At 39.4% G+C, this 134,965-nt stretch overlaps 4 protein-coding genes and 3 pseudogenes across 13 annotated transcripts; 1 reads left to right on the top strand and 6 right to left on the bottom strand.

Annotated features, from left to right (window-relative positions):
* Nucleotides 1–2,291: 2,291 nt before the first annotated feature.
* Nucleotides 2,292–7,354, bottom strand: LOC143274187 (upstream-binding factor 1-like protein 1). The gene has a single exon (XM_076575718.1). The coding sequence runs from the start codon at nucleotides 7,206–7,208 to the stop codon at nucleotides 5,931–5,933; it is 1,278 nt and encodes a 425-aa protein (XP_076431833.1). The 5' UTR covers nucleotides 7,209–7,354; the 3' UTR covers nucleotides 2,292–5,930.
* Nucleotides 7,355–13,612: 6,258 nt separating this feature from the next.
* On the bottom strand, nucleotides 13,613–14,595 carry LOC143274169 (uncharacterized; annotated as a pseudogene).
* LOC143274168 (uncharacterized) lies at nucleotides 14,487–16,827 on the bottom strand (annotated as a pseudogene).
* Nucleotides 16,828–18,872: 2,045 nt separating this feature from the next.
* Ubtfl1 (upstream binding transcription factor like 1) lies at nucleotides 18,873–28,475 on the bottom strand. The gene is made up of 2 exons (XM_076575717.1): nucleotides 28,386–28,475; nucleotides 18,873–22,326 (listed from the first exon to the last, which is right to left on the bottom strand). Exon 2 carries the CDS (start codon nucleotides 22,188–22,190, stop codon nucleotides 20,865–20,867), a length of 1,326 nt encoding a protein of 441 aa, XP_076431832.1. The 5' UTR covers nucleotides 22,191–22,326; nucleotides 28,386–28,475; the 3' UTR covers nucleotides 18,873–20,864.
* Naalad2 (N-acetylated alpha-linked acidic dipeptidase 2) lies at nucleotides 27,971–107,679 on the top strand. 9 transcript variants are annotated; one of them, XM_076575711.1, is made up of 23 exons: nucleotides 27,971–28,313; nucleotides 28,417–28,453; nucleotides 28,612–28,739; nucleotides 29,597–29,717; nucleotides 31,914–32,044; nucleotides 32,695–32,806; nucleotides 36,853–37,039; nucleotides 38,764–38,865; nucleotides 40,284–40,409; nucleotides 41,990–42,176; nucleotides 48,847–48,940; nucleotides 49,606–49,704; nucleotides 58,182–58,267; nucleotides 58,521–58,640; nucleotides 58,743–58,825; nucleotides 61,273–61,336; nucleotides 62,326–62,393; nucleotides 66,145–66,236; nucleotides 73,587–73,677; nucleotides 75,857–76,121; nucleotides 78,518–78,599; nucleotides 79,731–79,823; nucleotides 82,189–83,964. In XM_076575711.1, exons 4-23 carry the CDS (start codon nucleotides 29,653–29,655, stop codon nucleotides 82,376–82,378), a joined length of 2,337 nt encoding a protein of 778 aa, XP_076431826.1. In that variant the 5' UTR covers nucleotides 27,971–28,313; nucleotides 28,417–28,453; nucleotides 28,612–28,739; nucleotides 29,597–29,652; the 3' UTR covers nucleotides 82,379–83,964. The 9 variants fall into 9 exon arrangements, with proteins under 9 accessions (XP_076431826.1, XP_076431825.1, XP_076431830.1 ...); XM_076575710.1 differs by lacking the exon at nucleotides 28,417–28,453 and having other exon boundaries at nucleotides 27,971–28,114; XM_076575713.1 differs by lacking the exons at nucleotides 27,971–28,313; nucleotides 28,417–28,453; nucleotides 82,189–83,964 and adding an exon at nucleotides 107,551–107,679 and having other exon boundaries at nucleotides 28,490–28,764.
* Nucleotides 74,090–74,659, bottom strand: LOC102905840 (cytochrome c, somatic pseudogene; annotated as a pseudogene).
* Chordc1 (cysteine and histidine rich domain containing 1) lies at nucleotides 91,724–115,747 on the bottom strand. Of its 2 annotated transcripts, none has more exons than XM_042280464.2 (11): nucleotides 115,363–115,747; nucleotides 111,391–111,440; nucleotides 107,779–107,835; nucleotides 106,839–106,996; nucleotides 104,890–104,993; nucleotides 104,032–104,090; nucleotides 98,979–99,049; nucleotides 97,870–97,975; nucleotides 95,585–95,704; nucleotides 95,055–95,117; nucleotides 91,724–94,836 (listed from the first exon to the last, which is right to left on the bottom strand). In XM_042280464.2, exons 1-11 carry the CDS (start codon nucleotides 115,424–115,426, stop codon nucleotides 94,690–94,692), a joined length of 999 nt encoding a protein of 332 aa, XP_042136398.1. In that variant the 5' UTR covers nucleotides 115,427–115,747; the 3' UTR covers nucleotides 91,724–94,689. The 2 variants fall into 2 exon arrangements, with proteins under 2 accessions (XP_042136398.1, XP_076431834.1); XM_076575719.1 differs by lacking the exon at nucleotides 115,363–115,747 and adding an exon at nucleotides 114,657–115,103.
* Between the last annotated feature and the right edge of the window lie 19,218 nt (nucleotides 115,748–134,965).

Below are 134,965 nucleotides of genomic sequence, written 5' to 3'. Positions count from 1 at the left end.
CTGAGCAAAGTGTCTCAGCTTCTCTATCAGCTTCCTTAAGCTAAGGCTGCCTAGGCCATAGGTACTATTGCCCATATCCGTACTAACTAAACCACCTACCTAACTAATGTGTCCTTTTAAAGAAAAGGGTGTAATAATCCACGGAGCTGAGAAATGAGGGACTTGTGTTTCAATAGGGCAATGGGGGATGGGCTCACTTTATCATGGGCTAAGTTCACTTTGAGCAGACAACAACCACATAGTTTGCTGGCATCTTGGCTGAGAACTTCATCAAGATGGAAGTAACCATATTGACTTGACTGATATCTTTGCTAATGAGATCATAAAAAAGACAAATGGCATGAAACATCACCACCATCTTGGCTAATGTTACCATATGGCACAGCCAAAAGAGAGAGACCCATGGAACTTCATGGTCCTACTGAGTCCTCTTGGAATCACCATGCCTCTTTTATATCAGACTAAGGAGGTGAGATCAAACCTCTCAGATGTTTACTTTGTCATTTTAAGGCTTCATTTGGTTTTAATTTTGATAATTTTTTTAAAAAGATTTATTTATTTATTATGTATACAGTGTTCTGCCTGCATGTATGCCTGCAGGCCAGAAGAGGGCACCAGATCTCATTACAGATGGTTGTGAGCCACTATGTGGTTGCTGGGAATTGAACTCAGGACCTTTGGAAGAATAGCCAGTGCTCTTAACCTCTGAGCCATCTCTCCAGCCCGGTTTTTGATAATTTTTAAATGATAATTCTCCTGGCTTCTAAGGAGATCCTAAAAGTTTTCCTGGTAGCATGCCTTCAACAATGGCATTCTAACAAGGGGAGCTAACACTTTGAGATTAACGGGTCCCAGTGAAGACTCAAAGGATAAATTGCCAAGTGCTAAACAAGGCGCTGCCCGGCCGGCCGAAGCCGCCAGGCCCAGTTTCAAGTAACTGAGATAAAATGTCCTTTATCCCGAGTGCTCTTTTGTTCTGCACGTGTCTGTTTTTGTTTCTTCCCAATCTAACAATACATTTGCTAAAACTCTATGTTAATTTCCCTTCTCACGATGAAAATTATAAGATATAATTCCTACAAATAACAACGCTCAAATATTTGGTTTAAAAAATACCTCTTGGGTATGTTTATGTATATAAAGACTATCTGAACATACGTAATTCTGGTTTGTTTTTTGCATTGTGTACTTAACATCATATTGACTAATAAGTAAATAATGATGCAAACTAAAATTGTTAATTTGGCCATACTTTATATTGTTTATAATAAAACTGAAATTTAAAAAAAAGATAAATAGGCATGGCTAATGGTCCCAAATCTTTCTTTGGAACAATTAACATGAATTTTTAAATTTAAAAACTTTAAATCTGCTTTTAGGACAAGAATTAATAATCATACAATTCTGGTCAATGCTATCTCCTTGATCCTTATCCCAACTTGAGTTCCACAATATGGTCTCTATCACTTAATAATATTTATTAACTTTAAGAGATGGTCATTCCTACTTTGGGATATGTTTTTCCTGTTGTACAATTTCTTTTTCTTTAGATTTGAATAACTTATGTCTGTGCCTTTAAATGTACTTTACATGTAAATGAAAGTATATACAAATGTAAACATTTAAAGAATATTTTTGATCACTATAATCTCTTTAAAAACAAACAAATGAACAAATTGATTTTTCAAGATCAAATATAGGGCTTCCACCCTATATCCTAAGATAAACAATTGCCATCTTCATACCATCAGCTGTACTGGCCTAAATTGATCTTAGTGAGACTTGTTAAATGTTAATAATTCTTCGTAAAAAGAGGAGTGATAAATGGAGATTTATTTATGTGACTATAAAATGTCCTCATATATATTGAGTTTTTTAGTGTAATTGCTTCTGTGTGACTCACATTCCTAGCAGTAACTCCTTACCAATTATCTGTAAGTAAGCTTAATAAACTCATTGGTTTCCCAGGGTGAACTTTCATGAACTTGAACTTCTGTTTGACAGGGGTCTTATGAATAGGGAATTGACATTGCTTACTACCCAGTCCCTACACACAGGGAGAAAGTTCTCAAGTAGAGGGTAAATTCAATTGTTAACGCTATTGTGTTTCATGATATTAAGAATTTTAAAAACTGGTTGGTGGTAGCTTACGCCCTTTATCCCAGCACGTGGGAGGTAGAGGCAGGCAGATCTCAGTTGGAGGCCAGCCTGGTATATAGGGAGAGTTCCAGGACAGCCAGGGCTACACAGAGAAACCCTGTCTCAAAAAACAAAAACAAACAAACAAAAAGTTATAAGGATGAAAAGAAGTAAATTTTTTAATAAAAATGGAATTATGTGTGAAGATTAAGATGTATGAATGCTTACAGAATGAAAAAATTAGAAAACTTTTGCAAGTTATGAAGATCTGAGTAAGTTATTCAAGGTACATAGAAATGATGTGTATAGAACTAACTGTTCTAATATCTAAGACCATCAATTACAAAAACAGACTAAATGTATATCCAATCATTGTTTATTTATAAATAACTGACTATTAAAATATTATAGAGTAGTTAAAAATAGCAGACTGGTGTAAGTGATCTTCTGGGCATTTGATAACCATTCTTGATGTCTATTCTAATGTAGTCAGAGGGATTAAAAGAGGGACTATTTTCCCATTGGCTTACAAGGTCAACAAGGTCCCGAGGGACTATGGATAATCTCTAGAAATGTTCTGGAACTGTAGGAATTCACCCGTTCTCTTGTTCAGAGAAGCCATGGTGACCCTACTCAATTAATTTTAATCACTGTCCTGTCTGCAAAGAAGAGAGGACATTTAGAGGAAAGATTCCCTTTGTGCTTCCAGAGAAAGCCACAGCCAGTCCTTTGACCTATCCTCACATAGATGGACATCTGGTAGAGAAATGCTTAAGGAGTCAGAGATGCCTCCAAAGCCCAAATGACCTCTGAGGACTGGATACTCAGTGGACCATAACAGCACAAAATCAAAAATTAATTTTGGTTACCCTCATGATCTTAAACATCCAGCAGGAGGGTATAACCAAGATTAAAATACTACATATATTCCCCCCTGCCTTTTTTTAAACAATTGAAGAGACTTAAGTCACCAGCTATTATACTTAACTGTATAAAATGTTATTTGGACAAATATTTCTCACTAATGACTCTCTTACACAAACGCACGCACGCACGCACGCACGCACGCACGCACATATATTGTCCGAGATATAAGACATGACTTTGGCTTATATCAGTACCACTGTTTTTATAAGTTGAGAAAAATCTATCGTCTGAAATAAAGAGGCCAAATATAAAGGCATCTATGAAAACACAAATAGTTGAATGAAAATTATTCATGAAACAAAAGTAGAATTTTACAAAGAAATAGAAACATTAAAGAAAACGTAATCTGAAATAAAAGTGGAAATGAAAAAAATTAAGAAGTAAAGCACAATTCTTGGAAGAAAGCCTCAACAACAGAGGAGAAGGTATGGAAGAGAGAGCATCTCAGATGCTGAAGACAAAGTAGAAGAAATGGACACCCCAGTGAAAGAAAATGTTAAATATAATAAAAATCTAGGCTGAAAACTACAAGACACTTAGAACACCATGAAAAGACAAAATCTATAGATAATAGGAAGAGTGGAATTAAAAACAAAGGTCAAAAGTGCAGAAAATATTTTCAACAAAAATCGTAGGAGATAAATTTCCAAGCGTAAAGAAGGAGACAACTATCAGGATAAAAGAAACATAGAGAACACTAAGTAAACAGGACTAGAAAATATATTCACTATAACACATAATAATAAAAATAACACAGAAAAACCAATGAATATTAAAAGCAGCAAGGGAAAGAAAACAACAAATTACATATACAGCAGACTTTTTAGAATAACACCTGACTTTTCAGTGGAGACTCTGAAAGCAAGAAGGAACTGTATGAATGCTTTAAAAACTATAAGAGATCACAGTACAGACTACTATACCCAGCAAAACTATCAGTTACAATACATTAAAAAAAAAGAAAAACATACCATGGTAAAACAAAATTTAAGCAATATTTACTATGAATCCAGCTTAACAAAAAATACTAATCTAAAGAGTTAACCACAACCAAGAAAACACAAGAAATGAATAATCCAAGACAAGTAAATCAAAAGGAAGAAGAAGCTCCATACCATAATAATAAAATAACAGGAATCAATAAACACTACTTTCTGATAACTCTCAATAATCAGTCTCAATTTCCTAATAAAAAGACACAGACTAACAGATTCGATCAGAAAACAAGATCCATCTTTCTGCTTATTCAAGAAACATACCTATCATCAAGGACAGAGATCATCTCAGGGAAGAAGGATAGAAATAGGTATTCCAAGCAAATGCACCCAAGACCAAGCAGAAGTAGCTATGCTAATATCTGACAAAATAGACTTCAAACAAAACTAACCAGAAGAGACAGGGAGATACTACATAGTCATGCAGAAGATGGCCACTAAGTAGGCCATTGTTTTTTGTGGCCCCAAAGTAGAAGCAATAATAGTACTTTCTGTGTATCTCTAAACTCTGAGGATTATGCTATAGAAAAATTCCATCATTACATCATTAAAGATAGGACAAAATTAATAAACATCATGCATTAAAATTGTTTAATTGTATAAGTAAATATCCACTTCTGGCAATATGTTATAATTTAATTCAAATTTATATATCAACAGTTTCATGATAGCAAATCCTGCAAGTTTTAGCTTAAGTGTTTAAAATGACACAAATTTATCATTATTATCTTTTAAAATCATTGCATCTGATCCAACACCTTTAGAAGCATAGGCAAATCGGAGAGGTACAAAAGTTTGCATCAAAACAATCTTTCATGCAAAAACAAATAAACAGTGATTCACTAAGATAAAAATGATAATGTGCTATACATTTCCAAAAGAAATTATTTTGGCAAATTTCACCTTACATAAATGACAAGCATTTGAAGAGATACATATGTTTAACCAATTTAAACATTACACATTGTCAATATTTATAAAAATATCCTAGTACTCTATTAATATGTACAAGCTTTACAATTTATGTGTAAGCTAAAAGAAATAAAATTAATATTTAGGTACAAATATAAGATCTCTAAGGTCTTAAACGATTTCTGTAATGGTAGTATTCATGAAAACAGCTTAGATTATTCAGAAGCAAAACGATAAACTAACATTAAATATATCTAAAATGCCATTAAGCAAAATAATGTCGGTAGTGTGGTGCTGATGTATGCATTACAGACATCAGATAAGTTCAGAGAATAGAGTATTTATCTGTATCTATCTGTATTTCTACTTATCCTGAATCACAAGCACTAAGAGAACTAACTGTCTTAGATTTAACTGACCACTTTGCCTAACACAAGTGCCTAACTTTGTAAAACCGGTTGTATAGTTTGTTCGAATAAAATGTAAGTAGCTTTTACAGGAGCGTCTTCCTAAGCCTATGCACCTGTTGAAGGCAGTACTGTGGCAAACTCCCTTCTCCCCAAACTGTACTCCTTTGCATTTAGTAAGCCAAGGAAGGATGTAGAAGAAAAAAGCGAGGGAGTACAAAAGCACAGAGAAGACAGTTCCCTCTCTGTCAGGGATGCCCTGGGTCTTAAACAGTGATTTAGGATATGAAAGTGAAGAAAATGGAGTCGACATCTTTCCGCTAAGAGAGATGTCCTTCATTTTTTTTTTTTTTTTTTTTTTTTTTTTGAGACACCTGCCTGCTTCTACAGCCCGAGTGCTGGGATCAGAGGCTTGCACCTCCACCGCCCGGCCATCTTCATCTTCATCTGTACTGCTAGAGTCATCCGAGGAGCTGCTAGAGTCGTCTGAGGAACAAACATAATAGATCCAGGAGCTTCTGGAGTCTTCCTACGAGCTGCCAGAGTAGATTCAGGAGCTGCTAGAGTCCTCGGAGGAGCTGCCAGAATAGATCCAAGAGCTGCTAGAGTCATCCAAGGAGCTGCTAGAGTCATCCAAGGAGCTGCTAGAGTCATCCGAGGAGCTGCTAGAGTCTTCCTCTTCTCCACCTTCCATCATATTCTGCCTGGATACCTGGGAGCCACCATCAGCGCCCTGAATAATTTCCGAGGAATCTGTTCCAGAAATCAGCAGCACTTGCATTTCCCTAGGAGCCAGCAGCCCTTGCATTTCCCGAGACCTTTTTTGCTGCTCCTCTGCTGAAGCAGACTGCTGATCTGTCTGTCCACACATGGGGCTGTTGCCTCCAGACATGGCGATATTCTTTCGCTTACCATAGTTGGCCTTTGCCTCTCTGTAGGCGGCATACTCCTCAGATGACAATCCCTTGAGCCAGAGGTCCATGTCCACCCGGTATTGTTTCTGTAGCTCCTCGGCTTGGCTGTTATAGTGCTCTTTCTGGCTCTTCGGGACTTGGTGCCATCTTCTGCTAATCTCAACCCAGCGCTCCCTTGAGGGTAGATGGCGCAGCTTCAGATTTGACCACATATCTTGGTGAAATTTGTGGTATCCATTCATAGGGGGTTTCTTGGGTTCTCTCTGAAATTTCATCACTGAGGGAGATGTTTTGGGAAGATCTGTTTTTGGAGAAGACTTCACGTTTTCCATATCTCTTTGTGATTTCTTAGGGACTTTGGTTTCCTGGCTCCTGAGCACCACAGATTTCTTATAATGCTCTACATCAGGATGGCTTCTCTTGAATTTAGTCACTTTTTCCTCAAAGTCCCGTTTCTCCTTCCGGAAGTCCTGAATGTATTTCTCCTTGATCTCCGCTGGCAGCTGATTGTATTTCTCAGCCAGGAGTTTGGCCAGCTGCGAGTTGTTGTATTTAGGATAGCGCTGAGAGTACTTAGCCCGCTGCTCCTTGTAGAAGCGCAGATAGGCAGTCAGGGGTCTTTTGGGGAAGTCAGGGTGTTTCTTCCTTTTGGACTGTTGTTTCATATGTTCACTGGCTTCTAGCACTAATTCTGACAGTGTGCGGAACTTCCTCAAAGTATGAGAAAGTTGCATCCACTTTTGTTTGCACATTTTGCCTGAAAAATGTTTAAAAGCCACTTTGGCCCAGTCTAGGTCTTCCTGGGTTTTTTTGAATGATGTGGAGTCATCTGAGGGGATATTTTTCTTGATGCATTCCAGTAACTTCAGAATGTCTTCTTGGGACCATGGATAATCTTTATCAAGTGATGCCATCACTAGCTTAGGTTCTGTGCCCACTAATAATATCTCAGTTTTGCAAACACCTCAACAGTAGCTTGAACTGCTTAGACAAACACGTACAACTTTGTAGATAGTTTCTGAATTCCACAGTTAGTGTGAATCTGTATTTCTGAAGAGAAATAAAATGAATGTTAGACTTCCTTTTTGGAATTTACAAAAAAAAATCAGGTATCACTTGTAACATGTTACTTATACCATTAATTTACTATTAACAATGTAAGGCAATGATTTCTCCTTTTGAAATAAAAGTTGTTTGTCTTATATATAACATAGTTATACCCTCTTCAGCCTCCTTTTCGAAATATTAGCCGAGCTTGCCTGATAAATGTGGTAATGAAGCTGGGCATGGTGGTGTACACCTTTATTCTCAGCACCAGGGAACAAATCTGTGTAAATTCAGGGGCAGTGTGGGGTACAGATCAAATTCTAGGACAATAAGTGTTATACAGTGATACTCAAACAAACAAACAAAAATAAATAAATAAATGTGAATGATATAAATACCAGGTTGGGGAAACTTAGATGAGAGAAGAAGAAGGAGAAGAAGGAAGAGGAGGAGGGGGAGAAGAAGAACAAGATCAAAAAGAACAAGAACAAGAAGAACATGAACAAGAAGAACAAGAAAAACAAGATGGTGGCAAGAGGACCCAGTGGGGATGGAATAAAACACCAAAACAAAAAGACTAAATGACTAAGAAGAAAGGACCTTCACACTGAATCTGACTGCTCTCTGGATACAGCCAAGCTGTTGATCACTTACAAGCAAATTAGCTGAAAACAGGAGACAAGACACTGAACTCCCTAGACATCCAACTGTGGCATTTTCACGGTTTGACTGTGACTGTGTAATAAATGATGGATTTATATAGTCTCCAGGAGTCTGTGTCCGGGAGTAAGAGCTCTATGCTGCATCATCTTGCATAGGTTTCAAACAAGCATTTCATTACCTCATTTGCAGTTTTATCTGGCTACTCTTTCTACAGACACAAGTATCTGGAACCTAGAACTCGAATATGGGGCAACAGCTTTGAGTGTTGCTAGTCTTTGACCAATATTGTCCTTTCTAGTGTAATTTCTCTGGAATGTGGTTCAACAGATCACTCTGAATATTCTCCTATTTTTTTCAAAAATGTGCTCTGTTCCGAACCTAAGCCAATTTGCATGTAATCTGGAGAGCCTTGAGTTGTTGTTTGTGTATATATAGTTTCAGGGCTAAACACTCTGAGTTGAGCAACCAATAAGAGGGCTCATTTTGGGAGAGGCCAATTTTCTCAAAGGAGAAATCTTGAGAGTTATTTCTGAATACTTAAGAATAACACTGAGAATTGTTTTTGAATATAATAAAGTAGAAATGATAAAAGATATCCCTCATTTAAAAACTCTGCAAAGAAAATTGAGGAGATCAGCTGGATCTAAATAGAGAGCTTACCTTGGACTTTTAAAATTGGGTCAAAATCAACATTATCAACCACAGGCTGCCTTCTCACTCAGGATCCTCCTGCCTGAAGATCCAAAGTAGGTAGGTACCAGTAGAACTGAATGGTTTCAATTATTTGTTTTGATTATTTTCTTAGTGACAGGGATAGAACAAAATGTGTGCTAGGCAAGTTATTAATGAGCTGAGTCCCCAGCACTAGGAGCTCAGCCAATGTATAATGTTACTAACTGAATGTGTCTTAATGCACTAATAACATATTATTATTAAAAAGCTTTTAAAAACATGAGACACAAGACTGTAGCATCTTATACTGTGGAAGGTTTTATACACATTGCATTTCATGAATTCTATAATGTGCACTAAGTTTAGATCCCATACTAAAACCCGAACTACATATCTCCATTCAAAATTTAGGATCACAAGAAACATAAAGGAGGCAGAAAAATCACATTCATTTTAAATTTTAAAGTGATAGATCAAAATTCTGCAGTTCAACAGGGAACTGAAAATAACCGTGCTCTATTTACTTATCTATCTATCTATCTATCTATCTATCTATCTATCTATCTATCTATCTATTTTCTGAGACAGGGTTTCTCTGTGAAAGAGTCCTGGCTATCTTGGAACTCACTCTGTAGACCAGGCTGGCCTCCAACACACAGAGATCCACCTGCCTCTGCCTCCTGAGTGCTGGGATTAAAGACATTCACAGCCACCACCAGCTGGTGTCCTCTTTATTAACTATGTCCAATACATCTATTTGAGAAAACTTGAAAGCTGACAAAGCAATATAAAGTCAGGATTTCTACTCACCTCCAGATGATTTGGTCTCAACAATGCTTGCCAGAAAGTCTGCTCTCTGCTTCAGGGATTCTGTGTCTCCTGGACTCACTAGACAGCAGTTGTGACTCTGAACTGAGCACATCTTTCAGTTCTGAAGCCTTTATATACAGATCTGAAAGCCCCACCCTAAGGTGGAGTGTTTACTTGTTAGCCTGATTCAATTAACTTATACAATCTGCTTCTTTAGCCCACTGGATACACCCTGAGCGTTGTTTTAGCCCTCAAGGCTCTTTTGCTGTTCTGGTATGGATGAAGTAGGGCTCTTCATGAACACTTCCACATGTTAATAAATGCAAAGAAACTTTTTTGTGGCAGTCAATCTTGGTTCATCTAATGTCTAAGCTTCTGGGCACTCCAGTAAGGAATTCCCTCTCTCTCTCTGTCTCTCTCTCTCTCTCTGAAACAGGGTCACTCTGGCTGTCCTGAAACTTACAGTGTAGATCAAGTTGGCCCACCAGGTCACAGAGATCTACCTGCCTCTGGCTGCCATGTGCTGGGATCAAAGCAGAACACCCCCATACCAGGCTGAGTAAGACATTTTCTCACTCAGCTGATTTGAAGGAGGAAGATTCACTCTAAGACTGAGCTATACCTTCTGGGGGAGCCCACACAAAAGGACATGGAAGAAACTTCTGCTTTTTGCTGGCTTGTCCTCGCTCATGCTGGGCATTTTGTCTATTTTGTTGCTCTGACCAATATTAAATCCAACTTCATCAGGATTCACATATAGACTGAAGACAAGCAGCTTTCCAGGAATTCTGCAAGACTCCAAGGCCTGAAGAGACATCCAGCCTCATGAACTGAACAACTACTGGATTCTCAGCCTTCTGTTTGTGAGACAGCCATTGTTGGGCCACTCAAATCACATCTTCAGTGTACAATCTAATAAGTTTCCTGTTAATTGTACAGTCATTTTATCAGTTCTGTCCCTTTAGAGAACCCTGACTAATCCATGATTTCAAATATCACGAGGAAATTCACTCTTCCTTAATTAGTATATACTAATTTTTAAAAAAGCTATGTATTTAATTTTGTTGATGATAGATTATATATTTTGGAGCTTAGAGTAATATCTTGCAACAGATTTGTTCTTTGTAAGGGTCAGAAAGCATGGATTGAATCAGCTGCTCCCCAGTTTGTTGGATTCCACCATGATCCTCTTACTCTTCCTTCCCTTAACCTGTCACTTACATTTCAAGGTCAAACTCAGAATCTGTTATAAATTGATCATCTAGTCATCAGAAAAGTAACTTTATGTATTTTCTGTTAGACAAGCCTGTCTGGTTCTGAGAAAAAAGACTTTTTCAAATAAATAAATAGAAAGATATGTAAATAAATAAATAAGTAAGTAATTAAATAAGTAAAATCTGGGCAGTGGTGACTCACACCTTTGATCGTAGCACTTGGGAGGCTGAGCCATGATCTCTGTGAGTTGAAGACCAACCTGGCCTACAGAGAAAGATCCAGAACAGGCACCAAAAGTAAACAGAGAAATCCTGTCTCAAACAACAACAACAACAAAAAAGGATTCTTCACAGTAAATAGTATACACTGAAAAGAAGTAGCAAGTCTTTCTCAGGTAGTTTATGACTTAAGCAGAATCTCATAGACCCCAGACCCAGGGTACTACCTTCTCGGGTGGGTGCCCCAAGAACCCAGACTCTAGTCCAGTTGATGCAAAGAGCAAGAGGTTTTTTGATGCGGCTGTACACGGGGATCCTCTTGTCCTGAGAGTAAGAGGCTCGACTACTGCAGCCACATGGGTACTTTAAAAGAAAAAAATCACAAAAGTCATAACATTACAAATACCATACAATTTTGTTTCAATTGATTTAGTTCTAGAGACTAATTTTACAAGATCATGGCCTGATCACAGGGTGGGTACAATCATGTCCTCATGCACATTCTTCCCGAAACCTCATGGTGATTATCAGGGTGGGAGTGAAGGTTCCACAAAGGTTACAGTGGTCTATCCTGGAACACTTGCAATTATCCCAGGCACAGGTGAGCACATGTCTTAACAGAAATCTCTTTACATTGTTACCTTGTGGCAGGGGTGGTTGAGTAATGGCTGAGTCAGTTTGCCCTTGGAACTAGCTTTTTAGTTCTTCATTCTCCTGGGGCTTGGGGGCTGTAAGCCTGAAGGGTTAGGGTCTTTCATTCCCCCATTTTCTTTCTTTTTTTTTTTTTCAAAGATCCAACTCTTCTTTTTTTTTTTTAGATTTATTTATTTATTGTATATACAGTGTTCTGTCTGCATGTATCCCTGAAGGCCAGAAGAGGGCACCAGATTTCATTACAGATGGTTGTGAGCCACCATGTGGTTGCTGGGAATTGAACTCAGGACCTTTGGAAGAGCAAGCAGTGCTCTTAACCTCTGAGCCATCTCTCCAGCCAGCCCCCCCCATCCATTTTCTTTCGGCAAATTTTAATCTTAAAATTATGGTATCCTATATTTCAGTAACTTTTAAAGCTTGGTATTGTTGCGTTAAAACAAGGGCCTGTACAATAGATAATCTCTCTCATATAAATTGCAGTAACATATTTAAAATGCACGGGCCAAAGGTTAAAAGCAGAAGTAAAATAAGCAGGGGTCCCATAATTGCAGATACCAGGGTCGTCATCCATGGGGACCTATTAAACCATCCTTCAAACCAGCCTTGGTGGGCTTCCTGATCTCTCTGTCTTTTATCCAATCTAGCTGGGAGCTTTTCCATGGAGTCCCTGACTACCCCTGAGTTGTCTACATAAAAACAGCATTCTTTTCCTAAGGCAGCACAGAGGCCACCTTCTTTTAGGAATAGTAGATCCAGTCCTCTTCTATTCTGGAGTACTACTTCTGACAGGGAGATAAGGGACTGTTCTCACCTCTAAACCGACTGCTCCAATGCTCAGAGGTCCTCATCGACTGCAGCCTGGAGGGTTAAATAATGCTGATTCTCCTGAATCAAGGCCGCTGTCCCTGTCCCAACCCCCACAGCAACTCTGAGACCTAGCAGATTTGCCAGAGTTAGAGACACAGGTTCGCATCTGAAGCGAGTGGGGTGGCTGGAATAGAAATTTTCAAGGGTACCTGCCAGGTGGAAATATATTCTGGGGATGATCTCGACCATCACACAGAAGCCTCCCTCTGTTTCTAACCTTTTAAGGACTTCAATGGATACACAAGGGGTCAGCCCGGTGATGCAGGCCCACCACGAGTCTTTAGGTGGGATGATGCATGGTCCCTGTATATCAGAGGTTGGGATGGTCTTATTGCAGAGGCTAGCTTGTGATCCTGTAGGTTGCCCAATGCAAAGGCCTGTCCCGTTAACTTCTGTTAGGCTTAGTTTAAGAGTTGCATTCCAGCGACAAGTGGAAGCCTCGCCGCTGGTGTAATTTCCAACAGTGGCAATTCCCTGGTAATAAGGGGGTGCCGCCCCTAGGCATAGCCAGCAGGGGTCTGCTAAGCTAGGCTTGGTTTGGTTGATGATCCCAAAAGCTCCTTCTATCAGGTTGAGCATTCTTTTCCCGGTGCCCTGTTGGTGCCAGGCATTGGGTTTTGTAGTGTTGGTAGCTACCCTACTCAGAGTGGTGCCCTGGCTCAGGGTAGATCTAGGGTTCGGCCCCATAGGTCTGGGGGGTGTCTCTTGTTCCGCCAATACCTTGTTTGGCCCTAAGACTTGTGGAGGGATTGAGGCACAAATCGATGGGAAAGAGTGATGAGGGCCCCCCAATCACATCCCGTAGGGTTGTAATGTCGTAACCCCCAGGTTTCTGGTACCTTGGAGGGGTCTTTGTAATTAAATTTCAGTCGGAGATTGTATCTATCTCGGCCTGAATAGCAAACATGTCCACAATCTTCCCATCCTATTGAAAGGGGGTCATTACCTTGCTTTGTGCCCCATCTTTTTGTCATTCTACCAAAAGACGATGTCTCGCAACCCCATTTATCACAGTATAACTGCCATGTGGAGTTACATCGTGAGTGGCAAGTATTTTTGTTCCCAGGGCGAACATACCAGTCATCAAACCAGGCCACACCATGAATCTTTTCACCTAGAGTTTTGAGGATCTTTTCGAGGTCTGTTTCCATCTCATTTGGACATCCAACTCTGTATGGACCGGTGAAAGATTTAGTGTCCAGAACAACATCAGTGCCTGCCACAGTTAGGGTCCAGGTAGTTGTTCCTGGTATATGGGGGTTATATGGGTTATTAATAGACAGTGTCCCAGTCATCCCCATTATGAAGACCAGTGTCAGACATGCACGATTTTGAGCTTTAGAGGATTTTGAGTTTGCTGAAGCTTCCATCTGGGGGCCATAGGGTCCTTGCTGGCCTCAGCAGGTGCCGTCTTGACTTGGGAGGCATGGATCCAGGCAGGGGATCCATCGACCTTGACGGCTATTGGGGTGGTCAGCAACATGGTGTAAGGTCCCTTCCATCGAGTCCAGGGTTTTAGTTTGATGTTGCAGACGTAAACAGAGTCTCCAATTTGGAAGGGATGCGACACACTAGGTGGTGTGGACTGGTACACAGCTGCCAGCGGTTTTCAAACTTGGATCTGGATGAGTTGTAGGGCCTTCAGTATTGCCTGGAGACTGGGGGATGTAGCAAAGGAGTCCATGTCAGCCCCAACTCGTCTGCTATTGGGGGAGGGCCCCATAGAGGAATTCATAGGGGGCTAATCCAAAGAAAGCAGGAGTGTTCTAAACCCAGAACAGGGCCATGGGGAGGAGTTTGACCCAGTCTCTAGTACTAGTTTCTATTGCTAATTTATTGAGGGTCTCTTTGAGGGTTCTATGGGTATGCTCTACCTGTCCTTAACTTTGGGGTCTATATGTGCAGGATAGCTTCCAATTCAGCCCCAATATCCTGGCCACCAACTGACTTACCTGGGAAATGAATGCATGCCATTATCTGACCCTATTACCTTGGGCAGGCCAAAACGGGGAAAAATCTCTTCTAAGATCTTCTTGACCACCACCTGTGCCTTCTACATAGGGAAAGCTTCCACTTACTCAGAGAAGGTGTCTGTAAAAACTAAGAGATATTTAGCTCCATATGGTCCTGGGCATATCTCAGTGATGTCCACCTCTCAGTTTGTTCCTAGGCAGGATCCTCAAGCTCTGGCTCCTTCTGGCAATGCCCGACGATTGGCATTCACCTTGGTGCAGGGAACACAGGCCCCCGTAACCTGCTTAATCAGGGAATTTATGTTGGGTATGAAATAGAACTGTCTTTCTCTCTGTAGTAGCTCTCTCAGCTTTTTATGTGCTAGTTGTGTCAGGTGGTGGAGGTCAGTCACTAGCATTCTAGTTACCTTTTGGGGTAGGACTGTTTTGTCCTGAAGTCTCCAAGCTCCTTCTTGTTCATCATATTGCACCCCTATCTGTTGAACAATGTCCAGATCTCTATCTGAATATTTATATCTTGGGGTTTGGGGCTGCTCTCTAGGCTCTTTTAGGATGAGTATCTGTTCACCTAGAGCGGAGGCCTTGGCTGTTTCATCAGCCATTCATTCCCCGAGCTACTGGGTCATCTCTTTTTGGTGTCCGGGCAGTGCATAATACTCAGTCTCTTGGGCAGGTGAAGGGCTTTTAAGAGATCCAAAATCTCTTGCTTGTTTTTAATGTCCTTCCCCACAGAGGTCAGCAATCCTCTCTTGCCATATGTCTCCTCATGAATGTGGGCAAACGTATACCGGCTGTCGGTATAAACATTAACTGTCTTACCTTTGGCTGCCTTTAAGGCCTGTGTGAGGGGCACTAACTCAGCCCACTGGGCCGAGGTCTCAGGGGTTAGGGCCCTTGCCCAGATCACGTTGGTGCCATCCACCACTGCCATACCTGTCCTCCTTTCCCCCTGATTTAGGAAGCTGCTTCCATCTGTGAACCAGGAGCAGTCTGCATCCGGAAGTGGCTGATCCATCAGGTCTCGAGTACCATGGATCTCAGCTAACACTAGGTTGCAGTCATGCTCTACCGCAGTTTCCTCACCTTTCTCAGGAAGCAGGGTGGCCGGATTAAGCTAAGTAACCTTCCCAATTTGGATCCATTCAGGTTCAGTAACATGGCCTGGTAGTGGGTGACTCTGGCATTTGAGAGCCATCGTTGTGGGGGGGGGGGGTTGCTGGGTTACTGTCTCTATAGCATGTGGGGCCATTATTGTGAGAGGTTGCCCCAGTGTGAGTTTATCAGAGTCCTTGACCAGGGTTGCCACCATGGCTATCATGCAGAGACAAAGAGGCCATCCTGATGCTACATTTTCTAGTTTCTTGGAAAAGCAGGCTGCCGGTCTTTTCCGGGGGCCCAATTGTTGGGTTAGGACTCCCTTGCTTTCCCTCCTCGTTCATCCACATATAGGGTGAACGGCTTTTTCATGTCTGGGAGGCCCAACGCGGGGGCTGACAATAAAGCCTTCTTGATGTTACCAAAGGCTTGCTGTTCCTTCTCGCCCCAGGTGTAGAGAGCATTGGCCTTCGTGAGGGGGTATAAGGGGCCCGCCATTTCTGCGAACTCTGGTATCCAGAGGCGGGACAAGCCTGCTCTCCCTTTTCTTGGAAGTGAATTTGGGCTCCTATCTTGGAGACAAGATATCTTCCCAGCAGTGGGTCTGGACACTCTGGTACCAGCAAGAATGGATGAGTATCATTTCCCGAGGATAAGTGGACCTCTCTCTCTGAAGTCCATTTATATAGTCTTCCCTTGGTGGCCAACTGGACCCATGATGTTTTGGAGCTCAGAGGCCCCTGGGTCAACCAGAAATGTCACTGGTTAGCCTCCCACTTTAAGAGTTACCCGGGGCTCAGGGGGAGGCTCCTGGCCCAGACTCACCTAATCTTCCAAGGATAGTACCGGGACAGGCTTGCGTTTTTGTCTTCTGGATACGGACCGGACAATCCTTGGCCCAGCGCCCCTTTTCTTTGCAATAGGCACACTGGTCCTGTTCCAGCGGTGGCCTCCTCCTGTTTCCCAGGTTTCTATTCTGCCCGGGGTTATTCTGCTCTGTCCCTGAGACTATGGTGGCCAGGATTTTAGACAGTTCTTTATTTTCTTTCTGTCTCTTATGTCCTCTCCCTGATCTTCTTCCCTATGCAGCTTTTCCTCCCTTTGCTCCTGCTCTCTGAGTAGTCTTTCCTCCTTCTCCTCCGGCGTCTCTTTTTTGTTGAAGATCTTTTTAGCTTCTTTTACTAGGTCTGGCAAGGTATACCCCTGGAGCCCTTCCAGCCATTGTAGCTTAGTGCGATGTCTGGGGCCGATTGTCCAATAAAGGACAATATGTCCTCGGCCTGCCTGTCAGGTGCCTGGGGCTTGAAGGGAGTATACATGCGGTATGTCTCCCTTAATCTCTCTAGAAACCCTGCCGGAGTTTCCTCTGACCCTTGAACTATATAGCACGTACCTTAGCCAAATTGGTGGGGCGTCTACCTGCCCCTTTGAGACCCGCCAGGAGAATCTGGTGATAGAGATGGAGTTGCTCCCTACAGGGAGGGGTGTTGTGCCCCAGTGGGGTGAGTCAAGGGGAAGGCTGCAGCACCTCTGAAGGCCAGCGGGAGCGCGAGTCCCTCCACAGCCTGTGCCTGTCAGAGAAGCTGGCAGCCGAGGAGCAGCAGAGGCTACAGGGACAAGGGGAGTGGGAGTGTGCAGCCTGGGGGTAAGGGTATAAGGGGAGTTTGAGAAGGGGGAAGTGGGAGTGGGGCCCCAGCATTGCTGAGGCAGGCGAAGCAGTGAGGAACAGCTTCACCCAGGCAGATGGGTCACTGGCCAAACTCTCTCACAGTGAAATGTAAGGTACTTGATCTGGGTCCCCATGGGGTCCTTGGTCAAAGACTTGAGCTTTCACATGCAGAATGACATCAGTGTTATAGGTCCCGTCCCTCGGCCAGCCAACCTCAAAGGCCAGCCATCCCTGAGGAACAGAAGGTGATCTATTTCTTTTTCTTGATGTCCAGAGAGGCATTTTGAGCACAGTCGAGGACATCTCTCCAGTTATCTAAAGTCAAACTTAGGGGGGTAGTTAGTTGTTGCCCCATGTGGAGAGGGAAAAAGAGGTAGAGACAAAGACAGATAAAGCACAAAGAAGCGTGGTGGTCAACTCAGTGACCAATTGAAAGTACAGATTCAGATGCGAGTGGCCGTGAACAGCCTCATTCCCCAGGAAGGAGAGACACTAGGTCTGTCACCTTCCTCCAGATCACTCAGGAGGAGACCTGCAAAGCAGAGACCGGGGGACGTCTGAGAACATCTGCTCCCCTCACTGGTCCCAGATACAGGGTCTGTGCACCTGCGCAGGCACAGAATTCAGATGTGAAATTGACCAAAGGACAAGAACACAATAACATAACATAAAACATAGATCGGGCTTGTTTTTACCTCCAACTGGCAGAGTGAGAGTGCCAGTTTGGACACCCCAAAATCTCGATGGAACCTCCAAATGATAGACCCCAGACCCAGGGTACTACCTTCACAAGTGGGTGCCACAAGAACCCAGACTCCAGTCCAGTTGATGCAAACAGCAAGAGGTTTATTGATGCTGTACAGCCAGGATCCTCTTGTTCTAAGAGCAAGAATCATGCCTACTGCAGCCACATGGGTACTTTTAAAGAAAAAAAACCCACAAAAGTCATAACATTACAATTCCCATACAATTTTGTTTCAATTGATTTATGCCTAGAGGCTAATTTTACAAGATCATGGCTTGATCACAGGTGGGGTACAATCAGGTCCACATGCACATTCTTCCCGAAACCTCATGGTGATTATCAGGGTGGGAGTGAAGGTTCCACAAAGGTTACAGTGGTCTATCCAGGAACACTTGCAATTATCCCAGTCACAGTTGAGCACATCTCTTAACAGAAATCCCTTTACCTTGTTACAGTGAGGCACGGGTGGTTGAATAATGGCTGAGTCAGTTTGCCCTTGGAACTAGCTTTTTAGTTCCTCATTCTCCTGGGGCTTGGGGGCTGTAAAGCCTGAAGGGTGAGGGCCTTTCAAATCCTATTATTGACAATGCAGTTTAAGAAAATGAGAGTGGGGCTGGAGAGATGGCTCAATGGCTCAATAGTTTAGAGCATTGAACACTTCCAGAGGTTCTGAGTTCAGTTCCCAGCAGCCACATGGTTGCTCACAACCATCCGAAATGAGATCTGGTGCTCTCTTCTGGGCTGCAGGCAGACATGCAGGCAGAATACTGTATACATAATAAATATATAAATCTTTATTTATGAGAAAAATGGGGTGTAATTATTGTGTCTGTGAGAACAAGGTTTATACTCTTAATAAATGAGGTAGTCTGTTCTCAGCCAATCTAGTTGGTCATGAAGACTAACTATTTAATAAACACTTTTTAACTCAATGGAATAAAAGCACAGAATTATTTAAGTTTTCCAACAATCGTCTTTATTATAAAATTATTAGCTACTCCATTCCTATTTTGTCTTTTGTTGGGGGATTCCTGGGAAATACTGCTATAGAAAGCTGGGGACTCTCTAGGCCATTTACCATGTCACTCTGTCTCCTTCACTAGAAGACATGTAGACTGACACCATCATCAGGAATTCATGGCACCACTGGGCCTTCAGTAGCTTCTCTGTGATGCTAGTCATCTGTTGATATGGGGTTGCCTAGTCTACATGTGTTGGTTTTACATTTTTCTCCTTGATGAAGCTTTCCCATGAAGGGAGGTGGAATTTAAAACTAGATCACATGGACTTTGGTGACTAATATTAAGAGTCTGAATTTTGTTTTTAAGATTAAAGGGGAGGCTTTGGAGTGATCTGACTGCTGCTTTAGGAAGAATACTACCTTTAGTGTGTGTGTGTGTGTGTGTGTGTGTGTGTGTGTGTGTGTGTGTGTGTTGAAGTTGGAAAGCAGTTGTGTTTGGATTGCACAATCATTATAGTCTTCTGAAGGTTTGGATGTGAGATGTGAAAGACTGAGGAATAATATGAAAAACTGAGGTCTTTCTGCTTATTCAAGAAACACACCTCTCATCAAGGCCAGAGATCATCTCAGGGTCGAAGGATAGAAATAGGTATTCCAAGCAAATGCACCCAAGATCAAGCAGAAGTAGCTATGCTAATATCTGACAAAATAGACTTCAAACAAAACTAACCAGAAGAGACAGGGAGATACTACATAGTCATGCAGAAGATGGCCACTAAGTAGACCATTGTTTTTTGTGACCCCAAAGTAGAAGCAATAATAGTACTGTGTATCTCTAGAGAACTCTGAGGATTATGCTATAGAAAAATTCCATCATTACATCATTAAAGATAGGACAAAATTAATAAACATCATGCATTAAAATTGTTTAATTGTATAAGTAAATATCCACTTCTGGCAATATGTTATAATTTAATTCAAATTTATATATCAACAGTTTCATGATAGCAAATCCTGCAAGTTTTAGCTTAAGTGTTTAAAATGACACAAATTTATCATTATAATCTTTTAAAATCGTTGCATCTGATCCAACACCTTTAGAAGCATAGGCAAATCAGAGAGGTACAAAAGTTTGCATCAAAACAATCTTTCATGCAAAAACAAATAAACAGTGATTCACTAAGATAAAAATGATAATGTGCTATACATTTCCAAAAGAAATTATTTTGGCAAATTTCACCTTAAATAAATGACAAACATTTGAAGAGATACATATGTTTAGCCGATTTAAACATTACACATTGTCAATATTTATAAAAATATCCTAGTACTCTATTAATATGTACAAGTTTTACAATTTATGTGTAAGTTAAAAGAAATAAAATTAATATTTAGGTACAAATATAAAATCTCTAAGGTCTTAAACAATTTCTATAATGGTAATATTCATGAAAACAGCTTAGATTATTCAGAAGCAAAACGATAAACTAACATTAAGTATATCTAAAATGCCATTAAGCAAAATAATGACCGTAGTGTGGTGCTGATGTATGCATTACAGACATCAGATAAGTTCAGAGAATAGAGTATTTATCTGTATCTATCTGTATTTCTACTTATCCTGAATCACAAGCACTAAGAGAACTAAGTGTCTTAGATTTAACTGACCACTTTGCCTAACACAAGTGCCTAAGTTTGTAAAACCGGTTGTATAGTTTGTTCGAATAAAATGTAAGTAGCTTTTACAGGAGCATCTTCCTAAGCCTATGCACCTGTTGAAGGCAGTATTGTGGCAAACTCCCTTCTCCCCAAACTGTACTCCTTTGCATTTAGTAAGCCAAGGAAGGATGTAGGAGAAAAAAGCGAGGGAGTACAAAAGCACAGAGAAGACAGTTCCCTCTCTGTCAGGGATGCCCTGGGTCTTAAACAGTGATTTAGGATATGAAAGTGAAGAAAATGGAGTCGACATCTGAGGATTCAGCTAAGAGAGATGTCCATCATCTTCATCTTTCTCTTTTTTGAGAGATCCGACTGCCTCTTCAGCCCGGGTGCTGGGATCAGAGGATTGCGCCTCCACCGCCCGGCCATCTTCATCTTCATCTGTACTGCTGGAGTCGTCTGAGGAGCTGCTAGAGTCGTTGTTGGAGCTGCAGGAGTCGTCGTCAGAGGTGCTAGAGTCGTCCGAGGAGCTGCTAGAGTCTTCCTCTTTTCCATCTTCCATCATATTCTGCCTGGATACCTGGGAGCCACCATCAGCGCCCTCAATAGTCTCCGAGGAATCTCTTCCAGGAGTCAGTAGCCCTTGCATTTCCCCAGGCCTTTTTTGCTGCTCCTCTGCTGAAGCAGACTGCTGATCTGTCTGTCCACACATGGCGAAGTTCTTTCCCTTACCATAGGTGGCCTTCGCCTCTCTGTAGGCGGCATACTCCTCAGATGACAATCCCTTGAGCCAGAGGTCCATGTCCACCCAGTATTGTTTCTGTAGCTCCTCGGCTTGGCTGTTATAGTGCTCTTTCTGGCTCTTTGGGACTTGGTGCCATCTTTTGCTAATCTCAACCCAGCGCTCCCTCAAGGGTAGATGGCGCAGCTCCAGATTTGACCACATATCTTGGTGAAATTTGTGGTATGCATTCATAGGGGGTTTCTTGGGTTCTCTCTGAAATTTCATCACTGAGGGAGATGTTTTAGGAAGATCTGTTTTTGGAGAAGACTTCACGTTTTCCATATCTCTTTGTGATTTCTTAGGGACTTTGGTTTCCTGGCTCCTGAGCACCACAGATTTCTTATAATGCTCTACATCAGGATGGCTTCTCTTGAATTTAGTCACTTTTTCCTCAAAGTCCCGTTTCTCCTTCCGGAAGTCCTGAATGTATTTCTCCTTGATCTCCGCTGGCAGCTGATTGTATTTCTCAGCCAGGAGTTTGGCCAGCTGCGAGTTGTTGTATTTAGGATAGCGCTGAGAGTACTTAGCCCGCTGCTCCTTGTAGAAGCGCAGATAGGCAGTCAGGGGTCTTTTGGGGAAGTCAGGGTGTTTCTTCCTTTTGGACTGTTGTTTCATATGTTCACTGGCTTCTAGCACTAATTCTGACAGTGTGCGGAACTTCCTCAAAGTATGAGAAAGTTGCATCCACTTTTGTTTGCACATTTTGCCTGAAAAATGTTTAAAAGCCACTTTGGCCCAGTCTAGGTCTTCCTGGGTTTTTTTGAATGATGTGGAGTCATCTGAGGGGATATTTTTCTTGATGCATTCCAGTAACTTCAGAATGTCTTCTTGGGACCATGGATAATCTTTATCAAGTGATGCCATCACTAGCTTAGGTTCTGTGCCCACTAATAATATCTCAGTTTTGCAAACACCTCAACAGTAGCTTGAACTGCTTAGACAAACACGTACAACTTTGTAGATAGTTTCTGAATTCCACAGTTAGTGTGAATCTGTATTTCTGAAGAGAAATAAAATGAATGTTAGACTTCCTTATTGGAATTTATAAACGAAAATCAGGTATCAATTGTAACATATTATTTATACCATTAATTTACTATTAACAATGTAAGGCGATAATTTCTCCTTTTGAAACAAAAGTTGTTTGCCTTATATATCACATAGTTATACCCTCTTAAGCCTCTTTTACCAAATATTAGCAGAGCTTGCCTGAAAAATGTGGTAATGAGCTAGTCATGGTGGTGTACACCTTTATTCTCAGCACCAGGGAACAAATCCGTGTAAATTCAGGGGCAATCTGGTGTACAGATCAATTTCTAGGACAATAAGGGTTATACAGTGATACTCAAACAAACAAACAAATAAGTAAATGTGAATGAAATAAATACCAGGCTGGGGAAGCTTAGATGACAGAAGGAGGAGGAGGAGGAGGAGGAGGAGGAGGAGGAGGAGGAGGAGGAGAGGAAGAAGAGGAAGAAGAGGAAGAAGAGAAAGAAGAAGAAGAGAAAGAAGAAGAAGAAGAAGAAGAAGAAGAAGAAGAAGAAGAAGAAGAAGAAGAAGAAGAAGAAGAAGAAGAAGGTGGCAAGAGGACAAAGTGGGGATGGAATAAAGAGGCAAAAAGAAAGACTAAATGACTAAGAAGAAAAGGACTTGCACTCTGAATCTGACTGCTCTCTGGATACAGCCAAGCTGTTGATCACTTACAAGCAAATGAGCTGAAAACAGGAGACAAGACACTGAACTCCCTAGACATCCAACTGTGGCATTTTCACGGTTTGACTGTGACTGTGTAATAAATGATGGATTTATATAGTCTCCAGGAGTCTGTGTCCGGGAGTAAGAGCTCTATGCTGCATCATCTTGCATAGGTTTCAAACAAGCATTTCATTACCACATTTGCAGTTTTTTTTTTTTTTTTTTTTTTGGTTTTTCGAGATAGGGTTTCTCTGTGTAGCTTTGCGCCTTTCCTGGAACTCACTTGGTAGCCCAGGCTGGCCTTGAACTCACAGAGATCCGCCTGCCTCTGCCTCCCGAGTGCTGGGATTAAAGGCGTGCGCCACCACCGCCCGGCTCACATTTGCAGTTTTATCTGGCTTTTCTTTTTACATATACAAGTATCTGGAACCTGGAACTCGAATACGTGTAAACAGCTCTGACTAGTGTAATTTCTCTGGAATGTGGTTCAATAGATCACTCTGAATATTCTCCTATTTTTTCAAAAGTGTGCTCTGAACCTTACCTAAGCCAAATTGCCTGTAATCTGCTGAGCCTTGAGTTGTTGTTTGTGTATATATAGTTTCAGGGGTAACACTCCAAGTTCAGCAACTAATAAGAGGGCTCATCCTTGGGAGAGGCCAATCCTCTCAAAGGAAAAATCTTGAGAGTAAACTTCTAAATACTTGAGCATAACATTGAGAATTTTTTTTATTTTTTATTTTTTGGTTTTTCGAGACAGGGTTTCTCTGCGTAGCTTTGTGCCTTTCCTGGAGCTCACTTGGTAGCCCAAGCTGGCCTTGAACTCACAGAGATCCGCCTGGCTCTGCCTCCCGAGTGCTGGGATTAAAGGCGTGCGCCCCCACCGCCCGGCGAGAATTGTTTTTAAATATAATAAAATAGAAATGATAAAAGCCTTCCATCATTTAAAAACTCTCTGCAAGAAAATTGATAAGATCAGCTGCATCTAAATAGAAAGCGTACCTTAAACTTTTTAAAAATTGTGTCAAAATCAACATTATCAACCACAGCTGCCTTCTCACTCAGGATCCTCCTGCCTGAAGATCCAAAGTAGGTAGGTACCAGTAGAACTGAGTGGTTTCAATTATTTGTTTTGATTATTTTCTCAGTGCCAGGGATAGAACAAAATGTGTGCTAGGCAAGTTATTAATGAGCTGAGTCCCCAACACTAGGAGCTCAGCAAATGTATGTTACTAACTGAATGTGTCTTAATGCACTAATAACATATTATTATTATTAAAAAGCTTTTAAAAACATGAGACACAAGACTGTAGCATCTTATACTGTGGAAGGTTTTATACACATTGCATTTCATGAATTCTATAATGTGCACTAAGTTTAGATCCCATACTAAAAACCGAACTACATATCTCCATACATTCAAAATTTAGGATCGCAAGAAACATAAAGGAGACAGAAAAACCACATCTATTTTAAATTTTAAAGTGATAGATCAAAATTCTGTAGTTCAACCAGGAAACTGAAAATAACGGTGCTCTATTTACTTATCTATCTATCTATCTATCTATCTATCTATCTATCTATCTATCTATTTATTTATTTTCTGAGACAGGGTTTCTCTGTGAAAGACTCCTGGCTGTCCTGGAACTCACTCTGTAGACCAGGATGGCCTCTAACTCACAGAGATCCACCTGCCTCTGCCTCCTGAGTGCTGGTATTAAAGGCATTCACCACCATCCCCAGTTGGTGTCCTCTTTATTAACTATGCCCAATACATCTATTTGAGAAAACTTGAAATCTGAGAAAGCAATATAAAGTTAGGATTTCAACTCACCTCCAGATGCTCTGGTCTCAACAATGCTTGCCAGAAAGTCTGCTCTCTGCTTCAGGGGTGCTGTGTCTCCTGAACTCCCTAGACTGCAGTTGTGACTCTGAACTGAGCACATCTTTCAGTTCTGAAGCCTTTATATACAGATCTGAAAGCCCCACCCTAAGGTGGAGTGTTTACGTATTAGCCTGATTCAATTAACTTAAACAATCTCCTTCCTTAGCCCAATGGTTACACCCTGAGTGTTGTTTTAACCCTCATGGCTCTTTTGCCATTCTGGTATGGATGAAGTAGGGCTCTTCATGAACACTTCCACATGTTAATAAATGCAAAGAAACTTATTGTGGCAGCTAATCTTGGTTCTTCTAAAGTCTAAGCTTCTGGGCACTCCAGTAAGGAATTCCCTCCTTCTCTCTCTCTCTCTCTCTCTCTCTCTCTCTCTCTCTCTCTCTCTCTCTCTCTCTCTCTCTCTCTCCCTCTCTGAAACAGGGCCTCTTTATTATGTAGCTCTGGCTGTCCTGAAACTTACAATTTAGATCAAGTTGGTCCTCCAGGTCACAGAAATCTACCTGCCTCTGGCTGCCATGTGCTGGGATCAAAGCAGAACACCCCCATACCAGGATGAGTGAGACATTTTCTCACTCAGCTGATTTGAAGGAGGAAGATTCACTCTAAGACTGAGCCATACCTTCTGGGGGAGCCCACACAAAAGGACATGGAAGAAACTTCTGCTTTTTGCTGGCTCACTCATGCTGGGCATTTTGTCTATTTTGTTGCTCTGGCCAATATTAAATCCAACTTCATCAGGATTCCCATATAGACTAAAGACAAACAGCTTTCCAGGAATCCTGCAAGACTCCAAGGCCATATTTGGACTGAAGAGACATCCAGCCTCATGGACTGAACAACTACTGGATTCTCAGCCTTCTGTTTGTGAGACAGCCATTGTTGGGCCACTCAAATCACATCTTCAGTGTACAATCTAATAAGTTTCCTGTTAATTATACAGTCATTTTATCAGTTCTGTCCCTTTAGAGAACCCTGACTAATCCATGATTTCAAATATCATGAGGAAATTCACTCTTCCATAATTAGTATATACTAATTTAAAAAAAATCTATGTATTTAACTTTGTTGATGATAGATTATATATTGGAGCTTAGAGTAATATCTTGCAACAGATTTGTTCTTTGTAAGGGTCAGAAAGCATGGATTGAATCAGCTGCTCCCCAGTTTGTTGGATTCCACCATGATCCTCTTACTCTTCCTTCCCTTAACCTGTCACTTACATTTCAAGGTCAAACTCAGAGTCTGTTATAAATTGATCATCTAATCATCAGAAAAGTAACTTTATGTATTTGCTGTTAGACAAGCCTGTCTGGTTCTGAGAAAAAAGAGTTTTTCAAATAAATAAATAGAAAGGTAGATAAATAAATAAATAAATAAATAAATAAATAAATAAATAAATAATTAAAAGCCAGGCGGTGGTGACCACACCTTTAATCCCAGCACTTGGGAGGCTGAGCCATTATCTCTGTGAGTTCAAGGCCAGCCTGGCCTACAGAACAAGATCCAGAACAGGCACCAAAACTAAACAGAGAAATCCTGTCTCAAAAAACAAACAAACAAACAAACAAAGAATTCTTCACAGAAGATAGTATATACTGAAAAGGACTATCAAGTCTTTCTTACGGAGTTTATGACTTAAGCACAGAATTAACACTGAATCCTCTTATTGACAATGCAGTTTAAGAAAAAGGGGAATGGGGCTGGAGAGATGGCTCAGTAGCTCAATGGTTTAGAGCATTGAGAACTTGAGAGCTTCCGAGTTCAATTCCCAGCAGCCACATGGTAGCTCACAATCATCTATAATGAGATCTGGTGCCCTCTTCTGGGCCGCAGGCAGACATGCAGGCAGAATACTGTATACATAATAAATATATAAATCTTTATTTATGAGAAAAATGGGGTGTAATTATTGTGTCTGTGAGAACAAGGTTTATACTCTTAATAAATGAGGTAGTCTGTTCTCAGCCAATCTAGTTGGTCATGAAGACTAACTATTTAATAAACACTTTTTAACTCAATGGAATAAAAGCACAGAATTATTTAAGTTTTCCAACAATCGTCTTTATTATAAAATTATTAGCTACTCCATTCCTATTTTGTCTTTTGTTGGGGGATTCCTGGGAAATACTGCTATAGAAAGCTGGGGACTCTCTAGGCCATTTACCATGTCACTCTGTCTCCTTCACTGGAAGACATGTAGACTGACACCATCATCAGGAATTCATGGCACCACTGGGCCTTCAGTAGCTTCTCTGTGATGCTAGTCATCTGTTGATATGGGGTTGCCTAGTCTACATGTGTTGGTTTTACATTTTTCTCCTTGATGAAGCTTTCCCATGAAGGGAGGTGGAATTTAAAACTAGATCACATGGACTTTGGTGACTAATATTAAGAGTCTGAATTTTGTTTTTAAGATTAAAGGGGAGGCTTTGGAGTGATCTGACTGTTGCTTTAGGAAGAACACTACCTTAAGTAGTATGTGTGCACTGAGGGGGCAGGGTGAAGGTGGAAAGCAGTTGTGTTTGGATTGCAGAATCATTATAGTCTTTTGAAGGTTTGGATGTGAGATGTGAAAGAAACTGAGGAATAACATGAAAAACTGAGGTCAAAGATGGGGTGGACATAATTTTAAAGGACAGTGGTTACTACCAGTGACGGTAGTAAATGCTCAGCTGGCAGCAAGGACACAGACTTGAAGCAAAGATATGATGGGGACTTCAAAAGATGTTGCAGAGCACAGCAAGGCAGCAGACCAAAAGCCTTTTCCACTTCTGACCTCTGATGTGGTGATATTGTGTTCCCCAAAATATTGTGCACCCTAATAAACTTATCTGGGGTCAGAGAACAGAACAATCACTAAATATAGAGGCCAGAAAATTGTGGCACACGTGCCTTTATTCCTGGCATTCTGAAGGCAAAGATCTGTCTGGATCTCTGTGAGTTCAAAGCCATACTGGAAATAGCCAGGCATGGTGACTCACACCTTTAATTCCAGGAAGTGATGTCAGAAAGCAGAAAGGTATATAAGGCATGAAAACCAGGAACTAGAGCTGGTTAAGCTTTTAGACTTTTGAGCAGCAGTTCAACTGAGATTCATTCTGGATGAGGACTCATAGGCTTCCAGTCTGAGGAAACAGGATCAGCTGAGGAATTGGCAAGACCTTTTAAGATTTGTGCTACACTCTGATGCAGGATGGTAGGAAGATAAAATGGCTGGTTAGCTAGTTTCTAGGAAGTGGTATCATCAAATGAGAATAAATACCAGAAAAAGAGCCTGTCAGAGAGAATGTAGGAGCACTGAGACACCAAGGTTACTGAAGGAAAGTAGAGAACACAGAAAGAAAAGACACCAGGATGATTAATGCTGGCAAAGTGTTGGGTAACAGACGGATCGTGTATGTTAATGATAAGAGATGAATAATGCTAAGTGGGAAAATCTGGGTTAAAGGCCAATGTTTGTAACTTACCAGTATTCTAACTGGAATGTCATCTTGACAGGAGCCGAGGCAGAGACCTTCACCTCCACTTGAAATAGGTGGCTGTTCCCTAATTTCTACATTGATTGTTGAGTAGAGTAATTGTGACATCAGAAGAAAACCATCCAATCATGGTTTCTGCTTTTTCTCTAAATTTCTTCTCCTCTTTGCTAGTCTTTTCTCACTACCTTTATTTCATCTATCTTCTGTCCCACAGATTTCTCTATATTGATCAGTATGCTAAGACTATAGCATGTCAATTTCTATTTGTAATGAAAATTGTGCCCAGAATCTTAGAAATGCTCAACTGGAATGCCTCTCTTCTCGTGAATCACAGTACTCAAGGTACTCAACATTTGCTCTTTGGAAAGTAAGCATTGCTGTCTCAATGACCATATCATGTAGCCTATGACAATTTCTGTAGTAGTGTTACCTCGTGATATCTTTAACGGTTTAATGCTTGTGTTTATAAAGAGGGCATTTAGAATAAGGCTAAATCTTAAAGGTGAAATTTTTGATATAGCCACTGTTGAGAATGTGGATGTGACAAATATCTAGTCACTAAACCCTTTCTAACACTTAATTATTAAAATATTGTTAAGATAAATATGCTATATATATTGTTTTATTGGTACACATTTCACACTGGGTTGTTTGTTTTTGTTTTAAAAACAGGGCCTATGTATTTCAGGCTAGCTTGGAGTTCATTACTTAGTACAAGATGTCTTCCAAGTTTTTGAGGTAAATGTCCTCAGCCTCTTTAGTTTTGGGATTAGAAGTGTGTGCCACAACACCTAGCTCTATTTAATCATTTTTCAAAAGATTAGACACAAACCAGTTGAAGTGACTTGATTTTGGAGTTGTAAGGATGCTTCTAAAATATGAGAAGAGGAAGAAAAAAATATTTATATAAAAGCATTCAACTTGATGAGTGGGAAAGCAGTATATTTTGGAGGTTCAGGAAATAAGTAGACCAAATAGTTTTATGGAGAGATTGGTTTCCAATAGAAAATGTTTTTTATATTCATATTTAGCTTTAAAGAAAAATTTTTAGAAAAAGTTAGCAAATATCAATAGTATTGGTCTTTTACATGTTCTTTGCAAAATACAAATATCTGCCAAGATGCTAATTATTAGAAAGCATTACTTAACAGCAGCCTCTGTGATACACTTAATGGAGCAGAAATTCTGAATGCTTGCAGATTCCATAGTAATCAAAGGCTGAAGACTCTGGAGCTAGCCAATCACACTTTTTACAATGGATTTTCAGGACTCAGACTGCAGATGCCGCCTGATAGGGTATCGGCGGCGGTCATATTGGAGGTAATACTGCTTTTTCTTAGAACTTGTTATATGAAATAATTTATCCAATGATTACCTTATCAGTCCATCATAGGTCTTGTAGTGGCAAGTATCACATCCTCGGGAGTTTGTGCAATGTGTGTCATGTAATAGTTGCTTATTAAATGTTGATTGAATCAAGATGCTAATTTTAATTTTGGAAGATTAATCAAATTGACAAAGTGATAAATGATGCATCAACTTCTACTTGTCAAAATTCAATTGGCTGTCAAAATTGAGATAGGGTGGGGAAAATTGAAATTTGAAAATAATTTAGTTACTTTAATCATTAGTTGCCACCTTTTCTCTCACAAACCTAACTGAATTTTTGTGTACTTTTAGATACCAGCCCAAAGCCTAGAAACTAGCAAATTATATAAACAGTTCCCAAAATATTTATGTGGAATACAAGTAACATTTCATACTGTTTGTGATTGGAGGTAATTCTTGTCCCAGCTGTTAGATACCGCACAGTTACTTAAAACCATATATTTAGCCTGGTATGATAGAGCACGCCTTTAATCCCAGCATTCAGGAGGCAGAGGCAGGCAGATCTATGGGTTCGAGGCCAGCCTGGTTTATAGAGCAAGTTCCAGGACAGAGAAACCCTGTCTCAAAAAAGTAAAAAACCAACAAAATTCTGACATTCTTTATTTACATACAGCTTGCTTTCTTAAGCTATATTTGGGGAGTGTGTCTTCCTCACAGTCTGCTGCGCCTTTGAAATAATTTCATTCTAATTTTCTATGTATTCATCCACATGTAGGGGAATTCATTTTGATATGAAAATGTATTTGAAAAGGTGTTTATTTCTAAAATTGAGACTGACAGACACATTGGTTTAGGACAGTCGAAAGAGGCACTATTAAAGGAGCTGATGGGGCTTAAAAGTTTACAAACATTTAGAAATAAGTTGTCAGGGCAGGGAATGTGGCACAGTTGGTAGAATGAACATCTAGCATGAACAAGGATCTGAGTTCCATTCCCATAACCATAGAAACGGTGCATGGGGGCACACTCCTCAGGAGTTCAAGATTGCCTTTGCCTGCATAGCAAGTTCAAGGGAGACTTCTTTAAAAAACAAGCAACAAACAAACAAACTTATTGTATTAAAATATCTCTGTGAGTTCAGAGGCCAGACTGGGCTATAGAGTGAATTCAGGAAAGGCTCTAAAACTACACAGAGAAACCCTGTCTCAAAAAACAAACAAACAAACAAATAAATAAATAAATAAGTAAATAAATAAATAAATTTTTAAGCCAGCTTTTAGGGCTTTTGCCAAAGTTAGAACAGAAAAGCCATTTGATACAGCAATCAATTATGACACCCAAGAGAAACACACTAGGAACTTTCAGCACCTTATTGGAAGTAAGGTGTCTCACCCAAAGTCAAAGTCATTAAGAATGCCCAGGATGTGGAGAACAGCTGGGCATATCATATCGTAGAGGTGTTATTGCCTTCATCGTCCACTGGGGAATTTGATCGATCGGCTGCAAATGTGTTTCTGGCTAGGGATGAAAAGTCAGCTATCACTTGTTGGACCTTCCCTTTGGGTGAGATGCAGGCAGGAATTCTATTTGCAAGACCTGCTATTTTGCCAACTTTCTAAAAAATTTTAAAGGAAATGCTTTTTAGGTTTAACAGGACAAGGACAGAAGTGACATTTAGAACTTACCGCCAGTAATAGTGTAAGGCCTTTGCAATGGTGAATTTTGTTCATTTGTAGCTACAATGTTCCAGTGAGGTATGTTTTTAAAACTGCTACAGAAGCACAGAAATGTGAAGTCCTGTTCAGATATGCGTGTTGGGGTGGAGAGGGAAAAATTCGGTCTCAGTCTCTAGGATTTGGTGTTACAGGGTTGAGGCTCCAGCTTGTTACAGAAGCAGCCTTAGTGTGATCAGGTAGCAACTGGTAGAATCTCAAAGCAAGGTAAGGAACTCTTCAGTGAGATTTGCAGTGAAATTGCCCTTCTTGGGATGTGGTTGATGGAAGGCTCTGGTTGGTCTCTTCAGTAAATAATCGGAGCTCTTTGTAACAGCTTCTTGCGCTGCCCCGCCTTCCACTGCAGGCAGATTGAGCAGGCTGCTCCCTGCAGGGCTTCCGTGGCCCAGCAGAGTTTCCCTTAGTCTCCGGATCTTGGCAAAGTCCTCTGCTCACCCTCTCTTTCCATCTGCAGCCCCCAGGCCTGCGGCTGCAGTCCCCGGAGCTCCCGGGCCCAGGACAACATGGCAAAGCCCAGGCATCTCAGGGGTCTGGGGATTTGCATTGCCGCAGCGCTGGCGTCCTTCCTTTTCGGCTTCATTCTGGGTAAGTGTGAAAGTTGGGTGAGGAGATCTCACTGGAGGGAGGAGAAGCCCAGAGTGGGATGGCCTGGGTTCTGTGGAGTTCCCAAAAGAACACAGCAAACGTAGAGAGCGAGTAGAATGCATTTAAATCGGAATTCAACTTTATTAAGTTTCTATTGTGTATAGACTACTGCTGTGGGCTGCTGGGAAGAGAACACGGACTGTTGCTATTTATGTACATGGAAAAAAAGATGACTATTTCTAAGAAATTATGAATTGAAACCATTTTTACATGGATTTTTTTCAGTGCTTCTTGAGTGTCAGGGGCTGTTTATGAACTAGATTTCAAAAGAGTGCCTGAAAGGCCATACCACAAGAGAAGTAGATAACAGTTCTTAGAGTAAACCTGTGTTAACCAACTGAGAGTTATGTGTGTATAAGAATTTTTAAAGCTTTCTGCAATTAGCATGTTTTTCCCCAAAAGTGCACAGTGATCTGTTGGTTAGATATCATTATTTTTTATTATGTATGTATTTATTTATTTGTTTATGTTTACTTTACTGGGGTCTAATAGTCAGAAGCAATAGGTGTGCTTGTGTCTGTGTGTCTTTATGTATGTTTGTTATCTCTGTGTGTTGTTTGTATGTATCTGTAATTCCACTTCACCCCCAGGCTGGTTTATTAAGCCTCTCAAAGAAACAACTACATCAGCTGGTTATCATCAAAATATGCAGTGGAAACTCCTATCTGAAATGAAAGCTGAAAACATTAGATCATTTCTTCGGTAAGTTTGTTTTGCATTTTTATCTTAGAAACAGTGTTTGTTGCATGAACAAATGTATTAAAACTTGGCCAGCCTTTACTTATATGTGAAATTATAAATTTCTCATTAGTTCGCCGATTTTTAAAATGTCTCTCAAGCACTCAGGATGAAATCTATGGCCTGTTACAGAGGAGTCTTTTCTCATCTATAACTTCATCCCACAGAAAAGTATCTGGTTGGTCTTTTTAGAGACATTTTATTGTCGTGTAACCTTGAACTGCAACTGAATGCGATTTTTTTGTTCCTTGTGCATTAACTAGAAAAATCTTACCCCGCCCCACCCCCACCCCTTTCTTTACTGCATCCTGTTAAGAAGAGTTAGGACACTGGCAGCCTGGTGACTTAGAAAGAAGATCAGTGTTTCTGATTGTGGCTGCCTTACATTTCCCCCACCCTCATTTTGCAAATATAATTTTTTTTGCTCAAACAGTGAACAAAATAAAAACAGTAAAGACAATGTAAACTTTTCAATTTCTTTTTGAAGGCACTTACTGTAACACATTTTTGTTCTCAGAATTCCTCAAAAAGAGTGCCATTAACAAATCAGCTTTGTTGAATGATAATTTACATAAACTATACACCTTCAGAACCTTGTGATTTCAGATTTTACAGACGTATTATAGTCAACAAACCACATGTTCTATTGGGATCCTGAGAATTCGAATTCTCTGGTCATTAGTTGAAGAAGGGATGTGCAATGAGGTCGTGCTTCATGAAAGGTGAAGGAAGTGTAACTAAAGAAGCTTTTCTCTAGTGAATGAAAAATGCAAGAGGGAATGGTGTTCTTACTTGTTCTTTGATTGAACATTACCAAATTACTGTTCAATTTGGATCACAAAGGGAAACTCAAATGTCTGGTTTTTCTTTTTTTGTTTTTTCTTTTTTTACTCCTGTGTTTCATTTTATTGAGCCCTCTAGGAGATGAGAAGCACAAGTTCATGATTAATCCTTCATCTCCATTTAAAAAAATACACTAATTTTTTTTTGTTTGTTTGTTTTGCTTTTCGAGACAGGGTTTCTCTGTGTAGCTTTGCGCCCTCCCTGGAACTCACTTGGTAGCCCAGGCTGGCCTCAAACTCAGAGAGATCCACCTGGCTCTGCCTCCCGAGTGCTGGGATTAAAGGCATGCACAAAAATAGTATCTGCCGGGCTGGAGAGATGGCTCAGAGGTTAAGAGCACTGTCTGGTCTTCCAGAGGTCCTGAGTTCAATTCCCAGCAACCACATGGTGGCTCACAACCATCAATAATGAGATCTGGTTCCCTCTTCTGGCACATAGGCATAGTGTATACATAATAAATAAATAAATCTTAAAAAAAAAATAGTATCTGTCCACTGTAGAAAGTAAGACAACAATGAACTATTGTCATAGCTGGGTTTCTATTGCTGTGATAAACACCATGACCAAAAATAACTTGAGGGGAAAGGGTTTATTTCATCTCAGAACTCTCAGGACATACTCTATCACTGAGGAAAGTCAGGACAAAAACTCAAAAGAGGAACCTGGTGATAAGAACCAAAGCATAAACTGTGAATGCACTTTACTGGCTTGCTCAGTTTGCTATTTTATTGATTCCAGAACCACCTGCCTAGGTATGGCACTGCCCATGGTGGCTGGGCCCTCCCCAATAAACCATTAATCAAGAAAATGCCTCACATACTTGTCTGCAAGGCCAGTCTGAAGGAGGCAATTCTTCAAATGAGATTCTCCATTCTAGATGACTCTTGGTTGTCAAGTTGAAAACAATAATCAAAACAAAACAAAAAAAACCATAACTAACACAAGTATGTAAAGTAGAAATTAAATATACCTAGGCTTGAAGTATTTTTTTCTAGCTGTAAAATAACTTTTCTGAATTCACTTGTACTTTGTAAAGGAAATATTTGACATATTAAATATCTGTAGCTTGCAGTTTTCACTTAAGGACATGGAGAGAGAAGGAGAGAGAGAGAGAGAGAGAGAGAGAGAGAGAGAGAGAGAGAGAGAGAGAGAGAACTTCACAGAGCTTGATACTTGAGTGTTGCTGGAGGGCTTCTCTCCAGGTTTCATCAAGTCCCACAATCCACGTATAAAATAATCATTTAGATGCTTATATTATTTATAAACTGTATGGCCGTGGCAGGCTTTTTTGTTAACTGTTTTTATATCTTAAATTAACCCATTTTTGTAAATCTATACCTTGCCACGTGGCTGGTGGCTTACCAGCATCTTTACATGCTGCTTGTCTTGGCGGTGGTTGTAGTGTCTCCTTTTGTCTTTTTGTTCTTTTATTTTTCCTCTGTTAGTCCGCCTATACTTCCTGCCTAGCCACAGCCAATCAGGTTTTATTTATTGACCAACAAGTATAGGCGGGACAAGGAGAAAGGAGAATTGGGGAAACAGGAAGAAGGAGGGAGAGTCACTGCCAGCCACCACCATGACAAACAACGTGTAAAGATGCCTGTAAGCCGCAAGCCATGTTACAAGATATAGATTTAAAAAACGGGTTAATTTAAGATATAAGAACAGTTAACAAGAAGCCTGCCACGGCCATACAGTTTATAAGTAATAAAAACATCTGAGTGATTATTTTATACGTGGATTGTGGTACTGCGGGACTTGGTGGAACCTAGGGAGAAGCCCTCCAGCAACACTTGAGTCTTCATGGATCAGTCATAGTTTGCAGGTAGGAGAGGGAAGACTCAAGTCAATGGAGAAATATTTATTCTGGAAAGAAGACCTTGTGCAAAGTCTGCAAACAATTAAAATGACAGTGGAAAGAGTACCGTTGAGCAGAAGCTTGTGAGCACAGTAACAGTGAACGAGGTTGAAAGATGGAAGGGTGGGTCAAATGCATGTTGGGTTATGAACATTATAGTCTAGATTATATAGGACTGTCCAAGTATCATGAGCAATCATGCAGGAAGATCGGATCGACTACTAAAATATACTATTTCTCAAAATCAGAAAGTTATAATTTCAAGGTCTAGCCCAGGCATTTATTAGCTATAACAATATGAAGTACTTTCTCAGTTGTCTTATTTGAAAAATAGGAGAAAGGAAGAGTGGTTGTGAGGATGAAGATGAAATGTAAAAGTGCTGGTACCAGTTTTTCAATGAAAATTTCATCTTTCTGTCTATAGGTTTTTGTTTTTTAGTTTTAGGGGTTTTTTTTGTAATATTATTTCTCTACTGATGTAAGTGGAAAAGAGAAGAAACCTTTAACATAATATTTGTCTAAAGTAAAGTAAATCTCACTATTAACTCTATGTGGAGTTATTAAAATGCTATAGCTCTTTTACACCCAGAACTAAGAAAATATCACCCAAAGTAGTTTAACAGAGCTGTGCTTTTCATGTCACAGACAAGACCTTGGCACTAGAGAATACATAAGTTCATGGACCTTAATTTCAATGAAATAAATACATTACTACATATATGTTATAGTTGATAGAAGCATCTAAGCCAAATGCAGAGTACTGGGCTGTTCCTGAGCAAATATTAAGACTTCTCCCTCAAAATGTCCTCAGTTCACTCATAAACATCAGGTGTTGCGTCCTTCTTGTAGAGCTATGACATTTTTTTTTTATTTTTTTTTTTTTTATTTTTTTTTGGTTTTTTCGAGACAGGGTTTCTCTGTGTAGCTTTGCGCCTTTCCTGGAGCTCACTTGGTAGCCCAGGCTGGCCTCGAACTCACAAAGATCCACCTGGCTCAGCCTCCCGAGTGCTGGGATTAAAGGCGCGTGCCACCACGCCCGGCTAAGCTATGACATTCTTATAGGTGTCTTCTCACATTTAGTCCTATGCTATTGTGTTTAGCAGGGATTATGTTATTCACAGAGAGAGCATAACATGGAAATTGCAGTTTTGCTTAATTATTTTAAAGAGTCATGTCTGAAAATTGGTATATCCAACTGAGATTTTTCTGCATCTGATAGAAAATTGATACATGACTTCCTGAAAGGTGAACCATGTAGCATCATTTGGATGTACTCTCTTAATTCTCAATTTTGTTACTCTCATTTCAGTTCCTTTACAGAATTTCCCCATCTGGCAGGAACAGAACAAAATTTACTGCTTGCCAAGAAAATCCAAACACAGTGGAAGAAATTTGGATTAGATTCAGCCAACTTGGTTCATTATGATGTTCTTTTATCTTACCCAAATGAGACAAATGCAAACTATGTATCAATTGTGGATGAACATGGAGTTGAGGTGATGTAGAATTCTTGGGAGTTTTTGTATTTTGAAATCTCTGGTTTGTACTTTGCCTTTGAGACAGGATCTCACTTTTTGGCTCTTGCTGGCCTGGAATCTACTGGATGAGTCAGATTGTCCTCAAATCTGTGGTGAATCTCTTGCTTCTGCTTCCTGAGTTCTGAGATTACAGGTGCACACAACCCAGTTCATTGCTTGCTTCTTGTCCCTTCATTGATTGGAATGTAGAGTCAAGTAACAATAGAAATTTGTTAATAGTGTAGTACCATTTACATCATTCAGAAAAGTGGACAGACTGCAAACTCTTCGGTGTCTGTGTTTAGCATGGTACTAATTCCTCAGGCCAGAATGAAGATTAGGACATAGTTCTTTTGCTTAGTAAGGTGAGGCAGACAAAGGGATACATTATTTAAAATCAGTTGGGTAAGTGCTGGGAAGAGAGAACTAAGGTTCTTGATCTACAAAGGAACAGATCATTTAGCCTAAATAAGGAGATAGAAAGTCTTCCTGGTGGAATTGATATATGAGTCCGAAAAGAGAATAAGAGTTTAACCACATGAAACTTACAGCAAGGTAAGAGAGTTCTAGTCAGAGGAAAACACTGGACATGCAGGAATGTGTATCATGGCTTGGTATTATTGGTAGAGTCTAAAGATTTTGTATATTCCAATAGTGTGAAAGCAAAGTGAGCCACAAAAAGGGATAAACTAGTAGATATGCTCTGGAGACAGGTCATAGGATTATATTATATCTTCAGGAGTTAAATGTCAAGCTTCAGTAATGAAACCTCCTGAAAAGCTTAGATAAAACAAAGATAGGACCGAAAAGCATGTTACCTAGGGCACTTGCACATCACATAGAGACTAGGCAGGGAGTCAAAGTTACAACTGTATAAATAGTTCAAGTCAAGGGTGAAGCCCTGAGTTAGGCTATGAGCAGAAGTAAATAGGAAGGCTGAATGTGAGAAGCAGTTCGGGAGTGTTAGCAACATGGTTCATGGCTGACTTGAGCAAGGAAGAAGTGCATAAATAATCAGGGTGACTGTCCACTCCCGACTGCCTGGTGCCGCTGGCTTACCTAGTGACGGAGTTCACAGGTGGGAGACGCAGACCATAAGCAGGCCTAGGGATGGTAGAAGGTAAAAGCAAAGTTTAATATGTTGAGTTTGAACATCAAAGCTAAATAGTTACCTGGCTCTTAAATACAGGAATGTGAAGCGCTGAGTCCCAGAAGCATATTAGTTGTTGGCACAGTTTTAATAGTGAAATTACACTTGGAAGGAATAAAAAATTAGTCAAGAAGTGGTATAAGGATAAAATATGGTAACCATTTAAATGATGGTGAAAGAACAGGGCTTTGCAAGAGAAGAAGAAAAGACAAACAAGGGAATCACAAAGTGCCACCATTGGTAGCAATTCCTTTGTTCACTTTTAAGCAGTGTTGGGGATGGAATTCAACATGATATATGAGTATTCTGTCACCGAGCTACACCCTCGCCCATGAATGCCACCTTTGCAGCTCTGTTTCTACACTTAATAAGAGAACATTTAATCACTTAGGATTATTATCTTGAAGATTATATAAAACTTATTGTTGTCAGCAGGATTCATCTATTTAATTATAAAACTTGACCTAAGTGTAACTTGGGGGCAAGATGGACCATGCCTTAATAGTGACCTGGGATTATTCTCTGTGACTTGACATGTTTGAATTCTTGCTAGATTTTTAAAACATCATACTTTGAACCACCACCAGATGGATATGAGAATGTTACAAACATTGTACCACCATATAATGCGTTTTCAGCCCATGGCATGCCAGAGGTAAAAAAAATTAATTTTTAAATATGCACAACTTTATGCCTTTCTTTGTTATATGAAAGCCTGTGTAGAGAAATGCAACCAAGGGGAATTCACTTGCAGACTAAATACTTGTGTTTTCATTGTTTAATGTTCAGTACTATGAACACCTTCAAAAATGAAAATTATTTTTTAGTAATAGAAAAGATCATAAGGGAGAGAAAAATGAAACAAATGCACTAAAAGGACTAAGATGCACTGAAGCAGATAGCACTCTACCGAACAGCAGACTTCTGAGTGTGCTTTTCACAGGCGCTCTTGTTAGCTTTTCCCACTGCTTACAATGTGAATTTTAAATTATTTTTATCCATCTGTTCCTGTAGTTCATACTACAGATATTCTTAAAATAATGTTGTGGTTGGAAATTAAACACATTTGGGATTTCAGAGGCTATCTACAATTGATATCCACTTGCAAATGAAAAGTTAGTTTTCTCCACAGAAGTCTCACTAGAGAAACAAACCACCCTTAAGGGTAAGCCCCCATGCCTAGCAGTAGATGGCCAACACAAAATGAACCCAATGGCATCTTGGGAGGTTCTTTGTCTCATAATGTTAAGTCAGGTTGTTTTAATTACTGATTCGTTGCTTATGTATTATGGCTTCTAGTTTTGTGTGCTTATTGAATTACTTTGTGAATACATGTGTCTCTGCATTTATATGCATTTCTTACACTTTTTCTTTTACTCTTGTTCTTTTTTTTTTTTTATCCTATTCTGATTTGTTTGGTTTTGTTTTATCTTGTTTTACTTTATTATCATTCCTTAGATGCCTGTTTGTTTTCTAATGAGAGACAGAAAGGCTGTGGATCCTGATGGGGGAGGAGATGAAGAAGAACAGGAAGGAGTAGGGAGAGGGGAAACCATTATCCGAATATATTGTACTAAGAATATTTTCTTTTTTTAAAGGTTTATTTATTTATTATGCATACAGTGTTCTGTTTGCATGTATCCCTGCAGGTCAGAAGAGGGAGCCAGATTTCATTACAGATGGTTGTGAACCACCATATGGGTGCTGGGAATTGAACTCAGGACCTCTGGAAGAACAGCCAGAGTTTTTAATCTCTGAGCCATCTCTCCAGACCGAATATTTTTAATAAAAGAAAAAAGATTATAAAAAAGAAGCTAAAAATTAAAACAGTTGGGATTACTGAAATGGCATTGATTATTTCTTGCTGATATTTTCTTCTGGAGAACAACTATTGAATATACTTCTTAGCTCCTTAAAGAAGTTTTTGAAGTGTTAAAATGATGTTGTAATGAGTTACAAATGTTAATTAATCCCAAATAAGGAAAGAAAATTGCCAATAGAGTTTTGAAGAACAAATTATTTTAATTTTATCTTTAAGGCAGTAGCATATGTATCTTTCCCATTTCCCTGTAGGGAGAGCTTGTATATGTCAACTACGCTCGCACTGAAGACTTCTTCAAACTAGAAAGAGAGATGAACATCACCTGCACTGGGAAGATTGTTATTGCAAGATACGGGAAGATCTTTCGAGGAAATAAAGTAGGGTATTCTTCTTTCTAGGGGGAAGGGGAGAGGTTGGATCTCACAGATATTAATAGATGGTTATATGTTATATTCACTCTAAAGTTGCTCTTAATTTTAATTATTTTTTGGTTGTTCTCCATGGTTACACAGAAAACTTTATTTTTATGTAATTTTATATTTCCAAGAAGGAAATTATTTTTGTTACAAAAGTAGTATTTGCTTTTTTTGTTTGTTTGTTTGTTTTGTTTTGTTTTGTTTTTTTTCGAGACAGGGTTTCTCTGTGTAGCTTTGTGCCTTTGGCCTCGAACTCACAAAGATCCGCCTGCCTCTGCCTCCCAAGTGCTGGGATTAAAGGCGTGCGCCGCCACCACCGCCCGGCTGAGTGCTTTCTTAATATTATAATACATATGAGAGATCCAAGAGTGAGAGTTACCTACCTTTTGCTGTAACACTTTTGATGATTAAGAATTCAGTTATCTCACAGAATACTTTTCTGTTCTTAGCAAATCCAGATGGTTAGATGCTTACAAAGTTACTTTTGAAAAACACACTGTGACTGTTTTACATAAAGCTGAAAACCTGTTTGCTTATGTAAGTATTTGTAAAATGCTTTCTCAGTGATGTGCAAGACTGTAGTGGTAACGCCCGCATTACCAATACCCGTTCACCATGTCCGAGCGAAGGGCTGCGGATTAAAAAATAGAGACAAGAGACAGCGGGTCATCCATACGATTGGATGTCGAATACTGTTTATTGAAAGAGGGAAGAAACCTTAAATACATACAGGCTTACAGCACAAATGGAGGAACCCCTGGAGGGCAGAAGTTCGCTACCAATGGTCTACATTCCAGACCCAATGTTCTACATTCTTGCATCTAAGTTGTTAACGCCCAAAATGCAGGATACACAAACAAGGAACTTCCCTTAAGCATTCAGAAGGGTGGATACCGGCAGGGAATCTGAATAGGGAGGACATCTGAGCAAGGTCAGCAAGCAAGGCCGCAGCCACTCCCAGTCGGGGGCCAGGGCCCATGGCGCCCACACAAGACTTTTGTGGGTAGTTGGTTAAGAGTACAGCATCAGTCACATTCTCAACAACACTGTCATTTTAGTAGAGGAGACACACACTAGAAAGATGTTTTAATATATTACAAACTGTCCTATGATAGAAATATATAAAATAAGTATAAAGAAGGGAGACTTTAATTTTGCAAGTTTGGGAATGACAGGAACAGTTCTTTCTTTCTTTTTTTTTTTTTTTTTTTTTTTCCTGAGACAGGGTTTCTCTGTGTAGTTTTGTGTCTTTCCTGGATCTTGCTTTGTAGGCCAGGCTGGCCTCGAACTAACAGAGATCTGCCTGCCTCTGCCTCCCAAGTGCTGGGATTAAAGGCGTATGCCACCACCACCCAGCCAGGAACAGTTCTTAAAAGAGATAATTTAGTAAGGATTTTGTAAGATAAGTGACCATGTGTTAAGTTTACCATGAAGAAAATTAGTTTTGAATGCAAAGATAGCAAGCATATAACAGCAGGATCAAAAGCAGTTATTACTACTTTTGTAGGAGTAAACGAGTCATTTGCATATTGCTCTTACAGGTGAAAAATGCCATGCTAGCCGGAGCCATAGGAATCATCCTGTACTCTGATCCAGCTGACTACTTTGCCCCCGAGGTACAGCCGTATCCCAAAGGATGGAACCTTCCTGGAGCTGCAGCACAGAGAGGAAATGTCTTAAATCTGAATGGGGCAGGTGACCCACTCACTCCAGGCTATCCAGCTAAAGGTAATGGGCAAATCTGTTAGTTGATCACTTTTGTAAAATACTCCTTGCTGTTCTAGGTGTATACAAACAAGCACTTTATGTCATTTTGTAGCCTGACTACTTGGAAATAAGTACTTTTTCATTTTTTCATATGAAGTTGAAGGATTGTCCCTTCAAGGTCTGTAAAGAATTGTCTTGGAATTTTGATGGGGATTGCACTGAGTCTGTAGATTGCTTTTGGTAGGATGGCCATTTTTACTATATCAATCGACTGACCCATGGGCATGGGAGATCTTTCCATCTTTTGATATCTTCAATCTCTTTCTTCAAAGACTCGAAGTTTATCATACAAGACTTTCACTTGCTTGGTTAGAGTTACCCCCAAGATATTTTTATTATTTGAGAAAGGTATTGTTTCTGTGATTTCTTTCTCAGTTTGTTTTTCGTTTGTGCCTGGGATGGATACTGGTTTTTTGTTTTGTTTTTAGTTAATCTTGTATCTAGCTACTTTGTTGAAGGTTTTTGTGATCTGTAGGAGTTCCCTGGGAGAATTTTTAGGGTCGCTGATGTGTACTATCAGATCATCTTCAAATAATGATTCTGAGTTCCTCCTTTCCAATTTGTATCCCCTTGATTTTTTCAGTTGTCTTATCGATCTAGCAAAAACTTCAAGTACTATAAAGAGTAGATATGGAGAGTGTGGGCAGTTTTGTGTTTTAGGAAACATTTTAGTTGAATTGCTTTGTAGGGTGAAGGAATGGAATGTGGTAGTATGAATAGGAATAGCCCCATAACTCATGTGTTTGAATGCTTGGCCCATAGGGAGTGAGTGGCACTATTAGGAGGCTTGGCCATGCTGGGGTAGGTGTGGCCTTATTGGAGGAAGTGTGTCCTGTCTCAGTAGGGGCAGGCTTTGAGGTCTCATATACTGGAGCTACACCAAGTGTGGTACACAGACTCCTTCTGCTGCCTGCTGATCAAGATGCAGAACTCTCAGTTCCTTTTTCAACACCATGTCAGTTTGCGTACTGTGATACCTCAGTAAAACCCCCCACTCTAACCCCTACAGACAAAGAGAAGCTTAAACCAGGATTCCTAAGTGTAGATAAGAACTTAGACCCTGCTACAGGGACTTTGGAAAACACAGTAAGGATATTCAACCAAAGACTAAAAAGGGATGCGGGTTAAAATAAATTATATGGTCTGTGCCTTTAAGAACTAGCCTCACAAAGAAAGGGGAGCCTCCTTCCAACCTCCCTGCTGTGAGTGAGAGATTTGGAAGAGCCTCCCTGGAGGCTTATAAACTTAGAATACTTTTGCATTCTGTACCTAAAGTCTCCAGTGGCGGCTTTGGGGACATGATCTAAGCACAACAAGACCCTCACTCTATTGTCTCAAAAGGGGGGCCTTAGACAGATATCTCAATATAGATAGACCCAGCCCAGTTTCAAGTCCCCAGAAATGATGGCGCCAGCCCCAGGAACAAAAGAACAGAGTCAGGATGTCTGATGGTAACCAATTAACCACGAGATGCCCCTCTCCGGAGATAACATGACCAGACCCCGGAGAGGAGTTGTAAAACTCCTGACAGGGCAAACAGATAAGCTAGAATAAGATAAAGTCCATCCAGGCCCGGGAAAAACTGGACCAATCAAGGATGGACCCGCACTAATCCCCTCCCCTCTAAGAAATTTTATGGGTTTTGCCTATAAAAACTAACTTCCCCAAGAAAGAGGAACTCTTCCCTGCCTCACTTGAGATGGCTTGAGATGAGTTCCTTGTCATGACTTGTAACAGATAAACCTTGCTTTTGCATTCTGGTATGCTGGTCCTTGGTGGTCTCTCTGGGGGTTAAGATCTGGGCACAACAATACCACCATATTTCTCATCCTGATGATAATGGACTAAACCGCTGAAATGGTGTCTTAAGGTTTTTATGCTGTGAAGAGATACCTTGACCATGGCAACTCTTATAAAGAAAACACTTAATTGGGGTGGCTTGCTTATAGTTTCAGAGGTTCAGTCCACTATCATCATGTCAGGGAGCATCATGACCTGCAGGCAGATGTGGTGCTGGCTGTATCTTGACCAGCAGGCAGCAGGAAGTCTACTGAATATCATACTAAGGGAAATTTGAGCAAAAGGAACCTCAAAGCGCTCCCCCCAACACACACACACACACACACACACACACACAGTGCCACACTTTCTCCAACAAGGCCACACTTCCTAATAGTGCCACTCTTTTTGGGGGCTATTTTCTTTCAAATCACCACAAACTATAAGACAGCTCCAATTAAGTGTTTTCCTTTATAAGACTTGTGGTCATGGTGTCTCTTCACAGCAATAGAAACCCTAACTAAGAAAATGAGTATGTAGTGTCCTTCTCTGTCTCTTTTGATTAAATTTGGTTTGAAGTCTGTAGTGTTATTTTGTTTGTGCTCTAACAAAGCTTGCCTGGAGATCAGAGTGCAGAGCTAGCCAGTAGTTAACCATGGAAGCCATGCAGTGGTGGCACACCCCTTTAATCCTAGCACTTGGGAGGAGGAAGCAGGAAGACCAGGAGTTCTGATCCTGTCTAATAGAGAAACAGTGCTGCGGGCCACAGGAATATATCATAAGAACTCAGCTGGTTATGGCAAAGTCACTACCTGGAGGGATCAGGGAATTCCTCCAGAGGAAGCCAAATCCCTGTTACTTGGCTTGTTATATATCAGCTGTATTCTGTTATGAAAATCATGTGTGCCTTCATAGTTTTCCCAGTTGATTTTTCCCTAAGAAGGGCTAACAGTGTGGACTGATCACTCTCTGGACATACACATTCCAGGTATTTGGAGAACAGCCTCAGGAAAGGCTTTCTCTGGAATCAGATTATCTCCCTTAGCCACTTTCAAGGACTACAGGAAACATCACTCAGGTGGGCGCCCAACTTCCGAGGACTAACAATGATAACAGCCCACCTGCAAGTCTCCCGACTTAAATTCCACAAGGAGACACCGCCCAGGGGGGCGCCCAACTTCCGAGGACTAACAATGATAGCAGCCCACAGGCAAGTCTCCTGACTTAAGGTAAATTCCACAAGGAGACACCGCCTAGGAGAGGTAGATATTAAGTAATAGCTTTACACAATTTAGCTCAGACCCTCCCTTTATATACGGGGACTTCCAGGGACAAGGGACGGAGAAGAGAAAAGAGAACTATATAGGTAAGAACTTGAGAGGAACAAACTGAGATGGGAAAGAACTAGATTGAAGGGCTAGAAGAGAGTACTAGAGGAACGAGATAGAAAATGAGGAAGAGTCAGGAAAAGTCCTAGCTGGGTAAGAACAAGGTGAAAAGGACCTTGATGAGGCAGAATTAAGACAGAACTTAAGAGGGAACAGTAGATAAACAGAGAGAGATCAGGCAAGGAAGGAGCTAGGCACGAGAACAGAACTGAAGCTGTGTATATGTGGATGTTATGCCAGAGGAATTAAAGCAAGTGGACTATAGAGTTCGGTGTGCTGAGATTTTATTTCCTGAAAATAGTCCTCGACGTTAGTAGTTCTCTCTCCTGAGCCTCTGGGATGTATAATATTAAGGCTGGTCCCTCTAATATTATACAAGAAAACAGAGCCAGGTGGTGGAGGCTCACCCCTTTAATGCCAGCACTAGGGAGGTGGAGATAGTAATATAAGATGGGAGGAGACAGGAGCTGGGCCCCTTTTGGTCTAAGGATTTGGTAGAGGTAAGAAGTCTCATTAGTGGCTGGCTCCTTTACTTTTCTGATCTTTCAGCATTTACCCCTATATCTGACTCCAGGTTTTTATTAAGACCAATTAGAATTTGTGCTACAAAAGTATATTTTGTTGTAAATTAAAATAGTTACACCATTTTTCTTCTTAGGTCTATTTGCTTAGAAAATCTTTTTCCAGCTGGGCGGTGGTGGTGGTGGTGGTGGTGCACGCCTTTAATCCCAGCATTCAGGAGGCAGAGGCAGGAGGATCTCTGTGAGTTCGAGGTCAGCCTGGTCTACAAAGCAAGTTCCAGGACAGCCAGGACTCTGTTACACAGAGAAACCCTGTCTTGAAAAACCAAACAAAAAAAAAAAAAAAAAAGAAAAGAAAATCTTTTTCCAACCCATTACCTTGAAGTAGTGTTTATCCTCATTATTGAGGCGTGTTTCTTGGATGCAGCAGAAGGATAGATCCTGATTTGCACCCAGTCTGTTAGTCCTTGTCTTTTTTTTTTATATATATATATATTATTTATTCATGTATTTAGGTATACACAAGAAGAAGGAATTTTATCCCATTACATATGGCTGTGAGTCGCCATGTGGTTGCTAGGAATTGAACTCAGGACCTCTGGAAGAGCAGTCAAGTGCTCTTAACCACTGAGCCATCTCTCCAGCCCCAGTCCTTGTCTGTTTATTGGAGAACTGAGACCATTGTCATTGAGAGAAACCAATGATCAATGATTGTTGATTCCTATTATTTTGTTGTTGTTTGTGGTGGTGGTGGTGGTGGTGGTGTATGTGCACTTTCCTTCTTTTGTTTCTGCTGGTATAAGATTATTTCCTATGTTTTCACTGGTGTAGTTAACACTGGTGGTTTGGGTTTTTCTATCTACCTTCTGTAGTGCTGGATTTATGTAGCTAGAGTTTTCCTGCCTGGCCCACGGTCAGGACAGATCTCTCTCACTTGCCAGTCCTGCAGCCGTTCAGACTCAACCAAGTAAAGACACAGAGACTTATATTGCTTATAAACTTTATGACCGTGGCAGGATTCTTGTTAACTGTTCTTATAGCTTAAATTAACCCATTTCTATTAATCTAAGTTGCCACGTGGCTCGTGACTTACCCGTATCTTAACATGTTGCTTCTCATCACGGCAGCTGGCAGCGTCTCTCTGCCTCAGCCTTCTACTTCCCAGAATTCTCTCTCCTTGTCCCGCCTATACTTCCTGCCTGGCTACTGACCAATCAGCACTTTATCAATCAATCATCCACAGCAGATTTATAGATAGATATTGTTTTAGTTTGACTGGATCATGGAATATCTTGTCTTCTCCATCTATAGTGACTGAAAGTTGCGCTGGGTATAGTAGTCATTGCTGGTACCTGTGGTCTCTTAGAGTCTGGATCCATAAGGTATCTGACCAGGCCCTTCTGGCTTCTAGACTTGCCATTGAGAACTCAGGTGTAATTCTAATATGCTTTTTTATGTTACTTGGCCCTTTCCCTGAGGCTTTTAATATTCTTTCTTTGTACTACTGTACGTTCAGTATTTTGATTCTCATGTAGTGGGGGGACTTTCTTTTCTGGTCCAATCTATTTGGTGTTCTGTAAGCTTCCCATAGCTTTAGATGCATTTCTTTCTTGAGGTTAGGAAATTTTTCTTGTATGATTTTGTTGACTATATTTTCTGGGCCTTTGAGTTGGGAATCTTCTTCTTCTTCTATTCCTATTATTCTTAGGCTTGGACTTTTCATAGTATCCCAGATATCCTGGATGTTTGGTGTCGGGATTTTTAAATTTAACATTGCCTTTGACTAATGTATCCGTTCCTTCTATAGTGTCTTGATTGCCTGAGATTCTCTCTTCCGTCTCTTCTATTCTGTTGGTGAAGCTTTGAATTCCTAAATTTTTCATTTCCAGAATTCCCTCAGCTTGTGTATTCTTTATTGGTTCTATTTCCATTTTCTGGTCTTGATCACTTTTATTTGTTTCCTTCAAACGTTTGTGTTTTCTGGGGTTTCTTTAAGTGATTTATTCATTTCCTCACATTGTTTTCATGGATTTGTTAATTTCCATTTTAAGGAACTCTATCATCTTCATATAGTTGATTTTAAGGTCTTTTTCTTGTGCTTCAGCTGTGTTGGAATATTCAGGGCTTGCTGTAGCAGGACAGGTGGGCTCTACTGGAGACATATTGCCCTGGCTGTTATTAAGGTTTTTTTTGTTGTTGTTGTTTTTGTTTTTGTTTTTGTTTTTTTGTTTTTCGAGACAGGGTTTCTCTGTGTAGCTTTGCACCTTTCCTGGAACTCACTTGGTAGCCCAGACTGGCCTCGAACTCACAGAGATCTGCCTGGCTCTGCCTCCCAAGTGCTAGGATTAAAGGCATGTGCCACCACCATCCGGCTGATTATGCTGGCATCTTGGCATCTGAGTTTGGGATGATTATAGATCTAGGTGTTGATTTCTGGATTTGTCTTTATTGGATAGGTGTTTTATTCCTTGATTTCTGTTTCCTCTCTGGATTTTTCAGAGAGTGCTTTGACTGAGTGTTGCCTGTCCTGTCCAGCTTATGCGTTCTCAGGGAATGCTTGTTGGTGTTGTAGGCTGGGATACTGGGATGAGGAAGGGGAAGGAAGGTTGGAAAAGAAGGTCTTTGTGATTCCTTGGGGATGGGGTCAGACAGGAAATTGAGACCATAGTAAATTTCCTGCTACAGAGTTTAGGATAAAACTGGGGGGATTAGAACTCAGGAGCAGCAGGAGAGGTGTGAGTCTGCCTCCAGCCTACTTGTCCTGGGAGGAGAGGCCCCTGGGTTAGCAGTTTAAATAAAACAGATTGACTTTTTGGTAACCTTTCATTTTATTTTAATTGCAAAATATAACAAATCTGTATTAATATTACAAGAAACTCCTGCATGCCATTGTCCTTGTTCCTGTTGTTCAATGGTTTTCACTTATATGCTTGATTTTTGCAGAGTACACCTTCAGACTTCATGTTGAAGAAGGAGTAGGGATTCCAAATATACCAGTACATCCAATTGGATACAATGATGCAGAGATACTGTTACGGTATAGTCATTTAGTTGGATATGAGTATATCTTACCCTACAATGTCCATTTTCTGCTCTGTTAGTCAGTTATGTTAAAAATAACATACATCAAAATAAGCCACAAAATGTGTGATCTTGCACCAGTTACTTCCTGATTTAGTTTCTTCACCTGTAAAATGAGGACAGTGCTGTTTCTTCTGGAATCCCAGCTGTGGAGCAGGGTCTGCAGTACAGTGAACATTTGGGTTAATATTTGCTGGTAATGTTTTCTGTATTTCGTCGCCTATTTCCCAACTTCATTTCCTACATGTCTGTACCAGAGTAACTTAATTATCTTTTATAGGTGCCTCCTATGGAGTCAGGGGTTTCTGTAAAAGTTTGGTGCTTCTTAACACAGTCAGGAGTGTTCCCTCTTTCGGATAGTCTTGATTCCCGGGTTCTCCCATTACATCACATGTGAGGAGGCTGTTGCCACCCATCAGTTCTCCAGATTTTAATTTTTCCCTTCATCATTATAACTAACATGTGGCATGTTACTTATTTGTCTAGGTTATGACTCTTTCCAGAATGAAAGCTCCATGAGGCTAGGCCTTTTTGTAAATAGTTCCAACATGTACAGTATCACACTCAATCTCATGATTTTCTCAAGATCAATCTTTTTGTTGTTTCATGTACTCTTGACAGAAACTTGGGAGGAGCTGCTCCACCAGACAAAAGCTGGAAGGGAACTCTGAATGTTAGTTACAACATCGGACCTGGCTTTACAGGAAGTGGATATTCCAGGTAACGTCGTGAATCTTCAATAGCCTGGAAAAGTTTTGTTTTAACAAAAAAAAATGTCAAGATAATGTTTTGCCAGGTAAAGTATGCTTTTCTTTTTTTTCCTTGTCACCAGTGACCAACTGATCATTTTATATCAACTCAGAAGGACTTACAGAGTTAACTATTGAATTATTCAGTGGTGACATTGTACTATTAGGTGAAATATTGCTATAGTGTTGTCTTCTTTTTTTAACTTCCATTTTCTTTATTTTTTTGCCAATGGAACACTTATTTAACTTTATTAATTAATTAGTTTATTTATTTATTTTGAGACAGGGTTTCTCTGTGTAGCTTTGGAGCCTTTCCTGGAACTCACTGTAGCCCAGGCTGGCCTCAAACTCACAGAGATCCACCTGCCTTGCCTCTGAGTGCTGGGATTAAAGGCGTGTACCACCACCTCCCAGCTTAATTTTTTTATAAGTTTTTTTTTAATTTATTTTACATACCAAGCACAGTTTTTCCTCCCTCCTCTCCTCCTGTTCCCTCTGCCCATCTCTTTTCTACCCACCCCCCATCCACTCCTCAGGTAGGGGCAGGCCTCCCATGGGAGTCAACAAAGCATGGCATATCAAGTTGAGGCAGGACTAAGCTGCCCCCACCTGTATCAAGGCTGAGCGAGGCATTCCACCAAAGGGAATCCGTTCCAAAAAGCCAGGCCATATGCCAGGGACAGATCCTGGTCCCACTACCAGGGGCCCCACAAACAGACCAAGCTACACAACTGTTACCCACATGCAGATGGCTTAGGTCTGTCACATGCAGGCTCCCTAGCTGTCAGTCTAGAGCCCATGACCTCCCATAAGCATGGGTCAACTGTCTCTGTGGGTTTCCTGTCATGATCTTGACCCACCCCACCCCTTGCTTATATAATCCCTTCTTCCTCTCTTCAACTGGACTCTTGAAGCTCAGCCCAATGCTGATCTCTGTATCAGTTACTGGATGAGTTCTATGATGATACCAATCTGATTACAGGAGAAAGTCAATTCAGGTGCCCTCTCCACTATTGCTAGAGGTCTTAGCTGGGGTCATCCTTGTGGATGCCTGAGAATTTTCCTACCACCAAGTTTCTCCCTAACCTCATAATGGCCCCCTCTGTCAAGATAGCTTTCAATGCTTTCCCTCTTTGTCCACCCCCCCAACTCAGCCATCCCAATCCCTCATGTTCCCATCCTCCATCCCCTCCCCTTTACCCACCCCATGTTTACCCAGAATATCTCATGTATTTCCCCTTCCCAGGGTCCTCCTTCTTACCTAGCTTCTTTGGTACTGTGGATTATAGCCTGGTTATCATTTGCTTTACATCTAATATTCACTTATGAGTGAGTACATACAATGTTTGTCTTTCTGGGTCTGGGTTACCCCACTGAGGATGATTTTTTCTAGTTCCATCCATTTGCCTGCAAATGTCATGATGTCATTGTTTTTCTTTTTTTTTTTTTTTTTTAACCACTGAGTAATACGCCATTGTGTAAATGTACCACATTTTCTTTATCCAACCTCAGTTGACGGGCATCTAAGTTGTTTCCAGGTTCTGGCTATTTCGAATAATGCTGCTATGAACATAGTTGAGCAAGGTCCTTGTGGTATGATTAGGCATGCTTTTGGTATATGCCCAAGAGGGGTATCATTGGGTCTTGAGGTGGACTGATTCCCAGTTTTCTGATAAACCACCATACTGATTTCCAGAGTGACTGTACAAGTTTGCACTCCCACCAGCAGTGGAAGAGTGGTCCCCTTATATCACATCCTCTTCAACAGAAGTTGTCATCAGTACTTTTGACCTTAGCCATTCTGACAGGTATAAGATAGTATCTCAGAGTCATTTTGATTTGCATTTCCCTAATGACTAAGGCTATTGAGCAATCCCTTAAGTGTCTTTCAGCCATTTGCGATTCTTCTGTTGAGAATTCTGTTTATATCTGTACCCCATTTTAAGATTGGATTATTTGGTATTTCGATGTCTAGTTTCTTGAGTTCTTTATATATTTTAGAGATAAGCCCTCTGTTAGATGTGGGGTTGGTGAAGATCTTTTCCCATTCTTTGGGTTGCTGTTTTGTCTTATTGACCATGTCCTTTGCCTTACAGAAGCTTTTCAGTTTCAGGAGGTACCATTTATTAATTGTCGATCTACTGGTGTCTGTGCTACTGGTGTTATATTCAGGAAGTGGTCTCCTGTGCCAAAGTGTTGAAGGCTACTGCCCTGTAGCGTGAATTCTAATTGGTCTTATTAATTAAAAACTTGGAGTTGGATATCAGGGTGAAAGCTGAAAGATCAGAGAAGCAGAGCAGCCAGTGACTAGAAAGATTTCTTACCTCTACCAAATCCTCAGCCTGAAAAAGACTGAGCTCCTGTCTCCTCCCTCCTTATATTCCTCTCTTCACCCAGCCATATCACTTCCTGTCTCCACCTCCCTACTGCTGGGATCAAAGGCATGAGATCTCAAGTGCTGGGATTAAAGGGGAGTGCCACCACTACCTGGCCTCTATGGCTAAATAATGGCTTAGTTCCACACTCTCATCTTCAGGCAAGCTTTACTTGTTAGATCACAAACAAAATATCACCACACTTCCCACTTTTTCTTCTATCAGTGTAATTGGATGTATGTTGAGGTCTTTGATCCACTTGGACTTGAGTTTTGTTCATGGTAATAGATATGGCTCTATTTGCATTTTTCTTTTTTTTTTTTTTGGTTTTTCGAGACAGGGTTTCTCTGTGTAGCTTTGCACCTCTCCTGGGACTCACTTGGTAGTCCAGGCTGGCCTCGAACTCACAGAGATCTGCCTGCCTCTGCCTCCTGAGTGCTGGGATTAAAGGCGTGCGCCACCACCGCCCGGCACATTTTTCTACCTGTTGACATCCAGTTATGCCAGCACCATTTGTTGAAGATGCTTTCTTTTTTCCATTGTACAATTTTTGCTTCTTTGTCAAAAATCAGGTGTTCACAGGTGTGCGGATTAATGTCAGGGTCTTCAATTTGATTCCATTGATCCACATGTCTGTTTTTAATGCCAATACTGAGTTGTATTTTATTACTATAGCTCTATAGTAGAGCTTGAAGTAAGGGATGGTAATGCCTCCAGAAGTTCCTTTATTATACAGGATTCTTTTAGCTATCCTGGGTTTTTTGTTTTTCCATATGAGGTTGAATATTGTAATTTTGAGGTCTGTGAAAAATTGTGTTAGGATTTTGATGGGGATTGCACTGAATTTGTAGATTGCCTTTGGTAAGGTGCCATTTTTACTATGTTGATCCTACCTATCCAAGTGCATGAGAAATCTTTCCATTTTCTGATGTCTTCTTCAATTTCTTTCTTTTTTTTTCTGTTTTTTTTTTTGTTTGTTTGTTTTGTTTTTTTCTTTTTTCGATTTTCGAGACAGGGTTTCCCTGTGTAGCTTTGCACCTTTCCTGGAACTCACTTGGTAGCCCAGGCTGGCCTCGAATTCACAGAGATCCTCACAGAGATCCACCTGGCTCTGCCTCCCGAGTGCTGGGATTAAAGGTGTGCGCTGCCACCGTTTTTTTGTTGTTGTTGTTGTTTTGTTTTTTGTTTTTTGTTTTTTTTTTTTTTTCGAGACAGAGTTTCTCTGTGTAGCTTTGGGCCTTTCCTGGAACTCGCTTTGGAGACCAGGCTGGCCTCGAACTCACAGATCCACCTGCCCCTGCCTCCCGCCAAGTGCTGGGATTAAAGGCATGCGCCACCACCGCCCCGCTCTAATTTCTTTCTTTAAGGACTTGTCATATAGGTCTTTTGCTTGTTTGGTTAGAGTTATATTAAGGCATTTTATATTATTTGTGGCTATTGTTTCTGTGATTTCTTTCTCAGCCCATTTATCATTTGTATATAGGCGAGCTACTAGTGTATTTTTTTTAGTTGCTCTTGTATTTTGCCACATAACTGAAGGTTTAACTTCCATTTTCAATTCAAATTTTTTTTTTTTTTTTTTCTGGTTTTTCGAGACAGGGTTTCTCTGTGTAGCTTTGCGCCTTTCGTGGGACTCACTTGGTAGTCCAGGCTGGCCTCGAACTCACAGAGATCCACCTGGCTCTGCCTCCCGAGTGCTGGGATTAAAGGCGTGCGCCACCACCGCCCGGCTCAATTCAAATTTTAAACCAGTTTTCCTAGTGACATTTTTGGTGGGGCAGCTGATAGAAGCTAAAAGGGCAAAGATTGAGGATCCATCAGTTATTTTATCTTTACTACATGGCATAAATGAGTCAAAATGAGGAAACCATGTTGTACAACAATTCTCAATAGATATATCATTATAATTAGTATTGTTTTTGTCTGTTCCTTTTTTTTTTTTTTTTTTAAGACAAGGTTTCTGTGTGTAGTCCCAGCTGTCCTGGATCTCACTCTGTAAACCAGGCTGGCCTCGAACTCAGAGATCCAGTTGCCTCTGCCTCCTGAGTGCTGGGATTAGAGGGGTGCGCCACCACCACTTGCTATAATTAGTGTTGTTTTAACACAAGACTTGCTGAGGAGTGACCATATGTGCCTGTTGGCATGAGAAAAAGTAGGCAGACAGTGTAGTTGTGGAAACATGGGCCATGGTAGGATGTTTGTACTGGAAAGACCAGGGAAGGGAAATGTTAGTGCTGACAAATCAGAAAGGATATAGTTAGCTGTTTATTTTATTAAACCCACATTGCTCATTCAGTCTTGTTTGCTAATTTACCTATCTATATGAACTTTGATACTCAGGATATGTTTTTATTGCTAGAATTGGCTTGTTTCAGAAAATTTGAAGTGAAAGAAGTACAGTTTTCTTATTTTTATGGGAATTTTAGAATTTGAGGTATGTAAGGGCTTAATTATCATAATTCAATCACAACAGTGTTCCATCAATTAGAAGGTATATTATCTGTTTTTCTTATATTCTCCAGAGAGAGGGAAAGATAACATAGTTGCACAACATCAAGGCCTTTAAAAAAAGCAGAAGCAGACAGATATGGAGAAAATACATTCATAATTTCTCTGAGTTTACTCAGAGGTCTTGAGATGAACATAATTGCAGGAGAGCTTGCTTTTACAGTGGGGAAGGATCTTAAATGAATGTGTACTAGATATGACTCTACTGTGAATTGTTTGTGTTTCTGTCATGCTTCTGCGTCTTCATTCAGTCTGTCTCTACAGAGATGTACAAAGCAGTCTAGTCATACAATGAAATGAAACAAAAGCTAAGGTGACAATGATAAATGGGCTAGAGTGTTTTCCAGCTTTTCCCTATAGGAGGGAGTTAGTTAGTTCATTTGACAAATACTTGATGAACATTAACTAACTGTACACAAAGTACCACTCCGAGTCCTGGGAATTCATCCTGGATCAAATAAGCAAAAATCACCCCTCTATTAAGCCTAGATCCTAGACTGTGCTTCATTTGGAAGACAGTGTGTTTGGAGTGATGTGAGGAAAAGCAGATAATTGCTACAAACAATTCAGGAAGTCAAAGAAAGTAAAAGCTTGGAAAGTACAAAGGGTGAAGGCTTGAATGTAGGAGAAATGTTTGAGACTCTGAGCACCTACCCTATGTTTAATGTTTAGAATTACTCACTTTTCTCTAAATTTCATTCATTTATTACATCAACATTTACCTTTTTTTTTTTTTTAAACAGCTCTCACTGTGTAGCCAACCTGGCCTCATACTCATGGAAATTCTCTTGGCTCAAGCTCCAGAGTACTGCTGTTAGAGGCAAAAGCCATCACACTAAGCCTGACTTAGCTTTCTTAATTTAGTGATACAGTGATATAATACCAATGACTTTGGGTTTCTTTTTAATTATAGACTTTAAGCTCTTAATTACGGGAAGATGCTGAAAATGGTTCTGCATTGCAGCAGTGGGTGTTTTCCTGCTTAAACTGATCATAGGGTTTCACTTTTGCAAACTAGTGGCTCCGCCATTAAGCCATTTCCCCAGCTCCTTCTTGTTTTTACTTCGTAGTAGCAAAAGTAATATTTTTATTTAATGCATTAAAAAAAAGATCCTCGCTTGTTGATTGTTTTTGCTCTTGAAACTTTTAGCTGAATTATGTATTAATTATTATTAGGATTAATTATGCATTTAGAAAAAATTTAGGCGGATAGCAAAATCTGCATGCATTTCACATTGTACAAGCTTTGGTAGCCGAATCCTTCCTTCCATCAAATAATCATGATAACAAGTTAGAGACCTTTCTATATCTAGAATAAACAAAGGCTTGCTTTCTGTTCCTGTGAAAAAGCAACTCAATATTTATGTATGTCATTCTGGCATTCATAGAGTATGTATTGCCTTTGAGATGGAGGAAGTCTGGCTGGGTTTGACTGAATTTACCTTTGCTTTTAAATTGGTTAAAATCATGAATGAATATTAAAGTCCAGCCCAAATGAGAATCAAAATGGATGGCCCAGGGAAGTCTCAGCATGTAGTTGTGCATTTAGCACAACTTTCCAAATTCTTATTTAACAATAGAATTTATCATATTCTTCAGTCAGTGCTCAGGTCATTTTTTTTTATTAAGAAATTTTTTATTCTTTCCACATTACCAACCACAGATCCACCTCTCATCCCTCCTCCTGCTCCCTCCAGCCTTCTCCCCCAACCCACTCCCCATTCCCTCCTCTGAAAAGGTATGGCCTCCCATGGGGAGTCAGCAAATCCCCCCACTCAGGAGGCAGGTCCAAGCCCCTCCCCCTGCATCAAGGCTGTGCAAGGTGTCCCACCATAAGCAATGGGCTCCAAAAAGCCAGCTCATGCATCAGGGATGGATCCTATTCCCACTGTCCGGGGCCCTCAAACAGAACAAGCTACACAGCTGTCTCGTCCATGCAGAGGGTCCAGTCAAGTCCCATGTCTCCATAGCTGCCGGGCCAAAGTTCACGAGCTCCCACTAGATTGGTTCGGTTGTATCTGTAAGTTTCCCCATCATGGCCTGATGCCTCTTGCTCTTCCTTCTCTTTGACTGGACTTCCTGGAGTTATGCCTGGTGCTTGGCCATGGCTCTTTGCATCTGTTTCCATCAGTTACTGGATGAAGGCTCTATAATGACAGCTAGGGCATTCACCAATCTGATCACCAGGGTAGGCCACCTCAGGCACCCCCTCCACCACTTATAGCAGTCTGAGCTGGTATTGGCCTTGTGGACTCCTGGTGAACTTCCCTCACACCAGGTTTCTCCCTATCCCCATGATGTCTCCCTCTATCAATGTATCTCCCTCATTGCTCTCCCATTCTGCCCCTTTCCACCCCATTCCCCCATGCTCCCATCCTCCATCCCCTACCCTCCATTGCCACCTTCACCCCCAGTTTACTTAGGAGATCTCTTATATTTCCCATTCCCGGGGCGATTTATGCAAAGAGTACCTCTTAGGGTACTCTTTGTTTCTTAGCTTCTCTGGAGCTGTGGGTTGTAGCCTGGTTATCCTTTCCTTTACATCTAGTATCCACTTATGAGTGAGTACATACCACATTTGTCTTTCTGAATCTGGGTTACCTCACTCAGGATGGTATTTTCTAGTTCCATACATTCATTGCTCAGAACAATTTAAAGTAATATATTTATAGACCACTTTCACAGCCTTTAACGAAAGTTGATGAATAGCAAGTATTACTGTAATCATGTGTCACTTAACAGGGAGATGTATTTTGAGAAATGTGTCATTGTTGGAACATCAGAGTGTACTTACACATACCTAACTGATTTGATCAGTCACTGAATGTGGCTTCTTGATGCCATCCAGAGATTCTGTAAACAGGAGGAAGGAGGCTACTGTTAGCCTAATATGGCAGTCTGTCTTAGAGGAGACTCTTTTTTAGTAAGGAGGAGTACATTTTAAATGAACAATGAAAGTACACTATGAATTGTACATTCTGCATTGCTCTACATTTAATGTCTGTTTACATTAGTATCACCACAAACACATAAGTAATATGTTATACTATGACATCATAGCAGGTGCAGGGTTAATAGATTCTTTTAATTTCTGTGTATTTTTAGGGATACTATCACATGTGTGATCTGTTATTGATTTAAACATCACTGTGCTGTGCAGGGATTTACAGAAACAGATGCTCAAACAATAAATTTATCTTTTCAGTTATTACTACATAACAAAGAGTTACTCCTGTGTAGTGACAGCATAAAAATTTAAAACTAATACTTTAAGGCATTTAATAGAATATTTTGGTTAAAAGACTAAGTAATATAGCTATGAAGAAAAATATAAAATATTGGTATTTAAAGTTGACTTAAAGGTACATGCCTCAATACATAGGAATAAATTGTAATGATGCTTTGCAAGTGTTTTAAATAATCCAATTATTGAGATGGCAAAGATATGAGAATTCACTGTCCTATTGTATAGTTTTCTGTAGTTTTGAGATTTTTCACAATAAAATGTTAGATGAAACTAAATACAATGCTTAATTGAACTAACTCATTCTTTTCAAAATTCTAGGAAAGTTAGAATGCATGTTAATAATATTAACAAAATCACAAGAATTTACAATGTAATTGGAACTATCAGAGGGTCCATAGAACCTGGTGAGTCACTAAAATTTTAAAGACATTTTCTTTTAACAAAGATTAAGAAAAGATGAAATTCTGTCAATAGCATATTTTTCTGGCTAATTTGAAACTGAAATTCAGGGGAAGGATATTTCCACTCTAAAAGATTTTACTTTTGCTTGTCTTCTGTGGAGGAAACTCAGGCAGGAGAAAACTTAATTTAAATACATAAATGACAAATGCCTGTAATGTATACAAGTTGAACCTCTTTGAACACATTCTTGTTCAGATAGGTATGTCATTCTGGGAGGTCATCGTGACTCCTGGGTGTTTGGAGGGATTGACCCTACCACTGGGACAGCAGTTTTGCAAGAGATTGCCCAGAGTTTTGGGAAACTGATGAATCGAGGTAACTAGCATTCTCTGGTAGCTGCTGACTGAAAGTGACTTGCTTAATATTCCTGTACCTATAGGTGGGTGTATTTAACCATGCTCACTAACATGATTGCAGGCTGGAGACCTAGGAGAACTATCATCTTTGCCAACTGGGATGCAGAAGAGTTTGGGCTGCTGGGTTCAACTGAATGGGCTGAAGTAAGTAGCAGAGAAGGTACTTATTATAATATTGTATAGATTATCTTACCTAACCGAGAATGACTCAAGTGAATTTAAGACATAGAATTTGTTTTTACTCTCACATCTATTTGGCAAAGCAGAGTCACTTCTTAGGCTAAAACTACTTATTACCAAAGTATTTCAATATTTTTCTGTATTTGTATTGTGAAAACAAAATCAGTAAACTCAGAAAATAATTGGAATCTGCAAGCTGTTCATTTTTTTTTTACCTTTCATTACAGTTATATGCTTTGTTAAATATAAAATGACAATTCTGTAAATGTAATCAATTTCATAAAGTAGCTTAACTTACTATTTCACAGTGCTGTCTTTTTTTTCTTTCTTACAGGCTCTTAACTTACAGAGCCTCTCCTATGCACCTTCTTTCTTCTTTCCAGTTCTCCTCTGTTGGTAATGTCTAAGTTCTCACATGTGTAAAGCGAGCACACATTTTCATACAGTTAGATATGCTTTCTCTCTACCATCTCTCTGTCACATGTAAGTACAAATTTTGCTGGTGTGTTCTAAAGCAAAATTTGCATGTCTGTGTATAGTTTAAAAAATTCTTTCATCCCAAATCATTTCCTTTTACATTACTATAAAATAATAATATGAAGCAAAATCAAATAGTTACTTAACTGATATCACTTATCTTTGTTGGTTACATTTACATTGTAAAGTTTCATTTTGATACTGGTGCTAAATATGAAATTTGAAAATACAGCATTAATTTAGATTGGTTGAATATTATTGATCGAGGTAATTTCTTTTTAGAATGTGTGATTTCTTATAATGTATGTGTACATAGATATATTTGTTCCTTCCATTTCAGAAATTCAAAATAAAAAAAAAGAAATCTAAGATTTGCAATAGTAAATTTGCATTGATACACATGTGAGTTTAGGAATAATTTCAACATTCTTCCTAGTTTTCTGTACCAGGCTTTTTCTTTGGGGCCATTAACCAGTTCCCAGATTATGACATGGAGACTTACTAGTTTTGAATGCTCGGCCTAGATTAGGCTCATCTGTGGCTATCTCTTTTAATTTAAATTAACCTGTTTGTTGTTATCTACCTTTTGCCTCGGGCTTTTTACTTCTCTTGCTTCTGTAGATCTTACTTTCACTGCTTCTTGTGTCTGCTGGCTGACAGCTTCCTGGCTGGCCCCAGGCAAGTCCCTTCTCTCCTCCTTCTCCTTCTCCTCTTCTCTCTCAAGCCTAGATTTCTACTCCTGTTTATTCTCTCTGCCCACCAGTCTCGCCTACCCTTTTTTCTGCCTAGCTATTGGCTGCCCAGCTCTTTATTAGACCAGTCAGGTACCTTAGGCAGGCAAGGTGAAACAAATACAACACATCTTTACATGATTAAACACACATCCTTGCATCGTTAAATAAATGCAGCATAAACAAATGTAACACATCTTTGCCTAGTTAAAATAATATTCCACAACAATTTTCTGTAAGACAGGTTGTCATATTCAATAGTACATTTAACTTCTATGAGAACATATAAGGAGTTATGTATGGTGATGCACACCTTAATTAGTGCATCCAGGTGGCAGAAGCAGGAAGATCTATAATTTGAGACCAGCCAAGTTTATATGAGTCCCTGCAAATGCTGTACTAGAGATGTTGACTATAATCAAGGCAACCATATTAGTTACTTTTCTTGTTGTTGGAACAAAATGCCTGAGAAAAGCAACTCAAAGTAGAAAGGGTTTATTCCACTCATAGTTCAAAGGTACAAACCCGTGGCAAGAAAGTAGAGATGACATTTCTGTGAAGCAGCTGATCACGTTACATCCACAGTTAGGAAGCTGAACTAGATGGATGCTGGTGCTTGCTATCTAGTCCAGAACCCTAGTACATACAGTAGGCTTGTTATTCTTTATTTTATTCTTTTACTTCTCGATAGATTTTTATAAATATAGATAAATGACTTTTATGTTTCTCACTCTTATACTGTACTTAGGAATCCACTTAGTGGACCTCAGATTCAGTGGATGTAAGGATCAATCTCTAGGGACACCTATTAGAAAACAATCTCTAGGGACACCTATTAGAGTTTCAGGCCTCACTTTGAACAGTCTAGATTCAATAGATTTTAGTTAGGACTACCAAATTTTTGACCCTCACCTCAGCATATTCTGATACAAAGAATGAAGGAATCACACCTGAAACTATTTTCATGGCCTTTTTGCTTTTGGTATACAGCTTCATAATGTTCTCTTTTTCTTACTTTAATTTTTATTGCTATTTTCAATTAAGAAATTATCAGAATTTTTTAAATTTTGTGGTTGTGGGCAGATACTGTATTTGACTTATAAACATCAGCAACCCATTTTACAGGAGATTAGTGTGGCTACTTTGTTTATATTTCCAAAGCAGTAAATGCTGTGAGTGTTAACAACTTGGCTTCAATTGCAGGAGAATGCAAAGATCCTCCAGGAGAGAAGCGTTGCTTACATCAACTCAGATTCATCTATAGAAGGTGTATTGTATTTTATTTTGAAATACAGTGTTCAAAAAGTAAATTCTATTTTTAGTAATTTCATTTCTAGTTGGTATGCTATCCTTTTAAGTTAAAAGTCTCATGAAGGGCCTCAAATTCCCACTTCCACTGCTAACCACTAGGATTACAGGAGTGTGCCAAAATGCCTGACAATTTTTTTTTTTTGGTTTATTATTTTCTTAGGCCTAAAAATTCTAACTTACTAGTATCTCAAATCTTATGTTTAGATAAGACTATTCAGTAATAACTTAGTTTTTTGTTTTACCACAGGAAAAATAATTCATATCAATCATTATGACTCATAACTGAGCTATGGCTCCTGATTTTTTTGCTCTATCTTTGGTTTATATTTGCTTGCCTTGGATTGCAACTTAAAACCCTACTATTCACCACAATTTTGTGGAGGAATTAGTGAAATTTGATTGGAGTATTTGAGAAGAAATATTCTGCAGAATATCTCCATACAAAAATATTTTCTTAATAAAACATTTCCTTAAAAGATAAAAATAACTTTTATAACTTATTGGAACTGCTTTTTAAAGTGACACATTGTATTTACCTCTCAGCATTTTTGGCGCATTTTTGTTTATTGTCCCTGAAGCTGTTGCAATATGCATACTGTTTCTGATACATTGATCTAAACAAATGAAAGAATGAATGATTCTGTAGTCTTAATGCTTTCTTTGACACTGTCCCTGAGAGATGGTGCTACAAGGAAAATTGGCTGATGGCTGTGGGAGCTGCCACATCAGCCACCAGGTTCCACCATTGCTTCATCAGTTTAAACAATGCACTTCAGTCTCTCTCTCTCTCTCTCTCTCTCTCTCTCTCTCTCTCTCTCTCTCTCTCTGGAGCATTTTGAATTAAAGACTGTTACATTATATTTTAAATAGAAAGTTGCAATTAAACATAGATGAATTTCATTTGGTAGTATGAAATGTGACTTTCGTGTTTGCTTTGTTCTTCAGGCAATTACACTCTACGAGTTGACTGTACTCCTCTTCTTTACCAGTTGGTGTATAAAGTGGCAAGAGAGGTAAATGAGGACACCTGGCTTACGATTTTATGATGAATGGACAACACATTTCTGGCCTAATTAGCTACATTTATTTTTAAATTACTATCAGAACATTGGTGACTCAAATAAGTAGCAACTAAAACCAAGTTTATAATATACAGCTTACTATGTGACATAATTGTGAGGATGCTAAGAAGTAAAGTATTAAAAAGAAGCCAAGGAATTCAGAAATCAAGCAATGCAGAAATCACTGGTCTTCCTCACCAGAAAAATCACTGTATGTCAGCATAGTGAGTAGAATGAACAGTAATTAGTCCAAAGGCAAAGGGGGAGGAGATCTGCAACTGGTGATTACACAGAAACATTATAAACATTAAACTAACTATATGTGTTAAATATTCTGAAGAACTAGAGCACATTGAATCTCAAAGTAAAATCAGATAATGTACTCCCAATAGCTGTACACTTCATTTAAGTAGTCCTCTGGTATAGAATTTACTTATAGAGGTGCTGGAGTTACAGATCAGTGGTTAAGAGCACCAGTTGACTTTCCAGATCTTCCAGAGGACCTGATTTTGGTTTCCATCGCCCACATCAGGTGTCTTACAAGTGCCTGTAATTTCAGCTCAAGGGATCTGCCACCCTTTTATATTTCCTTGGATACCTGAACACACATGGTGCATGAGAATACACACACACACACACACACACACACACACACACACACACAACAACAACAACAACAACAACAACAATCACATCAATAAAAATAAAACGAATCTTTAAAACAAACGCATTTACTTGTAGAAGTGTTTGCTGCTGTAAGGGCAGCCTTAGTGAAAAGTAAGAGGTGAGTATCATTCTAATGCAGGTTCTATTTTCTAATCTCTTTAATCTTGCTCTACCTGCCTGTTTACTGCTACTGTTTCTAAAAACAGGTTTTGTTTGTTTTTCAAGCAAAAGTGCTTGCTATATTTTCCCTCTGGTTGGTGTCCTTACCCTCTTGAGTAAACTTATTTCCTTGTTCTTTTATTGGAACACCTCACAATAGTTTCTTTCCTAAAATCAAGTGTAAAGAGAATCTTTATGGTGCAATACTTCAGAATATGTTTTTATGATCTGTACTGTATTTGCAAAATGGCTCCTGTCTTTGATGTCAGGGTGATAAGAACTTTGGAACCAGTAAGTAGAAGTTCTTAATTGTGCATCTTGTGCAAAGACACATACTTATTATCTATGGTCATACAAAGACCCGGGGAACTTTCCTGTAAACAGATTACTACAATTTCTCCCATCCTTCATGTATTAGTTACTTTTCAATTTCCATGAAGAGACAGCATGACCAAACTAACTTATAGAAGGAAGAGTTTACTGGAGACTTACAGTTTCAGAGGGTGAGTCTGTGACCATGATGGTGGGTAGCATGGCAGCAGGCAGGCAGGCAGGCACCGCATTGGTGCAGTAGCTGAGAACTTACGTCCTTACCTGTAAGCACAAGGCACAGAGAGAGCTAACTAGGAATGGCATAGCCTTTTGAAACCTTGAAGCCCATCCCCAGTGACACACCTCCTCCCACAAGCCCATACATCCTAATCCTTAAACAGTTCCACCAACTGGGGACCAAGCATTCAAACATATGAGCTTATGGCAGGCATCCAAACCATCATGCCTAACAAGTCAAATAATCAAGGTGATGGCAGGAGGGTAAAGAAAAGCAGTTGCCCAACTCAACAAGAAATGGGGCACCATACTGCTGTGCTGATAGGATATCTCATGGAAGCAGTTAAGATTGGTCATGGTTCAGGGCCACAAGGATGAGGCATGAGTCAGTGACTCTAGAAAATGAGGAGGATTCCCACCCATCCTCTACCCTTGCCAGCCTTCCTCCCTTTCCTCATATTCATGTCTCTTTGGATTTTTAACCCACTGAGTTTAAACAGGGCTGTCCTTATGACCATGGTTGTGGAACTAGCCACTGGAGCATGTTGGGCTTACTGGTAGGTACAGAAATAGAGACATTGAATCCTCCTCTCTCTGCATACATCAATAGCCACAAATTTTTCTCCCTTCAACAATTGACTGTTGATAGGCCCACTCATATGCAGGCTTAGTGAAGGCAACTGCACACACAATTGCTGTAAGCTCAGAATTACAATGGCTTGTCATACCCAGGAGATTGCATTTTGGATCCTGTCTCAGTTATGATCCTTGGCCAGTCAAAGTATAGTTTTAATACATAGCTGAATCTCTATGATATATTCTTGTGGCCCACAAAACCCCTTTCCATTTTCACATCACACGAGTGTGGTGATATTTTATTTGTGCTGAAATGTGATGATATTTTATTTGTGCTTTAGCAAATAAAGCTTGCCTAGAGATCAGAGGAATAGGAACAACCATTACAAGTAAATAAAGAAGTGAAGCAACAGAAGCAAACGCCTTTAATCCTATCACTTGGCAGGCAGGAATCTGTCTGGATCTGTGTGAGTTCAAGGCCACACTGGAAACAGAGCCAGGTGTGGCGACATATGCTTTAAATTCCAACACTAGTTAACCATGGAGGTTTGGAGATCTGTACAGACAGACAGGAAGTGACAGCGCTGGGCAGGAAGAAGAAGTGATGTAGCTGGACAGAGAGAGCAAATCAGATGACAGAACAGCAAAGGCTTTTAGGTGTGGGTAGACAGGAAGTTGCTTGCATCTGGAAGCTGCCAAATTGGTGAGGTAAGGTTAGCTGTGGCTTTCCCTATGTCCCTGATCTCTCTCAGGCTTTCACCCCTATATCTGGCTCCATGTTTTTTATTTAATAAGACCATTTAGAAATTCATCTTCACATGAGTTCTACTGTGTACCCTTCTTTAGGACTTTTCCCTAGCCCCCATACTCCTTTTATAATTTCCTGGTCTCTATAGATTCCAAGTTAAATACAAAATTCAATTAAAAGGGATGATACATGTATAGTAAAGAACATGTGGTATTGGATTTCTGGGTCCGAGTTACCTCACTTAGTGAATTTTATCCTCAATTCTACCCATTTTCCTACAAATTTCATTTTTATTTGGTGCTAAATAGAATTACATTGAATAAATGTGACCTATTTTCATTACCGACTTTTCAGTTGATGGACATCTCGTTTGGTTCCATTCCCTAGCTATTGTGAAGAGGACAGCAGTGAACACAAACGTGCGAGTGTCTCTAGTGTTGGCTTGGGGTATATGTGCAGGGGTGGGATAGCTGAGTCACATGAAGATCTTTTTTTGATTTTCAGAAAACTCCACACCGATTTCCACAGTAACTGACCAAGGTATAAAGGTTCCTGATTCCTCACATTAAGAAAATCCAGCTTTGCTTAAACACAATTTAAAAAATAGAAATAATTGTACTCACTACTACTGACTTTTTTCCAGCAAAAGTAGGATCTATTGGTTTAGATAAAGGCAATTTATTAAAAAAAATGTATCTACATTTTCTCCAGTATCTTTACCTGAAACATTTTAAAACTTTTACTTAAAATGTTATCAATAAAAAAGGAAATTCCTTTTTTTAGGTAATTGACAATGTTACCAAGAACAGTCATCATAAATTAAGACAAATTTGGGGTAGTTGTTTGTTTTTCTTATAAGTTACAAAATATACTATTTTCATGTAAGTGAACATGACATATGCATACACATACAGATAGGAATGGAAGTTGATACTAATGTGCAGATGGAGTTAAATTGGTTATACATTTACTTCAGTTCCTGATGCCCACTGTTTGTTTTTCTAGATCTCCAGCCCTGATGATGGTTTTGAAAGTAAATCACTTTATGAAAGCTGGCTGGAAAAAGACCCTTCACCTGAAAATAAAGATTATCCTAGGTAAATTAATATATGCATCTTTTTTACTCTGGGATAAATATAGATTTCCCCCTTTCCCTTGCTCCTCCAAACATGCCATTCTCAGAGAGCTTACCAATAATTTAAATGAATTCAATAAAACTGTCCAGCCAGCTGCTGTTTTGCTTACTAATCAGCTTAGATACATAGTTAATGTTCGGTGTAAGCTAGATATACCTTTGGAAATTTTCAATTAAACTGATTTTATGGGGACTTAAGAATGCTTGCTGCTTGACCAGAGGACCGAAGTTCAGTTCCCAGCACCCATGTCAGGTGGCTCACAACCATCTGTAACCAGCTCCAGGAGATCCAATGCCCTCTTCTGGATTCTGTGGGCACCTGAACATCCTTTTATATACTTGAAGACATATGCATTTAAATATAAGTAAAATAAATTTTATGATGATTTTTGCTTTTTTATTAATCATTATTTGGCATTCTTAGAGAAATGTAATTTTAAATATGTAGTAGATGCTTTAAATAATAGCATAACTCCATGTGATAATGATGTAAAAATAAATGTATTATGTGTACGGATGTGTATGGATGTAAGTGTGTACGTGGGTGTATGTGGTATATATGTGTGTTTATGTTTACTTCTATTATGTGTATATATGTACATCTGTGTGTGGGTATATGTATATATCCTCAGAGGCCAGATGAGTTAGATAAAATGAAACAGGAATTTACAGTCAGTTTTGAGTCATCTGATGTGGGTGCTGGGAACCAAACTTATGTCCTCCGGAAGAGCACTATATGCTCTTAGTCACTGAGCCTTCTTTCCAGCCCCTCTACCTTATTTATTTCTATTTTTTCGTGATAGATCATTCCTTGAACCTGGAGCACCCAGCAACACTGGCTGGTTGTGGATTTTCAGGATCTGACTGTCTCTGCCCCCTATCCTCAGCCATAGGGTTCGAGATATGAGTGGCTAAGACTGGTTCTTATGTGGATTGTGGAAATCTAAATTCTAAGTCCTTATGCTTGCACAGAAAACACTTTGCCCACTGAGTCATCTTCCTAACCCCCTCATTTTATTTTATATGTCTTAAAAGGCCTTACCAATAATCTTCAAATTGTGTGTTTTTCTGTAATCAGTTTAGACTTTTATCTTTTTACATTTTCTCATTCATGTTGTAGTGTCTTCTTGAGTTTATTATATATTTATCCATTTTTATTCAATATGATTTATAAAACTACCAGAAGATGGTAGTAGTCTATAGCTTTCTATTTCCTAAAGTCTTCTTGAAAGTATTATTTTATTTATTTTTATTATAATTTTTTCCTACTTTTTGAGACTATAATCATATTTCCCTCTTCTGTTTCCTCCTTTCAATCCCTCCCATGTACTCTGTGCTTCTCTTTCAAATCCATGGCATCTTTTTCTTCAATTGTTGTTACATATATACGTGTCTATATGTGTACATAGAAACGTGCAGTGTGCATATTCCTAAAGGTATAAATTCAACTTGCTCAGTCCTTATAGTGTTATTTATATATGTTTTCAGGGCTGACCATTTGGTATTGGATAACCAATAGGTGTGCTGTTTCCTGGGAGACTATTTCCTCTGTTCTCATCATTCCTTAAGTTGTCTGTAGTTCCTTGTCTAGGATTGAAGCCTCATGAGCTTTCCTCCTTCCCATGATAGCATATCTACTGGTGTTGTCTGTGTTCAGCTCTTGTTTAAGCAGCCATGTTGGTGAGACTTTATGGGTGTAGCTTCTCTGACAGTTCTAGAAGACACAATCTCAGAGCAACCTTCCTATTCCTCTGAATCTTAACAACCTTTCTGCCTCTTTTTCCACAATGATCCCTGAGCCTTAAGATTCAGAAGTTGTGTTGTAGATGTATCATTTGGGACTTGGCTCCACAACTAGGCATTTTGATCAGTTATGGTTTTATGTGCTGGTTTCTTTCTGTCACAAAGAAAATTTTCCTTGATGTGTAATGAGAATGACACTATTTTGGGGAGGTATAGTGACAAATATTTTATTTATAAAAGTTAATGATTATGCTGGTTTAATAAAGTGGCAATTGTAAGTTCTTTAATATCCATGACTTCACTAGTAGTTCTGATAGTTGGTGAGGTCTCCAGTATCAGGAATGATTTCCCTATTGTTGAGTGGGACCAATGTCCACTTAAATAGCTGTTGTTAACATCAAGGTATTTATGTTAGTATTGCATCCTTGGGTTATATTGTTGATCTTTGCCATTCTGACTGGGTTAAGATGAAATTTTAAAATTGTTTTGATTTACATTTCCTGAATTGCTAAAGACAATGAATGTCCCCTTTTGAGGTTTTACTTAGCTATTATTGATTGATTGATTGATTGATTGATTGATTTTCAGAACTCCCTGTTCATATCCCAACTCCACTTTTTGAGTGAGTCTTTATTTTTTATTTTTTGACTCTGCTTTTTGAGTCCTTTATATATTCTGGTTATTAATCCTGTATTAGCTGCATATCTAGAAAAGACTTTTCTCCCATTCTGTGGGCTTTCTTTTTGCTTGATTGTTGCTTAGCTGTTCACAAGTGTCTTAGTTTTGTCCACTTGTCAATTGTTGGCCTTAATTCTAGGACAAATGGAGTCCTATTCAGGAAGTTCTTTCCTGCACCTACATCTTTCCCACACCTATGTTTTCTTCTAGTAGTTTTGGTGTTTTAAATTTCACATTTAGGTCTTTGAACCATTCGGAGTTAGTTTTTGTGCAAGGTGATAGACACTGATCTAATTTCAGTCTATCTACAAATGAGCATCCAATTTTCCCAATACCATTTGTTGAAATGGTTTTTCCAGGTTATGCTTTTTCGCATCTTTGTCAAATATTCAACGACTGTAGTTATCTATGCTGATGTCACATTGCTGAAACTATAATTTCTAGAAGCTTTCTGTTAGAATTATTGGGATCTCTATGTATAATATTATGTCAGCTGCTAAAAAGGATTGTTTGATGTTTTTTCTACTTGTGTTCTTTTTATTTCCTTTGTTTGCATTATTACTCCAGCTAGTGCTCTAACAAAATATTGAAAAGGAGTGGTGATAGTGGAAAACCCTGTCTTCTTCCTATTTTCAATGGGATTGCTTCAAGTTTTCTCCATTTAGAATGATGTGGTTGTGCATTTCTCATATACATCTCCTATTATTTGAAGTTTGTTTTCTCCAGTCCTACTCACTCTATATGACTTTTATCATAAAGACATGTTGGATTTTGACAAAGAGGGCATGTTGAATTTTTTGCATCTAGTGAGATGATTATATGATTTTTGTTTTTTAAGTCAATTTATTTGGCTTATAACATTTGTTGACTTGTGTGTTGAGCCATACCTGCATCTCAGAGATAGAGCCAGTTTGGTTACACGGATAATCTTTTTGGCGCATGTCTGTATTTGTTTTATAAGTATTCTACCGTGCCTTTTAACTCTACGTTCATAGTTTTCTCCTATTTGTTGTATCTCTACCTGGTTTTGGCATTAGAGTGAAACTGTCTTCATAGAAGGTGTTTGGGAGCACTCCTGTTTCTATTTTATGAAATAGTTTAAGGATGATTGGCTGTAGATCTTTGAAATTCTAGTAGAATTTTGTTGTGAATTCATCTGGCCATGGACCTTTTATAGTTGGAAGTCTTTTTATTACTATTTAAAAGTTTGCTATGGTCTGTTTAGGCTGCCAATCTCTTACTGGTATAATTTTGGTGGTTTAGCTGAAGGTAAACATGTATTAATTTCTTTTAGGTTTTCCAACTTAATGGAGTACAGGTTATTAAAATACTCCCATATAATACTCTAAATTTGGGGGGTATCTATTTTAATGTTTCACTGTTTCTTTCTTTCTTTTGGTTAGTAGGGCCAAGGGTCTGTTGATCTTGCTTATCTTCTCAGAGAATCAGCTCTTCAATTCACTGATTTTTTTTAAATCTCTTTTCCTCTCTCCCTCCCTTTTTCCTTCTCTCTCTTCCTTCCTTCCTTTTTCTTTCTTTCTCTTTCTTCTTTCCTTCTCTCTCTCTCTCTCTCTCTCTCTCTCTCTCTCTCTCATTAATTTCTGTTCTGATTTTTATTATTTCTTGCTGTTGACTAGGTTTGGATTGGTTTGTTCTTGTTCTTCCAAATTTTTGTGTGGAATCATTAAGTAATTTGTTTGTGCTCTTTCTGATTTTTCAGTGTAGGCAGTTAGAACTATAATTTTCCCTCACAAGACTGCTTTTAATGTGTCCCAGAGGTTTTGTTGTGTTGTTATGTTTTCATCTTCATTTAGTTCCAGGAAATTTTTTATTTATTTTTTGATTTCTTCTTTTACCCATTCATAATTCAGTACTGTGTTGTTTAATCTCCATAAGTTTGTGTATTTAATAGAGTTTTGTTTGCTGTCAATTTTAAGTTTCTTTGAATTATAGTCAGAGATGATACATGGAGTTACTTCAATTTTTCTGAATTTGTAAGACTTTGTTTTGTTCCCCAGAATGTGGTCTATTTTAGAAAAGCTTTGCTATCTTTTGTTAGTGAAATGTATATTCCTTTTTGTTTTGCTGGACTATTCTGTAGATATCTGCTAGGTCCATTTGATACATGATCATTTAATTCTAATTCTGATATTTCTCTTATTTTTGTTCAGATGATCTGACAATTGGAGCAAATGGGATTTTGAAATCACCTTCACCAACTATTTATTGGTTGATGTTGATTTGTGTCTTTAATTCTAGTAGTATTTTTTTAATGAAATTGAATGCACCAGAGTTTGATGCATGTATACTTAAGAGAGTAAAGTTTGGGTTAACTGTTCTCTTGATTACAATATTTCCCTATGTCTTTGATTAGTTTCGGTTTGAGATCTATTTTATCAGATATTAGGGTACTGACACTTACTTGTTTCCTGAACCTGTTGGATTGGAATATTTTTGCTCATCCTTTTACTCTAAGGTAGTACCTATCTTTAAAGCAAGTTTCCTGTAACAGATGAATTTTGTTAATCCATTCAGTCAGTTCATGTATTTGATTTAAAAATTGGGGCTGTTGATATGTAAAGTTATTGTTGAAAGGTGCATGTTGACTGTAGTTATTATGTAGTTGATTTGTGTGTGTGTGTGTGTGTGTGTGTGTGTGTGTTCTTGGTAAAATGTATTTTAGTAATTGTAGCTTTACATTTCTCTTGACTATGTTTATTCCTCTTTAGGCTGGCTTTTTCGTGTGTGTGTGTGTGTGTGTGTGTGTGTGTGTGTTTAGTCTGTTTATATCAGGGGGACTTTTTATTTTCTGTCAGCTATCATGGCTAGTTTTACTGGTTTATATCAGTCTAGATTGGCTATTGTGGTCTTTTAGGACATAAAATACATTTTCCCTGGCTCTTCCAGCTTTAAAAGTTTCCACTGAGAAATCACCTGTTATTCTGATGGGTTTTTCTTTATATGTGATTTGTGGTTTTTCCTCTTAGAGCTTTCAATAATCTTTCTTTGTTATGTATAGTGTTTTAACTATAATTTGTCATGGGAATTTTCTTTTCTGATCCTGTATATTTGACACTTTGTGTTCTTCTGGTATCTATATGAATATGTCTTTTCTTAGTTTGAGGAAGTTTTCTTCTATGATTTGGATGAGGATCTGGTCTATGTAATTTACCTCGGATTCTTCTCTGTTGTCTATTCCTGTAATTTGAGGTTTGGCTTTTTTTTTGGGGGGGGCGGGGTTTTTGGTTTTTCAATACAGGGTTTCTCTGTGTAGCTTTGTGCCTTTCCTGGGACTCACTTGGTAGTCCAGGCTGGCCTCGAACTCACAGAGATCCGCCTGCCTCTGCCTACCGAGTGCTGGGATTAAAGGCGTGCGCCACCACCGCCCAGCTGGCTTTTTTTTTTTAATAGTGTTTAAATTTTTTTTTCATACAAATCCTCTTTATCTTTGAGTTTTGATCTATTTTCTACTTAATTAATTCTTCTTGTAAGGCTTCCCTTTGAGTTTTCTAGTTGGGGGTACTGGTTTTTTCAATGCCATCTTCATTTCAGCTTTAGTCTTTCTCAAAGTTTCTCTTTATTGAACTCTGTTTTCAAATCCTGGATTGTCTCCATCATTTTTATGAGCTTTACATTTGTTTTCTGGGACATTGCTCAGACATTCATTCTCTTTAAGTTCACTGAGCTATTTCTTTTTGTCTTCTTTAAACCTTTTGGAATTTTGATGATGTTTATAATTTTTCTTTATAATTGCATCCTGGGGTTCATTTCGGTAATTCTCATTGGCAGACATTTCTCTAGAACTGGTGGATTACTTTATGTGTGTAGGTTTACTACTTTGATATTGCATGATATTATTTGTATCTTTTGTGATGAGATCTGGGCATGTGGACTTCTTTTATTAGTTTGTGTTGGGCTATACCCTAGAGAAGGGTGTTATTTATTTTAATGTGTGTGTGTGTGTGTGTGTGTGTCCTCATTCATATGCCACCCAATTGTGTAGAGGTCAGAGGACAACTTTTCCTTTGTCCCTTCCTTTTTTCTTGTGGTTCACAAAGTCAAACTCAGGTTGTCAGGCTTCTTTTCAAGAGGCATTGTCCTCTAAGCCATCTTGTTGGTGCCCAAATTAGTCTTATTTTTTTTTTCTTTTGGTTTTTCTAGACAAGGTTTCTCTGTGTAGATTTGTGCCTTTCCTGAAACTCACTCTGTAGCCCTGGCTGGCCTCGAACTCACAGAGATCCACCTGGCTCTGCTTCCCGAGTACTGGTATTAAAGGCGTGCGCCACCACTGCCCGCCTCCAAATTAGTCTTGTGAAACTTAAAATGTGTTTTTTCCTTTATAAAAGTTTAATATGCTTATTCAGCAAAAGAAACAAATGGACGAAACACCAGGCTCTTCCTATAAACAGCTTGAGGTGGCCTATGAAAATGGCTTATTAAGTGGTTCAGATGTTTCTATTCATTTAAAAACCTTAGGCTTCAGTGTTCTATAGAACTGATAAACTCTGGTCATATTTAATGTAGCTTGTCACATGAATATTCTAGCAAATAATAAGAAAATAGCTTGAAGATTGTTTAGCTTCTAATTCTTTTTTTTTTTTTTTTTTTTGGTTTTTTGAGACAGGGTTTCCCTGTGTAGCTTTGTGCCTTTCCTGGAACTCACTTGGTAGCCCAGGCTGGCCTCAAACTCACAGAGATCCGCCTGGCTCTGCCTCCCGAGTGCTGGGATTAAAGGCGTGCGCCACCACTGCCCGGCTAGCTTCTAATTCTTATAACAATTTGGCATGCAAATTCTTAGCTACTCTTGGAGAATGATTTATTTTACTATTTGCTTAACTTGTATTATTTATTTTATCATGTATATATTTATTTATTAATATTTTATATCTAGAATCAATAAGCTGGGATCTGGAAGTGATTTTGAGGCTTATTTTCAGAGACTTGGAATTGCCTCAGGAAGAGCTCGCTACACTAAGAACAGGGTAAGCCATTTAGTAATTTTTTTTAAGTGCTAAATAGTGCCTTTCAATAGTGAAAGGCAGCATCCTTTGACAGGGAATTCTAATTAAAATGACATCATCAAGTCAAGAATAGACAGTTGCTTCTTGGCGTTCCATTGCCTGTAACAGGCCAGTGAATACAAACTGAAACACAGGTGAGTCTTCTTGTTTCTGAGAGTGACAGAATTTTCCCAGTGTTTAAACATATCCATATTCCCAGTTATATAAATTTAAATATAAAACCATTCAACAGGTTTGAGGTGACACCCCATCTTTGTGGAAAGTATAACTTTAGTAAGTCCAATCTGATCTTGAGAAAGGGAGAGCTGTGATAGTGACTGGAATTGTTATTTTTTAGAAAGATCGTATCCACTTTACTATAAGTCATTTTTACTTAAATCAGGACCGTCCCAACAAAAACATTGTTAGCCATTCATGATCTGAATTTTGATGTATGTATTAAATTATGGTACACATTAAAAGCCATGAGACATTTGTTTTGTAATAAATAAGGCAGTGGAATTACTCATTAGTAGCCTTTTTAAGATCAGATTAGGTCTGCCCTTTCTCCCTTCTTCTTAATTCCAGCGAAGATCATTTTTGTTCCAGGGATGTACTTTTTGGGATTCTCCAACTACTCCATCAGGGTGTTCTCTCCCCAGGTGATGCCTTTGTTCTTGTTGGCATCTGTGTACCAGAATCCAGTGGCCTGACCAGTCTTCCTCCCTAACAGACCATGGAGATTTGGTCCAGTCTTATGCTTACCTCCCTTTTCCACAGTGTGGCACTGGGCACACTTCTGAACAAAAATCTTCTTGCCTTTCTCAACATCACCCATTTTTATTTCGCTCAGGGTGACCAACACCTCGATCGCTATGACCCGAAGACGGACGTCCCGCTCTCTCCATTTAGTAATTTTTAATATGTAGTATATTATTTCACCCTTCATTACTGTAACAAGATACCTGGAATGATCATCTCCCAAAGAAGATTGTTTTTATTCATGGTTTCAAAGTGTTTGTTCCAGTTCTTGTAGGGTTGTGATGAGTCAGGACATCTTGGTGGGCAGAAAGCTGCTTACCTTTGGGCAGCCATGAAGCAAAGAGAGATTAGAAGGGGCTGGATTTCCACTTCCTCTTCAAGGGAATTTCCAAATATGTCTTTCTGGGGGCATTTCTTTTTAGTTATGAAATAATGAACCTTAATGATGCTTATCTTCCTCTTTTACCTTCTCCACCCTCTCATACTTCCTCCTATAGTTTTTGTCCTTTTTCAAATAGTCCTCTACCTACTCTCATGTCTTTTGTTTTATTTATTTATGTATGTATGTATGTATGTATGTATGTATTTATTTATTTATTTATTGGTTTTTCGAGACAGGGTTTCTTCTGTGTAGCTTTGCGCCTTTCCTGGGACTCACTTGGTAGCCCAGGCTGGCCTCGAACTCACAGAGATCCACCTGGCTCTGTCTCCCGAGTGCTGGGATTAAAGGTGTGCGCCACCACCGCCCGGCAAATCATTTTTTTTCTTTTCTTTCTTCTTTCTTTCTTTCTTTCTTTCTTTCTTTCTTTCTTTCTTTCTTTCTTTCTTTCTTTCTTTCTCTCTCTCTCTCTCTCTCTCTCTCTCTCTCTCTCTCTCTCTCTTTCTTTCTTTCTTTCTCCCTTTCCTTTTCTTTCTTTTTTTTTTTTTTTGGGTTTTTCAAGACAGGGTTTCTCTGTGTAGCTTTGTGCCTTTCCTGGAACTCAATCGGTAGCCCAAGCTGGCCTCAAACTCACAGAGATCTGCCTGGCTATTGCTAATAGCCTTTGGTTGAACACTGCTTGGTTAGGGAAAGAATGCATTACCTTTCAGGTCTGTAGACACTAAGCTGCCCAGAACTTTTCATACACTTAATCAGTTCATAATGTTGAATAGTGCTGATTTGAATATGTATTTCTTTATCAGAACCAAAGGTTGAATGAAGGTCACATGAATCATAAAATGAAGACAGGAATGTAAAAATTTAAATCAGTGAGCATTTGGCTGTAGTGTTTTAATTATATTTTAAATGTATTTGCTTGATGAAATCAGGGCTGTCATGTATTTTCTTTAATCATTTCTATGATTAAAATATTATGAATTGAACATATAATGCTTATTTTCAACTCTTTCTCCACTTTAGAAAACAGATAAATACAGCAGCTATCCTGTATACCATACCATCTATGAGATGTTTGAATTAGTAGAGAACTTTTATGACCCTACATTTAAAAGACAGCTCTCTGTGGCTCAGTTTCGAGGAGCATTGGTGTATGAGCTTGCAGACTCGGTTATCATTCCTTTCAACATTCAAGACTATGCAAAAGCCTTGAAAACCTATGCAGCAAATATCTTCAGTTTATCAAAGAAACATGAACAGCAACTGAGAAACTATAGAGTGTCATTTGGTAAGATATTTTGTAGACTTTAATATAAACTTTCTTAGTTCCCATCATAGAAGAAATCCTACTAATTTACTTATTCTTTCTGACAAAAACTTTAAACAAATACTGATTTAGGGGTCTGATTTAATCTGAAATGTCTATGATGAATCCATTACTTATGAAGTAGTGCTACAAACATTAAATTGGGTATATAGTTTCTTACATTACTACTCTTATTAATATTCCCCAAATATTCAAAATTATAGTCCCAAATTCTTTTTTTTTTTTTTTTTTTTTTTTTTTTTTTTGGTTTTTTCGAGACAGGGTTTCTCTGTGTAGCTTTGCGCCTTTCCTGGAACTCACTTGGTAGCCCAGGCTGGCCTCGAACTCACAGAGATCTGCCTGGCTCTGCCTCCCGAGTGCTGGGATTAAAGGCGTGCGCCACCACCGCCCGGCAAAGACATGATTACTTTCTTTCTTTCTTTTTTTTTTTTTTTTTTTTTTTTTTTTTTTTTTTTTTTTTTTTTTTTTTTTGGTTTTTCAAGACAGGGTTTCTCTGTGTAGCTTTGCGCCTTTCCTGGAGCTCACTTGGTAGCCCAGGCTGGCCTCGAACTCACATAGATCCGCCTGCCTCTGCCTCCCGAGTGCTGGGATTAAAGGCGTGCGCCACCACCGCCCGGCCTATAGTCCCAAATTCTATTACGTATGTTATTTTTGCTGAATATATTCATCAGTATTTGTGTACATAAAGGCTATTTTACATCGTTATAGTCAGTCTTTCATTTTATGACTGGCTCTTCATACCTCGTGTCTTTAATAAAGGAGGATGAAATACAGCACAATGCTGTAATATTAAACACTGGATCTGGAAGCAATTGGCCTGATTCAGATATTCTCTCTTCCACTTAGTACCTATGATCTTTAGAACACTTCTTAACTCCTGTATTGCTAATTTCTTAAACCATGAACCAATAAAACACACTTCACTCTTAGGGAGATTATTAGGGATTATGTAGATTAGTAGTGATTTTCATTTAACGCCCAGTGAATGTTGCCTACTGGCACTAATTGTAAATATTTTCTTTCCTGACTTCCAGATGTATATTCTTAGTCTATATCAAAATAATCAAATTTGTACTGAATGTTTCCTGTGTACCAAGTACATTACTAATATTAAAGTGATAATCGCTAATGTTTTCAAAGAGCTTGAAATTTAATATGAGAAAAGGGAAGGCGAATGCAGATGACAAGTTATTAGAGGGACAAAAAGAGTAACTAAGAGCACAGAGAATAGGGATGGAGTTGGTCATTAGTGACATTTGAATGTGAGTTTGATTTTTACATAAGGATTAGTAATCTTTATGAAGTTATGAAGAATAGCAGGTATTTTATTCATTTTAAATAAAAAAATCACATTTCTAGAGTCCTTGTTTGTAGGGGTTGGATGTTGTGTGCTACCATGTAAATGTGGAGGTCAGAGTACACTTCATGGGAGTTGGTTCTTTCTTCTACTCTGTGGGTCTCAGGCATCAAACCAAGCATGGCAGCAAGTGCCTTTGCCCACTGACCCATCTTGCTAGCCCACATGTGGGTGTTTCAATGTGGACATAAAATGAAAAAGAAGAGCCCGGTGTGCTGGTCTATACCCACAACCTTGCATTTAGAAGGTTGAGACAGGATGATCACAGGTGTTAGACCAGCTTGGGCAACATAGCAAGACTGCCTGAAAAAATAAAACAACAAACAAAAGAAAGAAAGAAGAAAGAGTATCTCTGCATGGTGAGAGGAATGAAGAGATGAAACTGGAGAAAAAGACAAGGCCCTGCTCAAGACCGATGCTAATATATGTGTGTGTATGTGTGTATACATATATAGAGACTAATATGTCATAATGTTCTAATAAATATATTCAATGAATGAATGCTGGGGTTTGGGTAAATAATTGATTAAGGAATTATTTATTCCCTGTACTTATGCAAGAAAATTCTCTTAAGAACCAGCTTAGGGGAGTGCTGGAGAGATGGCTCCGTGGTTAAAAGCATTTTCTGGTCTACCATGAGAACAGGAGTTCAGATCTCAAGACTCATGTCATGTGGGTCATAAATACCTGTAATTCCAGCTCCAAGAGATCTTACCCCCTCTTCTGACCTCCATGGCACCAGGACACATGTACACACACACACACACACACACACACACACACACACACACACACACACACACACACACTTAAAAACACGATTTGACTACATTTAAAATTCCTAACTTTTTTCACCAATAGTTTTCATGAGTCCACAAAGAAGGATGCCTAGAATAATGGTTTTCCTATTGTTCGGTCCTATGAGGGAGAGAACAGTAATGTGACCCTCTGAAATGTGAACCACTGACTAAATTCTTTTACTTTTCTATTTTTGAAAAAGATTCCTTATTTTCTGCTGTGACAAACTTTTCAAAGGCTGCTTCAGACTTTCATGGAAGACTCACACAAGTTGATCTTACTGAGTAAGTTTTAGCTGCCTCCTCTCAGAAGGGCGGACTGTCTTCCCCCACACATGTGTCGCCGCTTAAGCCATGGTCTGCACAACAGCAGCATCAGCAATAATTGCCAGCTTCTTAGAAAGCAGAAAGGCACGCTTAGAGTTGTCTTTTCTCTACTACATATTTCCAACTACTCCCTTAATTCCCCTGTTGTCCCCTTCCCTCATTTCATTCTCAAATTCATGGCCTCTTGTTCTGTAATAACTAGGGCTCTCAGAGCTCTGTTTTTTAAGTGACACTGTAGATGATTTTACACTCACATTAAAGTTGAATTTGTGTGATGAGAGTTACAGCTGGCAATTCATAACTCTATAAACTTGGGTGCTTTTGAGTATATTTCTGTATAGTCCTTCTCAATACTCCTATTCACCCATCAACCACTTTTTTTGTATAGATTTTTTTTCTGGAATTTTTTATGATATTGCCACTTTAGGTAGAAAATAATTTTTAAATTATATTAAAACATTATACAACAAATATGAATTGTACCAATGTAAAGTTTTTTTTCAGACTTAATCAACAAGCCATATCATTTATTTTGAGGAGGTGCTCTTGTCCCTTGGATTATGGGAGAGCCCAAAGATGTATGTAGTTCAGCTATGCCAAAAGCCGTATAAGGATTGTGAATGGGGAAAGGACCATCCTTGTTTACTGTGTGTAGCTGCCCCTGCCTTTCTCATAGACTTTAGAAACCATTACTCTCTGTTGTTGCTTATCTTTATTCTGTTTCTTCCCGAGTGGGGCTGTGTGAGTCATAAGGAATAACTTGGCAGTCCTCTCCATCTTTCTGGGAGGTCTGGTTATCCTACAGAGAAATAAAGAATATCTTTCTTTCACTTCTTTTTGACCACTCTGTGGCCTTGAAAACCAAAACACACCACTTTTCAGTAACATTCTGTGTCTCTTACAAATGCTATTAAGATGACCCTGCTGTTATATGGTGTTTGCTGTGTAACATATTACTGTGTTAACATTGTTTCTGTTAATGATCTATTGATTATTTTATTTATATTCCCACATATTATCTTTATTTAATATTATTTTAATTGTGGCCTACTAGTAGAGATTTGAATGATGTGTTTCTTATTCTCCAAGTCCTATTGCAGTGCGAATTATGAATGACCAACTGATGCTTCTGGAAAGAGCGTTCATAGATCCTCTTGGTTTACCTGGAAGGCAGTTCTACAGGTAAGGGGAAGATGGGTGCTCCAGAGAGCACCAAACACCTCCCTATAGTCAAAGAAGCTTATCAAAGATGATTTAAACTAATGCCATCACAGGAGTGGAAGATGACTACATACTAAATATACTAAATGTAATATAAGTGGTAAATGTAATATGGGTATGATTATGTATCCAGTAATGGTGTAATATGTAGTATCAGAGAAATACATTTCATATCAATTAGTTCTTCACTGTGTGCCAAACTGAGAAAGAACCTTAACAAAATATTCTAGCCACAGAGTTTGTAAGGAATCTTAGAGCACATGCAAATTCTAAGGAATCCTTTCTGTGTGCTTTCAGGTAAATAAATACTCAATTTATTTCAGCCTTAGTGGTGGAGAGCTGACTGCTCTGTAAAGAATCCCATTCTAGTCTATTTTATTGAAAGGTGTAATTATTAGAGAATTTCCTTCATAAAAAAAAAAATCTTTTCTCCTGTAATGTTTTCATCTGACCTGATCTTTCTTCCCAAGTAAAGCAAGCTAGCTTATTACATTTATTAAATTTAGTTTCATTCCATATAATGGTTTAAGTTGTTAAGACAGCTGCCATGTCCCTTGGAAGAAATATTGTTTTATGTCAGGTTATTTCTTTTTGTTTTCTATCTATGTCATTTTTTTTAGAGCTATCAGCCCCCAAAGTCTATTTTTCTCAAGGTCCTTAGAATAAAAAGGGTTCTTTGTGGCTGGAGAGATGGCTTAAGGATTAAGCACACTTGTTGCTCTTGTAGAGGGCCGAAGTTTGATTCTCAGCACCAATATGGTGGCTCACAACCATCTGTAACTCCAGGGGATCTTCCAGTCTCTTCTGAACTCTGCAGGCACCAGGCACGCAGAGTATACATACATATGCCCAGGCAAAGCATGTAGGCACATAACAATGTAAATAAATCTCAAAACTGTTTTAAGTGGTTCCTTGATGGAAATTAAGATGGTCCTAGCACTTAAAGTCAGAAAACTCTTCATTCATGTTCTTGCAGATGTAGGATTGAGTGTTTCGGTGCTCTTTGGTGTTAGCATGTTTCTAGGATTTGCCTGTCTGAATTAACATAACAAATGCTACTTTACAAAGCTAGCTATCACCTCTCTAAACGTTAGTGGTTAGGACTAACATTCAAATGATATAAACAGAGCTTTTGGAGCACAGGTCTTCCACTGTGACCTGAGAAATCATTTATCTAAACCTTGGATTTCTCAGCTACAAATGGAGGTTTTAGCTCTTAGCACTGAGGCCTGTAGATTTAAGGCATCTGAAGATTCATCTCAAAGAGGGAGGCACTCTGGAATGTGAGCTGTTTTTATAAATGTTTGTTTATTCATAGATACAGATTAGAGATATCAGTTATGAATATATATGTATGTGTATATATATCAAGCAAGAAATATCTGCAATTTTAGTCCTTTCTTGAAAGTTATTAGCCTATTAATGCTTTAGAACTATGTTTTATAGTGAAAACATCTGTACTTTTAAAATGTTCAGACTCTGAAGCATGTGATCTAGAGACAGTTCTCTTTCATCAGTTCCCTCAATTGCACATCTAATTCTGCTGATCTTTTCAGGAAAACGCAGCCTTGTATGAAGTGTTAACACATAAATGTGTACTTTATATGCATGTTTACATGTAACTGTATACACATATTTTTACATAAATCTGCTTACTATATTCATGTACTATATTTGCATTTAAATGTATATTTATATATACATATTCACAGGTCTTTTAGTACAGAAACATTTATATTTATATAAATGGAACCATACCTTAATTTACAACCTTTTTTCAAGAATTCATCTGTTGATGTCAGCATAGAAAGTTCTAGCACTTTAGTCCCCTGTATAATACTTCACTGGTTAGCTTTCATTTATAGTTTTAATGACTTATTACTGAGATTTGTTAGATGAGCTTCTCTCCATTATGAAATACACTTCCTTAAGATGTCCTTGTGTTCTCTTTGAACATTTATAAATATTAATATTTCTATAATCAGGCCCTGGGACTTAGGCCCAAAAAAAGACAACACATTTTAAAATTTGATGAGAATATATCAAAATGTCCTCCAAAATACTATGCTCTATTTTAAAAATACATTTTGAACTATTAATTGAATATTTAGATATTTGAATATTAAAGTAGTTCATATTGCTGTTTCAGTCTGTTGCAGTGTTCTAGAATAATGCTACTGTATTCTTCTAAAGATTTCATAGAATGTCTGTATGACATATTGCATACTTATGCTTTGCCCAACAACTTCTTAGATAAATGTAGCTATGACATCTGTAATTTTTCATGTTTTAAAAATAAGCATTTGTTGTTGTTGTTGTTGTTTAGGCACATCATCTTTGCTCCAAGTAGCCACAACAAATATGCTGGAGAATCATTCCCTGGGATTTATGATGCCATGTTTGATATCGAAAATAGAGCAGATCCTCACTTGGCCTGGGCAGAAGTGAAGAAACATATTTCTATTGCCACTTTCACGATTCAAGCAGCAGCAGGGACACTGACAGATGGGCTGTAAAGCTCCTGTCAAGTAACTTCATCACTATCAGCACTGCAGAGGGCTTGAGAGTGAAGCTGTTAGAGGGAGGTCTCACTCAAATGGATTCACCACTAAAGGTGCTGCTGAGACAAAAGGTCTTTTTCTCTGATGATTCACGAAGCCAGGGTATTCTAAAACCATCATTTTCAGGTCATGTTTTGTATGACAACCTTACTTATCTGTCCTGTTTTTTTTTTTTCTTTTTCCCATTTTAACTCTTGCATGCATATTCAGTGAAAGTGAAATTGGAAGCAATCTAAATGTTCATGGACAGATAATTGAATTCATTGTGGTCGATATGCACAAAAAATACTACTGAAAATGAAAGAACTGCTGAACATCCAATATTATTGGTAGATCTTGCTGAGTAAAAAGTTGGACATCAGTGAGTCCAGAAGACCAAACTAATCTACACTACTATTTATCTTTTTAATGGAAAAACTTCTGGGGTAAATAGAATTTTCCATACCTCCGGCTTAGTGTTAGTTACCAAATCTCATCAAGCTGTCATTTAAATGTCTACATTTTATTGAAAATTATTTTGAAATAAATTTGATTATGAGGGGGAAATCCCACCAAAAAAAGAAGTCAGGTAAAGAAACAGAAATAGTACACCATCCCTTGTAAATGATCAAGGAATGAATATATGACGTATAAATGGTACTTTGATAACTTCAGTTCTACTGAATAAACATGTAATTCTTACAAATGAGGAAATAACCACCCCAACTCTCCACCCTAATTCCTTTAAGAAAAATTCAACAGCATTACAGGGTTTTAGGCAGAGCCTTGGGATTACAGGTGAATATCATTGAAGTTTCATCCAGTAAGAAAGGATGCATACTTGGCTCGATGGTAGGACACTTGCTTCGTTTCTTCAAGAACCAAGTTTTTTCCTCAGTATTACACACACACACACACACACACACACACACACGCATGAATATATGTGTATATACAAGCACATATGCACTCACATATTAAGTAAGCTTGGTTGTTTAACTACTTTACCATGTAATAAAAAAAAACTAGCACAGTTCTTTCCCTTAGCCTTGGGGAGCATCAAGGGAGAGGGTGTGGACAGACAATACAACCTGGAAGGAATGCTATGGAATGGTCTTCTGGACATTATTGTTGCACACATAAATGTGCAGCAGTTGTGGGTTATCTACACAAGGTCAAGCACAAGAGTCCAGAACAGAGCTGGGCGGTGGTGGTGGCCTTTAATCCCAGCACTTGGGAGGAGGAGCCAGGCAGATCTTTGTGAGTTCAAGGCCAGCCTGGTCTACAGAGCGAGATCCAGGACAGGCACCAAAACTACACAGAGAAATCCTGTCTTGGAAAACAAACAAACAAACAAGAGTCCAGGACAGGGGAGGGACTCATGAGGTCCCATCTGTAAAGGAAGAACTATTGGCAGTTAATGGCTGGGAGAAGGAGAAGGTAAGCTAGGTTTTCAGGCTGTAGCCACTGGTAAGTTGCCCATGGTCCAGTAAACAGACCCACAGCCACACACATGCAAGAAAATCTAATTAAACTCAGAGTACTGAAAAAAAAAAAAAAAACGACATGAAAGGAGTAGAAGGTATTGGGAAAATAGGTTCTGGAGGGCATGGGAGAGTGATAAGAGAATTGGGGGTGAACACGTTCACAATATATTATGTACATGTATGAAATTATCAAGGAATAAAAATATTTAAAAATTAACCTTATATAAGCACACTAGCTAAAGTAGTAAGCAACAGCTCAGTTTGACAAGGAGAAATGATCCCACTACTCTTCCATCCTGGCCAAGAAGACAGACTAATTTAATGAGGGGGGTGTTGGAGAAACACAAACCTTTGCAACCCCTGGTGTATGTATGTGCGACATGCAGAAGGAAGGGAGCCCCTCATGGAAGAGTCTGCTCAAAGTCTTGAAGAATTATTTTCAACAACATACTTAAAATTTGCTGTGAAGATTGCCTACATGGATAATATTCTTTTTATATAGAGATCTTTTAATTAATAATTTTAAAATGGTATGAGCCATGCTTAAATTTAGATTGAGAATAAGTGACTTGAGTTTGGGTTCATTTCCTTCCCACTTACAAGCGTACAATATTCAAAGATCTTACAAGACTATAATAAACTTTTTTATGGTAAAAACATTTTTAAACCTTATTGTGATTTCTAGAATCCTGGTGACCTACAGCTTTGTTATATCAGCCTATAGTCTTGTCCAGTGTTCCCTTAGGACCCACCCAGTACTAGCTACAGAAATTGAAAACAAAAACACATGTTTCTTGATAACTCTTTGTACAATGTAACTTCAGAAGCCACCAAAATCTAATGTGGCTATTTGCTAGACAATTAAGGACTACTTACCCTGTGGAAACCTTTAGGTGTGTCCCATCCTTTCCTCTAGCATGTCTAGAATTTGCAGTTCAGACAGACACTGAAGCAGACTGTCCTTTTGGGTAAGAGATTCATTGGAAAAGCTATTAGTGCCATAGAACAGATATTAGGTTGGGGATTCTGACAGAGTTCAGGCCTTGTAACTGATAACAAGCCCATAGGCTCTGATTTTCTCCTGGGAAGGAAGGGGGAAGGGTGTTAATTTTTACACTTAATGCAGCCTTTCGGGGGAGCGGGTGTCACCACTTGCATGGTAAACTTTCTTTGGGGAAGTGAGAATTAGAGTCATAGAGTACTTTTCAATTTCCTAGTCTGGTTATTTGGGCAGCTTGAAAAACTCCTTAGGCATGAAGATTCTAGACTTTCTCAGTCAGTTCCCTATAGAGTGGGAATGCAGTCAGCTCTGAAGGTAGAAAGACACCTGTAGAGGGGCGAGACCTAAGCAGCATCTGGTTTGGGGTCTTAACACCTATTGAAATTTATGCTTAACTCTGTCAAGATCTCACCTTAGTAAATCCTAGTTTGCCTCACAGTGGCTTCTGCTCAAATCCTTGTGCTCAGACTGGACCTGGGTGGAGGTCTCTGGAACTGGTCCAGCTGAAGCAGGAGGCAGTGAGGAGCGCTTCCCAGCCCCACTCCTGCAGCTTACTCCTCCCCGCTATCCAAGTGAATGAAATTCTATATATTTCCAAACTCAAAGCCATAGTACACTATTTCTAAATCACTACTAAAGGTGATAAAAGACAAAAGTTTTGAAATTTCTGAGAATTTCTCTTGCTAGTAGCTTTCTTGAAAAACATGGCTGCCAAACAGCACCTATGATTAGCAATGTGAGTTTGGGATCAATAGTAAAATTTCCAACTTATAATACCTAATTGGTTATTTCGTTTCTTATTTTTAGTCGGCTGCTGGTCATTAATGACAGAGTAAGGCATTGTGCTGCATGCACTGTGATCAGCCCATGCCTCTGGAGAACATGTGATACTGTTAGTAAGCTAGTTTAAAATTAAGGTCTTGACTTGAAGGTCAACCAAAGAAGGACCACTCCATCATAATCAGCTTTAGACAAATGAGAAACAGTAATGGTAAAGGAGAGGTATCACATGGTCTCTCCTTGAGGTTGAAAATATCATATGACAAGGAGGAAAGTGGGAGCAGGACACTTTGTTGTGAATCTTTAAGGGAAGGATAAGTGTAGCACAAATTGTTAGGAGGTCTTATTAATAAAAACAAATCCGGGAGCCAGGTATTGGATTGAACGCTGAAAGATCAGAGAAACGGAACAAGCCACAGCTAACCTCACCTTGCCAATTTCTCAGCTGATCTTGTTTCCTCAAACTGGAAGCCTCTGAGTCCTCATATGAATGGATTTCAGCTGAACTGCTGCTAAAAGCCCAAAAGCTCAACAAGACTCTAGTTCCTGGTCCTCAAGCCTTATATACCTTTCTGCTTCCTGCCATCACCTCCTGGGATTAAAGGTGTGTGTCACCATACCTGGCTGTTTCTAGTATGGCTTTGAACTCACGGAGATCCGGATGGATCTCTGCCTCTGAAATGCTAGAATTAAAGGTGTGTGTGCCACCATTTTCTGGCCTCTATGTCTATCTAGTGGCTGTTCTGTTCTCTGACTCCAGATAAGTTTATTAGGGTGCACAATATATAAGGATAATTTCTCTTGGTTATCCATGCCTATTTTTCTAAGTTTAAATTTTATTTATGTGTATGGGTGTTTTGCCTGCATGAAGATGTGTACTACATGTGTGCCTATTTCCCACTGAGGTCAGAAGAGGGCACTGGATCCCCTGGAACGGGAGTAGGACAGTTGTGAGTTGCTATATAGTGTTGAGGATCAAATTCTGGTTTTCTGAAAGAGCACTGAGCTCTTAACTTCTGAGACAACTCTCCAAGATCCCAAGCATGGCTACTTTTTTTATTCTTTAATTCTTTTTAGTCAACTCTTATATTTTCCCTCCAAAAGAATAAGACCTGACAAGAAATCCTACACCTAGCTATTGGCAATTGATGACTGCTGAAGGAAGGTGGGGGGTAAGGACAGTTTCCTTTAGGAATGCAACTACTGAGCTGGGGTGGTGATGGCACATGCTTTTAATCCCAGCACTTGGAAGGCAGAGGCAGGCGGATCTCAATGAGTTTGAGGCCAGCTTGGTCTATAGAGTGAGTTCCAGGACAGCTAGGGCTACACAGAGAAACCCCGTCTTGGAAAAAAAAAAGAAGAGTGCAACCACTGAGAGGCTACCCGTGCTCCTGTAGATAGCCATATACCCACACATGCAGTACAGTGACAATGCTAAGTGAACTCAGTGGATTAAAAGAAACACACACACACACACACACACACACACACACACACACACACACACACCCCAGACACACAAACTCCAAAACATAAAATTGAGAGGGAATAGTGGTAGAGATGGGGGAGGGGGGTCAGCTGTGTGTGTGTGTGTGTGTGTGTGTGTGTGTGTGTGTACTTGATCAAAACACATTATGCGAAGGCACAAAATTCTCATAGAAAGGACCTGAGTCTTATCTCTGGCTCTGGTAAAGAACAGACTTATCACTGCCCTTTCCTTTAAGAGGTAATCCAAATGGGCCTGTCAGTCACTGGACAGGTAAAAAGAAAAACCCTTGGGAAACCTGTCGGGACAGACAATGTATTAAGTAGAATAAAACTATTGAATCAGGCTTTGCCCTGCTCTAAGAAAATGTTTTTCCCTTGTGATGGGATATTTTTGCTAACTTTCCACAAATAAGAACCTATTCTACATGACTAGAAATACAAGTATGTTGCCTGATACACTACTATTCAATTTAAGTGACCACACTACTATTCAATTTAAGTGACCTGCCGTGACAGTCTAGAAACATAGACTTGTAGTCATCCACACCTAACAGATGTAGGAAAACATTCCAGTCTAGTTGATCACAGGCCAAGGCTATTCACACACAAAAGCCTTTAGAACTGCAGAGGACTAACTAGTGAACAAGGACCTTTTTACATCTGTCCAGATTCATGTCAACTTCCCTAAGGCGCTCATTGAGAAAGCAGCTGACTCCCACTGTCTTAGTGTCTTCACTTGAAGATCAAACACCTGGACAAAATAACTCCGAGATGAGAGGCTCGTTCTGGCTCATGGTTCCAGGTCAAAGTCTATCACTATGGGGAAGTACAGTGATAGGAGCTCAAGAGAGCTGGTCACACTGTACCAAATGCACAGAACAAGGAGTTCATGCATACTGGTACTCAACTCACTCTCCAGCCCAGGATCCTAGTCAGGGTCTTCCTACCTCAACTAACGTAATCAACATCTCTGAAGATATGCCCACAGGATTAACACAATCAAGACAATCCCTCATTAAGACTCTCCTTCCTAAGTGAGTCCAGGCCATGGCAATTAAAACTGCTGCTCTCACAACTACTGTGACAAAGCATGCTCACACTTAATAATTCAGCTATTTGATATAAGAAAATCAGAAACAAATATAATTTCAATTTTGAATGTTATCTTTAGTGTTATGGTTAAGTTCTTAAAAGAACTTTGGGGGTAAAGGCCCTCCTGTTAAAACTGAATTTCACTTTATTCCATCTGTGACTTTAGGCAAATTACAGATTTTGCCTTTGAATATGGATGACGGAATAGTCTAATCATGGGGAGGGTCTCAAAATTAAAGTTAACATAAAATACTTGTCAAAGTGTTTGATACAAACTAAATGAATAACCACTTTGTGCAGTTTCAAATTACTTAACTCCCAAATTCCTAAACCCAAGTCACATTAGCATTTCTGAAATGTCTTCTAATGAAGTCTTATAGACAGCTACTTTAATTATCTACCAATCTGATTTCCATCAACTACCTTTCAATCCTGATTTTCTCTCATTTCACTGCTTTAGAAAGACTTCCTTGTAAAGGTGACTCCTTTTCTGCTCACTTTTGTCTCTTCTTGCTGGGAAGCAAAAAAGTCAAGAAATTTTAAGGTATTCAAAGTGGCCAATATGGCTTCTAATAGGAAGCAGATAGCTTTGAATCTGGCTTTAATTACCAGAAAACTATCTAAAGTTTTGCAAAAATATCATGTAATTATACCAATCTTATGATGATTAACCCAAGTATTTAAGTTTGTGGAATTTGACACAAACTTTCATTTTTCTCTACCTTAAGGATGTATTGTATTTTTATCACTAACACTGAATAAAGGCCTGACATGCACTCACTGGCTTGTGTGGTTTTGTTCAACCTTCATTTTTCATTCTCCTGTTAAGAGTCCTCCTCCTCTGGGAGGCACATTACAGATGGCTCCTTCCAACATCTGGTATGCTAACCTAAATCAGTCTTTTACTGGATTCCTTTATTCTGGCCTGTGCCATCTGTAATGCATTTATCGCTTTTCTCTTAATGAGGTGTCCTCAGAGTTGGTCAGAATACTATCAACGCTGTATCCTCAAGTTACATAATCCTACATCCTGCTGATTTTCTCAGAGCCTCCTTAAAGCCTGGGCAACTTCATTTTAATTTGTGACTCAGCAATCTCTCTGAGAACCAATTACTTCCAAAATCTGTTATCTGTCTCCTTTGGACTCTTCCTCTTTACTCAAACCTAGGAGCTATTCAAAATTTTACTTTCTAATCCCCAATTCAGGATGATAGTTTCTTAATTCTCTTTCCTAATGTTATTTTAGGCCTTGTTCCTGTCTCTCTCCTACCTCCAAATGCCTTGTATCAAATTGATCTTTCTAAGATGTAAACTGTGTTGTTCATGTGACAAAAAGTGAACAGAAAAGGAACTCAACTTTGAGCTGGCAGGCACCTCACAACACATGGTCTATTTCAAAATGGCCAAAACAGAACTTAAAGTCCCACTGCATAAAGGTGACTGAGTAGTGGCTGAAGAGATGGAAATCCTTACTATCTTTATGTGATTAATACATATTATATACACGAACCATCATAATGTAACCCAGACAATTATTTAAAAATTAAATTGTTATACCTGGAATACTTTGTAGTCTTAGGTCCCATTTCAATTTTCCAACTTAGTGTTTGGCATTGGGGATCAAGAACTTGCATTTCTAACTAATTTTCATTGATGGGTGATCAAGCTAGTCTAGAAATAGTATTCTGACTACCACTGGTCCACAGGAGAACAAAAATCTAATGATCCTTAGTGGTTTGGTTCTAACTCCTTATTCCTATACCAGGAATATGTTCTAGATATTGCAAATTTGTCACTATTTTTAACATCTTACATTAACAGGGAAAACAAAGGTAAGTTTGCTGGTGTTGAACTACAGCTTCTGGCGTACATATCTACAAGCCATGTAACACTACCTGAACGGCAATGGAAACTATTAGGACTTACTGTATTGAGGATTTTGAGATTTCCTTCAAGATCTTTGGAGAAACCACACTCTAAAAGTCGTCAAATCACAAATGATGAGTTTTAATAGGCTATCAATCAAAACCATTCAGGCAAAAATGACATACTATTTTCTAACAAAACATAGTAATGACTACCAGTCACCAGTTTCCCATGTACTGTGCCAACATTTTAGAAAAGCTATTCATTCTGCTAATAAGTAGTAGAGTATGTCTGAACACAGACATAGGGAACAAATTCTCAATGTCTGAGTCTGCCATTTTTACTCCACAGCTTACTGGAAGAATTTAAGCAGTACCTTGAATCTTTTTCCTCGCCCATAATACAAAACCACATATCTCACACGGTAGCCACGAGCAATTAGGTTCATATGCACTGATGTTCTTAAAACAATGCTAGTCCATTACTGGTGTATGTTTGTCATTATGTGTCAAATAGTGCAGTAGAAAACAGGCATCCATTAGTTAGCCAAATCAGAAACAGCCAAAATAACACGCAGCCAGCAAAAAGACTAACAAATAATACACATAGAACAGGAATAGACTCATCTAACGTCTTTGTTGTAAACAAAGTGTTTCAAGTTTTGAAAGATTTTCCTTTTTCATGTTTAATCATTAGGCTGTAATTACAAAAATCTTTTTAAAAAGATAATTATACAATTTAACCATTTGAATATTTGCTTAGTGGAAAGAGTAACAAATCAAGCTATTTTTAAATAAATCTTTAAGCGACAAAACTATCTACAGATCATTAATGAAAATAAAGTCTTTGGAAACCTATTCTTGAAGAAATTCCTTGCATCTAAGAACTCCATGAAAACTCAAAAATAAAGCACTAAATATATATAGAGAAGCCTGGCAAGCTAGGTATTTTAGGGATAATGCTACATGTACAGACATCCATCATTAATTAAAAGGCCCACGCAAGTGAGATGAATTGCAGCTGCAAGAACAGATGACAAGCAATCAGGGAAAAACATGACCTTCTACTGATCAGACAAAAGAAATCTATAACAATAAAGATTTATATAACAATAAAAGCTTTAAAAAACCAAGTTGGACTTAGCAGCTCCTACTTCAGAATAAGGCTATGAAGCAATATTGGATTAAACTACTATAAAGTCAAATAAGATAATCTGCAACAGAATGGCAGCATAAAACAATCTTTTTCAAACGGAAAAAGAAAAATTTAAGTTTAAAAAATACATACTCAAGTGCCTGTAAGTGGACATTAAAGTTCCTTAATGAGTTTTTAAAAGTTTACTGTAGATGTATGTAACAACCAATGTTCAGAGCAATCTTATTTATTCATTATCTATTCTGTGTTTGTGGGTGCTCACCACAGACGCCAGAAAAGGGCATTAGATTCTCTGGAGTTGGAAGTTATAAGGTAGTTGTAAGCTGCCCAAAGTGAACTCAGCTCCTGCAGAGGAGTAGCAAGTGTTCTTAACCACTGCACCATTATTTCTCCAGCCCCCAAAGCAATCATTTTAACAAGAGGGTTAGAAGCAGTAATTCACAGGACTCAAAATATCTGCAAAAATGTTTTAATGGTTCTCTTCATTCTGATGAAATGATAAGAAGAAAATCAAACTTCTATGTATAGTAAAGACAAAAACCCCCAGCATAAGATACAAATGACAAAGCTCAGTCAGTGCACTGACTATACAGTTCTCTAAATGTATACAGTCAACCTATAAACATCTGATTTCAATTCATGTTTTAATTGTTTACATTACTGGCTTAAATTAGAAGACAGGTTTCAAGAATTAAACTTTAAGGGTTTCACTAAAAAGGTTAAAATTAAACATTCTACTTTAAATTATATCAAGGTTAATGTCTCAGTTTTGCAAACTGTCTATCAGGACAATTTTAACATGGGAAGATGATATACTAATTATAAAGAATTCCTGTACTAGTTTTGTAATTCTGCCAACCTAAAGTTATTTTAAAATAAGAGGTTAGAAAAGACAGGTCAACTTAAGATATTAATTCCTTTGTGCAAGCAAAAGCTAGGCAAGAAAAATAGCATTTAAGTTTCCCATGCTAAAGTGAGTAACAACATGTATAAAATATATTTAGGTTTGACTGCTTTGATGCCATAATAAAAGAATGGCATATATCTAACAGGAATAACTTCTTAGTGCTAACAAGCATTTCACTAACTTTTCTTAATAAACTGACAGAGTAAAACATTCTTCCTTAAAAAAAAAAATACTCTGTTGCCAGACTTTAAGGTAAATTTCACTTAATTTATATCTGAGAGACATCCAGAGGTTCTGAAAGAAAACAGCATTTAAATAGTCACAAATGTAACCACTGCACAACTGTATGAAAAAAATAAAAACAGTGCTGTGAACCAAGTCTCAAAACTTCACTTGCTTCAACAGTACCATCCCAACAGACAAAATTACCATTCAAGGAATAACAAAAGTCTCAATAAGGAAGTGATACAGGTATAATTAATATTTTGAATCAAACTGTTTCAACCTCTTTCCTCTGGCAGAAAACAAGATCTCTTTACTAAATGAATTCATGTTTAACTAGAAACTTAGAGACACTATTTGGATCCCAGTTTTTTATTGCCAAAATTTTTTTAGCATGTTCTTGTCGCATCAAAGCTTAAAGGCTAAATTTGTGTCTTTACACTTGTTTACAGAACTAGACAGTATCTCTAATAGTTATTTGCTAATAGCAGAATGACGCAAATAGGTTGCCTGCTGTATCTAAGGTGCACTGCATACTTGCCTGGTGCCCATGGAGTCCAGAAGAGGGACCTATAACTGAAGTGGAGTTCTTTAAATATATGAGTTGCCATATGGGTTCAGGGAATCAAACCCAATAGCCGCTCCTAAGGGAGCTGTCTCTCCAGGCCCCGTCCCAATTTCTTTACTTGTTAAAAATAATATCTTGGCTATACTCAAATTTTCTTTGTAAGAATTCCATTAATACCAAAGAGTTTGGGAAGTAAACACCTTTAACTTTCATTTTGACTTATACAAGTATAAGGCACCAATTTTCTAAGTTCTGCTAGAGTTCTAACTTTCATATAACAAGTTTCCCATTGAGCTGTGCCTCAAAAAGTAACCCATTCATTAATGGCTGTAATTGGCATAAACAAGCAATTCTGTGCTATATACAATTAATGTAAATGAAGTATAATATATAACCAATATTGTATTAGTAAACTTGTCAACCTCTTCATGAAACCCTTAAAGTAACTCCAAAGAGTTAGGCAACTCCATTAACATATAAGACACAGCTCTCCTAATTTTTCTGTAGTGTCATTTTTTCTCGTTGCCTTGACCAAAGCACTTGACAGAAACAACTCAAGGGAGGAAAGGTTTATTTTGGCTCACAGTTTCAGAGGATACAGTCTATGACGGCTGAGGTGGCAGCACTGAGAGCACTGGACAGAGCGGTTCACGTACCCTGACCGCAGGCAAGCCAGCAGGCTGCATAATCATTAAAGGCTCACCCCAGAGAGCCCAACCAGGCCCAACATCCTAAACGTTCCACAGCCTTCAAAATAAGCCATAGGTTGGGGGACCAACAGTTCAAAACAAGCCTGCAGGGGCATTCCAGATTCAAGCCTCACACATACCTTATTTCAACAAAGCTACACAGTCACAATTTTACAGATAGTTTTTCATCTGGGAGATAGTTATAATCCCTAAAAGGGCTTAGACTATAAATTAGATACAATTTAATTAAAACACCATACAAAGTCCTTTAAATAATTAAAAAAGAAATTTTTTAAACATTATTGCTTATTCTTATGAAATGATGAATTTTAAATAAATTTGGTACTTCTATAATCTTAGTTATATTTCCTATAGTCTTAATTATACTGTTTGACAAGTACTATAGGTACTGATGTAGCTTTCTGAAATTAAATTAATTGCAAATGAATTGTGTTAGCAGTACACACAGATGGTGACTACATTGCTTCAGGGTTAATACTCCAGGAAGTAACCATCTCATTGGGGCAAGCAAACAGAACTGTTTTCTTTAAAGGTTTTCAAGAATTACAGTAACAAAAGTTCATGGAAAGGCCAATTAATTTTTTTTACATTACACCTTGCTTTCCCATTTAAGGGTAACAGTGATATCAGGATAAAAAAATCCTCTTATTTCTCTGCTTATAATAATTTATACTAAGAAATACTACAGTTTTTTATACTAAGAAATAATACAGCTTATGAGTTCTTTCCCTCCCTTCATGTGTGGGATAACAACTATGTTTCTACTAGTGAGGATACTGAATAATCATATTATGGAACTCAAAGGAAGAAAGAGGCACAAAAAATCATATTATGAAACTCAATACGAAGATAGAGGCACAAAAAATTAACAGACTTTGGCTTTGAAGAACCTCATGATAACTCTAAAAGGGCAGATTAAAAAAACAACAAAAGGATTAGAGCAGCAAGCTACTATTTCACCACACACGTTAAGAACTCTAAAACAGACAAGAGCTTTCTGTTTCTCTTTCAATCAATCTGCAGTATCTTCCTTTTTTTCTTCCTGCTTTTTGGTTGTAGGCAGTTCAAGACTTGCCCACTGCATGGGCTCTGCCTTTCTCATAATGATCTCAATCTTTGTTGCAGTCATGGTTACATAACTCCGTTTGACATCAATCACCTACAATACACAAAGAGTAAAAGTTAACTTGGTACTTTTATTGGTCACAAAAAAACCACATCTTGCTTATTCTAATGTCAAAATCTGAGGCCATTTTTATGCAGTTTAAGTATCTTGACAGACACATTAAGGTTTTATTCACACACTTTCCATGAATACTCATTTTCAAAATGTTTTGAATCATCAGGAAAAAAAATAGTTGGATTCATAATACTTACACCCCACAGTTTCACATTTTGATGAAATTCTTTCTCTCCTTCAAATACAATGTGAACATTTAACTGAAATAGATAAATTGTTGTCATTATTTTGGTGGCAGATACTAAAAACAAGGCCTTAATACTAACTAAGCATGCAATGAAACATTGAACCACATCCAGTCAGAGTGATAACTGATCAAATTCCTACTGAAGATCTGTGAAACCAAGTACCAACTGTAAAGACAATAAAGACTGACATTACTTAAGCCATGAGAAAATGTCAGTCGAGTCCCCACATTTAAGAAAGTGATTAAGAGAGTAGAAAAATTAACCGGAAAGTACTGAGAAACAAATATACATTATATGATTCTTCTAAGATACTATATTTTTAGAAAACTTCAGAACAAACTCTACTACACTGTGATTTTCACTTAAAATACTGTTTCTATGAAAGTCATTAGTAATTTTCTGATAACTAAGAACTCTTAGAAAATATTAACAAAGAATGGGTTTAAGATATTTTTTGTTCAGTCAATTAATATACTCACCAGTGTACTATTTGCTTCTACTTGGCTGAGTTCTGGCAGTGAATTTTTAGCATACACGGAGATGGTAACTTCACCCCCAGTCTGATGCCAGTCATGTCTACATGGAACAACTTTTTTCCCCTGTAAAGTAATAACAACTTTGTAATCTTAAGAACCACCACAACTTTTTCATCATCATCAATTTCTACAACAGAACTCACTCATCTAGAGAAAATTCACCATGCACAACTAACACTTGATGCCTCAGGGCAACAGCGTCCAAAGATTCCACCAAGAGGTTTAAACAGTAAACTACGATACAAAATACCTTAACAGTTTATGATGTGAGAACACCCTCATTTCTCCAATTTGGTTTTGTCCTTTAGCGCTACACTGTTACTGTCCACTTGGGAGATGATTTCTCAAGTCTTACTAAACTTTATTCCATTCATATCCTATAGTCCATTATGTACTGTCATAGAATCATTCTTTGAAGACAGAAATAAAAAAGGAATTTGTTTGGTAAAATAAACAAGACAACACAAGAACTTGAAAGCATGAGAACCTTGAGTTTATTTTGTATAAATCAGAGTTTTGGGTGGTATCAGGGCTGGGGACAGGGCTTAGTTGGCAGTATGCCTACTTTCCAAGCATGAGGGCCTGAGTTTGGAACATCAGCATCGACATAAAAACATTCATACATGGTAGCATGATTCTGTAATCCTAGTGCTAGAAGGTGGAGCACAAGATCCCACAGCTGCATTGATGAGCTCTAGGCTCAGGGAGAACCCATATTTCATAAAATATGGTAGTGACAAGGAAGACACCTAAAATGAACTGTTACACCCATGTATGCACACAAACGCAAACACAGACACACATATGTTGTCTACTAATAACTATTCTCTGATTATTAAATTATCTTGTCCTTTCATATTAGCATGCAGAAAATGTCACAATTTATAGAAATCATCTTTTGACTGCTATTATGGATATGACCATTATTCTCCAATGCTTTACTATGGTATCAATCAATTTCCAAAAAATAAATGAACAAATTGAGATTTTTCTAAGTAAGAACAATTCAGCCAAAAAGTTCAGAAAACTCTGAAAACACATATTTAAAAGAAAGAAAATAGTTCCATTTCACCAAGGAATACACTCTCAAAACTTTTAAACAAAAAGTAAAGCAGAATTTATTTTTTCAAACAATTTAAGGTTTTGACCTCAGAGAAAATGTACAAGCATACCTCACTTTCTGCTAGTAAAACATTTCTGCAAGTTTTATGGTCAGTAATCTATGATTCAAAATCAACAACAGTGAGATATCAAAGACTGAATATATCTCTAGCCTGAAAGGTAAAAGTTGTCTATGGCCATACCACCCTGAACGCGCCCGATCTCGTCTGAAAGGTAAAGGTTTTATGAACCAGAAAGGCTCCTAAAAGGTTATCATTGTCAGCACAGCACAAAAGATTTGTTTATATTGATCATGCTATTAAAATAAGATCTAGCATACAAACCATTATTTAGCAACAAAGTGGTTTTCTTCTTTTAATATAAAGAGCTTAAGGGGATTACATTCATATCCCTAAGGTTTTATAGAAAAAAAAACACCCCAGGAAATAGGAACTGATGCTCTGTAACTCTTTTTTTCTTCCCTTGATAAATTTCCCCAGAGCTGACAGAGGCATTTAAAGAAATTCCATTGAAGAGTCAACACTTTGGACACTAGATGGAGGGAGTGTATGTATGGTTGAACGACTTTGTGGCCAAAAAAGAACTAGAGGCCTGAATACTGGTTTAGTAACATTAAATTAATAGGAAGTGCTTTTATAAAACAATTTTTAAAGTAGGAAAAGGTTGCAAAACTGATTTTTTAAAATATATTTTTAGATTTATTATGTGTGTGAGTGTTTTTTCCCTGCTTGTATGTCTGTGTACCACATGCATGCAGGTGCCTAAGGAAATGGTGAGTCTTCTGGGTGATGGGAATCCTGTCTCGGTCCTTTGCAAGAACAAGTGCTCTTACCTACGGAGCCAACTTAGTAAGACAAAGATCTTTCAAGTTTTGCAGGTTTAAAGTATTTCTGAAAACTTACATACCTGCATCAATACACACAAGGGTTATTTTGTCACTAGGCAGCATTGGGAGACTGAGTTTAACTACTTTGTACATATGTGTCAATGCTTTATTTGAATAGTAAGAAAGCTATTTTTGTAATATAAACACATACCAATCTCAGATATTTTAAAAATGACTTAGATGAATAGAGGTTAGCATGTGATTTTGAAAGGTTACTTACTGCATCTTTTTTAGTCCACACATGTTTCCCTTTTGTACAGCCCTCTTGGGCTAAGAATGTATTAAAATCTGAGGTTTTTCTTCTACAACAGCTCCAATATTTCATCCTTTAAATTAGACAATGAATTCAAGTCAGTATTATCATTATAACAGGTGCAATTAAGAAATAAAAACTCCAACTTTAAATAACTTGCAAGTATTTGTTAGTGAACAGTTAAAATGAACACATACTAGGGAAACTAATTATTTTAAAACCAGGGTGATATTTATTGTATTAATTTGGCTTTTGAGTAAATATACAAAACAATCACAAATTCCAAGTATAGTTTCTCACTGAGAATGTATACCTTAATTCCCTCATGAAGCTACCAAAAAGTGGTGTGACCAAATATTCTGATAGTCACACTTCCACAACCCACTGGAGAACATGGAACAAAGTAGAAACTAGTGTTTCCACACATGACGGCCAATCTCAAAGACGGAAAAGCCATGACTAGTAACGAGAAAAACCCTGCACAGGTAGCTAAAAATTACAGATCTCCAGACATCTGAAGTATGTGGAAACAGCTGAAGAGTCTAATACCATTAAGTTTCTATATATTAATTGTATCACAATATAGAGACAAACTAAAAATTGAGAGTTATGGAAAAGCATGGGCTTTCCTGGGTTATGGTGCTTTAGTGCCCCATGGCCAAAAATTCTAATGTCCTAAAAATGAATTGACAGTCCTTTAAGAAAAGTAATTCAGGCCACATGGTAGGACATGCCTGTAAAGTGCTCTCTCTGCAGGAGGCTAAGGCCTGAGTATCTTGAGGTAGAGGCAGTCCTCACAACCAGTAAGACCCTGCATCAGATTAAAAATAAAAAATAAAAATAAAGTCCAAATAAGATCACAATGAAGAATCACAATAATTACTTAAAAACTGTATCCCTACTTCTCCTGTGTTTAGTGAAGGCACCCGCCCCTGCCCTTTACTTAGGTTAGTACAAGGATTAAATGGTAATGTAGGTAAAAATTTCGAAAAACTGCATGGCAGCATTTAAAGGTATAAAGGTTTAATATTTTGAATCACTGCTATAAATATTTTAATTAGGAATGCATAAGTTACCCCTCATGGAAAATAGGTACTCCAGAATGATATACACAGACTTCATCTAAACTCTGTAGACCCTGGTATGTCTAAAAAACAAAGATAGAGAGAAAAAATTAGATGTTCCTCTCACACTTGCATCTTATACCTATCTGTAGTACTGGTTACCATAAGGCCTTCAGAAAATACTTAAATAACAGCAGCTATAAGAACACTGGCAAATTCATCAAGGAATGGAAAATGACCCTCTTTTGGACATGGTTAAACTCTAGATCCCTGTAAAGAAAGCAAACAGAAAGGTAGGCAACTCACTATATAAGATGCTTTTAGCCTTTTAGGTATGAAGTTACAATGAACAATATTCAAGTATTTAAATTTATAGAAACATGTTGGATTCAAGGGATTTATCCTCTCCCCCAAGAGTATGAATTATGTGTATATTATACTCTGTGTGAGCATTATCAATTAATATGGGAAATCTAATAAGCTATTCTGGAAGTTTCAGTAAAATGGTGCTATCTTATCCCTACAAATGGTAAAATGAGCTGCAGACCTATATATACATCCATGGTTTGTCTGGAAGATCCGGGCCCCACTGCTGCTGTACATGAAGGCTCTACAGATGAATTCACAAAAAGTTATGTTAATAAAACATGGATGCAGCTGGTAGTATATTCTCTAACTTTATATTCATATTAACTGAAGTACAGAAGACCAAAATGTTCTGTTTCTTTTGTGTAGGTAAAAAGTACTGGGTGTTTATTACCTGAAGTGCATGAATTCCAGTATGTTAGAATCTGAACTTCTCTTACTGCACCTAAATGCCTCATTTCTTATCTTATTATATGGCACCAAATGTACTGCATCCTCCAAATCTAAATCAGTACATCTGTCCTCTCTACCTCTAAAGTTATCACAAAATCGTGTCAAACTCAAAGAAAACACTTAACATTTTAACCTCACCCAAGAACTAGCAAATTCTCCTCGAATGTCCTTTGATTAAAAGAACACTTCATAGTTTCTGCCATACTCGGTGTTTCACATATTTAAAAGTACCTCTGCATGAGAAACTGCCTATAGCTCAGAAGAAGTATTTCTGAAATAAAGCAGAGCAGTGGCAATAAAGGAAAAAATAGAAAAACTTCATTTCATGAAAATTAAGTCTTTGTTTATCAATGATATCATCAGGTCAGTGAAAACCAAACTAAGTATCTCTGACAAAGGACCTGTAGCAATGGTTCCTACAAGACTGTTATAAAAAAATGAAAAAGACAGGTGAGAAATTAGGGACATTTAGCCAGAGAGGAAAGAACTGGCTAGCAGGCACACAAATGGGTACTCAACCTTAATACCAGTGAACTCAAGAAAGTAACAAGTGAGAAAACTGTATGCTCTACCAGAATTGCTGAAATATAAAACACTGATATGACAAAATGTGTCAATGTGCAGACAAGTGGATCCAACCCATAAATACTGACAAGCATACAGAATATACAACCTTTGAAAACTACCTATGTCTACATACCTGAACATATACATACATTCCATTTCTAGTCACAAAAGTTACACACTGAAATGTTTAAAGTGGTGTTATTAAAAAGAAAAAAGACAGCAGGAAGGAAAAATCAATTATCAACTGTAGCACACTTTTAACATTGACACTCACAAAGCATCAGAAAGGGCAAGACTGGGGCTGGAGAGATGGCTCAGTGGTTAAGAGCACTGACTGCTCTTCCAGAGGACTCGGGTTCAATTCCCAGCACCCACATGGCAACTAACAACTGTCTATAACTCCAAAATCTGACACCCTCACACAGACCTACATGCAGGCAAAATGCCAATGCACATAAAATAAAAATAAATAAATTTTGCCGGGCGTTGGTGGCGCACGCCTTTAATCCCAGCACTCGGGAGGCAGAGCCAGGCGGATCTCTGTGAGTTCGAGGCCAGCCTGGGCTACCAAGTGAGCTCCAGGAAAGGCGCAAAGCTACACAGAGAAACTCTGTCTCGAAAAACCAAAAAAAAAAAAAAAAAAAAAAAAAAAGAAAGGGCAAGACTGTGGCTATATTCCCTAAAACAAATCCAACAAACATAAGTGAACATTAGAAAGATGACAAAGAGAGCAAAGTATGTGTTGATAGATAAAAAATAAACCTTTGTAGGGAAATGTGTGAAGAATAGTTTAAGATGTGCTTCCAATACTGCCATCTTCATTTTGAAAGCCCTCAAGTTTAAATCTCACTATATCAACAGTGCTCAACTATGTAGCCTATGACCTCTAACAGCAAACTGACTGCAAGACTGTACAACAGTAGCAGACATGTTAGGGGCATAACAAACCATCTTTTGATTGGGTTCAAGGCTCAATCCAGAAGATGGAATCTACACCTGAAATTGTTAAGAGGCCAAGAACCTGAGGCTAGATAGGCCATGGGCTTTGGGAGGAAGCCTATTACTTCTCTGCTAAATGAACATGAGGGGTGGGGAGAGATTGCTATCCCATAGATCACTGCATCACTCAAGTTTATCAGAGAAGCTTCTTGTAGTTGATGGTAATTAACAGAGACAATTTGACAGTGGGCAGACAGTGAGAAACCTTGGAGCACTCAGCCGTAAATGGGATGTCTGTATCAAAGCCCTCCCCATTCAAGGCTTAGGAAGTCATGAGGAAGAGGCAGAAGGATTCTATGAGCCAGAGATAGTGGATGCCTCTAAAGAAACAGCATGCTCCAGATATAACAGAACCTATGTACATATGGAGAGACTGTGACAACATGAACAAGATTTGAAAAAAAAAAAAAAAAAAAAAAAAGGGAACCAGAGAAAATTCTAGCACAGAGAAGGCGAAGTACACACACTTAACCAAGAAGCAATTTGCAACTGGTACCTGTTGAGAAAGGGGAAAAAAACTCAACCATGCTCCAGGACAGGCTTCATGTTCAGGGGCTGACCAACACAAAACAGATTCTAGCTTTTGTACAGGTGCATTTTTTATTATGGTTTGGTGATTTATTTATTTATTGAGAGAGATAGAGAAAGAACATGAAGTTGGGTGGGTAGGGATGATCTGGAAAGGCTTGGGAATGTGAAAAGAATATTATCAAAATGAATGAAAATTTAAAAAATAAAACTTAAAATGAAAAAAAAAATTACCCCTCTTTCACCTACTACTTCTCCCTTATACATATGAAGTCATACTTCTATTTCCATCCCACTTTTGGTAAGCAAAGGAGTCTCAAACTTTGTAGAATGAAAACAAACCTGCTGAGGTTGAGGCCCCATCTTCATTCTCAACTGTACTCTAACTGGTCTGTCTGGCAGAGATGAAGAAATGGTTTTTACTGTTATTTTTATGAGTATGGGTGTTTTGACTGATTATGTCTGTATACCCAATGTGTGCCTGGTGCCCAGGGAGGCCAAAAGAGGGCAATGGATCCCCTTGACCTAGAGTTGCAGATGGTTGTGAAATGCCATATGGATGGTTAGAATCAAGCCTGGTTCCTATGAAAGAGTAGCCAGTGCTCTTAACTAACAGACTACTGAAATAATGAATTCTAAAAACAAATTCCTCCCAGGATTATCATGCTGGGAGAAGAAAAGGCCTAAATCTTGTGCCAGTCAAATGGGATGGCCAGACAATGATTATGGTAGGTGGGACCAGACCTTGCCTGGGACTGCTTAACTATACATACCTCTAGCCCTCTATTTAAGAATCTCCCTGACACAAAATGGACTTGCGGTGGGTGCTGCTGGATCTTTGTCCCTCTTCCCAATGTCATCACATGAATAAAAGCCTTTTCTGGTTTTCTCAGATTAACTTATCTGTTTAAATTGGCTTATCAAAGATGGGTGGATGAACTTGGCTTCTTGGGGCATAGACTGGGACCCTAAGCCAACCAATTACCCAGATTCTTGAAGGCACAATTATTCAAATTTTATCATTAATTGTACACATATCAGTTATGTGCCAGGCACTGTTCAAAGCATTCAATATACAACAAAAAACCAAACAAAATCGTACTATCATAATTCTCACCATGAGACAGGTAGTTGGTAACTGAAGAAGACAAGGAAGTTTACAAGTGGTTACAAGTTACAGAGGAAAAAGCCTGAGAGGGTACACAGAGCAGACAGCACAAGAGCTATGTTAAGCCATACCCCACATTCAGTCATGTCTCAGCAACCTACTCTCCAGAATGACACTGCCTGGTCTTCGACAACAGTGTCCAAGCTGGTTTCTCTTCTTCCATTTCCACTTATGACAGAGACTGCTTTACCTCTCCCTAAATTGGGCAAGGTGGCACACAACTGTAATCCTGCACTTGGCTAAAGGGCAGGAATGAAGCTTGAGGCCAAGATGGGGTAGAGTGGACTTGCCTCAGCAAACAGAACTTCTTCCTGAAAGTTAACGGCTCACCATCCTAGTTTGTGAAGGAGCCCAGACCCTCATCCTGGTTTAGACCTTTCACCATCTTGTCTACTTGACCCACTGCTTTCAGATACTGCCCAAAGCCTGTGACCTTGTCACTAACTGAACAGTCTAGTTCTAGAGCCTCTCTGCCTCTGCTGCTCCCTCTAAGGATAGTTCCATTCCCAGGTTTACAGCACACCTCCCCCATAATTCTGACCTAGTGCTGCATCAGAAAGACCTTCCCCAACAAATCTCATTTAAGTAGCCCCTGACTGGGACCACTGTAGGTGCTCCATCTATTAAATTTACTTCAGGTCTGCCTGACTTCATTACTCAATGGCCTAGTCTGTTCTCCTGCTCACATCAGAGTATGTTCCTTAGGAACAGAGGTTTTTGTTTGATACTGTTGTCTCCAGCCCCTGAAACAATGTTTAGCATGGATGAAATGCTTAGTAAATGTCAATCAAATTAGATTTATTCCCATTATTCTATCAGATGTTCCTCTTAGAAAGTCTCTTACTATATTTACAGCCCTAGTCTTCAGCGAAGTGCTCAAAATGTAACTAACACACAACTATTTGCTAACTTTAGAGTGAGTCACAGTACTTTGCTTTAATATTAAAATTTTACTCCATAAATCCAAAGTTTTATAATATGTACCTTTGAACACCCTCCATTTTTACAAGAAGTCCCAATCTTAATTTCATCACTGTCTTCTTCTGCAATGGAAAAAAAAGGTAACACAAAATTTCATAACTATGTTCTTTTGAAACAAGAGGAATAAAATCTAAAACTGTAATATTAAAATAGAACCCCACTGTTGTATTGGTCTTAAAAAAAAAACAAAAACCAAAAACAAACAAACAAACAAACAAAAAAAAAAGACAAAAAACAAAAACCCCAGTTCCAATTTAAGGAAAAAAAAAGAGAAGAAAACAGTAACCCAGAGCCCAGTCAGTGTGGTGGTGTATATCCCAGCAGCTGGAAGGCTGAGGCAAGATGATTATGAGTTCTAAGACATCTTAGATCACAAAGCAACATCTAAGACAAGCTACTGGACAAAGTCTTGTTTCAAAGCAAAACAAACAAAAATCCCTGTACCTAGGTTTTGCCTGTGTGCCCCCAAATGGTATATATGTTTTCATTCTACAATGCAGTGCTTATCCATTTTTATAAAATCTTATACAGCAGAAATCACAGAAGCTATTTTTGTCCCTTGGTATCAGGCAGAGGTCAAATGGATAATAAAATATTTTTTACATGATGCACAAAAAAACATTTCAGTTGTTGAAGAAATTTATTACTTGATAAAATAATTAAAAGGTGAAAAGTGTGCACACAGACATAATCAAAGAACTAAATGTTCTTTCATGGTGTTATTAGCATGTGGGAATAAAGTAAGTTCTTCACTAGAATGTGCTACATTTTCACATGCTCAGTGTACTACAGCTATCTCTTTAGAATGCCTTCTTACTTATACAGAAGAACATTGAATAAAAAACAAAAACAGTGTCCTACCTTTCTTTTCTTCTTCATTCCCTGATGACAGTTTAAGTTTATCAAGTGCTTGTTTTAGGGAAGCAGATATTTTTAATTCCAAGTTTGTCATTGGCTCATCTGGGCTGGAGAATTTTGAAGTTATATTATCATCAACAGACCAATATATAAGATGTTAAATATATATATGTATGTATATATATATACACATATATAAATATATATCTTCTATATAAGATGTTAAATATTTGTGCATCAAGTTATTCCTAATAAAAGTATTTTATAAGCAAATGTCACAATCTACCAACATTTTAAATTTTACCAAAATGATTCTTCTATTAAGAAATTAAGTTTCAAATAATTAAGCCACTGCTAGCATAAAAAGATACTACTATACAGTGGAGCTATAGGAAGTAAAGACTAGGAATGTAAACTCTGTGGAAAGTCTGTATAATCCTTTTCAGTTCATCCCCAAGCAAAATTCTGAGCACAAGTCCTCAAGCACTAAGAGAAAGCATACTTCTGTTTATTAGCAAAGTCAATTAACTTTATGTGGAGAGATGACATATACAGACTTACCATGTTCTAAAAATTCACAATGGCTTAAGTTTTTTTATATATAATTTAAGCCTATTCAATAAGCAAATAATTAGACTACTAATAAATATAGCAATAAAATATATCATAGGCAATTCACTCTGCATCCACAACGCCAAATTGGCAAACATTAATGAAGTACACTAGAAGAAGTAACTCATGTATCAGATGGATTTAAATAAAACATTTAAGTGATGGAGAGCTAGCTCACTGATTAAGAGGTTTGATTCCTAGCTCTCACATAGTGGATCAAAAACTGTCTGTAATTCTGGTTCCAGGAGAATCAGATGTTCTCCATGGGTACCAAGCGTGTAAGTGGTCAGATACTCATGCAGGCAAAACACACCCACACAGATAAAATGAAATAAAATGATACATTTTTCTCATAGTCTTTTAAGTAGAACTTATAAGTCTGCAGTCCATCATTTAAAGAAATGGTATTAACTCATACTATTACTATATTCTAGGAGGCTTCTAAGTTGTAACAGGCTCAAGGATGAACTGTACTGTATCAGAATTCTTGTCTTTTTCTAGTATTTTTTTTTTAACTGCCTAGGCTTGTGTTTCTCTTAAGACTGAATTAATAACGCAGGTGGAATAAAAACATTCTGATCTTTAACTACGGCCTATACCTCAAAAATTTAATGAGGAAACAAGCATCCAAAGTTAGGATTCTTATCTTGTGCTATATTATGTAACGGTTTATAAATTATTTAAGTATAATAAAGAAAGAGCTGAGAACACTGTAAATTTATAGTGTGAATAAAAGCTTCAATTGGTTTCAATGATTTCTCAGGTTTGTATTTAAAAAGAACTCATCTGAGAGACAAATCTGGAGCCCAGATCCTGTGCTAACATCCTGTAGTTCAAGTTCTGAAACAACCACTATTTAAGTGCAGTTTGAGGATCTTGCGTTACATGAGCAACCCCATTAATGTGTCTCAAAATAGTCTTGTTTGAACAGAAGGTGATACAAACAATCTAATTTACTTCAAACTGAGCAAAAGCCATTTTTAAAGTATTTTGACAGGCAGGTTATCCTAAATCAAATAAACGAAAACTCCACAAGTACTAATGAGAGTAACTAATTCACCTCCAACCTGAAAGTAAAGGTAAGTAATTAGGCCTCTGTGGCTCTTCAATTCAAACTAATTCTTTTACTGAATTCCACCATGCCACTTGAGAAAGATACACCAGAAATTGAAGATGTACAACTCCCCAACTGTGTGCATGCCCTCAAAAATGAAAGAGTTACTACCAAAAGAAAAATCATATACAGGAGCCACTATAAATACCTTTATATATAACGCTAAAAGGAATTACCACCAGCAAATGCCATTACCATAGTGTTAAAAATATAAGCAGCTGTATACCTTGGCCTTTTTATTGCTTCTACTGGTTTAGGGGCTTGAATGATGTGTTCCTGAAATTTGGGTTTTAATTCAGACAGTTCCTTCTTCTCTGTAGTCTTGACTTCAGGCTTGACTGGTTCAGGTGGCTTCTCACTGTTATGCCTACCTTTTGTGCAGCCCTATTAGTAAAAGATACAAACACGAACAGTTATGCTTTCACCTACTTTATGTTTGCATGTTTGCGTTTTGGGTGTTTTCAAAAGCCTTTTCAAACTATGTAGACATGCCAAAGCTCTTTATTCAAAAAGGCCCCAGCCTGCAGTCTCAGTTGACAGAGTGCTTGTCTAGCATTACAAAGCCCTGGTTTGACCTCCAATACCACTAAGCCTGGCATGGTGTCACCTGTAATCTCAGCATTTGGATTTGGAGGCTGGAAGTTCAGGAGTTCAAGGTCATCCTTGGCTGTACCTGGGCTTCCCAAGACCCTTCCTTAAAACAAAACAAACAAAAAGGTCTCAATCTAGGCTTCTAATTTCCTACTAAACTGAAATATGATCTTAACTCAAATAATCTTTAAAAATTTATTTTTCTTATCTATAATATAGAAATACTTTCTTTCTTTGTGCCATATGAAACAATGAAACATTTCATTAGTGTCCTGATAAAATTTACTGCCTCTAATTGAAAATGTTCTTTACCATTACCTGCCTCTGACTTCTTTCCTTCTTTTTAGGACTACTGAAATCAAGAATGTAAAAGACAAATGAAGTTAACATAATCAAATCTTACTCTCCAAGGCAAACAAAGGATTTTAGAGGCTATGAAGAGATGAATCTGCTTTGTAAAGTATGGCGTACCCTGATAGGTGAGTTAATGGGTACCAGTGACCTGACTGCTCCGCCTGGAGCGTCCAGGAGGATGTACTTTTGGAAAAATAATAAAGAAGTAAACTAGTACTTACTACGATGCTTAAGAAGTCAGAAAAATCAGTTGTTCTTCTCTTACAGCAAGACCAACCCTGTAAAACAAGGGGAAACAACAAACAAACGTTTAAAACTGTGTTGCACTAATGTCCTTGAATCCAGACATTATATACATATGTATGTGTGAGTTCAGTTTTTGTAAGGTGTTTCCTAATCCCATAATTTTTTCAATAAACAATTAACTACTTAAAACAAAAAATCAAATGTGCTTTTAAGAATATTATTTGAGTTGTAGAAAAAAAGGTTTTAAACACCATCTACTAGACTATGGATGTAACTCACTGAAATCTTGCCTAGTGCGCATAATACCCCAAGTTCAATTCCTAACAACCTCTAATTCATGTATTTGAAGGATCTGAGAAATAAGGTGATTATTAAGTAACAATTATAGCACTGTAGTTTCTAAACAATTAAACTAGCCTGTAGATATAACCAATCCTCTTATTAAAATAAGAAACACAGAGCCAATGTAAAAGAGAAAGCCGAGAGGTCAGAGCTCAGAGATAAAATCTTACCTCCTGCAGTGCTCCTAACTTCCCCAAGAGAGAGCTACTTCCTGTTTGTCGGTGTTTAAATAGTCTTTCTGTTCTGCCTTCTCACTGGTTGTAAACCCAACCACATGACTGCCTCATCACTGCCTGTAAGTACCGCCCTCCAGGTCTTAAAAGCATATGTCTCCAATACTGGCTGTATCCCTGAACACACAGAAATCTACCTAGCTCTTCTAACCACCATGCTCTTGCTATGGCTCTAATAGCTCTGACCCCAGGGCAACTTTATTAACATAAAATTAAAATCACATTTCAGTACAAATAAAGTATCACCATACTAGCCTTTCAGCCTGAAGTAGAGAAGACAGAATCAACTGAGGTAAGTGAAGTTTGAACTAACTACCAAGTGACTCTTTAAAGCAAGGAGTTACAAAACCAGGGAAGGTGACAGATGTCACCAGTTACAATGCCTTTCCTCTGCCTACCAAGTTCAAAATAAGCCAGGACAGAACACTTGTAATGAATTATCAGCAGGACAGCTTTTAGCTGACCCAGAGCTAAATATACTCATAGTAATAAATGATTTTTGTGGTATACCATCTCAAACACACATCTTGGGTTTTGGGTAACAAGAGTAGCCCTTAACTGACTAGAAAGTTAAACCAATGACAATAAAGTAAGGTTCAATAATTCTTCCTTGGTTAACCAGCAAAGTGGCTGCTTTGGTATTTAGAAGCCTTCATCATCCTGATTCTTTCTTAACCCTCAATAAAAGCCAAGAGGAACAAAGAGCAGAGGCTCCTGGTCCTAATACTCTCTCCTCGCACTGCCTGCCTCACCGCCACCGTAAGATGCACTATTGATTCTTTACTCTCTACTCTGGATTCATTAAAAGCTTGTCTGGCTTTTCTCCACCTTTGCTTTGTCTGGTGCTATGCCACTGAGGAAGGGGTCTAATTTTAATTAATTCACTCAAAAAACAGCTTATGTAGTTTACCATAAACAGCTTACTGAAGGTGGTTTTCAGTATTGATTTTAATTTTAATGTAGTAGAAAGTAAGAAAATAGAAGTACAATATCTTTGTGTCCACAAATTCATATTAAATTTATGTGGGTTTATGCCAGCTTCTTAAGGCACTGAAGTTTTGGTAGTGAATTTTTTAACACTATATGCACTTTCAGGTTTCTCTCCTGTTCTTAAGAAGGAAAATTAAATATCCTGTAATTTCTTTTTTCTTTTTCTTGTGAACTTTGGATTAAGATGCACAGCAACCACCAATAGCCAAAATCTTACAGTGTTTTAAAGAGTGTTGATATTATTCAACAAATGTATTCTGTAAGAGAGTTTTACTGACTTAATCGTGTGTGTGTGTGTGTGTGTGTGTGTGTGTGTGTGTGTGTGTGTGTGGTGGGGGGGGGAGATACTTAGTCTGGTACATAAAAACAATGTAAATAAAGGTGCAAGCAGCTAAGTCTGTGTTATCTGCTCAGTTCTGTGTGTGGGAAACAACGTTCCAGAGGGTCCTTTGTCCAGGTCCTGCTTGATCTCTTTAGCCTCTTTAACAGCCTTTATGGGTGTTGGAACTCATTATGAAGGTGTATTTCTCTTTTTTGGAAAAGGACTGTTTCTTGATTGCTGTTCATTACTCTCTTACTGTACATTTTTATTTCTCATTTTTCCTTTCTAATCATAGGGATGTTTCCTATTTTCACTCCTTAAGTACATTTGTTTGTGTCCTCATGTTGTCACCTCTAGTCCAGTGATTCTCTTACATATTTGCACGTATGTGCTGTACAGATAACATCAAATCATTCCTAAACTCACAATTTTTTTTTTGGTTTTTCAAGACAGGGTTTCTCTGTGTAGCTTTGCGCCTTTCCTGGAACTCACTTGGTAGCCCAGGCTGGTCTCGAACTCACAGAGATCCGCCTGCCTCTGCCTCCCGAGTGCTGGGATTAAAGGCGTGTGCCACCACCGCCTGAGTCAAATGTTTTTATTATGCTCATTTCTGTAATTGTGTTGGCTTTTATTACCTTTGTTCATTGTATGTCAATGTGTATGGGAGTCGAGACAGAGGTCAATATCTAGTGTCTTCTGTTCTCCACCTAACTTTTTGAGACAAGTTCTCTTACAGAAAGAACCTGGAGCTTGATAATTCAGACTAGCTAGACTGAAAGGCCCAAGGACCTACTTTTCTCTGACCTGGTTAAAGCAGGCCCTTCACTCTGATTTTATGTAGGTGCTGGGGATCCAAACTTAGGTGTAATGCTTGGATGATGAGTGATGTCACTGTCAGTCATTCTGCAGACTCTTGTTGTCTGTCTGTGTAACTATGTATTATAAACCTCGGCTTTCCAAGTCTGCTGGATTCCATGGCTCAGTAAACTTCAGGTAATACAAGCACTGATGTAAAGCCACTGGTTTCTTCTAACGAAATGAGTGGTCAAATTTATATTAATAATAAGACATTTTAATGTCATAAGGGGAATATTCAGAGAAAAGTTCTGTTAATGTTAATATTCAAGGAAAGAGTAAAGTAACCTTATGTTTACATCCTTAAAATTTATCTTTCTTTAAAAATATAAATTACTGAGAACTTGAATACCTCTTATTAATCATGAATTTTTAAAAGGTAACATTGAAAACTTGGTCAAAATAAAGCCAAAACAAACAAACCACCACTGTACTATTTCTGATTCTTCAGCTCACCAAGGAAACAAATGAGAAAATGTGGTACCATGTTTCCAGTAGAACACTTATAGAAGCATTAAACATCTGAAACAACCAATACCCAGAGGAAGCCATTCTATTAGCCAGCAGTGACAGACTAAACACTGAGACCAATATGATGCCTTTTATTTCACTTCAAACTTAGGAAGGGAATAAATCATTAGGAAAATGGGTTGGAATGTAAATAAAATAACTTTCTAACTAGAAAATATCACTGTCTACTATCTTCTGTCTTTAGAGAATATGCTTAAATCACCCCAAAATGGTCATTAGGAAAAACTGACAAGCTGAGGGAGGAAAACAATTTTTATTATATCTTGAAGTTTATCATACAGGTATAAAGAAACTGAAAAGTATCTTGTTCCTACCTTTAGGGCATCATGAAATACAGGTACACCTGGGTGGTATGTGCAAGCATCTGTTAAAAACAGAAAAAGGAAACAATACAGCTGTTTATAAATTAGAATTTTATGTATTACTCCGTCAGGTTGTTAGGGTTTGATCCTTTTTTCAAATGCAGTTAAGTTGCTCTTAACATTTCATTAATTCCTTGTATTACAAATACTAACAGTTAAATCTCTATGTGTATGATACAAAGACAAAAGTACTACAGAACTGTTCAAGAATAACATTCAGGAATACTCTCTATCAGTGGTTTTCAACCTTTCTAATGCTGTGACCCTTTAATATAGTTCCTCAGTTGTGGTGACCCCACCAACCGTAAAATTATTTCATAACTGTAATTTTGCTATTGTTATGAATCATAATGTAAATATGTTTTTCAATGGTCTTAGGCAACTCCTGTGAAAGGACCGCTTTGACCCCTAAGGGGGTCGTGGCCCACAGGTTGAGAGCCACTGTTCTATATTCTTCCATTTGTTTACTACTAAACTTTAAATTCTAATGATTCTGGCAATATTTCTTTTTTATTCTCTAAAAACTTCATACATGTATACAAAGTATCTTAGTCATACCCACCTCTCTCACTTGCTACCCCCACCCACACTTACCAACCCATCTCCTTCCCCAGAACTTCACGCCCACTGTGTCCAACTAGTGCTGCCTCTGTGCCCATGCATCTAGCTAGCCACTCCCCTCAAGAAAAGTCACTCCTTCCCTCAGAAGCCATCAACTGCCAGCAGCTTCTCAGTTTAGCCTGGGGGAACCACAGACTTCCCTTCCCACTCTGCTGGAATATTTTAACTAGATGATGCTTTACTGTGCAGGTTGAGAGTTCATGTATGGAACAGTCATGTCATGATGTGAGCACAGAATTTCACAGCACTCACTCCTTCCCATCTTCTGATTGGCCATATCTCAATTATCTTTTTAGAAAAATATCAAATTTCAGTATACTTATAAATCAATCCATAAAATTGCCCAAGATATCCTCTAAAAAAAAATCTTTTGAAAAAAATAACTGACTCAACATTTTAATAACTGTTATAACTACATTAGCAGTCTTAACAAGTAATTCCTAGATAAAAAACCAGAGTTGAGTTCTAGAGTCTATTTCTATTGCTCTGTTATAGTCTGTTGCTATTGATCATTTTGTATATCCAGTCTCTCTCCATATTACAAAATAAAAAATTTAATTTAACTCTTATACAAAATACGTTTATTACCACTAGCAATGTGGAATATTTTGTTTAAAGCAATCAGGTAACAGACACACTTATCTGAGAATACAGTACCATGAGGTTAGAGAAAGCCAGTTACATTCCTCCATAATTTTCTTACTTCATTCAATCTTTCAAGTTTAATTTTCAATTCCCTACAGTCTGATTCCTGGTATTGCCTTGAAATATCTCTAATCTCTATTAACAACTAATACTACTGCCTTTGTAAGTGTTGGTTATGCATACAAAACACTAGCTAATGAAATGGAACAGGAAGAACCCACAGATTAGGAAGAGGCTACTGGTTATATACAGCAGAGTTAGAAAAAGTTGGGCATGGAAATGTGTATGTACACAGACATGAAGTTGAGAGGGGAATACCAGATCATTTAATGTACAATCACTGCTATAAAGTAAGTACACAATGTATAAACACAGCCAGGCATAAATAGTCCAGGACAGCTGGATCTTCCCCATGTAATCAGCATGAATGAAATGTAAAAATCACTGCTTTCAAAAGGAAATGACATGCCGGGCGGTGGTGGCGCACGCCTTTAATCCCAGCACTCGGGAGGCAGAGCCAGGCGGATCTCTGTGAGTTCGAGGCCAGCCTGGGCTACCAAGTTAGTTCCAGGAAAGGCGCAAAGCTACACAAGAGAAACCCTGTCTCGAAAAACCAAAAAAAAAAAAAAAAAAAAAAAAAAAAAAAAAAAAAGGAAATGACAATTAGAGTTCCTTCTCTAGCATTTATCAGGTTTACCGGTTTTGCTGAGATTTGTATTTAATGCTGAGAAGCTACAACAGATTAGTGGCTAAATTTTAAGGGCTTTTTAACACTAGGTTTAGCTGAAATTGTCACTTGTAGCTGCTGTCCTGTTTGTAAACGCGTGTCTACTTTACAATACTTAACACATGCAAGTTACAATTCACATTTCTTTTTAACATGTACTTGAATCATAAACTAAAATGTCCTGTATCTTGAAAAGTGTCAAATTTTTGTACACAAGGCAAAAAACAAAAATAAAAAGAGATGAAATAAATCAACAAATGTGGAAATCACACTACACCATTAAGAAGGGGAAGACTGCATCCTGACTTAAAAGCTTTTTACAAATAACACATCGATCACCATACTCCCCGAAAACATAGACCATATTGGTACCTTCGACATTAACCCTTTAATGTGTAATTTCAATGTATAAGGTCAAGTTTTTCCCATTCCAAAAATAGTGTTATCAAATGTCATTCATTCAACCAATCTACTTGACATTTATCCCTAATTTCTAAAACAATCCCCACTTTGCTAAAGTGAATAAATTTTTTGCCAGTTGACTCGAGTTCCTTGCTGTATGTGATGCTGTTAATAGCTTCAAATTGATGGCTGTTATTTACTTGTGTGGCTTTCCTAGCCTGGTTTTTATCTTTTCTAAGTACTACACCATTCCACACACAGAGTAATTCCCAGTAACAAGCTGGTATCTCTCCTGAACTTTTTTTTTTTTTTTGGTTTTTCGAGACAGGGTTTCTCTGTGTAGCTTTGCACCTTTCCTGGGACTCACTTGGTAGTCCAGGCTGGCCTCGAACTCACAGAGATGAACCTGGCTCTGTCTCCCGAGTGCTGGGATTAAAGGCATGCGCCACCACCGCCAGGCTCTCCTGAACTTTGAACCAGAATCTAGTACACTACAACTATTGCCCCATGCTATAAGGCATCAATCTACTTAGTATTTAAGTAGAATGTGCACATTACCAATGCAGTTTAACGAGTGCTTGCAGACTGGCTTCATCTTTCTAAATTCTGTACCAATTTTACTTTGAAAGAAGTCACCATTTTACTTGGGTACCAAGATAAATATTTCAAACACTTCAAACGTGAAACAGATCTTTAAATAAGGTACTGGTTTTAAACTCTTTCACAATGCAGAATTGTGTTACTACCACGTGGAGCTTCGGTCTGCAATGAGATACTTCAGTGTAGTTAAGTTATATAACGAAGTGACAGTCCAATACCTTACCTTGCATGTGAAAAGCATACTATACATGCTAGGCGAACCTGAGATAAGCGCTGTCACTTTCCACAATAGCCTAGTAATCTGCATAATTATCCCCACTCACTAATGAGACTCACTCACACCTCTGAGCTCACCCAGCGTGTGCTTGCTTTCCCTGTACGTTCTTAATTAGATCACACTGGTTTTTGGAGCACCAATGAGGCTCATTTTATGCTGGTTGGCGTGGTTTAAAACTGCAGGCCCCAGCAAAAGTATACCGAAAACGTTGCTACTGTGGAACGGATGTGTTAACTAACAGTCGTTTCCGCAACAGTTCTTTAGAGCGCGAGCGATTTATCGGGGAGGGGGCTGAACTAGTCACACTACGCTTTTCACTAGTACTCAAAATGCAACAAGAAGTCCACTGCAAGAATGGTCCACTGCCCACCACCTCTTCGGACCTCTCACGCCCAGGAACCAAGGTAGTGACAAAGTGTGAGCTGGGTCAGGTTAGCCCTGGAGCTGAGGAGGTGCAGGGGATGCCCTCTGAGGAATGGGGGGCTCCGGGGGCACCGGGGACAGCGAAGCGCCCGGCCCTGCGCTCCCAGGGAGGGGGCAGACACGTGGAGGCTCCCGGGAGCAGCGTGAGGGCCAGGCGAGCGAGGCCGGGGGTCGGGAGACGGGGGCCGGCAAGCGGCGGGAGAAGGCTGCGGGCCAGGGTGCTCCTTACCGTCCGCGTTAGCCTCGGGGTCGAAACGCTGGCCACAGCCGCGGTTGTAACACAGAAGCGCCATTCCGTTTCCTAGGTGAAACGCACACCGCCGGGACTAACAGGGAGTCACCACGCCAATCGCAGGCGCTACTGTCCGGGCCGCGGCCGGCTTCCGGAAGCCGCCGGGGCCGCTTCAGGAATTTTCGCGAACGTTCGGGTTGCACAGGCGCAGAAGAGACGGGAAGAGGGGCCGGAGCCAGGCGCTGGGAGGTAGATTCCCCGCCGGACGCCGGCAGGTGAGCGCAGTGGGCGGACCCGGACAGTTATAGATGTGACACCCTGGGCGGAAGCGGAAGGCCCGGCTCCCCGCGAGCCGCGCTCCCTTTGTGCCCCGCATCCTCCCGGGCGGCGGTGGCGTGTGTTGCGCAGTTCCTGGAGCGGAGGGCGTGGCGTGCCCAGTCCTCCGCGCAGACGCGCTGGCTCGGCAGAGGCTGAGGGAGGAGGCGTGAGCACCGCCCCTTTAACGGGTCCCTTGGTCCAGATCTGCGCAGCCTCAGCACCGGTGTTCTTCCGGGACGGTGTCAGCAACCGAAGACGTTCGGTTAAGCGGTTTTAAAAACACACAGCACTTTAGAATGAGCAAAATTATGGTTCAAGTGCATTCCTAGAATCAGTCATAATTCTAAGTTGAAATTTCACATTAGACACCACTTAACTTACTATTCAGTCAGTCGGTCGGTCTCATAAAGTAAAATTTCAAGTTCAGTGTACAAAGCTCATCATGACATTAACAGACAACATGCAAACAATATTATCCTGAACACATACTTTCTATCGGGGGCTTTTAAAATAGCAAACACTTTTGGTGACAGATACATCAAAAAGATGTGTACTTTTCCAGTGATCCCAAATTTATTATTAATGGAGACCTGCTCACAACCTTCTCATCCCAATAATAAAAGACTTCTCATTTTCCATATCCTTTTAATGCCTAGAAATATCAAATTTACGAATTATTGTAACATAAATAAAATGATATATTCATTTAACCTAAGATGATTTCCGTTTTATGTCATTGTTATTTATAGTCATTGTTATGAATGATGGAATAGTTTGTTGAATTCTGTCATTTACATGTTCTCCTATAATCTCTCCAACTTAATTGTGCCCAAGTCAATAATCAATTTATTGTATATTACTTTTTTTTTTCTAGAAAGTAGCTAATACTGTGTAAAGGGCATAAGCCTTTTGAAGACTTCTAAGTTTTTAAAGTTTTATTGCCAATTGATTTCTAAAAAGTGGTACCAATTTTAATTTTAGCCACGAATATCTTATATAGTAGACCATAGATATTAATCATAAATAATAAGAAATGAATGAGGAGCTCTAAAAAGTTTTTATTTTGGCCAGTTCCAATGGTTCATATCATAGTGTCACAACATCTTTAATGGGATTGTTAGACAAATCTTTTAAGTAGTCTTAATATTTAATGTCAGTTGTTCTTCACTGATACAAATTTACATTCAGAAAACAATTGCTTATAATATATAAAATAAAAAAATATAAGATAAAAAATGAACATCTGGGAGAGTTCAGAGTGGACATGACCAGATTGAGTTAGGCCATGTAGGGAGAGGGGGAGGGGAAGGGAAACAGGAACTAGGTGCTGCATCCTGGAGGCCAAAGGTCCAAAAGGGGCAGGTAACAGTAATGTCTGGATTATATAGGGAATTGCCTCTGAAGAAGGTCAGCCCAGCCCCTAGGCTGAAGAGTTCAGGGGAAAGGTTGAGGTATGCCAGGTATCCCATGTAACTGGTAGGGACTGAGGGATGCTGGGAGAACCTGGAGGTCAGGTCTGCTTTGGTATTTTAAGTAGGAACCTCAGCCTTTTGTCCAGGGACGGAAACTTATTATTTTGCAGATCATTCTGTTATGCCCAGATCGTGACCCCCCAAAGAGACCACCGAAGACCTTGGATGTCCAGAATGCAACAGCAAGGTTTATTCTGCAGATACAAGTCTAGACAGGGACTCATTCCTACACCCAATACAGTGAGGCAGGGAGGAGTGCCTCTTTCTTGGGGAAGTTAGGTTTTATAGGCAAAACCCATAAAATTTCTTAGAGGGGAGGGGGTTAGTACGGGTCCATCCTTGATTGGTCAAGTTTTTCCTGGGCCTGGACTTTATCTTATCTGTTTGCCCTGTCAGGAGTTTTACAACTCATCTCCGGGGTCTGGTCTTGTTATCTCTGGAGAGGGGCATCTCGTGGTTAATTGGTTACCATCAGACATCCTGACTCTGTTCTTTTGTTCCTGGGGCTGGCGCCATCATTTCTGGGGACTTGAAACTGGCCTGGCCTAGATCACAGTCCCCAAAGCTGCCACTGAAGACTTTAGGTACAGAATGCAAAAGTAAGGTGTTTTCTAAGTTTACAAGTCTCCAGGGAGGCTCTTCCAAATCTCTCACTCACAGCAGGGAGGTGGGAAGGAGCCCTCCCCTTTCTTTGTGAGGCTAGTTCTTAAAGGCACAGACCATATAATTTATTTTAACCTGCCTCCCTTTTTAGTCTTTTGGTCGAATATCCTGACTATTTTCCAAAGTTCCTGTAGCAGATACAGCCACCTGGGGAAAAGGGGTCTAAGTTCTTATCTACACTTAGGAATCCTGGTTTAAGCTTCTCTTTGTCTGTAGGGGATAGAGTGGGGGGTTTTACTGAGGTATCACAATTCAGAATTGCTGAACATCTTTAAATATGTGACAATTTGGATTGGTACAAAACCTCAAGCTTGTCAAGTTTTGTAAAGTTGGGTTTGTTTGTTTGTTTGTTTGTTTGTTTGTTTTTCACTTTTCATCACAGGATCTCATTTGTTCACACTGGGCTCAGTCTTAGTGTATAGCATAGAGTGACCTTGAGCTCCTGACCTTCTGCCTCTACCTTCCAGTTGCTGGGATTGTAGATGTTACCATTTACTCCCTTACTCAGCTCCCTATGCTGCTGGAGATTGAATCTAGGGCTCAGTGTAAACGAGGCCAACACCTACCAACTGAACTAACGAGTTTTTAAATGGGTGACACAAATTAGACTTTTTTTTCTTTCTGTTCCTTTTTGGGGAAGGGGTCCTTAGGGAAGGGGAGCTCAGATCTGGGAGGACTGGGAATTGAGTGTGCTTGGGTTCATGATGTGAAGTTCCCAAAGAATCAATAAAAATATTATGAAAAAAATAAAGATTATAGGATAGGTGTGGGCACATGACTGTGATTCCATCAGGCAAGAGGCTAAGACTGGAGGATTGTGAGTTTAAGATGAGGATGAAATACATAGTATTGTTAGGGTCTGAGAATCTCTGAAGAAAGACCCCATACTCAAATAGTATGCAAACACAAAGAGCCTTTATTCTGGAGAAACAGCCAGCATGCAGGGGCTGATCATCCACACAAAATGGAGATGTTGACCCAGGACAAAGGCACACAGGCCCTTTTAAAGAGAACTTGGGGAATTCTAAGTGTGGTGAGCTAATCTCTGTTCTTATTGGGCAGTCAAGGAGCAGTTACACAGGGTGCGTGTTGCTTGGACAGAGCTAGTAACAGTTTCACCCACTGTGGGCTTTTTAGTCATATATGGTCAATAACAGCCGTATCTTGTAACTTTGGGTCTCCCAGCGTTATAAAACCATGTTTGAAACTGTTTAGCTGATTGGCTAAACTTGGCTGGGGGACTTCACAGACTCAGGCTTAGGTCATTATCTACAATGGAGTTGCTCCGTGTCTAAGATGGGTTACATTCTGACCCCTTCAGTGTAACTTCCCAAATAAATAAACAATAGATATTACAAACAAGAGTACATGGAAATTCATTTTTATAAAGCATGGGAGTAACTAAAATCTAAACAATAAGAATGTCTAGAAGTAACATACAAAAAATTGTATTTTTTCCTTTGTGGCTTGTGCTCATAGACACTCACAGATGCATGTGTACATGGATATTTGAAGAGTACAGTTTTTCTTAGTGTTATCCATATTTGAATTTTCTCTGTGTTTAGCAATTCTGATGGAAACAAATTAGTAAATTATCATATCAGAATTGTTGTGAAAATATTTCTTCTTCTTTTCCTTTTTTTTTTTTTTTTTTTGGTTTTCCGAGACAGGGTTTCTCTGTGTAGCTTTGTGCCTTTCCTGGAACTCACTCTGTAGTCCAGGCTGGCCTCGAAGTCACAGAGATCCACCTGGCTCTGCCTCCTGAGTGCTGGGTTTAAAGGCGTGTGCCACCACTGCCTGGCTGAAAATATTTCTTTATAGTATTTGATGACTGGGTATGATGTTGTACAACTGTAATCCCAGCACTCAGGATACTGAAGCAGGAGGATTAAGTATTCAAGGCCTGCTGGGCTACATAATGAGATGCTGTCTTCAACAAACAAACAAAAAAACCAAAACCAAGAAGCCCCTCATTTGTGTTTTTACTTGTTTTTTTTTTTTTTAATTGAATATAGTGTTATTATTAGTTTTGGTAGCTTCACAAAAAATGTAATTATACCTTGTCATATGTTGTCATTGCCTATGGATAGGCTCATAGATCCTAACAGGGAACTTATTACTCTTGTTTTGCTAAAAAGACATGTTGCCTGCCAAAGACACGGCTATGCCAGGCCCTCGACCCATTACAAAGACCCATCTTTGTTCCTCAGGACCCTTTCAGAAGATGTTCTGCTTAAGGGCACATCCCATACACCCCTTTTTTGATCCAAGGCCTATAGCAGTGGACACATTGTTTTAGACTTCAGGTCCCAACACAGGCTTGTGAAATGGTTTCAGATAGCCCCAACTTGATCTTTAGGAGTACATGAGCTGTTTCTCTGGAGTACATTTCTGTGCACTAAGGCCTGGCCACAATACGCTCTTGATAACCAATCAAGATGGCCACTGAAGGGAACTCTTGAATTTACCATCCTCCATGACCTTGAATATTTTTGCCAGTGCAGAGATAGGTCAGAACTGCCCTTTGTCTATGGTTTTTGGGTTCTGCATTCCTGCCCTCTCTTTTGTTAGCATTCTGGCCCGCCCCTTGGGGACCCGCCCTGTGTCCTGACATAAACCCCTTTTTAAGGAAAAACCCTTCCCTTCTTCCTCTTCCCCTTCCTCCTCTCTCCACCATGAGGTGTACCTGATGGTTATGATAAACGGCACTGGTGGCAGGGCACATCACAGCATGGAAAGGTCACGGTCACAACAGAACCCAGTGGTACTTTTAGAGCTTACTAGGAGGGAAAGATGGGGAAAGAAAGGGGAGAGGCAGGCCTGGTGGGGGAGGGAAATGGAGAGAGGGAGCAGAGCAGAGAGCAGAGAGAGAACACAGAGAGAGTGGGGGTCTGCGTCTGGCTTTTTAAGGCGGGGATTGTGTGACCATGAGGCAGATACGTAGTCTCCAACACCTGCTGATGATGTAAAATGCGAGACCCTGAGCTGTGCATGTACAGGATCCTAACAGTACACACCTCTGCTTTCCCTCCCTTTCACTTTCTTCCTCTCTCCCTCCTTTCCTTTCTTCCTCTCTTTATATTTTTCTATTATAATAAATTCTTCTCCACATGGACATGTACCTGGGTGTAAGTAACTTCCAGAAAGAATGGAACAGAGAAATGCCCTGGTTGTACAGAAGAGGCAAGGGTGAATGTGTGAGACACAAGAATGGATACATCCCTTTAAGGACATCTTGGAAAACTAGGTTCTGGTTGCTGAGCAGGTGCCTGCTTGAGTCTGGAGAGGTGGTACTAGTAGTGAATTGAGGGATGATGTGATCTTTAGGAGTACATGAGCCATCACGTTTGCTGTTTCTCTGGGGTACATTAATCCCAGCTGGCATCCTCAGTTGGTGGTTGGTACCCTTGGAGCTGGTACAGGGACTGGCATATCTGGAGGACCCTCTATGGGTTGGCCTTGGCCCAGGCAAGAGGAGTGAGACTGCACAATATGCTCAAAATGTGTGTGGTCCAAATGGGCTCTGAAGACTGTTAGTTTTTATTGGACCAGATTTCTTGATAGTAGTAGAACTTTTCCCAGGGGTCTGCAAGTATCTGTCAGATAGCTGGAACAGATTTACCTCCTGGTGACACAGCAAAAGACTATGGCTTTGAGTTAAGAGGTATGAACACTTCCTGGCTTCAGCCCAGTGAAGCATGTCTTTAAATCTATGACCAGAGGAAAATTACCGAATGGGAGTGGTTGAGAGAGTGGAGGAGGAGGGAGACTTCCCTAAACATCATCAGAGTGAACAGAAGTGAGACAGCTTTCCTATCTTCACATAAATAAACCTTAAAACTGTGTCTTTTTTTCTAATTCACCAGAAGATACTGAGAGCAGTATTACCCCTAAGAGAATGAGGGCAGCTTATTTACATGGAGAACTGAGAAGGCAGCTGAAGCAAAGCCTGGTTGTCAGATGGCATCAGAGATCTGAGAAAGATGCATTTTACCTGAGTTAGCAATTGGAAGTGACAGAGACTTACCTGCTGGCCACCTAGACAGCCACCCCAGGGTCCTCCATGGTCATTGAGGGCAACAACATTAGTCTTCAGCTGCCAGGCCTAGGCTTGACAGGCCTCAGAAGATCCGACAGTTGTGGGGTAGGAACTTGTGGGAAGGACCAGCCTACTTTGTCAAGGCAAAAGAGAGGCAATGGGTTCCCAGAGTCCTGTTGTCCACGGTCTGAAGAAGGCCCTGGCAGCAGTCAAGGTTCTTTTGTGCCCATCTCAGTGGCTGCTGCTGCCATTCTGAAGCACGTTCTGGGTGGAGGTTCTTCTGTGCCCATCCATCTTCTTTGGAGGAAATAAAAGTGCTGCCAGAAGCCATCATGTCTCTCTATCATGAAAAGCTTTCTAATTAAACATTTAAATGCCATATTCTGCAGATCTCTGAACATTTGAGGACTGTCTGTCTATTAGGTATGAATGGCTGACTATCAACTAGTATTCCCTAAGTTTCCAATGTCTTAGCAACTTGCATAAGGCTAGGGCTTACTGTCCCCTGAGAAAGCAAAGAAGAGTGACAGAGAAAGATCCCAGGGCTGAATGGGAACAGGAGAAAAGAGGTGAGTTAAGGAATGGCCCAACTCTGAGAAAAAGACCCTCTGAGAAAATAGAAAGGACCCTCTGAAAAAAAAAAGACCCTCTCAGGGGACCAGAAACTCCATCCTGAATGATTTATATTTATTATTTCTTCAGCTCAAATAATACCTCTTTTGTTCTGCATAAAGAAGGTCAAGGGTCTTATCCTATTGTAGAATTATTTTAGTTAATAAATCTATCAATTGACAATATTGAGTGCAGTTTCCTGGTATATCAAGGCTCATTAGGTAACCAATTTGTCCCCTATGAAAGGGGGTCTACCTTTAACTTAGCCTTTGGCCTGTTCTGGGAGTGGGGAGCACAGGATGATGTATTCTCTTCTGTAACTGCTTCAGGCTGAAGTGGTGTGCAGGTGTACAGAGCCAAGGAGGCCGAGAGGCCAGTCAAAGGTAATGAGGGAACCCAGGCAATGGGGAAGTGTGTGGTCATATGACCTGGCTGTAGAGACAGGGAACAATTATGTTTGGTTGTACTTGTCTACATCATATCAGCCGTCAGCAAGTCTAGAGCTCTTGGTCCTTTGGAGCAGAGTCTAGTCAGCAACTGATGCTTGGATGTGTCTGCCAGCCAAGTAGAAACCTGCTGAAGCAGAGACTGGAGAGAAAAGTTAAAGTTTATGAACTTATTTAGAATGTTTAGGTCCATGGTCTTAGTAATTGGGAAAGGGAAACCATGAGAGAGAAAAATACCATCCTTGGGAATAGACAGGTTAAAAAAAACTCTTTCTCAGTTCTCTATGTAAAACTCACAGGCCTCCTTCTCTTAGGGCTAATACTGCTCTCAGTATTTTCTGGTGAATTAGATAAAAAGACAGTTTTAAGGTTTATTTATGTGAAGATAGGAAAACTGTCTCACTTCTGTTCACTCTGATGATGTTTAGGGAAGGGTCCCTCCTCCTCCACTCACTCAACCACTTCCTTTTAGTAAATTTCCTCTGGTTATAGATTTAAAGATATGTTTATTGGGCTAAAGCCAGAGAATTTTCATACCTTTTAACCCCAAAGCCATGACACCAAGATGTAAATCCATTCCAGCTGTCTGGCAGATACCTACAGGCTCCTGGGAAAAGTTCTGCTAATATCAAGAAATCTGGTCCAAGAGAAACTAACAGTCTCCAGAGCCCATTTGGACCACACCCATTTTCGAGCATATCCTGCCTGGCCCAAGGCCAACCCATAGGGGGCCCCCCAGATACGCCAGCTCCTGCACTAGCTCTGAGGATGCCAGCTGGGATGGAGGCACCCCCACTTCCAGAGAAACAATAGATATGGCTCATGTATGCCCAAAGAACACATCACTCCTCAATTCACTGGTGGTACCACCTTTCTAGGCTTAAGCAGGTACCTGCCCAACCACCAGAACCCAACTTTCCAATAAAGGGCGCATCTGCTCTCATGTCTCACTCATTTACCCTTACCTCTTCTGTACAACCAGGGCAGTTGTCACTTTTCTCATGGCTACCCCCCACCCCCCACCCCCCACCCCATGAGGCCAATGATAACAATCCTTTTTTTTTTTCTCCTAGCAACCTGCCCTCTCAGTTCCCTCAAGGAACAGACATATGCCTTAGATCTCCATGCCTGAAGCTTCCATGATGACAGCCAACTGAAATGCTCCTTCACTCATATATCCCACCCTTTGTGACCCTGAATCCCAACATCCCCCTCCCTACTTTGCCCCCAAATCAGCAGGAAGTAGTCTTGAGAATTTGGTGCCCTCATCCCCCCACCCCAACTCACCTTTTTATAATAATCAAAATGGAGAAATATTAGCATTCTGGCCCTCCTCTTGGGGACCTGCCCTGCATCCTGATGTAAATCCTTTTTAAAGGAAAACTCCTCCCTTTCTCTTCCTCTCTCTCTCTCTCTCTCTCTCTCTCTCTCTCTCTCTCTCTCTCTCTCCCCTCTCACCATAAGTAGCACACATCTCTCTCTCTTTCTCTCTCTCTCTCTCTTTTCTTCTTCCTTTCATTCTCTCTACCCTCCCCACAAATGAACTTGCCACATGGACATCAAGTCTACCAGGTAAGTAACTTTCTACCAGTCACTGTGCCTACATGGTGTGTTTCACCCACCACAGGGCACCTTGGCCCAAAACCTGCCAAGGTCTTCCCTTAGGCCATATCATTACACCCTCAGTAGCCAATGTCCCATGGCTCAGGACTTGTTGTCCAGGGTTGCAGCACCTCCAGATTCCTGCCTGTCTGGGAACTGGGACCCTGAATATTCTGCCCTGCCCTTGTTGCTGGAGGCACTGGCCCCTTCCCAACTCCCCCTGAAACCTGCCTACCCATCCCCCTCGTAGTCTGCAGCATGGTGCATTCAGTGGCCAACATTCCTCATTTTCCTTCCTCTATTCACCCGCCCTGCCTTCTTTCCCCTCTGGGACAAAGGTCTAGGACCAAATTTCTCCTCTTTGCCTGCCTTCTTCTCCTCCCCTCCCTCCTACTGCCTATCTCTATCCTTCAATGCCATGACCTACATCCTGGTCCCCTTCCACATACTGACCTAACTCCCCCACCCTCTCTGGTATCTTCTCACACCCAGTCTCAGCAGACTTCTGCTCCCCACTGCCCTCTCCAAGAGGTGGCTGGAATTTCAAGTCCATGCCCCCTTCTCCCTTCAGGACCTCTCATAGATAGAGAAGAAGTTGGGTTCCTTATCTCTCAGTCCTTCTATTTATATCAAGGAGTTTTGTTATCTTTCATAAGCCTATGAGCTGACCTGGCATTCGAATGACCTCTATGTCATCCAGGCATCCATTCTCACTCCTCAGGAGTGAGGTTGAGTTCAGTTAGTAGCAAGACAGAATGTAGACCAGACCCACCTAGTGGACAATACAGTCCCTGTGGGTAACATGGTTGTGCCAACTACAGAGCCCTACTGGGACTACCAGTGGGGTCAGAATGGCCACCAGAGGTGAGACCTCATGGTCCGATGCCTTCTCCAGGGTATGGAAATGGTCTTGGACGAAGTTGTTAATTTTGATAAGCTCTGAGAGATTATGAAGTGAGTTGACAAAAATTCAGCCATTTTTTAAAAAATCAATTACAAGAGTACATGGGTTCAGTATACCCATCTTGACCCAGCCTACCCATCGGGAACCATGGTCCTGGCAACCCATTTCATTTCTCAGTGAGCACCAGATATTAGAAAGAAATTAAAAAGGGCTGAAGAGGTTCCCCAAACCCCCATGTAGAAATTGGTGAAAATGGCTTTTAAAGTTTTTAATGCCCAAGAAGAGGCAACTGAGTCTTCCCAGCAGGCTTGGATGCAGCAGAAGGCTATACTCCAAGCTCACGCCTCTGCAGCTGCACAGAGGTTACTGGTGCCCCACAAGGGGGACAAGGGAAGTCAATCACAAGGCTCCATCCTGCTGGTGCTCAGCCCAAGTCAACTCCACCAGGAGCCTGCTTCAAATTTGTTCGTGGTACTGCTCTGACCCTCAGCTGCCAACAAGGCCATGTCCTATCTGCTGACAGCCTGGACAATAGAAATCAGAATGCCCCCGCTCAGGCTCATCCTCTATGCCACACCATGGAGGTCCAGCCTCACTGACATCGGCATTTTCCAGCTGATGGATACTCTTCCAGCCTTCAGACTCCTCAGCCTGGTGTGTGACTGATGTGGCCTAGACTTGGTTGTAGCCAGAAGTTCTCCTGTATTCCACCTGGCCCACGGTCAGGACAAATCTCTCTCATCTGCAGTCCTGCAGCTGCTTATAAAAATAATCATTCAGAGCCTTAATATTATTTATAACTGCTCAGCCATTAGCTCAGGCTCACTACTTACTAGCTCTTACACTTAAATTAACCCATAATTCTTACTTATTTTTAGCCACATGGCTTGGTACCTTTTCTCAGTTCTGCCTTGTCATTTTGCTTCCTCTGTGTCTGGTGGTGACTCCTGACTCAGCCTTCCTCTTCCCAGAATTCTCCTTGTCTGTTTGTCCCACCTATACTTCCTGCCTGGCCACTGGTCAATCAGCGTTTTATTAAACCAGTGTACAAAAGCATTATCCAACAGCACTTGATGACTCCCATTGCCTTCTCTGAGCCTAGGGTTCAGCTCCAGCTAGCAGGTAAGTCCACTGGCTTTCTATTGGACACAGGAGCTACCTAGTCTGTTTTAACCTTCTACTCGGTTCCCCCACACCCTGTCCTGATTCCCACCTTACCCCCTTAATCACATCACAGGTTCCTACCCCAGGCTCTCCTGTCCCTATCCTCCCATATCCAGTAGATCCCTGAGTATGGGATACCTCCACTCTGGTAGTGGCTACTCATCACCAGCCAGTCCTAATTCGCCTTAAGAAGCCCTTCTCCTTCCTTTCCAGACCACAGTTTCCTATTTCTGAAACCCATAGCCAAGGCCTTGAGGCCATTATCACCCACCTTTTATCTCAGGGACTTTTAATTCCTGCTGACTTGCCCTGCAACACCTCTATTCTTCCCATGCACAAGCCCTCTGGAGTTCATTGTTTAGTTCAAGATCTCTGCCTCATTAATGAGGCAGTTATTCCAACACACTCAGTGGTTAATAACCCATACAACTTCCTGTCTAACATTCCTCCTGACACCTCTCACTTTACTGTTATGGACTGGAAAGATTCCTTTTTCACTATTGCTTTACACCCTGACTCATATTTTCTCTCTGCCTTCACCTGGGAGGACCCTGACACTTGGTCCTCCAGACAGCTTACATGGACTGTTCTCCCTCAAGGCTTTCAGAGCAACTCCCATTTCTTTGGCCAAGGTTTGGCTCGGGATCTCTCCATCTTTCACCCTAGTCATAGCACACTCCTCCAATACATAGATGACCTCCTTCTGTGCATCCCCACCCTGCCTCCGTCCCAACAGGCCACCTCTCTTCTCCCGAGCCCCCTGGGCTCCCTGAGATACCATGTTTCCCCATCTATGGCTCAGTTGTGCTCTCCCATTGTAGTGTATTTGGGCATCCAACTCAGCCCGGGGTCTAAGACCCTCACCTCTGACAGAGTCCAAGCCCTGCAGGATTTACAGCCCCTGATCACAGCAGACCAGGTTCTCTCATTTTGGGGCCTGATGGGCTTCTTCCATCACTGGATCCCTAACTTTGTTATTATGGCCAAGCCCCTATACTAGGCAGCCAGAGGAACTCCCAAGGGGCTCCTCACCCATCCAGCCACCATCCAGTGCCACTTCTCTTTCCTTTTTTTTTTTTTTTTTTTTTTTTTTTTTTGGTTTTTTCGAGACAGGGTTTCTCTGTGTAGCTTTGCGCCTTTCCTGGAGCTCACTTGGTAGCCCAGGCTGGCCTCGAACTCACAGAGATCCACCTGGCTCTGCCTCCCGAGTGCTGGGATTAAAGGCGTGCGCCACCAACGCCCGGCTGCCACTTCTCTTTCCTTTGAGATGCCCTGCTAATGTCCCCCTGCTCTAGATCTTCTAGACCCCCTCCCAACCTTATCACCTCTATACAGATGGAAGGTTGGGAGTGGCCACCAGGGTTCTAGTCCAACCAGTTGGGCCTTCAAACTAGGCCATCGCATTTCTGTCCAAACAACTAGACCCCACTGTCTGTGGGTGGCAGCCATGCTTGAGAGCTCTATCAGCAGCAGCTGAACTCACTCAGGAAGCTCTTAAGATCACCCTGTTCCAGTCAGTCATGGTATACTCCAACCCCTACCCCCAGCCCCCGTCTCTCAGGCCCTCTGAATGACTCCTCTCTTTCCCTCCTTGGGCTCTCACAAGTCCAAGTCTTTCATTTACTCTTTCTAGAAAACCCCCAAATTATCTTGACCTCCAGCCCTTTCCTAAGCCCTGCAATCCTCCTACCTGTCCCTTCCTCCTCTGGTACTTCCTCTTACTCCTGCTTAAAGGCTGTGGAGAAGATCTTATGCCACCCTGGCTTGGTTTCCTAGACCAACCCCTCACAAACCACCAACTTTGTTGTCAGAAGTTCTGGAAACCACCAGGTGGTGTATGCAGTGGTCACTTCCGCTAAAGCAGTTGAAATGACCCACCTGCCAATAGGGACCTCTTCACAAAAAGCTAAATTAATTGCTTTGACTAGAGTGCTCCAGATAGCTAAGGGTCAATGGGTTAACATCTATATTGACTTTAAATATGCCTTTCGAATAGCCCATACTCATTCTGTCCTTTGGAGGGAAAAGGGCTTCCTCACTACCAAGGGCACTCCTTTAGTTCATGGACCCCTTATAGCCAAGCTCTTGGAGGCTCTCCAGCTCCCTGCAGAAGTAGTTATAACTCACTGCAGGGGACACCAGTCTCCCAAGGATTCAGTGGCCTTAGACAATGCCAAGGCTGACTCAGTAGCTCAGGGTTGGCCTCCTGCTCCTCCAGATCAATAGAACATATTTTGTTTTTGACACCCTCCTATCAGCCCTCTTATCAACCAGAGGAGAGGGATGAACTCCTGGAAAAGGGAGACACACAGACAAAGGATGGATGGTTCTACTTAAACAACCGCCTCATCCTCCCTCAGGACCAGGCGCTGTCCATCATTTCAGACATCCACCAGACTTTAAACAAAGCCCTGAAGCTTTGTTCCATTTCTTAGAGCCCCTCTTTGATCCAGTCCATCTTTGGGCTCATATTTATTTCACAAGTTCACTCCTCCTGCCAGACATGTGCTGATGCCAATACATAGGGCCCCCGAGATACATCAGGCTCGCACTCGATTCAAGGAGACCAGCTGGGCAAGGAATGGCAGGTTGATTTCACTCACATGCCCTCTCATAAAAAACTCTGTTATCTCCTAACTCTTGTTGACACCTTTACAGGAAAGATAGAAGCCTTTTCCATTTCTAGGAAAACAGCAGATGTGGTGGATCAGGTACTCCTGGACCACATCATTCCTTGATTTGGCCTGTCACAGGTCATACAAATGGACAATGGGCCAGCCTTCACTTCCAGGGTCATGGAGCTCATGTTGGAAGCTCTCAACATTTCCTGGAAGCTTCCCCTCCCCTACCATCCACAATCTCTGGGAAAGGTTGAGAGGGCCAACAGACTCATTAAACAACAACTCACCAAGGTCTCCATTGAACTCAGGTTATCTTGGTCCTTTCTTCTCCTCATTGCCTTTACCTGCCTCCAGGCCACCCCATGCTGTGCTACAGACCTTAGCCCCTTTGAGCTCCTTTATGGAAGTCCCTTCCTTTTCAACTACCACCTCCTGGCCCAAACTCCTCCACTGGCTGGTACCTCCCTAACCTCTCTTTTCTGAGGTCCTTTCTCTGTTCAGATGCTGACAGCTGTCTCCTTGCCCCCACACCAATGGACCCAACTGCCCCTGAGCCTGCCCTACTCTTCCTGTGGGATTGAGTACTCCTCAAACAGCTAGCTCCTAAGTCTCTTGAGTCCCAATGGACAGGACCATACACCATGATCCTCACCATCCTTTCAGCTGCAAAGCTCCTGGGATACCTTGCTGGTACCACCTCTCCAGGCTCAAGCAAGCACCTATTCAGGATACGTGCTCTGCCTAGCAGCTGGGATGCTCCATCCTCCAGTTTTCCAAGATGTCCCAATGAGGGGCCTATCTGCTCTTCTGCCTTATGCATTCATCTTTGTCAATATAGCATTCTTCCTGGCAATCATAGGGCAGGTGTTAATTATTTTTTTCCTAGCAACTTGCCTTCTCTGCCTCCTCAAAAAACAGATGTCGGAGGTCTCCAGGATGGCAATTAACTGGATGCTTTTTCACCCACACCCCCTGTTGAGTGTGAGCCCACTGACTCCCAACTCCCACTTCCCCATCTTGTCCCATCCCCTCAGAGAGTAGCCAGACATGAACCAGCATCCATATACCCAAAGAGTCTAGGATGTTCAGGTGGAGGCTCCACCTCAGCTTCTCCTTTCCCATCTCTCTCTCTCTAAACATTGCCTCATCTCAAAAAGCCCATCAAACAGTGGCTTCTCCTGCAGTGATTCTCAAAACCATATCTACAGGGTATTTAAACTGTCCCCTAGAGAATGGCCATGTGGATTTTCAGTCTTTCCTTCCTGTCTCCTCTCATTAAACCTAGACTTTTAATTCTTATTCATTTGATTTGGATTACTGTGTCAGCAGAGAGGCTTAATATCAGGGTTTGGAAACTTTTCACAATCTTTGACAAACCTAGGGTTTGGAAGTAGTGGGTAAACACTCTATGCCTAAGGTTGACAATAGGCATAAGCAGATGTCCATAAGTTCAGTAAGCCATAAAATGACTTCTATAAGGTTTAGGATTGAGCTCTAGTAGACACCATAGCAGTTAAAGTGATATACAACAGGATTCACTTTTACTTTCTTTTTCTTCCCATTTTTTATGCCTCTTTTTGGTAATTTCTTAAAATAAAGTATTTGCTTAAAACTTTTGTTTTCAGCTCTCCTGTTGGAGAGGACCCAGATTAAAATGTCTAAAAATATGCGTTTTTACCAAATATCTTCTTTTTAATTAAAGCTTCAAAAATTTATCATAGCTCATTTTTATGAATTAAAAGTTATACAGAAAAAGGGACAACTTTACACACAATATTTTAAGGTGTTGTCAGTTCCTTATGCAATAATGGCAAGCATTTTCTAAAAATTACGTTTTTATTATCTATTATATTAGCTCTTAGAAACTTCAGTTTTTATCCAAATTGATCTCTGATGATGCACATGCATGCTAGACAAATTGTCTTGTTGAGATTACCAAAATTTTGATATTTACTCCTTTTTATTTGTATTAAATTTTTCAGAAATCTCATCTATTCAGGAAATTACTAAATCTTTCATTTTCTACATTTTATGTTCCTGGATCTAATTTTGAAGTATTCTGAATTATATTTTTTCAAGGAAGAGATGGTGTGTCTTGTGGTTTCTTACCTTCTAAACTAGGAACCTATTGCACAATTTGTTATTTGAAATAAATACTTTTTTTTTTTTTTTTTTGGTTTTTCGAGACAGGGTTTCTCTGTGTAGCTTTGCATCTTTCCTGGGACTCACTTGGGTAGCCCAGGCTGGCCTCGAACTCACAGAGATGCACCTGGCTCTGTCTCCCGAGTGCTGGGATTAAAGGTGTGCGCCACCACCGCCCGGCAATAAATACATCTTAAGAGACTATGAGGACATTCAAGTGTACTTTATGTGTCTCACTAAAATGTAACTTGTATAAAGCAGAAATTTATATTTCTCTACTTCCTGAGTTATTACAACAATGATTTATGTGGCACCTAATAAATATATGTTGAGCAAGTGAATATATATGTATACATACATACATATACACTCATACACACACACACACACACAATATGTGTAATATGTATGTGTATATATGTGGTGGTTTGAAAGAATGGCCTCCCAAGGGAATGACACTATTAGGAGGCATGGCTTTGTTAGAGTAGGTATTGCCTTATTGAAGGAAGTGTATCATTGTGGAGGTGGGCTTTGAAGTCTCATATATGTTCAAGCCATGCTCTGTCTCAGTTCACTTCCTGTTGCCTGAATATCAAGATGTAAAACTGTTAGCTCCTTCTCCAGTATCATGTCTTCCTGCATGCTGAAATGTCCCACCATGATGATAATGGACTGAGCCTCTGAACTGTAAGGCACCCAATTAAATGTTTTCTTTTGTAAGAGTTGCTGGGGTCATGGTGTGTGTGTGTGTGTGTGTGTGTGTGTGTGTGTGTGTGTGTGTATACATGTATATGTACATGTATATATTTACGTACACACACAGACACACACAAGTGTATACACACACACACTCTCATTATGAAAAGAACTCAATAAATAAATTTATAGTCATCATGAAAATTTTTCTTAGCAAATTTGGAGCAAAATTAGAACCAAAATGAAATAAAGAAATAGGTTTAGAAATAAAATTAATGCAACAATATTAGACCAGAAAAACATACAGATAAGAAAATATGGTTTTTATGAATGCAACAGAATGAATACTTGTAGATATTCAAGAGTTAATTTGAAGCTTCCCTTTAAATAATGAAGAATATGGAGATAACTATATATATTGCAAATCTTGTCAAGCTGAACTACATAGATGCAATATAAGAATTGTTTTGTTCCACAAGATGGCAGCAAAGACTTATTTTGGCACTACTAACAACCAGTCGTTACTTCAAATGATGCTGAACTATGAAAATTAATGCATAATGAGCATGGAGGACTTTGTTGTTTTGCTTTCTCTTTTGTTGTTCCTTGCTGGACATTTAATTAGAAATTTTCTGTGCTCAGTGCTTACAGTTTTGATGTCCTTTAATATTTTTATCCGCATACTCTCCATGTCTATTTAATTTTAAAAATATAGTCTACATAGTGACATTTCTGTCAAGGATGGCAACAATACAACAGTAAGCCTATGACATTATAATAGAGCTAAACATTTTCCTGCTGATAGCATTGACGATCAGTGAATGTCCGTGGGTTGCTGCCAATTATATTAGTGTAGCACAAGCAAGTCTTTACAGTACAAGGTACTTGGTAGTGACAGTAACTGACTTTTACTCGTTTATGTATTTCCTCTCTTGTAACTGTAGAGCATACTTTTACTCATCATCAAAGTTTACTCACAGCAACATGCCATTTTATGTTTGCAACAGCTTCAGATATCTTTTGCCTATTATGTCTCTTGTTTGTTCCAAGAGGCCATGGCAAGCAGTTGACCTAAGTCATCTATCACATGACTTCTGTAAAAGCTTATTATTATCTTCACATAACAATATAGCTGTCTAATGTCACATTTCTCAAGATGTGCCCCTATTGTTAAGCAACAAAATACTATACATCTAAGATTAATCTAAATCTAAATATACTATACTCCTAAAAATATCAACAATTCTCCTAATCATAAAGCATATTCCTTAAATTAAAGCATCAAATTAGCCAATGCCCATAAGTGTGGTCTGTTTACAAGGCACTCTATGTAAGCATAACAGCTCAGATGGAAAGGTATCCTGATAGTTGGGAGCCAATGAATACCACAAAGTCCCACACAACAAACCTCACACAAGATATTTGTTGGAAGGGGGAACGTCAGAGAGATGGCTGCCTATGCTTGATGAGAAACAACAGAGAACTGAACAGAAGAGAGGACTAATATAGAGTTTGCTGGGGATGTGGGGGTGGAACTTTTCAAGATGAATCTTTCCAGGTGGAGATTGGTGGGATTTCACACCCAGAGATTGGATTTTTTACTGTGTAGGGTGGTGGCTGGGTTCAGCAGTTAGAGTGTTCTGTGAGTGGTACCCTTGGAGGCCCTCGAGGGAGGGGCCTGGCCACTATGGTGGCTTGAGGGGCTTACACTGTATGTAAGCATTAAGAAAACATGATTAGTTCAAGAGTTTTCCACTTGTGAATCATGTACTGTGATGTTACAGCTGCAGCAGAGTACTTACCTAGGTGGAAGTGCTTGGGAATGGAAAGACGGAGTGAGGGATGAATTTGTTTGGGTGATGGCTTGTTAGAGAAATTTGTGAATTTAAAATGTAATTGTAAAATATATAATAACTATTGGTGAATTTATTATTGTCTCTACAGTTTCAAAAACTGTCATACTTGTAAAAGTGATGGAAATGAAATTTATCCAGATCATCTCCTCTCCAACATTTTCAGATATACACAAACACAATATTATACCAGTTTCTGAATTTCTGCCTCTCAGTGCATAGATAGAATGGGATCAAAATATTCCTCCTTTATTTGTAACTGAATTCATTTAACAATAAGTGAAGAAAAATGAAGTGGAGGGAATAGAAATTAAGACCAGTTAGGAGGCTGGGTAAGAACCAGTGCCATAGATGACAAGCTCTGAAAGACTTTTAGAAAGGAATAATTTCATATTAAATGCTGCTGAGTTATTAATTGGTAAAAGAGTAAGGGGCAGTCACTTAGATTTGGTAATTAGCATGCTAGATAGTGACCACTGCCAAACAGTTCTTATAGCATTGACAAGTTGAAACATGATTGCTGTGAGTCAGCAATGAGGGCCAGAGTCAAGAACTGCTCTAAAGGAAAGGCACTTTGAAAAGACACTGTGCAACTGCTACCCTCCTCCACAGCATTACCAAACTGTTCACATTTTTGTCTTTCTTTTAACTTCCTTCCTTCCTTCCTTCCTTCCTTCCTTCCTTCCTTCCTTCCTTCCTTCCTTCCTTCCTTCCTTCCTCCCTCCCTCCCTCCCTCCCTCCCTCCCTCCCTCCCTCCCTCCCTCCCTCCCTCCCTCTCTCCTTTTTTCTCCCTCCTCTTTCTTTTTTCTTTTCTTTTTGAATGCAGCAAGACTAAGACAGAGCTTTGTTTGTTCTGGAGCCTACCTTGGACTTGAAAGTGTGATATGCCTGCCTTAGTCTCTCAAGTGTTGGGATTATAGGCCTGTGCCTGTATATGCATGAGGTCCAAATGTCACCACAGTTTTGAATTGCATTTCCTTGTTTAAAGACATTGAATACTTGTCTCTGATCATCTGAATATAGTCACTTGAATTTTGCCTATTTATACTCTTTGTCTATTTTGAGATA

Source organism: Peromyscus maniculatus, chromosome 7 (assembly GCF_049852395.1).
Source record: "Peromyscus maniculatus bairdii isolate BWxNUB_F1_BW_parent chromosome 7, HU_Pman_BW_mat_3.1, whole genome shotgun sequence".
Lineage (NCBI taxonomy): Eukaryota > Metazoa > Chordata > Mammalia > Rodentia > Cricetidae > Peromyscus > Peromyscus maniculatus.
Note: the sequence above shows the minus strand (reverse complement) of the source record. Positions and strands in the feature narration are given on the sequence as shown.

Bases quoted from the DNA above. Each gene is read 5' to 3' on its own strand.
- Chordc1 (XM_042280464.2), bottom strand. From the start codon at position 115,426: ATGGCGCTTCTGTGTTACAACCGCGGCTGTGGCCAGCGTTTCGACCCC. The intron at 104,994-106,838 runs GTATACAGCTGC...AAAATTCTCCAG, and splicing joins GAAGCAATAAAAAGGCCAAG to CCCAGATGAGCCAATGACAA. The intron at 104,091-104,889 runs GTAGGACACTGT...TTTCCATTGCAG, and splicing joins GAATGAAGAAGAAAAGAAAG to AAGAAGACAGTGATGAAATT.
- Ubtfl1 (XM_076575717.1), bottom strand. From the start codon at position 22,190: ATGGCATCACTTGATAAAGATTATCCATGGTCCCAAGAAGACATTCTG.
- Naalad2 (XM_076575710.1), top strand. From the start codon at position 29,653: ATGGATTTTCAGGACTCAGACTGCAGATGCCGCCTGATAGGGTATCGG. The intron at 61,337-62,325 runs GTGTATTGTATT...TTTGTTCTTCAG, and splicing joins CTCAGATTCATCTATAGAAG to GCAATTACACTCTACGAGTT. The intron at 78,600-79,730 runs GTAAGTTTTAGC...TTATTCTCCAAG, and splicing joins ACACAAGTTGATCTTACTGA to TCCTATTGCAGTGCGAATTA.
- LOC143274187 (XM_076575718.1), bottom strand. From the start codon at position 7,208: ATGGCATCACTTGATAAAGATTATCCATGGTCCCAAGAAGACATTCTG.